Source organism: Pyrus communis, chromosome 11 (assembly GCF_963583255.1).
Source record: "Pyrus communis chromosome 11, drPyrComm1.1, whole genome shotgun sequence".
NCBI lineage: Eukaryota > Viridiplantae > Streptophyta > Magnoliopsida > Rosales > Rosaceae > Pyrus > Pyrus communis.
In genome coordinates this window covers 21,943,577-22,085,604 of record NC_084813.1, presented here as the reverse complement: position 1 = coordinate 22,085,604, position 142,028 = coordinate 21,943,577, and the positions used below count along the sequence as shown (strand labels likewise).

At 37.3% G+C, this 142,028-nt stretch overlaps 15 protein-coding genes and 1 non-coding gene across 19 annotated transcripts in view; 9 read left to right on the top strand and 7 right to left on the bottom strand.

The window, feature by feature from the left end:
- Positions 1–878, top strand: part of LOC137709399 (AP2/ERF and B3 domain-containing transcription repressor RAV2-like) — a 1,303-nt gene extending 425 nt beyond the window's left edge. Inside the window, exon 1 of the mRNA XM_068448492.1 lies at positions 1–878. This exon is cut by the window's left edge and continues 425 nt beyond it. Coding sequence (XP_068304593.1) covers positions 1–778 — 778 coding nt within the window. The 3' untranslated portion in view covers positions 779–878.
- A 15,449-nt stretch (positions 879–16,327) lies between these two features.
- On the top strand, positions 16,328–17,239 carry LOC137709539 (AP2/ERF and B3 domain-containing transcription repressor TEM1-like). The gene has a single exon (XM_068448622.1). The coding sequence runs from the start codon at positions 16,328–16,330 to the stop codon at positions 17,237–17,239; it is 912 nt and encodes a 303-aa protein (XP_068304723.1).
- A 6,435-nt stretch (positions 17,240–23,674) lies between these two features.
- On the bottom strand, positions 23,675–25,553 carry LOC137707996 (protein rough sheath 2 homolog). The gene has a single exon (XM_068446956.1). The coding sequence runs from the start codon at positions 24,930–24,932 to the stop codon at positions 23,811–23,813; it is 1,122 nt and encodes a 373-aa protein (XP_068303057.1). The 5' UTR covers positions 24,933–25,553; the 3' UTR covers positions 23,675–23,810.
- A 1,351-nt stretch (positions 25,554–26,904) lies between these two features.
- On the bottom strand, positions 26,905–26,975 carry TRNAG-CCC (transfer RNA glycine (anticodon CCC)). Its single transcript has one exon. It is a non-coding gene; the product is annotated as a tRNA-Gly (tRNA).
- A 9,695-nt stretch (positions 26,976–36,670) lies between these two features.
- Positions 36,671–41,999, top strand: LOC137707956 (uncharacterized). Of its 2 annotated transcripts, XM_068446909.1 has the most exons (8): positions 36,672–37,821; positions 39,611–39,904; positions 40,120–40,239; positions 40,401–40,481; positions 40,624–40,683; positions 40,755–40,808; positions 40,885–41,004; positions 41,271–41,999. In XM_068446909.1, exons 1-5 carry the CDS (start codon positions 36,732–36,734, stop codon positions 40,650–40,652), a joined length of 1,614 nt encoding a protein of 537 aa, XP_068303010.1. In that variant the 5' UTR covers positions 36,672–36,731; the 3' UTR covers positions 40,653–40,683; positions 40,755–40,808; positions 40,885–41,004; positions 41,271–41,999. The 2 variants fall into 2 exon arrangements, with proteins under 2 accessions (XP_068303008.1, XP_068303010.1); XM_068446907.1 differs by having other exon boundaries at positions 36,671–37,821; positions 40,401–40,683.
- A 3,277-nt stretch (positions 42,000–45,276) lies between these two features.
- On the top strand, positions 45,277–48,823 carry LOC137707620 (uncharacterized). Of its 2 annotated transcripts, none has more exons than XM_068446530.1 (5): positions 45,277–45,663; positions 45,741–45,785; positions 46,051–46,353; positions 46,594–46,766; positions 48,414–48,823. In XM_068446530.1, exons 1-5 carry the CDS (start codon positions 45,414–45,416, stop codon positions 48,573–48,575), a joined length of 933 nt encoding a protein of 310 aa, XP_068302631.1. In that variant the 5' UTR covers positions 45,277–45,413; the 3' UTR covers positions 48,576–48,823. The 2 variants fall into 2 exon arrangements, with proteins under 2 accessions (XP_068302631.1, XP_068302632.1); XM_068446531.1 differs by lacking the exon at positions 48,414–48,823 and adding an exon at positions 46,944–47,038.
- A 770-nt stretch (positions 48,824–49,593) lies between these two features.
- On the bottom strand, positions 49,594–52,976 carry LOC137707619 (uncharacterized). The gene is made up of 9 exons (XM_068446529.1): positions 52,524–52,976; positions 52,116–52,162; positions 51,902–52,004; positions 51,536–51,622; positions 51,011–51,094; positions 50,686–50,739; positions 50,231–50,311; positions 49,998–50,043; positions 49,594–49,894 (listed from the first exon to the last, which is right to left on the bottom strand). Exons 1-9 carry the CDS (start codon positions 52,836–52,838, stop codon positions 49,818–49,820), a joined length of 894 nt encoding a protein of 297 aa, XP_068302630.1. The 5' UTR covers positions 52,839–52,976; the 3' UTR covers positions 49,594–49,817.
- An 11,040-nt stretch (positions 52,977–64,016) lies between these two features.
- Positions 64,017–68,024, bottom strand: LOC137708572 (uncharacterized). Its single transcript, XM_068447683.1, has 12 exons — positions 67,467–68,024; positions 67,153–67,250; positions 66,980–67,054; positions 66,726–66,885; positions 66,272–66,613; positions 66,013–66,164; positions 65,703–65,909; positions 65,518–65,608; positions 65,238–65,427; positions 64,937–65,044; positions 64,745–64,847; positions 64,017–64,621 (listed from the first exon to the last, which is right to left on the bottom strand). Exons 1-12 carry the CDS (start codon positions 67,608–67,610, stop codon positions 64,414–64,416), a joined length of 1,878 nt encoding a protein of 625 aa, XP_068303784.1. The 5' UTR covers positions 67,611–68,024; the 3' UTR covers positions 64,017–64,413.
- A 5,740-nt stretch (positions 68,025–73,764) lies between these two features.
- LOC137708756 (RHOMBOID-like protein 9, chloroplastic) lies at positions 73,765–76,849 on the top strand. Of its 2 annotated transcripts, none has more exons than XM_068447908.1 (7): positions 73,765–73,913; positions 74,484–74,850; positions 74,934–75,147; positions 75,341–75,575; positions 76,019–76,189; positions 76,291–76,445; positions 76,559–76,849. In XM_068447908.1, exons 2-7 carry the CDS (start codon positions 74,490–74,492, stop codon positions 76,800–76,802), a joined length of 1,380 nt encoding a protein of 459 aa, XP_068304009.1. In that variant the 5' UTR covers positions 73,765–73,913; positions 74,484–74,489; the 3' UTR covers positions 76,803–76,849. The 2 variants fall into 2 exon arrangements, with proteins under 2 accessions (XP_068304009.1, XP_068304011.1); XM_068447910.1 differs by having other exon boundaries at positions 73,770–73,913; positions 75,410–75,575.
- Positions 76,850–77,717: 868 nt separating this feature from the next.
- Positions 77,718–79,187, top strand: LOC137707663 (membrane protein PM19L-like). The gene is made up of 4 exons (XM_068446574.1): positions 77,718–77,850; positions 78,368–78,545; positions 78,654–78,702; positions 78,792–79,187. Exons 1-4 carry the CDS (start codon positions 77,718–77,720, stop codon positions 78,942–78,944), a joined length of 513 nt encoding a protein of 170 aa, XP_068302675.1. The 3' UTR covers positions 78,945–79,187.
- Positions 79,188–79,321: 134 nt separating this feature from the next.
- Positions 79,322–82,668, bottom strand: LOC137707662 (ultraviolet-B receptor UVR8-like). Its single transcript, XM_068446573.1, has 11 exons — positions 82,463–82,668; positions 82,241–82,385; positions 81,803–81,913; positions 81,647–81,707; positions 81,171–81,289; positions 80,950–81,035; positions 80,641–80,842; positions 80,243–80,296; positions 79,942–80,055; positions 79,785–79,841; positions 79,322–79,632 (listed from the first exon to the last, which is right to left on the bottom strand). Exons 1-11 carry the CDS (start codon positions 82,489–82,491, stop codon positions 79,435–79,437), a joined length of 1,176 nt encoding a protein of 391 aa, XP_068302674.1. The 5' UTR covers positions 82,492–82,668; the 3' UTR covers positions 79,322–79,434.
- Positions 82,669–84,171: 1,503 nt separating this feature from the next.
- Positions 84,172–87,463, bottom strand: LOC137749412 (14-3-3-like protein A). The gene is made up of 5 exons (XM_068489507.1): positions 87,329–87,463; positions 86,063–86,576; positions 85,832–85,954; positions 84,764–84,880; positions 84,172–84,548 (listed from the first exon to the last, which is right to left on the bottom strand). Exons 2-5 carry the CDS (start codon positions 86,546–86,548, stop codon positions 84,489–84,491), a joined length of 786 nt encoding a protein of 261 aa, XP_068345608.1. The 5' UTR covers positions 86,549–86,576; positions 87,329–87,463; the 3' UTR covers positions 84,172–84,488.
- A 3,474-nt stretch (positions 87,464–90,937) lies between these two features.
- On the top strand, positions 90,938–92,882 carry LOC137708166 (uncharacterized). The gene is made up of 3 exons (XM_068447175.1): positions 90,938–91,172; positions 91,289–91,436; positions 92,586–92,882. The coding sequence occupies exons 1-3, from the start codon at positions 91,118–91,120 to the stop codon at positions 92,662–92,664; spliced, it is 282 nt and encodes a 93-aa protein (XP_068303276.1). The 5' UTR covers positions 90,938–91,117; the 3' UTR covers positions 92,665–92,882.
- Positions 92,883–93,063: 181 nt separating this feature from the next.
- On the bottom strand, positions 93,064–97,517 carry LOC137708165 (T-complex protein 1 subunit zeta 1-like). The gene is made up of 15 exons (XM_068447174.1): positions 97,211–97,517; positions 97,049–97,112; positions 96,566–96,701; positions 96,222–96,373; positions 96,033–96,080; positions 95,818–95,910; positions 95,267–95,373; positions 94,959–95,073; positions 94,766–94,852; positions 94,405–94,609; positions 94,134–94,228; positions 93,913–93,981; positions 93,705–93,812; positions 93,496–93,614; positions 93,064–93,359 (listed from the first exon to the last, which is right to left on the bottom strand). The coding sequence occupies exons 1-15, from the start codon at positions 97,342–97,344 to the stop codon at positions 93,284–93,286; spliced, it is 1,608 nt and encodes a 535-aa protein (XP_068303275.1). The 5' UTR covers positions 97,345–97,517; the 3' UTR covers positions 93,064–93,283.
- A 3,081-nt stretch (positions 97,518–100,598) lies between these two features.
- On the top strand, positions 100,599–101,645 carry LOC137749543 (probable carboxylesterase 17). Its single transcript, XM_068489649.1, has one exon. The coding sequence runs from the start codon at positions 100,599–100,601 to the stop codon at positions 101,643–101,645; it is 1,047 nt and encodes a 348-aa protein (XP_068345750.1).
- Positions 101,646–132,158: 30,513 nt separating this feature from the next.
- LOC137709212 (ankyrin repeat-containing protein NPR4-like) lies at positions 132,159–137,608 on the top strand. The gene is made up of 7 exons (XM_068448315.1): positions 132,159–132,216; positions 132,432–132,914; positions 133,015–133,164; positions 133,955–134,059; positions 135,883–135,930; positions 136,026–136,504; positions 136,873–137,608. The coding sequence occupies exons 1-7, from the start codon at positions 132,159–132,161 to the stop codon at positions 137,464–137,466; spliced, it is 1,917 nt and encodes a 638-aa protein (XP_068304416.1). The 3' UTR covers positions 137,467–137,608.
- The last annotated feature ends 4,420 nt before the right edge of the window (positions 137,609–142,028 follow it).

Below are 142,028 nucleotides of genomic sequence, written 5' to 3'. Positions count from 1 at the left end.
AGAAGCTGCTAAGACCTACGACATTGCCTTGCTAAAGTTCCGGGGACTTGATGCCATCACAAACTTCTGTCAGAGCCAAATAAAACCCTACATAGAAGATGGCAACGAGGCCATTTTCTTGGAATCCCATTCCAAGGCTGAGATCGTTGACATGCTTCGAAAACACTCGTATGTCAACGAGCTTGAAATGTACAAGCATAAGTTGCTCAACGCCGGAGTTCGTGATGGTGGTCGTAAGCGAAGTAAGTGTCACGTCGATCCAATCGACGCGTGTTATGAGAGGGAGTTGCTTTTCGAGAAGGTGGCGACGCCAAGCGATGTAGGGAGGTTGAATCGTATGGTGATACCAAAACAACAAGCTGAGAAGCATTTTCAGGTTCATCAGAGTGTAGAACTGTGTAAAGGGGTTTTGTTGAATTTTGAGGATGAGGAAGGGAACGTGTGGAGGTTTAGGTATTGTTATTGGAGTAGTAGTCAGAGTTATGTGTTGACCAAAGGATGGACGCGTTTTGTGAAGGAGAAGAAGTTGAAAGCTGGTGATGTTGTGAGGTTTCAGAGATCGGTAAGGGAGGATAAGAAGCTGTTCATTGAATGTAGACCTAGAAACGTCGATAGTCTGGGGTTCAGAGAGATGCCTGCTGGCCGGGTTGCTGAGCCTTCAGCGGCGGTTCAGGATGATGGAGTGGTGAGGTTGTTCGGAGTTAACATTATGAAAACATGTAAAAGTTGCATTGTAGACAATAGCAGGTGTTGGAGGCTTGGAGCAAGTTTAAGGTGAAAAGAACGAATTGTAATTCTGCTGGGATGTTTATCTTTTTCGTGTTTTGTCAATGAGAAGATCCTTTTTGGTATGTTTATCATTATAATGCCATCGTTTAGTATCCAAATATATATCATAACACAATAATTAAATAAAAAGGGCAAACATACAAAAAGGAGGGTTCAAACATCAATTTTGACACAAATTTTCTTTTGTGCGTAAACAAGTTGTCATGGTATGTTTAGATTACCACCTTTGACAAGTCGCTTATTGAGGATGATGGACTATGGAGAATAAATTAGACTCATCCTTGAAGTTGGACTTTGAGATGTACGAATTAATTGATAATTAATTATCAATAGATTGACCTTGAGCTTGGGGTTCTTGGGCTCGAACTCTAATAATTAAATTATTTAATTAATTATTTTCGAATTTAATTAATTAATTATTTTTTACCAACAGACTCATCCTTTTGAGATGAAGTCTAAAGTGTGGTGAAAGAACGTATAAAGCAAACATCCCTCTAAGAATATGTCTTCCAACAGATGCATCCCTTCTCTGTACCTGTTGTGAACAGACATAATCATATTATATATACATCTATCTGCATGACATTTAGAACACAGAAAAACATAATTCTCCTTCTACAATTCAAAGCATTCTTTCTAAGAGAACCACAAAGAAATTCACCAGAAGTTAAGTTTTCCAGTGCTGGAACTCTAACTTGATCGTTGAATCCTGGTGAAGCAGACTTCCGTAGAACTACAAGCATTGAGTAGGGACGAAATTTCTGTTTCAAGAACATTGTGGTACGCAAGCCCTAGTCTTCTGTTTATCTGCTTAATTATTGTTGCATTTTGTTTAGATTCTGTAAAATATTTATTCGCGTTTATTATTAACATATATAAGTTTGTCGCAGATTGTTGACATATATCCAATAGTAGCTACCTACCCATAGTTTTTCATGGACCAACCGGGTCTAGATGAACAAGGCTGCAAGTCTAAAACTACAGATGCAAAATTGAGAACTGCTCCTGTGCAAGTTTCAATTGAAGATAAACTGACAAACAAATGAAATATAATTATTATTTATGAACATTATATTATTAAACGAGATTGTCAAGATGGCTCTAACCAAATAACTACATCTTAACTGACTTATTTCATAGTACGCTATAAGCTATACATATAGAGAGAAAAACTATTAAGAAACCATAATTCGAATGGACTAGGCTAAATCTTAAACTAACAAGCAAACCCAAATAAGTAAAATAACCAAAAAATACTACTATTTTTCAACAACCCTTGGTCAAACTCATGACAATACACAGACATGAGTTTGCAAATAAGCAAATGCGGACTGGCTTAGTTAGGCTGACAAGTAGGTAGACGAACATTACTACAAAATTATCTATAACTGGCGGTCTAAAAACCGACAAAAACCGTATATTACTGTCGGATTTTAAGCAAAATCCGATAGAAAATGGATGCAGTGGCGGATATAATAAGCGATAGAATTGCCAGCGTCAGGAAATGAATTTTTCGATAAAAAATACCCTAAAACTTACAGAAATTGTGTCGGATATAACCGATAGAGAATATATTAATAATGAATAAAAAAGATAATTTCTGTCAACTAAAACCGACATCACATTTATTGATAAGAATAAACAAAATCATTATTGTCGAATAGAACCGACAAAAATATATTAATAATTAAAAAAAAATAAACAACAACTTTCTGCATTTTCCATATGAATGGAAGCTTTGACCTCAAATCTCGTCGTCATCAACATGGCCGAACGACAATAGGCCAAGTAAAAACCCTAAGAAGAAGAAGAGCAAGCATGTGTAGAATCCTCGACGCCATTGCTGGCCTTTGCGATTAGGTCGATGAAAGAGGGCTCAAGCGACGAAGCTTCAAACGAAGACAGAGAAGGCAAGAATCGCCAACGGAAAAGGCGGCGAGTATCTGGAGCTAGAGAGAAGCTTTTGCGACGACGATGGCACTGAAAATGGAAAGCCGCCTCCATTCACGTACGGCCGGTCTTGGAAGGCCGGCGATAGAGTTCTCCGGAATCCACAGAAAATGATTCACTATCCTTTAAAATCACTCAATCACATTCCATTAAAATCACTCAATCACAGCAAGCGTTGCTCGTGCAATTGAATCTCTCTCTGAAAATTGAATGAGAATCGAAATACTTACAGTGTCGATGAGATCTATGATAATGGAAAGCTCTTAGTGCTCCAGCTTCCAGTTCTTCACCATGCTCTGCCATTTCTGCGAAATCAAATAATTAAACCCTAAAAAGCACCACTGCAAATAGCATATAAGAAAATCGAAATTAACACTAAAGAAATTGGGAGAAAAGATATGAAAAGAGAATACCTTTCAGCTTTCAGATGAAGTTTGCTCATGTGTGGGGAGAAGAGAAGACAAGGAAATGCGGACAAGATAAAAGGGGGGGAAGGAGGGGTATTAAGTTGGAAAATTAACATTACTGTCGGTTAAAACCGACAGAAACATTTTTTTAAAATACAAACCGACATAAACATTTTAATTCCTGTCGGTTATAACCGACAAGAAAAAATGACGGCAAAATTCCCCCCCAAAATTTTAAATTCCCTCATAAAATTTTAAATTCGCCCCAAAATTTTGTTACAATTTTAAAAAATAAAATAATAATTGTTTGGTTTCATAAATAAATAAATAATATGTATTTAAATAAAATACGTTTTTAAAAATTAAATAAATAATTTATTTTTTTTTGTAAAAAATAAATAATTGTTTGGTTTAATAGATAATAACTCATGTAAAATATGCAATAAAGAAACAAAAATATAATTGTACAATGAAAATGTCATCACACAAACTAAATATTGTCTAATCAATACTTGAAAAACATAAATAAAAATTTAGCACAAATTACTTTTCACACTTCAAAATTTAGGCAAATTTAATGGAGATATACATTCTACGAAACTAGTTTCAATGATCTAACGTCAAACTTGTTTGTAGATACTACAAGATCGCATACATAAAAATCGCAAAAAGAAAAACATTCAGAGATGAGGTAACGGAACAAAAAATTTCCATGATTATAAATGAAAAATCACAATTTAACGGTTATTTTAGCTCCGGTTTTGATGATTTTTTTACAGCTACACTCCTCAACCCTATAAGAATGCAATGAACGAATTCGATCTTCAATTTAAAATATTTACACTAGTGGTACCACAAAATCTTATTTTATACTTAATGGAACTATAGCATTAACTCGTAAGTGTTTATTTAATCTACTATTTTGACGCAATATGCATTCTACAAAACTTTTTTCAACGATCCAACCGTCAAACTTCTTTGTACACACTCCGAGATCACATACATAAAAAATCACGAAAAAGAAACGTTCAAAGATTAGGGAGCAAAACAAAATTTTCGACGGTTATAAATGAAAAATCACAATTTAACGGTTATTTGAGCTTCGATTTTGATGATTTTTTACAGCTACACTCCTCGACCTTATAAGACTGCAATGAAAAAATTTGATCTTCAATTTAAAATATTTACACTAGTGGATACCACAAAATCTTATTTTATACTTAATGAAAGTATAACATTAACTCTTAAGTGTTTATTTAGTCTACCGTTTTAACGCGATACATATTATACGAAACTTTTTTCAATGATCTAACCGTTAAACTTGTTTGTACACACTCCGAGATCACATATGTAAAAAATCACAAAAAACAAACATGCAGATATTAGGTAACAAAACAAAAGTTTTCGACAGTTATAAATGAAAAATCACAATTTAACGGTTATTTTAGCTCCGATTTTGATGATTTTTTACAGCTACACTCCTCAACCCTATAAGAATGCATTGAATGAATTCGATCTTCAATTTAAAATATTTACACTAGTGGATACCACAAATCGTATTTTATACTTAATGGAAGTATAACATTAACTCTTAAGTGTTTATTTAATCTACTGTTTTGACGCAATATGCATTCTATGAAAAAATTTTCAACGATCCAACAATCAAACTTCTTTGTACACACTCCGAGATCACATGCATAAAAAATCACAAAAAACAAACGTTCAGAGATTAGGTGACAAAACAAAAGTTTTCGACGGTTATAAACGAAAAATCATAATTTAACGATTATTTGAGCTCCAATTTTGATGATTTTTTACAGCTACACTCCTCGACCCTATAAGAATGCAATGAAAAAATTTGATCTTCAATTTAAAATATTTACACTAGTAATCTTATTTTATACTTAATGAAAGTATAACATTAACTCTTAAGTGTTTATTTAGCCTACCGTTTTAATGCGATACACATTATACGAAACTTTTTTCAATGATCTAACCGTCAAACTTGTTTGTACACACTCCGAGATCATATACGTAAAAAATCACAAAAAACAAACGTTCAGAGATTAGGCAAAAAAATAAAAGTTTTCGACGGTTATAAACGAAAAATAACAATTTAACAGTTATTTTAGGTCCGATTTTGATGATTTTTTACAGCTACACTCCTTGACCTTATAAGAATGCATTGAATGAATTCGATCTTCAATTTAAAATATTTACACTAGTGGATACAACAAAATCTTATTTTATACTTGATGGGGAAGTGTAACATTAACTCTAAGTGTTGGTTTAATCTACTGTTTTGATGTGATATGCATTCTATGAAACGTTTTTCAACGATCGAACCGTCAAACTTGTTTGTACACACTCCAAGATTGCATAGGTAAAAAATCGTAAAAAACAAACATTCAGAGATTAGGTAACGGAACAAAAGTTTTCGATGGTTATAAACGAAAAATCACAATTTAATGGTTATTTTAGCTCCGATTTTGATGATTTTTTGTAGCTACACTCCTCGATCCTATAAGAATGCAATGAATGAATTCGATCTTCAATTTAAAATATTTACACTAGTGGATAACTCTTATTTTATACTATATGGAAGTATAGCATTAACTCTTAAGTGTTTGTTAAATCTATCAATTTGATAGGATATGCATTCTACGAAACTAGTTGTTCATGTGTGTTTATGTGCCAGACAATGTGCTTTGTGACGTATTGAAAAAAATTGCCAGACAATATGCCAGACATGATAGAGCAGACCAGATGTTCATGTGTGTTTATGTGCCAAACAATGTGCTTTGTGATGCATTGAAAAAAATTGTTTGAATTTCTTTGTATCTTGTTGCTTGCCTGTGAGGGAGCATAATCTTTATTACAAAATGGATAGAGCTTGAGATTGTAATCTATTGTTATTATTCTCTCAGAAAATTTATGGCTTGTGGGAATTGGGTTTATTAGACTTTAGGGTCATGAGTGAAAAAAAAAATATTTAAAAATATGTATTTATTTATTTTTATCAATATAACATTTTAAAATAATAAAATTTTCATTTTTGTTTGTTATAACCGCCAGAATACTAAAATAATAACCGCCAGAAAGTAAAATAATAAAATAATCAATTTATGTCGGTTATAGCCGCCACCATTAATGTCACATCCCGGCCCGGGACGGATCACTTTCCGATCCCGCTCCACCACCGTAGCACGATTGACACACCCCGACCCAGAAAGTCCACTTGGACCCTGAATCGAGCTGTGCTGGCCGACACCTGGAAGGTGACGAAGCCATAAAATGTGATCGTGTACAAAAAGTGAATAAATTTGAATCTAAAAGTGTCTAAGTACCAGAGTGCTCTACGAGTGGGGGCAAACCCATTTCACACGCGATGTCAGAGTATAAGTAAGGTACAGTAGTATGGGTAAGAATCATACCCTCAAAAATATCCATCAATACTAAGATTCGCCACAGATTCTTGTCGATACAAACTCAGCAGCTAAAACCTGGAGGGCACTAAACAGAAGGTGTGAGTAAGCAATAAAACCAAGCTTCCCAAAGTTATTACCTCTCTAAAAGTAATGCCCCTAAATGTAAAACCCGTATCGTTTTCCATAAGCCAGTACAACATATATACATATATCCAAACCATACTCAGAAATGACCAAAACCACGGTTTGCCATTAACTCCACCATACATTAATAAGTAGGCCAAATGAACTAAATCAATACAAAGTGATATATCAGTCAGAGTTATCTAAAATGACATTTACAACTTATCCGTATCTCATCAATCATGGCTAGCATATAAGTCGGAGTCACCTCTAGTGACCAGTACGACTTATCCATATCTCATCAATCCTGGCTAGCATATAAGTCGGAGTCACCTATAGTGACCTGTACGACTTATCCATATCTCATCAATCCTGGCTAGCATATAAGTCGGAGTCACCTATAGTGACCTGTACGACATATCTCATCAATCCTGGCTAGCATATAAGTCGGAGTCACCTATAGTGACCTGTACGACTTATCTATATCTCATCAATCCTGGCTAGCTATAAGTCGGAGTCACCTATAGTGATCTGTACGACTTATCCATATCTCATCAATCATGGCTAGCATATAGCTCAATAAGTATACCTGCACACGAGTCGGAACCACCTAAAGTGGTCTGTACGACAGGACTGGGTGTAAATAAATACGCTCAAGTGCTACGATCACGTGAAGACTGGGCGAATAATCACGGGTCACCTACGAGTCGGAACCACCTAAAGTGGTCTGTACGACAGGACTGTGCACCTACCTTGGATCCAAGGTGAGCGTAAGGTGCGGGAGGTGAACATCACGTGAAGGACTGTGCCCTGGCCACGGGCGGGAGCACTAACACCGGGGTGCAGGTTTATGAGCTCTCAATGCATCTCAATATAACATGTGCAACTCATGGCAACCAGTACGACAGTATCAAAGTTGCCTAACACATAACTGTAGTCATGCTATAACGCAATCGATTCAACTAGTACCATAAACTCACTTGAACTTACCTGGATGTCCTGAGTTCACCTTTGCACTTGAAAGCGTTCCCAATAATTATATGCAAGTAATATATATATTGATATACCATGATGCAATCTAATACTCAACCATGTCGTAGCATGTTCAATTATAAACAATACAGTGAGAAGTGTACAATCAATAACGCCCTACTCCCAAACTACTTATTTTCAGGGATAATTATCCATGACGACCCAATTAACACTCATTTAGCTAACTAATTCATAAAACTAAAACTTGCCTTTACCAATTTCCTTCGCCTTACTCAATTTCCCAAGCAAGGCTTTTGTCTCAAATATTTTATGGCTGCATCTAACGTCTCGTTAGACTGCCTACGTACCCTAAATAGGGATCAAGCCATTCGTAGTTCATATAGGTACTTCAAGCATTCACAATAATTATATATGAAAGTAATATACCTAAACAATTTAAAAGTGTCGATAGAACTCTCAACAATATGTATGATAAAAAGGAAAAGATCCACTTACCTGGAGTTCACGCTATGATTCTCTAGCGCACACATCGAGGAGTCCTGAATGATTGGTCCCTGTGACCAATTATCAAATCACATCTTAGAACTCTTATCTGAAGAATACGTAATTCACATAAAACACAACATCAACGACATTCTAAAATAGTTTCATACCCATTGACCACAAGTCAACCGTCGATCAAAGATCGACGGTAGGGTTTACAACCCTGTATAACTTGGCCCGGAAGATCCGCATATCAGATTTCCAATCCGCAACTCCCAATGATCCACAATATGTTTCTAGAATAACATACTAAAATTTCATTACGATCCAACGGTCAGATCTCCGCCAATTGCCTAAAACAAGTGGTCATAAACATTTATTTTACTAACTTACAAATCCAATTCAGGAAGATCCGTAAATCGGATTCCCGATCCATAAATTCCTATGATCTTTAAATATTACGTATTATAATGTATCCAATTTTGGTGACGATCCAACGGTCGGATCATCGATTCACATTTTTATCAAGTAACGTATCGTAAAGAATTTAGGTTCCAACTATCAACCTACGTCATTCAAACGACAAAACTGAATTCAAAACATTCGACATAGCCTAAAAATAGCATTGGCGGCTCACTGGCCACGCGCCGCCGCACGCGCCGCCGAGGGTGGCGGTCGGCCGCCCCGACTCGCCGGAAAATCCAACTATTTCCAAAAATTCTCAAACTTCACAGAAATGAAGATCTCAGTGAGTGGAGCAACTTTCATACCTGTCACGAAGTCCAAAAGTGGACGGAAGATGGTCAATTTTTCCCACGAAGCCGGCGGGTGCCTAAAACTTCCCGACGTCGATTCGTCGTCTACCGTAGTCCAACGAGGTCAAGGTTGGTTGGGTTTTGCTCCTGGGATGATGGGCTACAAAGCCCAAGTGGTGGCATCGGCCATTGCTTTGCCGATTTGCCGGAAAATCGAAAAGGGTGGCCGGAGCACCATTGATTTTCGTCAACTTTCGTGGCCTCAAACCGCCCCATACCATGGTTAATCAAGGTGATTCTTGGATGGGTTTTGTAGAGGGGAATGAGAGCTTCAAGATGGTGGTGGTGGCATCGAAAAACTCCACCGGAGTTGGCCGGAATCGGCCTTGGAAGATGGACTCACGGTGGTGCGGGTATGGGTGCACGGGAAGCTTTCTTCCATTTTTTTTTTTTCTTTTCTTTTCTTCTTTCTTTTTGATTGGCTGCAAGCTTCACTTTTATTTTCTAATTGGTTCCTTGTCGCTTTAATTTAATTGGTCCACTAATCCCACAAGGTGGGAATTCAAATATTTAAATAACCAATTTCAAACGTCCATAAGTATACCGTTATAATCCGGACTCGCAAACGGATTTCGCCTATACGTTCGTACCAAAGAGTACTACGAGGATATGCTTAAAGAATAAGTCCCACATCTCTCAAGTCGATGGTCAACGGAAGTCAAAGTCCTTACCTCAAGGGCAATTTCGTAAATTCACGCTTTTAAAATAAAATAAAAACGTAAAATTTGGAACGGGTTGTCACAACGATATTTTCCACTTTGGGCTTACCATTCCTCACGGTTTTGTTTTTGGGAACTCACGAGCAACTTCCCAGTGGGTCACCCATCATGGGATTGCTCTAGCCCCCTTCTCGCTTAACTTCGAAGTTCCTACGGAACTCGAAACCAATGAGCTCCCAAAAGGCCTTGTGCTAGGTAAGGATGAGAATATACCTATAAGGATCACTCCCCTGGGCAATGTGGGATGTCACAGTCCAACCCCTTAGGGGCCCAACGTCCTCGTCGGCACACCACGACCAGGGTTAGGCTCTGATACCAAATTGTCACATCCCGCCCCAGGGCGTATCACTTTCCGGTCCCGCTCCACCACCGTAGCACGATATTGTCAGCTTTGGGCTTACCATTCTCTCACGGTTTTGTTTTTGGGAACTCACGAGCAACTTCCTAGTGGGTCACCCATCATGGGATTGCTCTAGTCCCCTTCTCGCTTAACTTCGGAGTTCCTATGGAACCCGAAGCCAGTGAGCTCCCAAAAGATCTCGTGCTAGGTAAGGATGGGAATATACCTATAAGGATCACTCCCCTGGGCGATGTGGGATGTCACAATTAACTTAAAAACCGCCATAATCTATCAAAAATATTTAAAAAAAAAGGATTCAAAAATTCTAATGGTTATAATCGACAGAATTTTTTTAATATCCGCCAGGAATTTATGTGGGATATAACCAACATGATTTTTCTAATATCCGCCAGTAAATATCCGCTAGGAATTTATGTCAGATATAACCGACAGAATTTTTCTAATATCTGCCACTAATTAAATGATGTGTCAGATATAATTTATCCGACAGAATTTTTCTAATATCCATCACCATTATCCGCCACCTAAAGCTAATATTGTAGTAGTGGAACTTGAATTACTTTGACGTTACGTGATTGGCAAACTGGCGAATGCAATATGCTTTCTTATGTAGCACAAACCTTGTTATTGAGACTCTTTATTGGATATAAAGTTTGGTTGGTTGGAAATGTGAATCCTTTTGTAAATTTAAATTTCATGTGAATTTTATATGTTGAAGCTGAGTTTTAATATAGTATAGTGGCCCTATTACTAAAATGCATGATTCTCCGATTTGAACCTGCTAGCCATTTGGAATGTTGTAGATTCACACCAACTTTGGTGCCTATACTTTAAAAGCCACCGATCCTAATACAAACACATAGGCCATTGTTACAATAGAATCCTCTACATAGGCCATGTTCTCTAGTTTAGTGGTTGCTTGTTGGCCATTGAGGTTTGCCACCTATGAGAATATCCACACTTGACAATAGACACAAATAAAAAGGATGACTTTTAGCTAAATTTCTAGTAGTGACGACGACAGTTCAGTAGCAGCAGATGGTGGTCAGGATTGCAGGCAACAACGTATACGAGAAGAGTAATAGATGATGGATCGACTCGATCCAGCGTTGGCGCAACTCGACTTTGGCGCAGCTCTAGATTTCAATTCCAGAAGCTTTATTTTTTTGTTCTTCAACTATGAATGAATGACAAACAATAAACCAAACTAGAGAACAAAAAATTTCCACAGATAGAAACTGGAAAAAAATAAAAAATAAAAAAATAAAACAGATACACACATTGATAATGAATGGTAGCAGATTGATCAAACTTACTTTGATACCAAATTAAAAATAAATGGATGAACAAATGAAATATAATTATGAACGTTATATTATTAAACGAGATTGTCAAGACGGCTACAACTGAATGACTACATCTTCACGGACTTATTTCATACTAAATTGTAAGTTATATTATAGAGAGTAAAATATAAGAAATTCTAATTCAGATAGGCTAGGCCCAAATAGTAAACTAACAAGCAAACTCATATATATATATATATATATATATATATATATATATATATTTAATAACCATAAAATACTAATATTTTTCAAATGTTTCCAGGATGGTGTTATGATTGGAATTCCTTGTTATTTTAATTTTCAACATACCTCTACTGTCAAAATTGGTCCTGTTTCTTGTCTAAAAAGTGATGATTGTTTAATGTTTACACAAATAAGCCATTTTTATTGCCAAACAAATCATAGTTGAATATGTGAACATAATTTATGTGATTTTAATAAGTTATTCTTGTATAATGTGATTTGTAAGTAGAAAGATATATTGCTCGCAAGAAGTACTGTTAGTCAAAACTTTACAGAGGATGAGGTGACTTGCTACATCGGCACGAGTTTAGATTTGTTGTGTTCAAATACTCTATGTCTAGCTTATGACCACGTTCTCCTTTCGACACTTGTCTTTATAGATAACCTTAAGATAACATCATTAGATTTTAGGCAAGAAGAACACAATGTTAAAAGAACATGTGTCAAAAGAACATGATCACAAGCTGGACAAAGGGTATTTGGGCGCTACATATGTGGAGTCCATCGACATAGTGTGAAACCGAAAGAAGACAAGCCCACGACGTGAGAACCTTGTGCGGGACAAGGACGCTGCCTTGATTTACTGTTTGTTCATCATTAGGCCCGGGGAGGATTTCTCTCTTTCCATGTTTCTTCAATTCGTTAGGGTGTATTTTAAACGTGAGATAAAAATAAAACTAAGAATAGAATCCGAACTTTTTTATGTTTAGTGTAGCAGAAGTTTCCTTTTGAACTGTAGATCTAAAAAATCTTTGCTAAGATTTGAATGGAATGACCCTTTCAGTAAAACATATCTTTAAGTCACATGCATTATTCCTTTCGAGTCATACAGGGAACCTTCTATTGGAGATTAAAGGAGTTCTTGCTTTTCATGGTTAAATTATTCCTTAGATAAGAAATTGTTTAAGTACTTTATTGGATTAAGGCATATAAAAGGAACAAATTGAGCTAATTCCCCACTCAATGCACAACCGCTCAATTAGAAGTCAATATCATTTTTTGTCTACTACCAATACCTGCTGCTGTTAGAGAAGGGGTCCTGCCAAAGGAAATTGTATCTCTTAAAGTTTAGGAATTAATACTATAAGCGGATTTTGATTGTATTCTTGATTTGTAGAGATCTTTACTTGTGCATCAAATACACACGATTGTATATATAAGCTTTTGTGCTATGAATGTAATTAACAAGATTATAATTCATACATGGCATCAGAGCATTTATTGTAGCTCGCTCACACAATCAATCATCTAACCTATTTCCAAGTCTATAAGGCTCAAAGATTATTGAGGTTTTGGCACTATATTCGAACTTTCATAGAACATTAATAGTAGTTATATGAAAGAATTCCATGGTCCCTTTCATAATACATGAAGATATTTAAGCAGATATAAACATAAATTTATTTAGATGAAGCCGAAACCTGTGTGACATATGTTGTAGATAATTACAGTTTTTTATTTTATTTTTATTTATCAATGTCCAGAGTTTAGGTTGAGTTTGGTGTGTATTAGTGATGAACGGTAGTTTGGGAGAATAGTGGTGTATTTTTCTAGAAAGAATTTAAATTTAAATTGTTTAACGGAGTGTAGAGAGAAATATGATGAATTTAGATAAGATGATGAGTTTAAATAAAAAGAGGCAGATTCTCTGTCCTCCCACTTCTCGTGCTCTTTCGTGTTCTTCTATTTGTGTGGTTATGGTTAAGTCACATCAACATTATATATTACTATTCATTTTTGTCTTATTATCTCTATAGAAAACAATATAAAATGTTGACGTGACTTAACCGTGACCACATAAAACAAAAGCACGAAAGGGTACGGAAGGTGAGAGAGCAGAAAATCTACCTCCTAAATAAAAAGCCTGTTAACCAATTAAGCTAGAAATTCCTTGCAGCCAAAATAAATCTTAAAGCTCACCATTTGTCTTTTTCGTTTGAAAGTGAAAGTGTCATTTTTTGCTGGCACATAAAATAAAGACACGAAAGAATACGGAAAATGAAAGAACAGAAAATCTACCTCCTAAATAAAAAACCTGTTAACCAATTAAGCTAGAAATTTCTTGCGGCCAAAATAAATCTTAAAGCTCACCATTTGTCATTTTCGTTTAAAAGTGAAAGTGATGTGCCATATATACATATATATCTAAAGTCCTCTACAAGAAGTTAAACATGTCGTTCCTCTAATGTCCAAGCATTTTTCACTTTCCATGTGCATGGGCGGTCAAAAGAAGCAGACGTGAACGCCCAATTGGGATAATGTGCCAAAGCCAAAGTGTTGAGCAAGGTGATATATTTTGTGACCATCACAACATGCAGAAAACCAATCAGAACATGCCACGCATGCATGGAGGACACGTCCAAGTCCATCCCCTCAGATTCCAACCACTCTTCCCCTCCCATCGTACAAAATCCCACATGGGGACATGAGAAGAAGGAAACCTTCTAGCACCATGAGATGGCAACAGGTAATATATATATATATATATATATATATATATATATATGGAGGGTGCTTTTGATGTGATCCTTAATCACTAATGTACATGGATTGAAATCATATTAGTTTTTAGATTTTGATTAAAGTTCTTTAATTTTGTATAGAATATTAGCATTAATCAATTTCCATATCAACTATTTTATATTTTAAATTAAACATATATTAAATATTGTAATATAGACATCCTTTAAAGATTTTTTTTTTGTCCGAACATTTAAAGCAATTAAATAAAATAAGTTACCACATTTATGAGATATAAAATCCCATAAGAGTTGAACCTTAACGTTTATGGGATTAAACAACAAACTCCACCCTTAGAAAAAAATTGGTTTTTTTTATTGAATGTCATATAAAAGATAAATGTTTCCATAATTAAGAATGTACCCATGTACAATTATAGTAATTCACAAGAATGCATCCATATACAATTTCAACATTAAAACCCATATGTGACAACAACAAGAAAAATAATGTACCCATATAAATTCTTAATGTAAAAAATGATTAAAGGATAGAAAAATGGAAGCAAACCATAAGACCAAATTACTTAAGGCTACATACTATATAAATCTTATAGGAAAAAAAGTTATACATATATGGGTACACAAAAATTTAGAAGAGAAAGTTACAATGGTAGTATAGAATAAAAGTTGGGTACATGGATTAAGGAACAAGAGAAGAGAATGTAGCCAATGAAATTAAAATTGCATTCAGAGCAATATAATGTTCATTTGTTACGATTTTGCAATATGATGGTCATGGACAAAAAATAAGTTTGAAATTTTTTTCGCGAAATTTAAATTTGAAGATACATATTCAATATAATAATGTTGAATTTGAATATAAGCATAAATTTAAGTGAGAGAATTTTGGGATTTTCAATTACAAACGTGATAATGTGGGACAAATTATAAATTAAAATTTGTTGTAAAAAAAATAAAAAGATGACATGGAAGTATTTTAATAGTAAAATGTTGAGGTGTACAAAGTCAAGAAGTCAATGGACTTTGATCAAAAACTGAAAACCAATAAGGTTTAATTTATGAACATTGGTGACTAGGGATTAGATTCTAATTTTTCCTATATATATATATAGCCCTTTATGCACATGGATTTCTATTTTTTTTAACATGGAATTAGGTGTGCGGTTCACTCTACATCGAACTTCAACAATCCAAATTATCTATTTTGTAAGTTTCGATTCATAAATCATCCTTACAAAAATTCAATTCAATTTGAAACTATTTGCCTACTTAATTATCAAGATAAAATTTCATTGTTTCTTTTTATTCTATTACAAAGTATTCGTTAATTTCTTTGAACACAATTAGATGTCTTAATGTTTTTCCAATTTGGCTAATATTTTGCAATGATTATGAGATGCAACTTAAAAAATAGACAGTTCGGATCGTTAAAGTTTGATGTAGTATGGACCCCACAACTAATTCCCGTTTCTATAAAAAAAAAATGAGAATCCATTCCCTTAAAGATTATATATATAATCAGGAGATATATAAACAGGAGAGCTTGATAGAAATGCAAAATTCTTTGTGAATATTTTTACTTTTATTACACGTACCATCCTACAACTATATATATGAACATCACACACTCTTACCATATACTTCTCTGAAATAAAATTAAACATTGGGCCTACGTGTCTCATCCTCCTCTCTTAAGAACAGAAAATACACTAGAATTATTCAGTTCATTTCTCGTCTCATTCTTCTTATGATTCAAAAACAACCTGGAACAGAGTTTGATTCTCATCCCCTTCTCATGCAAATCCAAATACCCTAGAAACAAAGTTCAATCCTCCCCCCAATAGGTCGGTGTGCCAGAAACTCATCATGGAGAAAGAAATACTACCTAAACATTAGTGACCATTGTCTGTCAAGTCTAGAAATCCAAATACCCTAGAAACAAAGTTCAATCCTCCCCCCAATAGGTCGGTGTGCCAGAAACTCATCATGGAGAAAGAAATACTACCTAAACATTAGTGACCATTGTCTGTCAAGTCTAGAAACCCAAGCGGTCAATTCTTGTCATCATCTTCCTCAAACTCATTACCCTAGAAACAAAGTTTGATTCTCACTCTTCTCTTCCTACGAATCAAAATACTATAGAAATAGAGTTTAATTCTCGTCTTCCTCTTCCTCCCGATCAGAATGGATTTGATGAGTTGCTGGAATGCGAGCACAAGTGACTACTCAACAATGAATGGAGCAAACGGTGCAAGTTCAAACAAGTTGCCTTCTTCAAGGTACAAAGGAGTAGTGCCACAGTCAAATGGCAGGTGGGGAGCTCAAATATACGAGAAGAGTCATCGTGTATGGTTGGGAACCTTCAATGAAGAAGAAGAAGCTGCTAAAACCTACAACATTGCCTTACTAAAGTTCCGGGGTCTTGATGCCATCACACACTTCAGTCGAAGCCAAATGAAACCCTACGGACCTGATGTCACGGAGGCTCTTTTCTTGGAATACCATTCCAAGGCTGAAATCGTTGACATGCTTCGAAAACATTCTTATGCCAACGAGCTCGAGATGTACAAGCATAAGTTGCACAATGGTGGTGCTCTAGGCCTTGACGATGGTGGAAAGCGTACGAAGTGTTACCTTGATTTAATGGACACGTGTAGTCGCGACAGGGAGTTGCTTTTCGAGAAAGTGGCAACACCAAGCGACGTAGGGAGATTGAACCGCATGGTTATACCAAAACAACATGCCGAGAAGCATTTTCAGGTTCATGTGAGTGTAGGGTTTGGTAAAGGGGTGTTGTTGAAATTTGAGGATGAGTTGGGGAAGGTGTGGAGGTTTGGGTACTGTTATTGGAGTAGTAGTCAGAGTTATGTGTTGAGCAAAGGGTGGATTCGTTTTGTGAAGGAGAAGAAGCTGAAAGCTGGTGATGTTGTGAGGTTTCAGAAATCGGTAGGGGAGGATAAGAAGCTGTTCATTGAGTGTAGACCTAGAAAAGTTGACGTTTCGGGGATCGAGGAGATGGATGGTAGGGTTGCTGACCCTTTAGCGACGGTTCAAGATGATGGAGTGGTGAGGTTGTTCGGAGTTAACATATCATGAAAACATGTGCATTATAGAGAATAGCAGGTGTTGGAGGCTTGGACCATGTTCAATAAGTTAAAAGTCAACCTTTTATTTTCTTTTTCTTTTTGCTTGATAAAGAGAGAGCCTTCTCTTGCAGTGCGTGCAATTAGAATAATTATATGACAAAGCTCGTGGCATATAGAACGATTGGGTAATTTTCAAGTTTAATAAAAGAACGAGAATATCTTAATCCCATCGTTCTGTAACCAAATGGCTGGCCATCGTTTTGTAAATTTAAGGGGAACGTTATATAAACGCACAAAACTGTACTTACTCACAAAATCTTTAATGTAAGTGAGTAGTAGAGTTCATTTGTATTAATTAGACAGTGTGTAAAAAATATGATAATATTTGTTTATTTAAATAGAATTATTGTAAATTTCTTTCATCTTCCACTACTTGCATATTTTTCTCTTTTAAAAAAAATAAAATTACTAAAAGAATTTGAGCAAATACGAACAACAATGATTCAAACTTCAACTTTGACAAGCCACCTACTATAGTCTAGTGATATTTATTTTTCATTTATAACTGAGGTTTTTTGTTCGACTCTTGTGAATGGCGATTTTCGTGCCAAATTATTATATGGCTGACCTATTATATGGATTAGCCCAAATGATCTCTTAGTGTAAATATATCGCTGAATTCAAAAACTTCATTTGTAACATAAGACAATATTCTAAGGAGGCATTCCTTTTTCAACATAAACTTGACATTATTTTATTGTACAAACGTCATAAATGGAACCAATCATTTTCTTTAGCTTGTTGAAAGATCCTCTCCATAAAAATTCATAGATTTGGAGACCATTTAAGCGTCCATATGTACAAGTAAATCGACAATTATGATAACAAGTAACATCCTTGAATGAATGGCTAAAGATCGTACGATTGAACGGTTGACAAATTAGTAAATTTTTTGAAGACGACCTTTAAATGATGATAAATAGAATAAATGATTTTGATTTGAGAAGCAAAATAATGCTACATAATCACTAAGGGATGAATGACTCCTTACAAAGGAGAAAAAAGATGAATGACTTCTTACAAAGGAGAAAAAATCCTTTCTTTTTCACGCAAGTAATTTGACAGGATAACTTACCAAATCTAAATCAATAGCTACTTTAACGTACTATTTTGTATTTGTTATGCTATCACTCACGTGACTTTAGGTATCGTTTGGTACGTGGGATGGGACGGAACAAAGTGGGACAAGACGTTCCGTCTCACGTTTGCTGTACGGGTGGAACGAGCTGTTCCACGGGACGAGTTTTGGGTGAATTTTCGTTCCACCTCACCCCCTGGAACGACTCGTTCCACATCCGTGGAACACAAAATTATAACCTCTCCGTCTCCTTCTTCTTCCTCCTTGTTTCCATCTGAGGGCATCTTTGCTCCCGCTCCGTTCCGTTCCGTCCTGTCCCGTCCCGTCCCATTCTGTTCCGTCCCGTCCCGTCTGCATACCAAACGATACCTTAGGTACGCTAGAGGTATTTAACATCATTGCATAAATGATTTAGGGAATAAACACATGACCTCGATGTTAAAAAACAAAATCAGATTGCATCATACCATTTTTTCTTGTTCAGTGTTGTTTAAGATGAGTATAGATATTTATTTATATGTTATATAATAAATATAATAAAAAAATTTGTCTAGGCCGGTCTAGACGCTAGACCCCTATCCTCTGAGAAATTTTCTAATGTGCCTGAAATGCAAACACATATGTCATATGTCATTATACAAATGGATTAGTATCGTTGACATCTTATGACTCATAAGCATAAGAAGAAGTATTAATAAGTATACACATATTACGGCATAAGTGCATTAGTATTATATTCCCTACATAGATTTTAGATTGCTCAATTATTTTTCTTGAAGTTCATTGTAATAACCAGTGTTCTAAAAATCGGCCTAGGCGCTCGGCGGTGGAGTCCCGATCCGATTTGGGCTAAATCGTTCAGGTAAGGTGGGAAGGATTTAGGCGGCTGCCTAGGCGTCTCTAGGCGCTCAAGGCGGCCTAGGCGGTGCTAGGCGGCGGTCGATGCTCTACAAATCTCCCTTCTCATCCGCACGATCCACAACCCACAACCCAAATCTTCAAACCTGCGTTGTTGCACCCAACATCAATCGATGAACCTAAGTAGATTGAGAATATACAGGGATGAACAATACACATAATCCGTCCGTTGGGTTTTACTGCAGAGAGAGAAAGGGATCTGTTGAAGAGATATGTTCGTTTTTCTTGAAGAGAAGAGAGAGAGAGAGAGAGAGAGAGAGAGATAGTCGAAAGAAAAACTGAAAATGGGAGGAAAAGAAAGGCATAACTAAAGACTAAAGAAAGAGTCTGACAAAAAAAAGACTAAAGAGAGAGAAGGGGATCTCTCTGTAGAGAGAGAAAGAAGAGGAGATATGTTGATAATAAATGCAAGCCTAGAGCCACTAAACAAGTGATGGTTGATTGGGACTAGCATTGAAGAAACCGGAAAAGTTGTCAGTTTAATTGAAAAAAGGCTTTTCTTTCAAGTTGGGTCCATTGTGGCCCACTATTTTGTTCAAAGAAAAAACAAACTAGGCCCAATATTCTTTGTATAAAATTAGAAAAAAAAAAAAAAAAGTCCTAAAATTATACACATATACTCATATTTTATAATATATAGTGTAAATTTATGTAAATCCGCCTAGGCGTCGCTTAGCCGCTAGGCGCTAGTCCACTGCCCGACTAACATCTAGCGTTTTTTAGAACCTTGGTAATAACTAGGCAATTCCGTTCTTGTTTTCATGGATTAATTCCTTAGATAAGAAATTGTTCAAGTCCTTTTATCGCTAAAGGCTTATAAAAGAACCAAATGGAGCTAATTTTCTACTCGATGCACAACCACACTCAATTAGAAGTCAATATCGATTTAGGCGCAATCTCATCCAACATGTCTACTACCAATACCTAGTAGTGGTTTGCTCACACAATCAATCATTTGACCTACTTCCAAGGCTAAGGAGATTTTAGGAGTAAACACATATAAATATTTTTTATATAACTAAAGCTTGGTAACAATAATGAGTAATTAACAATGCACAATATTATTAAACATGTTGTGAGTAGCATTTTAATAGGAATATGATTGTGTAAACTTAAGGTATAAATCCAATAAAATTTGGGATATCAAATCCTTATACGCTTGTATATTTGCAGGGCAAACAAACTCATCATGATTAATATATGTAAAGGTATAAGGTCAGTGGACAAAACACATTATGAGAAACAGCTGAGCCCATCAAAATCTCGACGAACATTCTTGAAAGTGCTCATCATCCAACTAATTATAAACCTAATTTATGTTTTGTGAATTATATTTTGCAATGATTATTGTGATTCAATATATGAATTACTTGAGATATGTTTGGGAAAATATTGAAAAGAATAGAAAATAGTGGATTTTACCCAAAGCTCTGAGCCGCGGCTACGCCGAGCCAAGCCGTGAAGCCATTATCGTCCAAAACCCTAATCCCAGGTGAACGACATGTCTCCTTCCTTGAAACCTGGCCGCGCCGCGCTCTGCCCTCGCCTAAAGTTGAGTGGCCACGAGGCTGCAAAAATCTGAAGAATTTAAATCTAAACTACTTGACGTAAAAAACCTGAGATATATTGAGGTACATTTAATAATGAGACCAAGTTTAGAACTTCTCTTAATGAAACAATAAAATGCTTATAAAGACAAGACCATGAGTTTTTTTCTTCCCGTAGCTAGAGACATGTTTTGGAATCACTGCATAGAGAGACAATTCAATTATTTGTTAATTACATGTTGGTTGTCATAGCTTTTGTTGTTGCCAAAAGACCAAAAAAGTTATTTTCGATGACCTAGTGAGACATGATAATTTTATAAAAATCCCATGAGACAAGTTTACTTCTGATTTATATTTGAGAAAATAACAAAGTTAAGAAGGAGGGTGGTGCTATTCACACATCTATTTTTACTTTCTACACACCCCTGTTGATTTCTATTCTTCAATGTTTTTGAATTCATTCTATCCAACGATCAGAAATTGTAAGGAGCATGTTGGAAGTAAAAATAAGTATGTGGATAGCACACCCCTAGAAGAATAAGTAATGAACTCTACGCATGAATGAATTCTATTAGCAAACTGCAGCTTAAGGAACTGCATATTCTTCAAATATCACACCACAATAATCTTCCAAAAGCGATTTGTTATATGTATAAAGTGTCAAACACCCTCTGCGAGATTTGTTCTATGTATAAAGTGTCAAATATCCTTTAACTACGACAATCTTACACGAGAGATTTGTTATATGTATAAAGTGTCAAATATCATTGTCAATGCCATAGTATGTTATGAATATCAAGATTTCAAATCTTCCGCTCTAGGCAATGTTTATTCCGTCATGAGGAGAGATTTTCCCAAATAACGAGTATTCAAGTGGTACTCTACATGTCATTTCATAATATCAGTAGAGATACGTCGCTAAGTGAATTTGTTGATTATATTCAAACAGAGATCGGCTACACTGAAAAGCTTATATATGTCCGTCCATCTCAAGAAGCCGAACCTGCCAATTGTGAGCAGGAGGGCCGCAGTGATCTCCATCTTGGTCCCAAATTAGTTGGGGTTGGAATGACGATTAATTCTTTCTTCTTCCAAATGTTACAGGTGCTTGATGTCTGAAATCGATAACGAAAATAGAGATAGGGAAAGGTTTCTTCGCATCACCTACAGTGGAGAGGAGAGAGGCAATTAAGTCTGAGAATGCATGCTGTGGAAGCTTTGTTACAACGATTAAAATATCGGTATTAGTGGAATATTGATAAGCAAATTTGTGAAAGTATAAACAGATATATCGAATATTGATATTAGTATTGGTTGCTTTCGATGGAAAAAATAAAAATTCAAAATAAAACTTTAGGGATTGTCAAACATTGATTTGGACGAAATATAAGAATTTCTCCGATTTTAACATGTGTAAGAAATAGTGACAATATTTATCGAATTTAGCCTAAACTTAAGAGTGTCTTTGATATAAGGTGGAGTCCCTATTTTCATATTTTTCTCTTATCTTTTGAATATTTCTATAAAAAAATATCTGACTCCATCAAGGAAAATTTAATCAAAGGCTCAATGAATTTGGGCTTGGACTGGTATATTTTGTAATCTTTGTTTTTATAGGTAAAAGATTATAAAAGCTCCCCATATGAATAAGTCTAATGAATTTCCCAATTTATTTTGTCAGTCAACTCCCGGTCCCGAGCCCAAAGAAAAATATAACTCCTTTAGGCATCTCCAATGGTTGGGCTAAAAACCAAATATTTTAGCCCGAAAAATTTAACTTTTAGACCAAAAATAACTTTTCAACTCCAACCGTTTTAGCCTAAAATTTTAGCATAGGATTATTAAGGAATAAACTTAGGCTATTTTTTTTGTTAAATTAATTTTTTTAAAATAAATATGTAGACTATCGTAAATTAATTTTATGAACATTTTAATCTAAAAAAATTTAAATTCCGATGAATATTGGATGAAGTCCACTCTGATTTTTGGGCTAAATTTTGAGGGGAATTTGGTCTTGGTTTAGCATTTAGCATTTAACCCAAATTTTCTTCTTGGGTTGGAGTGGGTTTGAGGGGAAATTTTGGGCAATAATTTGGCTTTTAGCCCACTATTGGAGTTGATCTTAGGATCAATAAGAATGTTCGGGCGGCCCTATGTAAATTAACTACTCAATTGGCCCAAACAGCTAGAGTGATATTTAAAGTTATAATTTTGGGAAACTTTCATATATGGGTAAGGTTGTTATTAAATATACCGTTATTTGGTAAAGTAGCACCTATGCAGACAATGACTGAGTGCCATGTGAACATTAAAATGTTAAAAGAGTATAATTTTAAATTTGTTTTATATTTTTTAAAAATTTATCTTTTAATATCCATGTGAGCCCCATATTGACAAGTGGCTCCCAGTTATTGTCTACGTGGGTACCACATCACTAATTAATGGGAGATTTAACAGCAATCTTAATAAATGTATAAATGTGTCCTAAAATTATGACTTCATATCGCTCTGAAATATAAAAAAAAAAACAAAAAAAAAACTTAATTTACCAAATGTTGAAAACTAAAAAACTGAAAGGTAGTACACTGAGATTAACCTTAATTATTAATACTACTTTGATAAAAGAATAGCGTATATTGAGTTAAATAGACAATTCTACAGGTTGATGCTTATTTTATTTAATTTTAATAGGAGGTTGATGCTCAATTATTAGTGTTGAATTATTATGTTATTTCCCAAATTCAATATTCTTTTATAATATAATTAAAATCGTGTGGAGAAACAAATAAAACGAAAGTAATATTATAATTACTTTAATTTTCTTATCATAATCTAAAAATTATATCTAAAAACTTTTATTTAAAGAATATTTTTTGTCACTAATAACAGAAAAAAGAGAAGGAAAATGAAAGATGACAAGTTGCAGAGAGTGTTAATTCAAGTAAAATTCCAAAACCAAACCACATAATTAGTTCTAATTAACATGGTTTACTGCTAAACCCATGATTACGAACCCCGACCGCAATCATCTCCACAAGTTTCGCCAGCTTCGCATGCTTCCCGCACCAAGCTTCCACAAACTTCGCCTCCTTACCCTCCGCCTCCCTCTGCAGCGCGCTCAGCTCCTCCCTGTAATCCCTTTCTATTCTCCCCACCAACGCCACCTCCTCCTGTCTCAAGCACCTTATCTGCGCCTCGATTTCCTCCACCGCCTCCCTCTGCTTCCTTCCCTTCTCCGCCTCCAGCTGCTGCTCCAGCCTGCTCAGCCGCCATGTCGCCTCCTTCTTCTGCTGCATCCAGCTCTGCATCCCCTCCTCCACCTCTTTGCACAGCTGAATCAGAGTGCCCATCTGATAAAAACGGGTCGGGTCCGTGTCGGGAACCGGATCGGAGGGAGACAGCGTCAAGCTTACCGAAGGCGAAGGGGTGGTGGAGGACGTGGATGACGTTGTTGATGACGGGTTAATGTTCATCCACTGAGGCATAACGGAAGGTGCAGTTACGGACGTCGCGGTGGAGCCGACCGACCCGAGTGAAAGTACCGGGTCGGGTTCTTGCATCATGGTGGTGGACTGGAACGCAGCACCGTAAACCTTTGGCTGGACGACGTATTTCTCGGCGAAGGTTTCCAGTATGTGGTCGTAGGGACCCTTAACGGCCTTCTCCGGAGATCCAATTCCGGCGACCGCAATATTCATATCCGGTGGCAGCTGAGTCGACGACGACGATGTACTGCACAGAAGGTGTTTGTTCTTTTGCCTCTGAGACTGCAACTTGAGCTGCTTCTCCTTAAAGACCTCCCACCACTTGCCGAGGCGCTTAGGGGTGCGGCCGGGGAGCTCGGCGGCGATCTTCTTCCACTTGTTGCCGTGCTTTGCCTGGAGGGAGACGACGAGGGCCTGCTCCTCTGGGGTGAGCGAGCCCTTCTTCAGGCCGGGCTTCAGGTAGTTCTTCCACCGCTCCAGGCAGGACTTGGGGTCACGGAGGAGGGGCTTCCCCATCCGCTGGGAGACCAGGCTCCACTCTTTCGGCCCATATTGCTTCACGTAGGCTCGCAGCAAGGTGTCTTCTTCCGGTTGCCAGCGCTGCCGCTCCTTCATTTCATCGCCATGTCTTCCGCCGGAATTGAGAGAAATCGCAACCGCTGACGGAGGAGGAACTGATTCCAATTCCAATCCAACAAACCCAATTCTCAATTCCACTTCCCGTTCTTACTAAATAGTACGGATTTGGGAAATTATTAAGGATGGAATGGAGAAGGGGATATCTTTGTTTGTAATATATAGCTGGGGATGGATACTTGATGCGCGGGGAATGAGCTTGAGGAGACGCGCCACTTCGTGGGGGGTGGTGGCATCAGTGAAAAGTGAAACGGTGGCAGTCGTATTTGCTGGTTTTAGGGCGCATTGAATGATAGTGGAGGATTTGCCCCGATGGGATTAGTCATTGGAGAGAGAGAGAGCAGGATCAGAAGGCCAGGAATCAGAGAGGAGGGGGCGGGTGAGTGACAGTGATTAGTCAGAGTGGTGGACAGGCGACTGGACTGGACTAGGGCAATACTGGACAGCAAGACTCCCTACCTCACAATTACTGTGCATGGATAGCAAAGATGCCGAGTGGAATTCAACCCCCACTCTTATCCATATATGTACTACTCTAGTAACTGTTCAATTACCATGTTGATAGAGAAAAATGCATATGCCTTGGTGTGACCTAGGCTTGTTGGTTGGTTGGTGGCTTTGTCTCAACGGCAGCGGTGGAGTTACAATTTTTATCATATAAGAGCGTAAAAAAAAAGGAACTAGAATATGGTTAAGAATGAGATTACAAACAAAGAAAAATTGATTACATTTCGACAAAATAATTCACAGTTATCCTTGGTGAGCTTTCATGTTTTGAAAACGTTAGATAATAAGTTCATAGTCAATCCTGTTGTGTATTTCTAATCAACAAGCAATTATCCTTGCCGTACTAGTCCTTGTTTGGTGAACTTTCAAAAAGGAGACGCATTAAATTAGACAACAATAAAATCGGCTACGAGACAATTCCAATCGTCTTCAGTCTAACCAGCTAATGGGCATGTTACTTGTTAATTAATCATATTGATGCTCAAACAAAAAGGTAATAAAAAAGTTAGAGCACTGCGATTAAATTCTCGATAAGAGCATCTCTAATGGACTAGCCAAATCACCGCGAACCGTATTTGGTTGAAACTCCCCAAGTAATGCAAATGCACAAACACAAATGGTATGTGTAATGTGCATCAATGCACGTGTAATAATGAGAGTGTAATGTTGAAAGGGGTAATTGTTTGTGTTGTTGTGTCTTGTTCTTGTATATAAAGGCGAGACGCATCAACGCATTTATCGGATCTGTTTTTGGCTGCTTTTTCTCCGTCTTTTGTTTCTCGCTGTAGGTGTATGGGGTGGGGATTTCAGGATTCAAACTTTGGAGTTATATGCACCAGCATATTCATGCACATAAAAGATGGAAGGGAAATCCAGTTAGTTGCATCAAAGCATTCTATTCACGTGTCGAGCCCAATGCTCTTATCTCACCACTAAAAATTGAGTATGCATACTTTTTAAAGACACGTTCGTTTATTGTGACGTTTTGTGTTAACAATATAATGTTATGCATATAAATTTTTGTCTATATAAGTTTATATTATAATCACAAGACACCACAATGAGCAAGAGATATCACAATGACAATATACTTGTATCACATAAGTCTTGATGTTGCTAAAGGTGTTTCACATCGAAGATGAAAGGTTAAGGAAATTGTTTAAATTTAAATGATCTCATGGTTTCTCGTCCTCATGCTTCAACATCACCTGTTATACAATTTACTTATATTAGCATATGAATAATTCACAAATATTATGCGCATATATCTAACTATGATCCGTAGTAACGTAAAAATTTCTACTTTTAAGTGAATGAGGCAAGTAGGCAAGTATTTCACACATTTGGACCTGCTATATATTTGCCACTACTTTACTTGCGACAACAGGTCCCCATTCTTTGAGGCCGATTTGGTTGGAGCCGAGTTTAAGGTAAAAAAAGAAAATGCGCATCCAGGGAATCGAACCCTGGTCAGTACCGTGGGAGGGTACTATGATACCACTACACCAGATGCGCTTGCTGGTTAAGATTTCATCACAAACTCATAAATACGTAAGCTTAATTCATGGCCATGAATTATGACGTCTAGAGTTTCAAAATATCTAATTGCTTACGAGTAATTTGAGTCGAATTCTGCACGAGTATAGAACCCAAGGTATACACAGTTAGAAGACAACTAATGTTAATCATTTTATACGAATATTGATTTGTGTTGAGTCATATATAGATTGATATGAACATGACACGAATATAAATGAGTTCCAAGTTTGATATATTTTTGCCCCTAGTTGTTGGAAACTGAATCGTTTCTAAAGGCGAACTCTTCACCATGCATTGTGGCATTCAAGTTTCAAAAGCTCGAGTTGCATGACCTTTCATGGTAGGGTTGGTAATTTGTACAACTTTTGTTCATTATCCTTTTGAATGTCGATAAATTCATAAGTTGACGCGAATACATGTCATACATTTCTTTTCATGAACATCTGTCAACTTCAATTGATTTATTGTATGAAATCTAGAATATGTGACGGTATTGTGCGTGAAATTAATCAATCATCCATGCGTCACATATTGTATTAATTGATGGAAAATGTTGTTTGGTTGCTTTTGCAGTAAAAGTTCAATAACTCAACGTGTACGAGATCAACGAGCGAAATCGTTCAAGCCCTGCATATCTCAGTTTAAGCCAGAAACCTGTGCATGCTCTCGGAGACCTTGTGCCCTTCACAAACAAACTAATTTTATTTTTATTTGGAAATTGGATTCACCAATTTTCTCTAAAAACATATTTATTTAAAAATTAGATCACTGTTGTAGGCCTATTTGATTAAGCTATTCAAGGGAGGGTTTGGAGAAAGAGAGGGGCCCGGCAATATTGAGGGAGAAGAGAGAATGATTTAATTATGAGGTGTGTTTGAGTTATCTCATTGTGCATTTATTTATAGTAGTAGGGTAGGCAAAAACCTTTCCTTTTAGGATTACAACTCTTAATAGGTAATCAACTCCTATTAGGAATATAAGATACATTCCCATATCTACTAGGATTTACACAATCACATTCCTATTCTAAATATGAATGCAACACTCCCCCTTGAGTGTGTAATTATTCAACAAACCATCGCATCAGATCTTCAGCAGATAAGGTAGAATAGTTGATGAAGTCATCGACACAACGGGTGAACGCGAGTCTTAAAATTTAAGGAAGTATGCATTTGTAGTAAAACTCACAAAACCTCGCTATGGTAAAACCCAAGGCATGGGGAATACCCATAGACTAAGGAGAAAAGTGAGAAGTGTGCATAATGTTTAAAACAAACGTCAAACAGGACAAAGGTAGTGAACTCAACGGAGTATGATTATCTCAGGATGGGTGCCTCATCAAAACCTCGTTAAGTAGTAAAAACCCAATGGGAAAAATGCTCCTAATCGTAGGAAAAAGAGTACATTAAGATCAAGTAAGTATGTTTTAGGATACTCCCCCTGAGTTAGACATAATTTCTAAATAAGAGAACTGCAAGCGATTCAACTCAGATAATTTACGCATACCGATTCCTTGGACGAGCTTTTGAAAAGTAGACTTGGGCAATGACTTGGTGAAGAGATCGGCCAAGTTGTTCTGGGAACAGATTTGCTTAACTTCAATGTTCTGATGCTGCTGCTGCTGGTGTGAGTAAAAGAACTTCGGGGCTATGTGCTTGGTGTTGTCTTCCTTGATGTTTCCCTTCTTTAACTGCTCGATACATGTTGCATTGTCTTCAAAGATCGTCGTAGGAAGGTTAACGACTGATGTAAGACCACTAGTGCTTCGAATATGTTCCATAACTGCTCTCAGCCAAAAACATTCACACGATGCTTCATGCAGGGCGAAAATCTCATCATGGTTCGAAGAAGTCGCAACTAGTGTTTGTTGGTAGACCTCCAATATATAGCGGTGTCTTCAATGGTAAAAACCTAGCCTATTTGAGAATGTGCCCTATGTGGGTCAGACATATATCCAGCATCTGCATAACCAACAAGGCGAGAATCAATCTGAGGACCATAGGGGGCGTTAACACTCGAAGATTCGCAGGTATAGAACAAGCCCAAATCCGTTGTACCCTTGAGGTAGAGGAAAATGTCTTTAATACCATTCCAGTGTTTGTGTGTGGGCGCATTGCTGTATCTTGCCAAAAGATTAACAACGAATGAGATGTTGGGTTTAGTGCATTGAGCCAATTACAATAAAGCCCCAATTATACTTAGGTAAGGAACTTCAGGTTCCAAAATCTTTTCCTCATCCTCATTTGGATGTAAGGGATCTTGTTTAGCATCTAGAGTTCGAACGACCATGGGTGTACTCGAAGGCTTCGCTTTATCCTCATTAAAATGTCGCAACATATTTTGGGTGTAGTTCGATTTATATACTAGGATTCCATCTGAACAATGCTCAATCTCCAGGTCGAGACATTATCGAGTTTTCCTAAGATCCTTCATCTCAAATTCCGATTTCAAATGCATAGCAATTTCCTCAAGCTCTGTAAAAGTTCCAATAAGGTTCATGTCGTCTACATAAACTGCAACGATTGCAAATCCATAATGTGACTTCTTTATGAACACGCATGGGCATAATTCATTGTTCACATAACCCTGACTTGTCAAATATTCACTTAGACAATTATACCATATCCGCCCGGATTCTTTTAATTCGTAGAGTGACCTCCTCAACCTAATTGAGAGAATGTTCTGTGGTCTAGAACTATTTGAACCAGTCAATGGAAGTCCTTCTGGAACTTTATCCCCATAGAGATACGCGGTTACCATGTCCATAAGTTGCATATTTAGTTTTTCAGAAACTACCAAACTGATTAGGTAGTGGAACGTTATAACGTCTATTACAAGGGAATATGTCTCCTCGTAATCAATCCCAAGGCCCTGAGAGAAGCCTTGTGCTACGAGGCGTGCTTTGTACCACACCATTTCATTCTTCTCATTACGCTTCCTCACGAAAACCAAATTGTAGCCAACAGGCTTTACGCGTGGTAGTGTACGAAACGATAGGTCCAAACACTTTATGTAACGCCCCACCTCGAAATATTTATTTCAGAAAATAATATTGGTGATAGGCCCAAACTAAACTCTTGTTTAGTTAACTACCATTAATCACAATTCTTTACTTCAATTTATTTTTCCCTCACAAAATTTATGATCAACATTTATTTACCAAAATATAAGGTTAAATCTCAAATTATTCACCAAATTCCTTTTCTTAGCTCAATTTCTCAAAAAAAGATTTGTCTCAATTATTTAAGGTTGCATCTAATCCTTTTTGGACTACCTACGTACCCTTGAACGGGATCAAGCATTTTGTAGTTCACCATTCAATCTTAATCCATTTCCGATTATATTCCAAATAAACGAAATATCCAACATTATTTCTAATGATTGAAACACATCCAATGGGTACCAAATTCGTATTTAGAATATCCAAATTTGTACAAAATGGTAGCATCGGCTCACTGGCCATGCGGCACTATGGGTGGCGGTTTCTAGCGAACAGAAACCCAATTTTCAAACTAGCTCTAAAAATTACCAAATTTTATAGGTAAGTACAGTTCAATGAGAGGAACAACTTTCATACCTGAGATGAAGTCCAATTCGGCCGAGAAATACCTCAAATCGCCCTCGAACTGTAAGAAACCCTTGATTTGGGTGTTTTTTATTCGACTCCAAAACAACTCTGTCGCCCCCAAACTTGTTTAGGCTTTGTTCCTGGGCTCAAGAGAATGCTATAGGTGGTGGTGATTGATGGAATTTGTTTCAGAAATAGGAGAATCGACAACAAGAACCCCCACACCCACTGTGCGGTTTCTCCCAAATTCAAGGCCAATTTTCCTATATTTTTGGATCAAATTAGTAGAGGGAATGACTGGGTTCGAGGTAAGAATCATTTTGGTGCCTGTCCTGTCATCAACAATGGCTTGAATTGGGAGATATGGCCTGGTCAAGTTGGCGAGTCGAAGAGGGATTTGGTTCCCTCTTTCTCTTCTCCCTTATTTCCCCTCATTTCCTTCCCTCCTAATTAGCCGGTCCCCTTCCTCCTTTCTCTCATTTCTCTTATCTCTTTCTCATCCCAGCCGTCCATCTCTCACTCTTTTTTTATTTTGCTTTCATCCCAGCCACACATGTGGCATATCACATGGCTCCAGAAAATCTAGAGCCTTCTAAAGAAGGTTAAAATTACCAAAATATTCTTGACTTTAAACGTTAATAACTTCTTCGTTATAATTCCGTTTCATAAACGGTTTGAGCCTACGTGTTTGTAAGATCGAGCTCTATTAAAAAATATAAATGTGACCTCGAAAGGTATATGGATTTTAGATAATTAATTTCCAAACTTCAAACTTCATAACTAATTTAATTTAAAACTAGATTCAAATAAATTAATATAAATTCTTCAAAAATAATATAAAATCTCAATAATACAATTACGTAAATTATAATAATTTCCGGTAACAAAATTTTAAAATTCCTCAATTAAATTTTCGTAACCATAAATCGATTTATCTTTTATTTTCTCCACATATTCAAAATTATGAATATTCTATTTCATATTTTGAGCGAATCGAGTTCGACCTAGATTGCTTATTTCCAGTTTAACCAATCGGTTCTACGTTGGCATTCATTGACGGAACATGGTTCAATGTCATTGCTAAGCATGATGCCAGTAACTACTGAGTACCCAAATGCATCGTTGATGATCATCTCATTCTTATTCCAAACCTCATCCAATACTGCGTAGTGGACCAAAATCTTGCGATTCTCGGGAGGCCAACATGTTTCATCTGAAGCATTAACGTAATTTAGAATAACCTCATGCGTTGGAACAGATGAGTGAGTGATGGTCAGATTCAAACTAGGGTCACTAGTTGGTGCCATTTTCCTTTTCCAAGGTTGTGAATCCTTTGAACCAAGGGGTCTGCCACGCTTCAGGGTCGGAGCAGATGATTGGCTAGCCACCAACGTAACTTGCCGTGTGGAAGGTGCAGCCTCCTCACCTTCGAGAATGGTCCAACCTTCCTAGGCGAGTTGTGGATGTACGTGGGGTACATCTATCATTGCAAGTGCGTTTGCAGCGGGTATATGTGATATTGTCACATTTGCTAGATCATTAAAAGCATATAGCATGCTTTAAGCAATGCTCTGAAGATCTATAATTCGGCGCACCTCAGTTTTAGATTGAGCAGTGCGGAGATCTAAATGAGACATAGTGGGAGCATACCACTATAATTCGCGGCGTTCTACATGAACGTTAGCATGCTTATTTCCCCTTAACGATAGGAAGATTGTCTCATCAAAGTGACAATCCACCAAACATGAGGTAAAGAGATCTCCTGTCAAGGGTTCTAAATAGCGAATAATTGATGGCGAATCATAATCGACATAGATTCCTATTTTTCTTTGAGGACCCATTTTGGTACGTAGTGGCGGCGCTATTGGCACATAAATGGTGTACCCAAACACCCGTAAATGCGAGACGTCAGGCTCGTATCCAGTGACTAACTGTAACAGTGAATGTGGTTAGTAGTGGTGGGCCTCAGGTGGACCAACATAGCTACGTACAATATTGCATAGCCCCAGGCAAATACCAGCAGTTTGGTTCTCATAACCAAAGTCCGAGCTATCAATTGAAGGAGCTTTATGAAAGCTTCTGCCATGCCTTTTTGGGTGTGAAAATGGGGTACAAGATGTTCCACATCAATCCTTACTGACATGTAATAATCGTCAAAAGTTTGTGATGTAAACTCTTCAATGCTATCCAATCGAATCAACTTAATCGGATAATCAGGGTGGTGAGCCCGTAGCTTAATTATTTGAGCTATGAGTTTAGCAAACGCAGCGCTGCGTTTGGACAATAGGCAAACATGTGACCATTGTGTCGATGCATCAACCAACACCATAAAGTATCTAAATGGTTTGCATGTTGGCTGGATAAGTCCATAAATGTCCCCTTGAATCCTCTGAAGAAACTTAGGGGGGTTGTGAATGATTTTTGTATGTGAAGGTTGAGTATTCAACTTCCCTAAAGAACACGCTTTGCATGGCGATAGTCCAACATAAGGAGGTAACCGATGCCTATGTGATGATTTGAGGATACGGTACATCATGTCATGTCCAGGATGTCCCAAACGGTCATACTAAAGCAGCAAAGTGTCTTGGAACTCAGGCATAAGGCTGGCCACACTGTGGGCTTTTATGCCACGAATGGTTGTGATGTACAACCCACTCGGAAGACGTTCCAACTTCTTGTGAATACGCTTTTGGCTATATTCGTACGAAGTGATACAAAGAAATTTAGAACCATTATCTTTAATGGTTTGAATATAATATTGATTATCTCGAATATCTCTAAAACTCAGCAACGTTATTCTGAAATGTGGAGAATAGAGTGTCTCCTTAATGGTTAAGTTTGTACCATTGGACAACATGATAAAGGCCTTTCCGTATCTTTCAATCAGGTTAAATGGGCTTGAAAGAGTTGTCAGATGAGCTTTCTTGGGTATCAAGTTAGTAAAATAGTGTTATTCACGCAAAATGGTGTGCGTAGTTGCACTATTTGCCAGACAACTAACTTTCCCACTAGACATACCTAGAAATAAATTGATTGAATTGGTCACATGCATAAATATAATTTCATTCATTCAATTAAGCAATTCGAGAAATAATATCCATTCAAATAACAATCCATAATTCAAAACAAACTAAAACCAAACAAATTATTCCAAAGACTAAGAAAAATTGTTCAAAATTAAACCATAAACCTAGAAAATAAGGGGGAAGGGCCGCCACTCCTAATGGGTTCGACCACTAGGTTTAAACGCCCTAAAAACATGTCTAATTTATTCTTCCATAAGAGCTGATACCTCTTGAAAATCCGATATCTCCATTAATGTAGTTACATATTCCGGATGATCCACATGTGCAAAGTTAGACTCATGACCGGAATGATACTTGGCAATAGCCTCGGGGGAAGCTCGGCATACGCGTGACCAATGATCCCTTGATCTACAGTGGTATCATATGTCCAGTTCAGATGAAGCAGGCTGAATGAGAGCTTTGCCCTTGTTCTTGAAGTTTGGGGCCTTAGGAGTGAGTGGTGGACGATGCTGGGTCACATTTCCTCCCTTAGGTGTGGCACTTTGTTGACCTTGGGCTTGTGGTTGGGCTTGCCGTTCATTGCCACGACCACGATGGTTTTTTCGTCGTTTGTGGCTGTTAGAATTGGTGTCATGTGCTTTAGGCGCGACGTTTGAGCCAGTTGATCAAGCTTGATAATTCTTCATCAAAAGCTGGTTCTGCTTTTCAGCAAGAAGTAGTACAGAGATCAAATGTGAAAACTTGGTGAATTTATGTGCCCTATATTGTTGCTGCAGGACAATATTGGTGGCATGAAAGGTTGAATAGGTATTCTCCAAGAGATCTGATTCGGTTAGTTTCACTTTACAGAATTTCAGTAGTGAACAGATTATACAAACTTCAGAGTTGTACTCATTCATGGACTTAAAGTCTCGGAAGCGAATATGCTGCCAATTGTGTCTTGCTTCAGGCAAGTATATGTCTTTTTGGTGATCGAAACGGTTGGCCAGAGCAAGCCAGAGGATGCGTGGGTCCTTATGAGCGAGTTACTCGGTTTGCAGTGCATCGTGGATATGTCTTTAAAAGAAGATCATTGCAGTAGCTTTCTGAGCTTCGTCGATAGGTGCCTCGATGGTGGCTCTGATGCCCTTTGTAGTCAGATGGAGCTTCACGTCTTGAACCCACTTCAGATAGTTTCTTTCGGAGATTTCTATAGCAGAGAAATAGAGCTTGTTCAAGTTCGACATGTCTTTAAAACGGAGGGAAAAAAAACGTGATTAGTCATATGGTAATCCATAGACATATATCGTAGAACATACAAGTTCTATAGATATGTATTGGTTTAATTTATGCATGAAAACTACAGGTTTTAAGTGGAATGTTTTGAATGAAAACTTGAGGTTTCAAAGACACTAAATATGAAACTACAGGTTCAATTTAGTTTTTATGAACAATTAGTTCATAAGGAGAGGTTCCTGCAAGAAACACATAATGCAATATACTAATTTCAATATAGTGGGTTTGAGTTTCTTCGGGAACTCAAATGTGAGAGCTTCGTTACTATGAAAGTATGTTAACGGTTCAAAGTATGAAAATAAATTATTTAATCATTAATGTCCAAAAGTGATCTTCAAGTCAATACTTATGGATTCATTATCAGATTAAGGGATTGCAGATCACCTTTAGTTAATTCAATAGATCGGGACCAAACATGGTCGATCGTGGAATCAAAATAATGCTAAAATATTAGCGTTGGGTCGAAAATACCATAGCCCAAAAATTGGGTTAGGTGCCGTGAGCAAAGGGGCTCGGGTGTGGCTGCAATAGTAGCCCACAGAGTGGGTTTAGGCCACGGGTTGAGTGACAGAAGCCCAACATTATGCTGGCGAGCCGATGGGGAGCATGAGTTAGGCCCAGCAAATTGCTGGCCTTGGGTTCGCATAGGGAGCCCAACTGAGATTGGGTTCAAATCGGGCCATGCTTCAACCTAGCAAACTGGGTTGCGGGAAGTGGGCCGGGGTGACATGGCATAAGCCTAATGGGCTAAGGACGCACGGGACATTGGGCCAAAGGCTGTAGGCTTTTGGTTTGGGTGAATGGACTATAGGTCCATCAATCAGATTAGGCCTTAGGGTCTTGGGATGTCTGGGTCAGTGCACCAAACCCAAAAGGTGCTGCCGTGTGATCCACTTGACTAGGTTTCAGGCCAGTGGTGGTCCATGGTGCCACGGTGGGTGCTGCGGTGGTGGTGCTGCATAGTGCCCGCTGCATATATATTTTCGACATGGTTAGGGTTTTACATACCCTAGATTTGCTTCTAATTTATGAATATACTTTGACTCACAATTCCACATAGTAATTTAATTGCGTAATGCATGAAACAAAGATATATATTGACAAATTTATGAACATATATATCGTAAGGAAAATATAAACATAAAGTGGTTCATGCACATGAGAAATGTTTTCATGCTTCGTGGACGTTTCAAATATCTTCTTTTATTTTAAGCGTACCTGATTAGATGAAAACAAAGAGAAACCTTTGAATTTTGTGGAAGATAGCATCCTCCTACGATGCGTCAATTTCTCAGCTTCTAGCAAGAAAGTGCTGATAACATGTTGTAGACCAATTTGATTACGCTATCTAAGGGTTTAGAGAAAGAGAGAGAGGGGGACTGGCAATATTAAGGGAGAAGAGAGAATGATTTAATTGTGGTGTGTTTGAGTCACCACATTGTGTCTTTATTTATAGTAGTAGGGTAGGCAAAAATCTTTCCCTTTAGGATTACAACTCTTAATAGGTAATCAATTCCTAATATGAATATAAGATACATTCCCATATCTACTAGCATTTACACAATCACATTCCTATTCTAAATATGACTGCAACAATCACCAATTTTATTTGAAAATTAGATAATGATTTTGTTATTAGTATTGTATCAATTTTACTATATTTGCAAAGATAAATTTTCTATTTTCCAATATTTATTAAAAATTAGAAAGGAAAATTATTTTTTATTTTTATTTTTTGAAAGGAAAATTATTCTAAAGCCTCCCCAAATACCAAACCAAACCCAAAAGAACAAAAATTGAGAGCAAGCCTAAACCTAGACTTCCACCTTTGCAACAATTTAATAATCCAACTTTGAATCTCTCATGAAATTAGGAGTCTCAAATCTCAAGCCCTCCCCAAATACCAAACCAAACCCAAAAGAACAAAAATTCAAAGACAATGTTCCTCTTGTTCCTCCCACACAACAACTAACAAAAATCTCAGACAGGCAGTTTTGGTGGTTTTGTTTGTTGGGGGTCCATCATCATCATCTTCTTCTTCTTCTCGCTCCTCTTCTAATGGTAGTTGTCCAAGCTTCCAAGCTCAGCCTCCCAAACCCTTCTCTCACCTCCCCTCCCCAAATAACTTCCCTCCAGTTTGAACCCCATTCTCTCTCTCTAGCCCTCATGCACTCTGACTCCACTTTTTCTCTCTACCCCTCTCTCTCCTCCCCTCTTTCCCTCTCCTCTCTCCCTCCTCCCCAAACCCGAATTGCCCCTCCCTCCTCTTCCTCCACCTTCCTCCTCCTCCAAAACCCAGACCCTAACCCCAACACCCGGACCCTCTTCATTGCCTGCGGCCCTCACAGAGGTGGGTCCCAGGTCCTGCTCAGGTTCTACATTCTGCAGAATCAGAAACAATTCGTGAGGGCTCAAGTCGTTTGCACCCAGAAAGGGCTAAAATTTGATGGGAAATTGGGGGTTTTGGTTGATGCCCATCATGGGGTTTCGCTTAAGCTTGCCGGGTCGGTCAATTTCTTCGCCATGTACTCCGTTTCGAGCTCAAAGATATCAGTTTTTGCTGTGAAAGCGATTGGTGATGGCGACAATGGTGATGATGGGGTGGTTGTGAAGTTGATGAGGTGTGCTGTGATTGAGTGTTGCAAGCTGGTTTGGTCGATTAGCATTTCGTTTGGGGTCTTGATCTTAGGAGAAGATAATGGAGTTAGGGTTTTTAATTTGAGGCAGCTTGTTAAGGGGCGGGTTCGAAAGGCCAAGACTTTGAGTTCGAGTTTGAAAAATGAGGGCCGAAATTTGGGTTTTCCTAATGGGGTGGTTGGTGATCATGTGCATAGTGATTTGGGGGATTGTGGAAATAAGCAAGGAGGCGACAAATGTGGTAGCGTTGAGGGGAGTTCGGAGATGACTTGCAGTGGTAACTTGTGTGGGAAGAATGATAGGAATTATGTTTCTGGTAAGTATGCAAATTCTGCGTTTTGGTATTACTTTTTGCTGATCTTATCTTACCTGTATGTAGAAAATGCAATGCACAAACGTTCTTTTGTACTTTCGATTACGTGTCCATTGCTTGCCCCTTGTTGAGTTACTACTTAATAGAGTTCGATAATAGAACTCTTTTGCAATGTGAAAGATTTATGTACTGTTCATCTAAGTAATCGAGAACTTAAGAAATCCTATTGGAATTCTGATAACCACAGAAATCCTATTGGAATTCTGATAACCACTCTAGCTATACAATCAATAAGGAAAGCGAACGCACTGCGACTGCATTTTGTCCTAAAGCCTCTGTTTTTCTAAGTTAATGGTAGGCTTATTAGAGTTAATTTGTGTATCTTAGGTTGTGTCTTGAAAATTCGAGCAATCCTCATTACCTGTTATGGGATTTGTGCAAGAACTGGTAACTCATAAATGAATAGGTGCGGTAGAGGATTATAAAGGTCAAAAGTATTCAGTGTAGTTTTTTCTTGGAAGTTTCAAGGATTGCATGTAAGATTTATTGTTTTCATATGATGGAAAAGACTAAGCTTTGATAGCTGGGAAGTTGCTGAAATCCATGTTGGTGCTAACACTTTAGGGGTGTAAGGGTCAAGGTTTGATGGGGGAAGTAATTCAGGTTAAGAGCAGGGTTTTTTATTTGAAAACTAAAGAAAGAAAGAAATGTGGTTAGCATTCCTTCAGTCCTTGACTTTCAATCATGAATTAAATTAAGTTCGTGATGTTGAAAAATCATATGCATATCCTTAATGCATTAGATTGACTATCTGGATTGTACTGTAAAATAGCTAGCCACTAAGATGAGGTTGGATCCTCTAGTAAATCAGTGTACTTTTTATGCAGCATGTAAGTAAAAAGATATTGCCATCATTTGATCAAGTGAATGCATAATGTGGTTTTCAATTTATACACAATTAATGCAATCTGAAAGATCATGATTGGGATTAACATGACCTACCATGAGTGCCTATAAAAACAGTCCTGTATTACTTCGTTGAAATCTTGGTATCCGACTTTTTCGGTGTTCTTGCTACTATTAAAGCATCCCACTTTGTCTTAAGCCAATATAATCTACCCCTGGATCTTTATATCCATCCGATAACTTATTGATCTATATGAGAAATTCGTGTTACAATGGATGTACACAAACTCTTTCTCACAATGACTGGTCTATCACCAGCATGTGACGGATTAAATACAAGATCTTTTCCATTATATGTTGTAACTTTAGCTGTAACATATCTATTCATGTTACTTCTTCTCAAAAAAAAAAAAAAAAAAAAAAAAAAAAAATCTATTCATGTTACATTAGTTAGGCCTGTTTCTAAGCCTGCAATACTTGTATCTTATCCATGCGTTTATCTGTATTTCCACTGACAAATTGTTTTTTAGGTATTTCTTGTGGCCTAGGACATGGGTGCTACTCATGTAAGCAGGGTGCTGTCCTTTGGTTAAAATCATAAGGATGCCTCTAGATGGTAAATCACTGATTAGAAAAATAACTTAACTTTCTTATCATGGAATTGAAATCTCTAGCTCATAGACAGATTGCTAACCTCGATCCCCTTGGAAATTGTCCCACTTAGGGCATACAACATATATAGTTCTGTAGTATGTTCACCGGATAACAACGCCTGTCCATTTTAGATGGAAGTGACTTCCACTGTTTCTTGGTTTTAGATCCACATGGACTTGTGTTACCATTGGCCAATTGACTAGTGCCTCTAACGCTGTGTTTAACCTTGCAGTCAAGCAGAGGTCTGTGAAACTGAAACAAGACTCTTGTGAAGAGGGAGTGTTTTTTGTGGAATTCAAAGGAAAGGAGTTTGAAACCTCAAAATCGAAAAGAGTGATACCAGCTAAGGCACTTTCTATTGAAGCACTGTCCCCCAACAAATTTCTAATCTTGGATTCTGATGGAGGTTTACACATTTTGCACCTCTCTAGTCCTATAATTGGATTAGAAATAATTTCTTGTGTGCAGCAGTTGCCTCACATTATGAAAGTGCAAAAGCTGGCTGTTCTTCCTGATATAGATTCAAGTATGCTTCCCCAATCCATTGCATTTTAAAGATTTTGTACATGCTTACATGTTGGAACGCCGAAGGTCTTTTGGGTATGCAATATGGGAACAATAGAAATTGATGATCTTAATGTCATTGTAGTTCATCTAAACTAGACGTAGGTTCAACCGTGAGGTTACTCTTCAATATATCATTGCCCTTTGAAACTTGGAAAACTTGTCATGATTTTGCAGGAACTCAATCTGTGTGGGCATCAGATGGATACAATTCTGTGCAGATGTTGTTGGCATCTCACATGGATATTGCGGAAAATGAGAAAAATAACAGCGAGGAAAAACTGATTCATGTCTCAGGTATTCATTGTCCCATAATTTAACCCTTTAATTTTGAAATCATGTCGTATCTTTCTTTGTAATGTCGAATAAGTTTTCATGAGATTGAAAGTCAGGGTCATATGCCCTTTTTTGGTTTTAATTTCCAGTATTTCGCACTTAATTCTTTTTTTCTGTGCTAGTTCTTCTCACAATTTTTGCCAGCGAAAGAATTCAAGATCTTATTCCTATGGCTGCAAATGCTATTTTGATTCTTGGAGAAGGTATGCGTTATTTTTTCTCCTTGTACTTTAGAAATTATTTTGTATGCAATAAGTGTTGGTGGATTTCAAATATAGATAAAGGGCTAATTGCTATTTGCTGTAAATTGCATTACTTGTTACCTCTAAAAGTTTACTTAAGCAGGAAGCTTGTATACATATGCGATTTCTTGAAGTTGCATAGTTACAACCGCCTTTTCTATTGGTGAGCAGCTCGTCTTGAATCTATTCACTCAAAATATTTTTTCTTCTTGATCTAAGCTGGTTTCTTTGCAGGACTTCTGAATTCCGGGCCTAGAGGAGCTCAGCCAGTTTGATTGAGATCCTGGGGTAATGTTCTATTTAAACAATTGAGTGTCAGGACTCGGAAACAAGTTGTCAACGATAACTCATTTTGATTTTTTAGGTGTCCTTGGATCTTTGATTTCCATGGTCCTTGCGTTGTTTATGTTACCAAAGTCTGGAGCTGCAGTTTTCCCCTTTACTCTAAAGTGATAGAGACTTAGAGAGTGCTGAGCAGTTGAAGGTATGCATGGTCATTTGAATTTTTTTCGAGAAGTTAATTTAGACTATGGGCGTGGATTTTAATGATAGCATGCATTTATTTGCTATATGGTAGTAGAGATACCGATAACAAGGATTCGAAGAAGGATGTGGATTGGTATGATTTGAATCTAGTATTGATTTCTTAATATTTGTTGTCACTGTGCGGTTTGCCTCACTGTCACCGAATGTGCGCATGATACAGTTGAGATCATTCAATCTCATCAAATCTTTTTGCCCTCCTTTTAGGTGGTATGGGGTCGGGACCAGTTGGGTGCCTGCCCTTGCTTTCCAAATTCTAAAGGTCGATTATTTCAGCAAATGAAAGCTACTTCCGTTGTTCAACCAACTCCATGAGCTACAACTTAAGGCATATGTGAACGTATTTGCTGGTGGTTCCTCTGTGTTACCTCAGGTTGTCTACTGGAGAAGTGAACCTGCATTCGACTCAAGGTAAAAAACGCCATCAGAAGTCTTGCAAATATATTGACTGGTATGGATGAAACCGGTACTCTTGAGACTTTCAGTTCTTAAATTTTAACGAGGCGTGTAATAAAACTTTCTGGTCGACACATTAACTGGGCAAGCGCCCCTCGGTTAATTCTCGTATAAATTTATGCGTGTGATTCCATCTGGTGCCGTGTTCGATATTAATGGGTACTAATGGAAATGAAAATATAGGTTCATGGAACTCTTTTGCCTTCATTATATTTGCAATCCCGATTGAGCATCTGCTGAGATTTGAAGATCTTGCTTTAGATGAAGGGGTTGCCCTCAAAGAAACTTGTGTGAATATTGACAGTGTGTGCAATTCTGATTACTGAGACCGAACTTGCATGCAATCGGGACGAATGGACGATAATATCGGATCAGATATTTTCTCGTCTCTTTGATAGACTTGGGATATTATAATTCCGACGTCTCAATTGTATGTAAGTTTTTCCGAAGAACCATATCAATAATACTTCAGCCGAAAAAAAAATATAACAAGGGAGAACAATATCCGATCAGATTTCTGCTCTGCTCCTCCGTGAGAAGTGAACACTTTGGAAATTAAATGAAGGTGGGGACGGGTGGGATTTGGATCCTCTCCAGATCCCCTCGTTGGGAATTCCTAGGATTTATGCATGATGATTGTTCACCAAAGATTGTGCAGCTATAATTAAATATTTTTATATTTTTAAAAATAAATCAGCCTTATTTTGCGTAAAAAACATTTAATTATGGTTGCACGATCTTTGATGAATGGTCTTTATGCATTAATCCCCGGGATTCCCAGTGAGGGAATCTGGAGAGGATCCAAATCCGGATGGGTGGACCCTACCTGACCCTTGATTGGTTGAAACCTAACCTACAGATCAGACAAAACTGACGATTGCGATGATGAGGTTTCAGATGGGGGCGGGGCCTCCTGATCCCCATAATTGGAGGACCGCATGATGGTGAACAATCACATGACATGGAAATGCACTACCACACACGTAAACTTTCACTCTCTCTCTCTCTCTCTCCGTGTCTAAAACACACGCACACGGAGTCCCTCTTGCTCTCCAGTTCTTGCTATCCACTCTTTTTTCTTCTCCATCCAGATCCAGGTCCAGCCCAGACCGAAAGCAACCCCACATTGGTATCTGCTTTTCGTGATCAACTTGTTTGCTGTTTTACAAACCCATTCCCCCAAAAGTGAAAAAAACCACAGGTAATATCACCATTTGGTTTCTCATCAGAATTTTTATGCACCCTCGTTGGATTAGAGCCGGATCCCTTTCACCAAAACTACTAATTCATATCCTTGAAATTTGATTCAACAGCTAAAGTTATTATAACTTTTAAAGAGAATCCTCATTTTTAGCCGTTTGATCAAATTTCAAAGGTTTGGATTGGTGGATTTGGTAGAAATGACCCTTTCCGGATTAGAGAGGTCTAAGGAGGGAATAAATGGTCTGAATTTTAAAATTTTAAATAAAGTTCATCTAAATGACACTCGGACGGTGCTGTTATACTCACACACCTGTCATATTTTCCAGTCACTTTATAATCAAAATAGAACAAATATATGAATATAGTAGATATCTGAAATTTTTTCAATACTTCCTAACATTGAATGATACAAAAAATGAATAGCTGAGATTGAAGATAAAAAATTTAAACAGCTATGAAAATCACATATAACGGCTAAAACTTCTTTAACATTGGAGGTGATACGCAGCTCTCATTCAAACTACCATCTCTTAAGTTTTTACAGAAAAAAAGATATTTACATCAAATATTTTAATCGGAAATTTTTATATTTTTGGACCACTGCACTGGTATTTCAGTTGGAGTTCATATGTCCACATTCTTAGTAGTAGCACTAGATATATTCTGCTTGATCATATTTTTCTAAGTTATAGAAATTCTCTATGTACAATGTGTGCTCTTTACTAAAAACGAACACGTCATCGATAGTATCAATAATATGATTGATGTATGGACGCATTATTAATGACATATCAATAACTTGTTATTTATTTATTTATTTATTTTTAAAATCTAATTTCATAGCCGGGTTACTTCAAACTCTGCTCCCTCTTTGCCTCAAAATGCTGCTGATGCTCATCCCCACCCTTATCATATTTGTGGACTTCGAGTCTACAGTGGTCGGTTGGGTAGATCAAAGGTCATTTGTAACCCTTTCTATGATCTATTCAGAAAGACGCAGGTTTGGTTCGGGTACGAAGCTCCAACCCCATCTTCTGCAAATCTCTTGCTGCGGCTTGTTCTTCGCCTCTTCCTTGGTTGCTGATGGCGGCACCGGCAGTTCTCGCGTTAGAGGAGTAGTTAGGGTTTCCAGCGTTATTCTTTTGTTTTGAGCATAAATCCTTGCTTCGAGTCCCGTATTTTGTTTCTTGACTGGTCCATATCTTCAACTTGTGCTTAACTTTGTATTTGAACCCTTTACGTACGTTTGTTTATGATAATGAAATATCATTTCCATCAAAAAGTACAAGGTTTCATAAACGTAGGCAATGTCCTAAGGCAATGTCCTAACTTGAGTTGCATCAACTAGGTAATCACGGCACCCCCATAAAACCAATGCTACCCCTAATGTTCACCTGATTACAAAGTTTTCTTGACACTTGTCTGTCAAGAAAATTGAACACATTTTCACACAAGTAATCAAATTACATCTCCCTGACTTCACTCCCAGCAGTTGCCAGTTTCCCCAGTCGGGGAAAATGTTGGGGCACTAAATAATGCACTCACATAATTCAAATGCTAAATTTGGTTGGACTGTTTGATACCAGAAAAATTCAACACCATCGTACTATGTACATTTGCTAGTCTTTTCATAAAGCAAAACCACAACAAATATTGCTACCCTACGACCCCACGATCCAGTGGTTATATATCAATTTTCAGATTCTTTAGATCAATTATATTATCAGTTTTCACACCTACACCTCTCAAATCTCGGCTCTCCACATAAAATCGAGAAGTAAATGATTTTTATACACTATTTTTAACTTTTTACACACCCAACGCTTGTTTTTGTTCATTGATTTTCTTTGATCTATTCAGTCTAACGGGAAGAAATCGATTGGGGGGGGGGGGGTGTATGAGGAGAATAAGGGTGTTCGTAAATCACTTCCTATAATGAATTTTGTGATCTTTCAACCTTTTGTAATTCGTTAAAAAAAAAAAAAAAAAAAAAAAGAGAGAAAAAGAAAAGTATTGGAAAACTATAGTCCTTATATGAAAGATTCTCTATTATTGATGTTTCAAAAGTAGCTACAAGTTATCGATATATTTCAATGCGCGTCTATTCTTTACTAAAGAACGCCCTAAAGAATTTCCCCTTGATTCAAGTATGTGAAAATCATATACTGTAGTTATAAACTCTGTAATTTTGAAGAGGTTAAAATATAATATTTAGTTCCAAAATTTATACTGCAGTCTGCAGCTTTTCCCTTCTCTCTTTCCTTTTTCGATCGAGCTTTCCCTTCTCTATTGGAAGGAGAAAGCGAATGAATTTTTGCCCTTTCATGTTTGCGTGTCAGTTTGTGTGTCATTGGAAGCCAAAGCGGCAATGCACATTTCATATGCCATTGTCTTTTATTCGAGCGATATTATAATTTAACTGAAAGTACAATAGTGTGAATTGAATTAGAGTATTTAGAGTCACATTATTTTAGCCAACTTGTCTACTTCCAAGCATGTCGTATACTGCCATGTTTAGCTGGACGCACATATAGCAACTCAATTTTAACTACATTTCGCAGAAACAGAAGCGCATTTTACAGATTTTGGAAGTTGCTCTGCCTGTTTTCATGCTTGCTTACTAATTCTAAAACTCAAACCCTCCAAAAAAAACATCCAAATTAAGAAGGAAGAAGGAAAAGCTCATTCCATATGATCTCCACCATGGAAGACTCACCGTCCGGTTCGAGAAGGCGAGACGAGCCGGAGTTCAGCCTGAGAGAGTGGGCAGTGAAGGCCCGAATCAGCCGCGAAAACCTGAATTCCAGAAGGTTTTCAGCTTCCTATATTCCAAGCTTCAGAGAGGACACAAGTGGTCCAAGTTTCAGAGAGGGCACAAGGTCTTTCAGATCAAACATTACAATCTCCAGCACTGCTTCTTCCCCTGGCTATAACTTAAGAGGTACCCTTCTCTCTACTTCCCTCAAAACCCAAGTTCAAATCCACCATTTCTCATCAGTTCCTCCACTTTTTTCGCAGATGAAATCGACCCGGCAACGTACTCATTCACCACAGCCCTCAAAGGTACGAAATCATGATCGTGAAAACATGTTAATTCAATATTCAAATTATAACATATTGTTTCAGAAATTCTCTGTGCATGACGTTTGATCTTTAATAATTGTTCTTTAATATAAAAAACGGACATCTATTCCATAACCAGACTAATAAACAATGTTGAAATTCTCATGTGCAGAACGTCACATCTTTACTATTGCCTTCTTTATTAAAAAACAGACGTCTGTTCCATAGCCGGACTAATATATAGGGTTTTGTATTGTTCTTGCAGCATTGCAGGCGAGGTCAGCTTATCATAGTTGGGAAACGTTATCACCAGAAGGGTTTGTTTTGAATTCAAAGTGGAATGAAGCAGAGAAATACATATGCAACCCTCTATCAGGGCAGGTTCCGATGGAGTGTTTATCTGCAAAAACACTTAGCGGAAGATCGTTTCGCAACGCAACGAATCGATTCACAATGTCTGCACCTCTTGTTTACTCTTCCCACACGAGACCAATCCATACAACCAACATTGCCAAGCCTTCTTCTAATCCTACAAAAGAAGATTTGGCTCCTCAATTTCCAGTTCCAGGTTAACCCACTTCATCTTGCTTCTTATTAATCATGCTTCACTCGCAAGCGAATGGTTTTCCGTGTTGAGAAATGATTTATGCACACCATTTCTTCTCCTTCAACTTTGTTTATTTCTGCTATTTGATTCTTTTTTAACTTATTCGGTCTAAAGGCCGGAAATAAACATGAGTGTAAAAAATTACTTAAGTTCGCGTCATATGATATAAAATTTTCAATCAAAATCTGTTTTTCAATGCAGCAAAGAAAACAGAGGGCATGACTAGAGATGTTGGGACTCAAAGCACTCCTGATTTGGGTTCAAGTAGTAGTCCTAGCTCTACTTCAACCCCTCCGATCGTAGAGAGATCGTTAAACCGATTTCGAGGAGGAGATTCGTCTAAAACAAGTGCAAAATTAAAATCTGACGACGAGGTATGTTCTTGCTCATATTTAAGGGTAATTGTAATGAAATATGCACGAATAAAATCGATTTGTGTAACTGTGTTAAGATAAGATAGGAAGAACATTATCTATATAACACGACACTAAATCGAATTTTATATACAATTTATTATCAGTTTAGTAACTTTTTCTCGTGTTTTTAATTAGCGATGTGTTTAGGAAGATAGGACAACTCAATGAAGGCTGCATTTTGTGGTTGGTGTCATAAAATTGAAGTATTCCCTTCAAGGAGGGGGACTAGCAGATTGAATTGGTCCCTCTTTGGTTTCGTGGGACATGCCTATCTTAGTTCTGTTTCCTCGATATTTTCCCCCCAAGTGGCCCTGCTTTCCAACGGAAAGGGATCCTCTCCGTCGCTTCCATCAAGTCCATCAAATCCACAAATTCGGATCTTTTAAATTTAATTCAACGGTTACAAATAAGAGCTTACTTTAAAAGTTATAATAACTTTAACCGTTGTATCAAATTGCAAATACCCGAATTTATGGCCTTCGTGAACTTGGTGGAAGGGCTCTCTGGAGAGGATCAATTTCCCCTTCCAGCACATAAACTCTCCTCAGAATATAATTTTGCCTCCAATAAAATGAAAATGTTGGGTAGGGTAAGCTGTCACGAAGTGTCGGACCGTGTGGATTAAGAGTTATATTTATAAACGGTCCAATAGTACTCAAATACAGTTGGACTCGTTTCGTTTTAATAATGTCTGATCATTTAGTTGGCTAAGATGTTCTTAGTTTTCCACTTATATTAAATGGGAATATTTAAGCTATTCACGCACTATTATCATATAAGGTAGTACATAATTGATTAGTAATATGACACTGAGTTATCTCTATTGTAAATAAGTTCAATTGTGTTCTTTTTCGACCACGTTCTTTTTGTTTTTATGTGGAACCCTTAAGATTCTTCAATGCAAATGTTAAAAAGGATTCTTCACTTTTTCTCCTCCCTTTAATCCTTGGGGTTCTCAGTGAAAGTGCCCCATCACTGGTATATTGGTTCATCTTTTTGGAAAAGATAGCCATGTGTTTCAGGGTTTGTTACTTGATGATTTTACTGTTTAAGTACACATTTGTTGCATCTTTGGACTAGGTGAGTCATGTCCTTTCAAACTTTTTGCTAGGGTTTGTGATCGTCAAATTGTACATGCTATGAAGGTGATTATCGTTTCATGGTGTTTGGGACATGTGACCTAACATGGTACTTGGTTGCAGAAAGTGGCACTATTCTAGTCTAGCTATAGTGATCCAATGTCACACTTCATTTCAAAATGATGGTCTCCATCTAGACCCAAGCGAGCATATGCTTGCATATAATCATGATATATTATGGTATTTCTATATCAATTATCACGTAAGGTAAGTGGTTAGGGAGATAGATAACTAAAGATCTTTTCATACACGTACATTTTTCTTCTAAAATGAACTTAGTTTTGCACCATCAAAATTTAGGCCAAACACACATTAGGACCGACTCTTTATTTTACAGACGAGAAAAACTAGTTAGGTTAGTGTTTCTTTTTTCATATACCTGAACGTTCTTACTTTATTTTATTTTACTTTCCTTATCAAATTACCAAACTTTTATAAGATGCAACTGAAAAAAAAAAAATTGCAGGTGGAAGTGAAAGATACAAAAGAAACAGAAAGCGAAAAGGAAGAGCAGAAGTGCAGGCAAGGTGGGTGCTTGTCATGGATGAGAAAAAGGTATAGAGAGAAACACAAACCAAAAAACAAGAAGAATATCTTTCTTTCTCATCTGAATCTCAAAGCGTCTTGAGAAAATTAAAATATTATTAAGAACTGAAATTATTAATATTGTAAAAAAAGAAAAAAGAGAAGTGAATATTAGTAGGGTAAACGCAGAGATTTTCTGTGTCTTTTGAGAAATCTTTCGCAAAGAGGAAGAACAAAGAAGAATCAATCAATGTATTATTATGTTTATGTTTTATTGGTATTTTGGGTCAGTGATGATGTTAATGTTTTTGTTCTTGTTGTGTTCAAATTGGCTGACAGCTTTGGGCTTCACGTGCATGTTTTTTTGTTTGTGTGCTTTGGAAAATGGTAGCTTGAGGAGCAACTATAAGATATCTAGGATTCAAAATGTGAATATCTCAATCTTGGGAAACTAAATGACCAATCGTTTTTTTAGTGCGGTTAACTGCAATCAAGTTTATTAACGACATAACATCAATCATATCAATTATATAGCAGCAGCTCTATGTTACAGTATTAATAATAGTGACAACGAATCTGCGACATGTCCACATTTTGTAAGTAGTTAAGTTAATCATATTGAAGAAAAACCATTTACAATTATGTGGGTGGGGATAAAATTAATATAACTTAAACCATTTACAGTTACGTGGGTGGGGATAAAATTAATATAACTTTTCATCATCATTGGTCATCTAATCTTGTGTCAATTGGTATGGCACAATATTTTGAAAATAACGAGATTTGTACTGATTTTACGAAATATAATACTGGAAAACCTTGAAAATTCTAGAACTATCTTATTACGATGTATATCAAGTTTACGACCTGTCACATGCGAGTTCATCCTGCATGTGGAGAGTCGGACCAATAGGAGAAGAGAGGCAAACATACAGGAGTCGCCCCGCCCTACATATGCAAACAAATAAAGAAGTGGAGAACAGGAATCAAACTCAGGCCCACTTTCAAAAGAGCCTCGGTAACCATGTTAGACAACCACTAGTCCCACAAACTTAAGCTGTTAGAAAGCGGGCTAACGAATGAAGAAGACTCAGAATATCCAAAAGGAAAAAACACATGGCTTGAAGAAGTGGAAGGTCTAAAGCTTCAAGAAATTGAATTTGAAGCTTGCAGATGAGTAACAATGACTTCAATTTTTGCTCATCTTTCTGATTCTTCAAAATTCTGTGTCATACAATAAAGCTTTTGCCAACTGAATATAAACAAAAGTTTTACAAGTAACAAAAGCTGTGTAATATGAAACTACACTACATAGCAGTATTTGATCAAACTATAATACATTTGCTTACAACGGTGATGCAGACGGTTTAGCGTTGGAGTTGGAAATAAGTCGGACTTCGTATAGATTATTTTCTCCCTTGCCTGCACCACGAAGTAAGCATTATTCATTGTTGAACCCCAGCTTTATACTTTTACAAGTTCGAAAACTTTCACTAAAATTGAAGCATTTATCAATAAAACTCACCAACTTCAGCTGTGATTCCTGGTCCGAAGAATGAAGCAAACTTGGCCTAGAAATGTCAGAATTTGATCAATCAGTATGCAGTATCTTTTTCTCAAAATGCAAGGTCAAATAATTTCTTATGCCGGGAAGCACAAGCAAACTTGTAAACATGGTCTTCAAGAGAGTAAATCTAAACATAGATAAATGCGACCATTAACAAGTGAAGCGGGACTAGTAGACTCATAATTCTTTACCTGTCGTTGTTCAAAATCTGATAACTGCAAAGCTTTTGCCTCAAACACCAGGACTAATGAGTATCTACCATCTCCGGTGACCTATGAATATATGATCAAAATTTGTGCTAGTATTAGTGATTGGGCATCAATGGTCGGTCACACTTTGATACAAAGTAACCAAAAGCCTCACCGCAGTTTTAAGGGATTAAAACCTTAAGGATATTGCAAGATTCTTTAAAAAACAATTCAGAATCATATCATGTCACCAGTCTGCTCTTGTATGTGATATTTTAGGAAAGAATAAAATTCTACTTTCATAGAAATTCAGTTTTACTTAATGGAAGGTAATAAAAAGGAGATTGCAAATGGTCACAGAAGTTGCTGTTTGCTGACACTTTTCGACACGAAAAAAGTTTTATTTAGGGAAGGTAATCAAAAGTTTATGGCTTGCCAAGTGCAGGTGAGAGGTATACCTCTTCACGAATACTTTGGAGAGTAGGTGCACTCCTCCGAGCAATTCCTCCACCCTGAAAGGAAAACCAGGTAAATGAGAAGATGTTAAGCACAAAACAATGCTTGAAGCGTATATTCCTAATAACAAGGCCCTTAGTGTAACTGTGCACTGAGCATAAGATTATCTACATCCAAAATTCTTTTAAAGGGGAAGTGTTGTGATGATTAGTTGCTTCCAAGAAGGATACGGAAGGCCAATCATTTCTTTCACTCTCGCAGAATATTCTGAAACAAATGAATAGATGTAATAGAGTTTCGTATTTACACGCAAAGCGGCCAACGCACCTGACCATACTGGAAGATTCGTTTCAATGCCTCATCCAAATGCTGTTCATCTCCATAGCGATACCTTGTAACATCATTCCTGACCTAATTCCATATATCGTATCATTCAGGTAAAACAACAAAAAAAAACCACGGATTGCATGCATCAAATGTTCATAGAAACGATAAACTCTATCCATTTATGGACTTAGGACTAACCCCAAAGTTCGGACGGGTTGATAATATTCCCCAACATCCTATTCTGTATTTTAAAGAAACTGATTCTCAAGCACACATTTTTACAATAAGATCCTTTTTCGATTACCTCGCCTACGTTCAATATTGTTATGATGAAGCACAAGAAGAAACTAAAAAAGTCATGCCTAAAACCGCAATCATCTCAATACATTACAATACCATTTGTTGTCGAAAGTTTTTGAGGGTTGCTGCAATAAATTTGCCACACCACACATAAACCATTACAACATCTATCTTCTTAAATTACCACACCTTTATGTAAAGAATGAGCCAATTCAAAGTAATTACCTGTGTAAGGATCGGCGTGGCACTTGTTTCCCTTAATTGCAGGGCGTCCGAATAAGTCAAGCATGGCACCGGCTTTAGTTCAGCATACTGATATAACAAAGAAACCGAAATAACTATTTTGCAAATTGAAACACAAAATATTTCACTTCAAGAAATAAACAAAGCCGAAGTTCATCTAAATAGAAGAGCAAGGAACTAGGAGCAAATTTGTTTGACAATCTAAACCAATCACCTAGACAGAAAGTGCACGAAACCAAATCAACAACTACTAATCCGCATGATCACCGGGACAGCATTTGAAACTGGCAATACCCTGCATTATACATTTTGGACAAGATATTGGCTTTAGTATGAAATTAGTTTTACCTTGAATGCCATGCCAATGATTGCAAGAGGGAAGCCATATGTGAGCATCAATGCTGACCATTCAGACCCGGGAAGGATATTAAAGTACGCCCCGAAACCATACCTGTTCGAAATTCGTCACAAATACATAAATTAATCACGAAAAAAAAAAATATGTAAGGATCAAAATTTGCTTCAAAAATTTACAAACTTGATGCTGCGATAAAGTACTCACGACAAGAGTGAAACCCCAACACCAAGACCAATAACCCCAAATGAAACCTGCAAACATCACACAAGGAAAACTACATGGTACAATCATAGAAGTCTGCATACATATTCATATCTATATTAACAGTATATAATATATTAGAAGCTCGAATATTTTCTGAAAACAGGCGCAAGATAAAATCGGTTACAAACTTTAATAAAAAGTACATTCACTAAACAGACAGTAAAGTGTCACTGCACCGTTTTATATACGGCTCATTCTATGTTAAATACCCCACTAATTCTATTTGTTGTTTTCAAAATTTGTAATCGGTTGTGTTTAAAAAAAAACATGTAATCCATTTTATTTGTGCATGTTTAATTGGTTCCAATGTTCATCGGTTTTTAAAAAGAGTAAAGCAGCAAATGGTACCTTAGCGAGGGAGAACTGGTCGTCGGGAACGATGGTTTTGCCGGCGGTGGAGGTGGAGGGGAGGGTGGAAGGCTGGGTGGAGGAGTCGGCGGCTCTCGGGATGGCCAGTTTGGGCTTGGACTTCGAGAGTTGGTTGGCTCTGAATCCAATGTGATCCAAGTGGATGAGGAAGCTGGTGATGGGCCTTGATGATGATGAGGCCGTGTTATGGTCACGCAGAGAGAGAAAGTGGTGGCGGTTGAAGTCATGGTGGCGGCAGAAGCTGCTGCTTCCTCTTGCAATTGCAGTTGGAGTTGATAGTGCTTGCGTTGCCATCGGGTTCTCTCTCTCTCTCTCTCCTTCCTCAAAGATTCAGACCTCGACAGAGATCAGCAGTTTTGCTGGTTACTCCCAGCCGCCAAATTTCTGATTACGTGTCCTCATGTCATCCATTTTCTTTTGCTTTTTCAGATAACTTGTAAAAATACTTTTAAGCTCATTTGACTACAAACTTAAGGAAGGTGATCCTCTCCTAAGCATAGGATGGGAATCCTCCTGACTACGAAATCTGAACCGTTCAATTTTAATCCAATAGTTGTAATTATTATAACTTTTTAGGAAACCTTCTGTTTAAAGCCGTTGAATTAAAATTGAACGGTCCGAATTTTGTGATCAGGAGGATCTTCATCCTAAGCTAGGAGAGGATCCTCTTCCCAAACTTAAATATACTTTTGAATAGGAAAGCAATTTTGAAGAATTATTTTCTTAAGAAGAATGTGTGACGTGCATTGTTAAGAGGCACTTTTAATTTATATTTTATATTAACTTTTAAATAAAAGTGCATGTTCACAGTAAGTCACGCCGTTGATTTCCGGAATATTATCATCGTTTAAAGTTTATAGTATTTTCTAAATAAAATATATGAACTTAAATATTTTATATGGCAAAATAGTCATGGACAAATGAAAAAAACACCTCAAGGCCTGACCAAGAATTCGAGATAGATCAAGAGACATGAAACTCATTTGTCCAAAAGCTGTTTTGAAAGAACTTTGACAAAGCTCATCCCGTGACTTACATTGCCCATTACAAAATAATTATGATCCAACTATTCGGTACTGAGTACTACGGTACAATAGTACATTTTCATATGTAAATGAAAATTCTTATGTTCAAATTTTATGAATAACGAGTTCGGTGCTTATTCATTCCCTCACCTCTTTGATTTAGATATATGGTTGTATAAAAAATTAACTATTCAAAATTTCATAACCCCATGCTGAGGCAGCTCGCCGATTTTTCAAGATACTTTAAATCAGCGATGTCGTAAAGAGCAAAATCCGAACTCGGAGACGACTGGCTCTTTCATTTCAGCGCCACAAAGAACCAGTTTTCAACAGAAGGAGCTCCATCCCATGTTCTCATATCTGTACAATACTCAAAAATAAAATTAGAACATCGAAATAACTACGGGAAATCTACAGATTGTATTTGGAACAGTTAAAACTAACCTTGAAGCAATATATCTTCACCAAAATCGCTTTTCGGTTTCCAGAAGGCATGGCCTTCAGCATCCACAACGTAAGGCTCTATTCTAACAGCCTCACATATTTCATTGCCTATAAAATAAGTCAAAACAATTTTAATACGAGCATGTGTAACAAGGTCGTATGAAAGATACGAAAGCTTCATATGAGTTGTTATATAATCATTGTCACGCCAACAAAAGTTGTTAGAGTATTTTTGTTAGCCTGTTAAGTGATCTGTTAGTTCGTTAATTAATTATAAGTAAGCTTGTACTATGTTCAGTATATATAAGGAACTGCAACTCACAAATGTGATTAGTTAGTGATTTTTCTCATAAATACAAAAGCCTCATTTCGCTCTAAACTCTCTCTAGTCCATCATCTGTATCGATTCTTCATTGTTCTCTGATTTTCCCAACGCGGTTAAAAAGATACTAGAAATGGAACTAACTTTCCGGTAACATGGCCATTATTGATTCAAGCTTCTCCGTGTGAGCTTGAGCTGCCTCACTTCTAAGTACTGAAGCAATGGAGTCCGACTCTGAAATCGGGAGATCATCGCTATTGTCTGCAGTGGTCCTCTTAGCCATGTGCTCCTGCAACTTTGCTTGGAGAGGTCTCTCTCCTGCACATATATGATTTAGTTAAAAACAGAACTCTACGTTGGCTCTAAAAGATGCTTGCCTTGTTTTTCATATTACCTTATCCTTTGCTCTAGTAACTTTTCCTTTGGCGTCCCTTTTTTTGTTCGACAGATCTTTCATTTTGCTTCTCAATCCATCCAACCCAGTCTACTGGAGAAAAGAGTGAAAAGTTCTCGTCACTCGCACGCAAAAAAACAGCACAATTGTACATTTATAATTTTCATATAATATGCCCATCTTCTACTTAGTCAGTGTCAAGAGTACTCTTACCATAACCTTCCCCGCCTCCACAAAAACACTTGGCGGGAAGTTCCTTCATCACAAGGTTGACCTTAGAGACCCCGAATGCAGAGATCAGATTCACACCAAAGTTTGGAACCATGAACAATTGGTGCTTGCTTGCTCTAGAGACCTAACGGAAAATAAAGGTGGCAGAAACCACATGAATTATTTCCTTAGGGGTACAATTGCCTTTGTGCTCTTTGCTTCAAAAGGGGCATATATATGTATATGAATTATTTCCTTAGGGGTACAATTGCTTTTGTGCTCTTTGCTTCAAAAGGGACACACACACAGCTTGGGGCCACGGTGTAGGCACTTTTAAGTGGCTCTATTAACTCTTATGGGCGAGGCTATTGATCACACCGCACAACTTCGTAAGTTTGTGCCCTGGCTTTAGAGCATAAAATAGGAGATTTATGCCTTAATTCTGACGTCAGGGCATGAACTCACAACCAAAAAATTTTGAAAATGAAAATTTATGAAGAGAGAAAATATATAATGATCACTAAAGCTTTAAGCTGACAACCGTCATGTCTTTAGTGACTGTTTTTGGATAACTATTTCGTCAATAAAAGTTTATTTATTTGAGAGAAAAACATGGAAGAGAAAATGGGGCAACTAGTATGGTTATCTATGATTCCATTTGAGGATTTGAAAAAAAAAATAGTAAAAATATTTTGTGTATAATTTATTATATTTCCCATGACTTTTATTTTAGTTTTTTTTCTTTAGTTTTGTTGAAAACGTTAACCTGGAATTGTCACCTTTTTTGGTTGACAAATAGAATTTTGTAAAATGCTAATAGGTGAAATCTGGAGCTGGTGTTGAAGGCGGGGGCCTATTTGGCGTTCTGGTTGCGGTTGAAGTTGAGTTGGAGATAAAGAGGGGAGACGTGGGGCATGGAGAGACTTTGAGAGAGCGAGATTGAGAGAGAGAGAGAGTTCAGACCAGAAAATATAGATAAAAACTTGAGAGAGGAGACGGAGGAGAGATTGAGAGTGTTCAAATCACACACAAAATAAAACTATTTTGCTATTTTTTTTTCTCCATCACACGGTCACAGTAGATAATTCAAAATTTTCCTCCCACCTCCTTCCGTCTCCTCCTCTCCTTAACTTTCAACCCGTTAAAAACAAATCATTAGTCTCATAAAAAAGTAAATATATGTATATATATATTTATCAAACAGAGACTAAAGAGTGTGTGGCCTTTACAAGTTTATTAGAAAATGAACTGTCATAAAATTTTAAAGGTACTATTCAAAATCTATATTTATTGTTCCTCAAATTCTGTGGGAAAAAAATGTCGAAATCTTTATTCTCTTACTCAAAATCATTCTCTAATTGATAAAATGACAAGTATGGTGAAAAAGCAGGATGATATGGTTTTGTAAATACTCATTGAAAATTTTTTAGCTAAGAAATAAGGTAATTCTCACTTTACTATTCTTCGGTATTGTGAAATTTATAATTTATTACCCTTAATTTTTTTCGTCTCACTTTCATACCTAAAGTTACAATTTTTTTCTCAAAAACATAATTTCGTTAGTCTAACCGTTAAACGATGACGTTGCAGGCTTTGGGCCCCACAAAAAAAATTTAAAGTCATACAAAAAGTTTGGGCAACAAATTAAAATCATAAGTTAAAAAAAAGTATAAAAAAAACTACAAAATTGAAAAATCTTTGCCTATACTCATCTTCTATCACTACAATCCAACTCTCCTCCTCCTCCTCCTCATCTATCTCATGATTCTCATATGAGAAATGGCCGCAACATCTATCCTCAACGCTCAAGTCGTTAATATCTCCACCATGTAGATCTCACCACCTAACTCTGTGGGCATGGTCAGCCCCACATGCACCCACCGACCAAAGCCGATTCTGGACCGATTACAACAAGTTGTTGTCACTCTGATGCTCGAATTTCACCGCCAAACCAAATTCTCATTTCTAATATCTTCAAGCTAAACGAAAATGTTTTCGACAACACGACGAATATGAACCACACAAACATGTTTGACAGGCAGATGGACTCGGGTAAGAGTAGTACCCACCGGGAAAAAGGATGAAGGGGTTGCGTTGGTGTAGATTTCGAGTGGGTCGGGTTAGTGTGGGTGGGGGAGAGTCCGGTGGTGGTGGGGATGATGTGTAAGAGGTTGCACTAGTGCGGATGTGAGTGGAAGAGTGTTTTTTTTTCTTTTCTTTTGTATGTTTTAGTAACAAATGATTTTTTTTTTTTCAATTTTTTTGTTAATTTAAATTTTTTTGTATGGTCAACCTGACATGTCATCATTTAATATATGACTAACAAAAGTATAATTTGGGAGTAAATTGTAACTTTAAGTGTAAAATTGAGACAAATAAAACTAAGAGTAGCAAAGTGCGAAATGCACGATACTTAAGGGTATTAAAGTAAGAATCACTCTAAAAGTAATAACTATTTCACCAATTCACATCAAAGACAGAATAGAAAAGAAATCTTCAATTCTTAGTAGGGTAAAATTCATCGATCTCAAATCATCATTCAAATTTAGTTTATTGGTACAAGTAGTTTATTAGTACAACGAGTTTGTGGCACAAATGATTACGAGCTTTGATCCTTCAATTTGAAGTCTATAATAGATCCAATATTCTCTCAACACAATTGTATAAGAAAGCGGTAATAATCTGCTAATAACTTACACAAGCGAAATATATTATATATATGCACTTCAATTGGTGAAAATTCTCTCAAATACATGATACCCACAATATTCATTCGGATACACAAATAAATTTTCAAGAGATAATCTAATAATTAAATTTTACATGAATTTATCATTACATTTCAAGGTGGTATTTTTTTTATAACAAGACTACTATTACATTGGGAAATCACCCTAATTTAAAACCCGGTTGAAAATTTTCATCTTCATAAAAGACATAAGGAATCACAAAGAGAGACATAAATATCTCCAAGGAGAACTTTTGAGAAAGTCATAAAAGACAAGATAGTTTTGACAACTGAATATAAGAGGCGTTTGCTTGTTTGAAAGTGAGAGGCATTTGCTAGCATAAAAGTGAGAGGCATTTGCTAGTATGAAGGGGAGAGGTGAAGACGCAAATAAAAGGGTCGTAGGGGGTTCTCTTCTTTAAAAAAAAAAAAAAAGAGTGAGGGAACTACAAAAGAGAAGCAGAAATATTGATGAAGAGGAAATTTTCTTTTCTGAAAAAAAACTAGAAAAGATAGACATATATGAGACTTGAAGATAAAAGACGCTTGTTGATATGAAAGTGAGAAGTGAAGACACAAATAAATATACAGGAATCGCTTAAGGTTTGACTTGATTAAGATGAAATAAAAACAAATAAAAAGCGGTTTTACGTTGGTTTGCATTTCCCTTGTTATTATTGGGACATGTGATATCATGATTTCCTCTTCTTGAATTCAAGCAAAACAAGAAAGAAGAACATTAGAGAAGTTTCTTATTTTCCGGAAAAAAAAAAGAAAAAAAAAAAACCGGGAGAAATTGCAAAAGAGAATCAGAAACATCGATGGAGAGAATTTTGAAAAAAAAAAAAACATAAGATCAGATAGATCTGAGAGATAGAAATGGGAGGCATTTGTTGGTATGAAAGTGAGAGGGGTTGTCTAGGGTTTGAAGGGTATATCCTAACATGATTAGGATGAAATAAAAACAAATAAGGGAAGGTTTTACTTTTCTTTGCATTTCCCTTGTTATTCTTGGCATGTCCACCATTTGTTTCCTTCTTCGCATTAGAGATTTGGCCTCCAACGGCCAGAGCACCATGTTCCTGGACAATCGGATTGTTCTCAGCAGCCGAGCTCACCTCCACCTCCATCTTCTCAACTGTGGCCGCGATAGAGCTTGAAGCTATCACCATTTTCTTCAGAATCTACTCACGAGTACCAAAAAACTCTCTCTAATCCTCAATTCACACTCTCAAATTCGAACATTGGGGAGATTGCATAGTTAACAGATGATAAGCATGTGGGACACTAGAAAGCAGCTGCTATTTATACTGTCCCAGTTCTCTTCCCTCTTTGACATTTGGCGGGAGAATTTGGTCGACAGTCAAACTTTTGGGGTTTGGTTTAGGATTTGTTAATATGTTTTCTTTTCTTTTCTGGTTGCAAAATATCAGGAGTTATAACTTATAACCATCTTTCCTATTTAATTTATATTCTTCAGATTTGTTTCCATGAAAGCCTAAAAGCGTAGACATTCTTCAGATTTGTTTCCAGAAAACCCTAAAAGCATAGATTTTCTTCAGATTTATTTCCGTAAAAGCCTAAAAGCATGGATATTTTTCAAATTTCTTTCCATAAAAGTCAAAAAGCATAGATATTCTTCAGATTTCTTTCTATAAAAGCCTAAAAACATAGATATTCTTCAAATTTCTTTCTGTAAAAGCCTAAAAGCATTGACTTTCTTTAGTCTGTTAGAACAACCCTTTCAGAGCAACTTCACCCCTAAAGACTTTGCGCCAGCATCCAGCCCATTTATCCACTTCAGTGAACAGTAATAGATCCTAATGAACAGTAATAGACCAAAGCATCTCCACCCCAAAAAAAATGTGTTGGCACCCAGTCTAAAAATGCGCTGGCACAAACGATCTCCACCCCTACAAAATGCACTGGCACCCAGTCCATTTAAAATATTAAATAATTTATTTATAAAATAATAAATAAAAAAATAGTTTTAATTTCGGATAAGATTTTTAACCAATATCGTCACGCCACGTGTCATTATCCGAACGTACTATTTTGTGAATAGATTTCCGCTAAGATTTTCAACCAATCCCGACAACCCACGTGTCACTTCCTGTTTACAATAATTTAGGCAAGATTTCGATAAGATTTTTAACCAATCTTGTCACGCTACGTGTCATTATCCGAACGTACTATCTTGTCACGCCCATAGAATAGTTGTTTTTAAAAGCTCATCTTAGACCACATGCCCATAGAATAGTTGTTTTTAAAAGCAATTCCACCCCTAAAAAAATGCGTCAGCATTTAGCTTATTTAATCCACTTAGTGAATAGTAATAGACCTCAATAAACAGTAATAGGTCAAATGCATCTTCACTTCTAAAAAAAATACACCTAGCACATTTAAAATATTTTATAGTTTTAATTTCAGATAATATTTTTAACCAATCTCGTTTCACCACATCACGTCACATCTTTTTCTTTCTCTCTCTTCCTCGTGGGCCACAGTTATTTTTCCATAAATATATATATATATATATATATATATATATTTTATTATTTTCTTTTCCTTTCCTTCTCGAATCCATGAATAAACCCTTTCTCCCTCCTACCATTAACTCCACCTCTGGAACCTTCTACAAACAACAAAAGCGAAATCCTCTCCCTCTCCCCCACTCACCCTCTCCTCTCTCTCCCTCTCTTTGAGCTGCTGCTTCCGGTACTGCCTGCTGCAGCAAGACCAGCAGCGGACGAGATCGATCGAGTTGGCTTTTGTGTCCAATCCAACTATTCTATTTGGTTGGTGGGAAAATCCCTACTCCCTATTCATCCCCAAACCTTTAAATCCACGCTTTCAAGGTAATACACGCCGGCTCCTTGATTTAATTCCTTTTTTTTTTTAATTTTATTGAATTTTCCATTTCCAATACCTAGAAATCTAATTACACAAAAAATAATAGGAAGTAAAATTTTGTATCTCCAGAAAATTTTGTTTTCTAATCATCTGACGCCACGCTAGCGTCCGCATGACGTCATACGGGCCGGTCCATGCCTCTGTCGATTTTAGGCTGGCCTGGAGACCAGCTTGGGCTGGGTACCAGCCTATCTGCTGGGCTGGAGTGGAATGGCTAGATGCCGGGCCAATAATTTGGCTGGGTGCCGGCCTATTTGTTCTCCGGTGGAAGTGCTCTCAGAAAATTAAGGTTGAAGACAACCATACATACATAGCATGTGTAATGATAATTATTTTGAAAATCTTCGAAATCCTTATTTATTTACTCAAATTCATTTCTAATTCGTGAAATGCTAATTGTTTTGAAAATTCAGAATATTAAGATCTTGTTCTCACTCATTCAATTTTGTTATTTTATAGAGAAGTAACTATTTCACTAATTCACATTAGGACCAAAAATAACAAAAATAAAACATATCCCGAACTTTAGCAAGGTCAATCAATCTAAAATCATCATCCGAACAAAAACTATACATCCTAATTTTCAAAATTTAATAAGCAAACAATTGAAATGACATCCATTAATACCAAAATTGTGGCTTAACTTGTTAAGAACATTCATTCATGAATCAAATCGAGGTGCAATAATCGATTCTTCACTCTCTCGACATGCTTGTAAAAGAAAACAACAAAAAATCTACTAATAATATATTTTAAGAAAATAAGTCCACTTCAACTCAACGGAGAAATTTCTCTCAATTACTCACCCAAGAAATTCATTTAGATGCGCTAATAATCATCAACAGAATTAATCTAATCCAATTTTCATTACAAGATCACAATCAAATTTGAAAAAAAATACCGAAGTAATATTTATGAGAGTACCGTCCAAAATGAAGTGGAGACAAAATAGAAAAATGCTATAGAAGTTACATACCTTCATATTAGAGTGAGGGAACCGCAAGAGACAAGCAGATATAACGATGAACAAATTTCTTGAAAAAAATACAATATATAAGACAAATATGAGAGTCGGCGATCTTTTCTAGTATGAAAGTGATAAGCGAAGACATAAATAAATAGGCGGCATATAGAGTTTGAAGGGTATATTTGTAATTTGATTGAAATCAAATTACAAATAAATGAGGGTTGCTTTTACTTTGCTTTCCGTTTTCCTTTTCAATCCTGTTAGGCCGATTCATTATCACGGCCCGACTCTGGATTTCTCAAGTTGGGCCAACCCAATATATATTGAGCACAACTGATCTCTTGATCTCGAGCTTCACCTGGCCTTGGAGATTGGATTAGATCATGGTATACAAAAAGACAAATCCTTGTTTTGGTAGTGGGCTATATGATGGTATGTTGCACACTTGTAATGTCACTTGAGTAATTTTGATGGTGTACAAGGACCTTAACAACAATCAAGTCAAGCTTCATGCACTTTCAATATAACTATTAGAAAATGACATAAATGCCCATCATTTATATATGGCATGTGAGCACTCTATCTACTCACTAATCCGTCTAAACATTGACAACAAGTTGGTGGCCTAGTAATAAAATATGAATTACTAGACTTCTTTAAAATTAAAAATTGGAGGTTTTAGGTTCAAAACCCGCTGCTGGTGTGAAAGTCAGACTTGTGGCTAGAGAAGGCTAAAATGCTTCTGTGAGTCTTCCCGATCTCTGAAATAGTTGGATAACAGTGGCTTGCCACCGGTTGTCCCTTTTTTTTCTAAAAAAAAAAAAAAGTAATTAAACTCGAAAAATGATAAGGACAATACTTGGATGCTTATTAGGGACGGAAATAGATCGTCTCCGGATCCCTTCACCAAATCTACCAATCCGGACCCTTGAAATTTGATCAAACAGCTAAAGTTATTATAACTTGTAAAGAGGACCTCTGTTTTTAGCCGTTTGATCAAATTTCAAGAGTCCGAATTGGTAGATTTGGTGGAAGAGATAGTCAGTAATTTGGGAAGTCCCCAATGGAAAGGGATCATCTTACATGGCCCACTACAATTTAACACATGTCAAATGAATTTCAACCCAAAACTCTTACTATCTTCATAACCAAACACCATCCATCTTCTTCCTCCCTTCTTGCCTATGTGCAGACAAACCGTCCCCTTCTTCTCCAGCGATTTCGCCATTCACTTCACGATGATAACACCGAAATTAAAAATAGTTTTGAATTCATATATGAACTTTTGAGACTTGATTATTTTAGGCATGAAACATAACTAATATAGTTTGTAATCTTATTTTTTTTCAATTTTTTTACCATTAACCTCTCTTCTCCTTTGAGCCCACCCTCAAATCCCTCACTTTTCCAGTGAGCCCACCCTAATCCCTCTCTTCTCAGGTGAGCCCACCCCCAAACCTCTCTTCATCTGCGAGCTCGCCCCAATCCCTAATTTCCCCGGCAACCCCAACTCCATCTATCTCTCCTCCAGCGACCTCAACTACCCCAACCCCTTTGTTCGCCGACGTCCACCGTCAACCCTCTCCTTGACAGTGACACCACCTAGTCCTCTTCGACAACCATCCCACTCTAATCCTTTTTCGATGGGGTTAGCGTTGGGGTGTACAGGGAAGAAAATGCTTGAGAGCGAGGAAGAAGATAGGTGTTTGGTTACAAGGATAACAAATGTTTGGTGGAGTTTTAGATAAGACAGGTGGGCTATTTTCATTAGGCCACATCATAAATATAATTACAGAAAAGTAAGTAAAGTTAATGCCCAAGAAACTAAAGTTGGGTTTTTGACTAAATAGTTGCATTTTCGGAAAAGCGATTATGAGCCAAAATGATTCCTAGCTAGAAAAGCAATCCCAAACAGCAATAGTTTGAATCTTAACTAGGAGCAAATATCAAGATAGAACTACTCTCCCTTGTCAGTGAGAGTCTTCCTCTCCCACTGAGAGATTTTCTCACTGTTTGTGTGAGTTTGCCCCTTTTTTCTTCCGAATTTCAGTTATGCTGCCAACCCTAGCTCCGGCTGGGGTCGGTGGTAGCCTTTTCTTTCCTTTTGTTTTCCCCTTCCTTTCCTTCTGCTACTGTTTTCCCATTGTTCTCCTTTCTGATCTTCTTGATCTTTCCACCTCACAAGCCATCGAACCTATTTTTTTATCCTCATTTCAATTGTTCTATCCCCTATGCTACCTATATATTCACACCCCTCATCCATCATCAATCTATGTTTTCTTCCAATTCTTCCTTTTTGACTTTATTCCATACTTCATCAATTTCTCCCCAAATCCATGATATGTCATGGTGTTTTACTTTTACCCAAAAAAAATATCAAGATAGAAGAAGAGAAGAGACATGAAAATTCCAAAAGATGTTAAGAAATAACTATGACATAACTCATCTTAAAATTTACATTCCCCGTTACAACATAATTATCCAAGACGATCCTCTCCGGATCCTCTTTATGAGGATATGGAGATCTTCAAATCGTGCGAGTTCATTGTACATCGTGCAGTCAATTTTCGTCAGATAGTATTCATATTTAATTTAAAATAATTTTTTTTTAAATAATTTATGACCACACGATGTACGATGAACGAACACGATTTGAGGATTCCCAAAATCCTCACAAAAATAATCCGGAGAGGATCCTCATTCAATAATTATGATCGACTTTCCTATGTAGGAGTTAATACAGAAATATGGCAGCCGGACACATGTAACTTGTGTAGTTGTATGTATCCATATTTTCTTGTACATGTATACCCCCTCCTATGTATTACAAGAAAAATGGTTTTTCATGTCTTCTAGGCTAAAAAATTTAATTCGCCGAAGGACCGAGCTCCATGTTCTCTTCATTGCATTCTGGAGCTCGGGATGCCTGCACGCTTTCGCCATTGCTATCAGGAGTCTGGGAACCCTGCGCGTTTTCTTCATTGCTTTCCGAAGAAGTTTGGGAAAGCTGCAATTTTTCATCATTGCTTGAAGAAATTCTGTAACGCCTCTGCTCCCTCTTGGCCTGTTTTTCCCTGCAAGACAAGGAAGCAGTTAATGCATCAACAACCAGTTCATAAAAAATGGGTTGGGGTGGGGGAGAAAACAGTGCGATGTCAGAACGATATTAACAATGTAAAACAAGTATGTGTGCATACTTTAGAGCCAGAGAAGAGCGGTATTTTTCAATTGGCTCTTTCATTTCAGCACCGCAGACGAACCATTGTTCACCAGATGGAGTTCCATCCCAGGATCCCAGATCTGTAAAGTAGTCGAAAATAAAATTATTACCTCGAAATAACTCAAAAACTGGAAATCAGCACATTGTATTTGGAACAGTTAAAACTAACCTTGAAGCAATATATCTTCATCTAAATGGCCTCTCAGTTTCCAGAAGGCATGGCCATCAGCATCCACAATGTAGGGCTCTATTCTAACAGCCTCACATATTTCAACGCCTGTAAAATACGTCCACAATTTTAGCGCAAGCATATGCAAACAGATTTTCGTGAAGGACCAAAACATGAAAAGCATTTCAACCATCTGGAAAAGCATCTCAAGTGTTCTTAAGTTTTAACGATAGTTTTAACATCAATTCTAGAAAGAAAAAAGGTAACTGAAAGGCTGAAGATATTAGAAATGGGAACTTACTTTCGGGTACCATGGCCATTGCTTCGACCACCTCAATGTGAGCTTGAGCTAACTCACTTCTGAGTACTGAAGCAATGGAGTCCGACTCTGAAATCAGGATGCTCGACTCTGAAATCGGGACAGCATCGCTATTCTCTGCAGTGGTCCTCTTAGCCATCTGCTCTTGCAACTTTGCTTGGAGATCTCTCTCCTGCACATATATGATTTAGTTAAAAACAGAACTCTATGTTGGCTCCATAAGATGCTTGCCTCAAAAAAGCTTGACTTGTTTTCATATTACCTTATCCTTTGCTAGACCAACTTTTGCTTTCGTGTCCCTTTTATGTTGGACAGATCTTTCATTTTGCTCCTCAATCCATCCCCTCAGCGTCCTGGAGGAAAGGTTGAAAATTTATCATCACTTGTAACGCAGAAAACAAGACAAATACAAAATTATTATTTACATATTATGTATCTTCTACTTACTTTGTGTTAAGAGCCTCATCACAAAGGAAAATCAGAAGCCTAAGCTTTTGGGAGAAGTTTAAGGCATCGTATCCCTCACCGCCTTCAATAAAACACTCTGTAGGCAGCTCCTTCATCACAGGGTCAACCTTAGAGACCCCGGATGCAGACACCAGGTTCGCCAAATCTTGGAACCATGAGGAGCTGTTGCTTGCTTGTTCAAGAGACCTGACAGAAAATGGAGATGTAAGAAACCACATGAATTATTTCAACCTAAAGTTTACCAAAAGTACTTTATGCATAACTATAATAAACTAGGTAGAGTTCTTACTCCTGTAATAAACCCTTCTGTATGAAGAAGAGCATATAGCTATGAAATCGAACTATGGAGGAGTACTGTCCAGGCCGTCCACTTCGCCCACTTCCTCCACGCGATAGTTCCCGAAGAACAGACTCAGCTTGGGACTTCTGAATCTTAAAAAACTAGAGTAAAAAGAATAAAGGAATGAGATTTCCAGTGTCAAAATCAATATAAACAAGTTTAGAGCATCTCTCAATCGACTATCTAATAGAACAGAAGTTAGAATTACCTCTCTAAAAGTTTCACAAAATTTCAAGAATTGGAGAGCATTTCCCACATCCTCTGCAGCTAAGTCGACACCTGCTACAGTTGTCAATGGGGTGCCCTGAGGTAGGGGAACCTCAGGAACAACCACTCTGCTCTCCATGCAACGTTCCTTGACCCTGTGATGCCCTCTTGCAGCCTTGCCCTTGGCCTTCGCATCATTGTCATTCACAGCAGCACCACCATCTCTGCTGTCATCACAAGTTTCTATCAACTCGTCCTCTTGTGCTGCATCCGAGTTCACATCTTCGCTCTGATCAAGGGCGTCCTCCTTCCCTCGTTTGCTAGGTGAATCAACACCCGTTGCCTGCCAAAACTTGAGAGCATAAGCCACTTAACCAGTAATAGACCAACCAAAACAACACCAACAACATCAATATGCATTAACCATTAAACTGTCATTAGTAACAGCACCAAACCTTGTCTGGAGCCACACGCTCCTGCCCGTTACCACCCTTGCTGTAGCCATTCTCCTTCTTTTGCGGCTTCTCCACAATCAACATATCAGCAACAGATTGATAACCTTTCCTCTTGGCTTCGTGTGTGCGAATACCAGTGGGCATTAAACCGGCTTTCTTACTGAGAAAACACATTTCTCTAATTAGCAGCAGCACCAAAACGCAAACAACTACAAATACAAAGTTAACAGTTATATGGCATGCCAAACACTTACTGGCATATACTACAATTACATTCGCCTCGACATTTCGGACATTTCTCTGCCACTTGCTCAGCCGTCAATGTATACCTATTCTCAATCAACACCCACCACCAATTTTAGTCCAAAAACTTAACTCGAAAAACCGAAAACCGAAAAAAGCGAGACTAAATTTCATCTAAACTAACCTGTTCTTCAGACAACTATGGCATAGCTTCACCGTGCAAGGGCCTTTCGCTTTGACGTTTGTACACGACGCCGCGAATTCCGTCTTCCTCTGACGGCACTGCGCAATTAAACCAACAAATCGACAATTAAATTAACCAAATTAATAAATCGACTCCAAATCTCATTTTCCGACGTTTTCCGTCATCCAAACAGAATAAAGAAACAAGATAAAACGGCTACGAAAATCAACTTCCAACCTACATTCAAAAATTTTCTCACCAAACAAACAGAGCCCCTCAATCGGTACTAAGAAACCGAAAAGTAAACCACTCACCTGGTGACAGGTTCCGTTCTTAGAACCGGCGATCTGGCCTCCGACGGCCGGACCGTCATGGTCCTGCACAAACACGTCGCTCTCCGCAAGATAGTTGACCTCCACTTCCATCCTCTCAACAGCAGAGCTCGAATCTATTGCCATTTCTCTCCCAAAAAATGGATTCAAAAGTAAGCAATCACTCGCTCGAAGTCTCAAATCTATCCTCAAACTCAGACACCGGAAGATTTCAGCTCTGCCGCTTATGCAGCGTACCGGTGAGCAGGATCGCTATTTATAGTGTCGAAATCTTCATCCGCCTTCGACACTTGGCGGGAGAAATTTGTCGCCAATCAAATTTTTGGGGTCCGATTTGAGATTTGGGATTTACGAGGACCGTGAAAATAAAAGGGAATATGTTTCTTTCCTGTTCTGGCTGTGAAATATCAGGAGTCTTAACCTTCTCGCCTATTTAATTTCTACGTCTCGGATTTCTTACCATAAAAGCCTAAAATGTTAGATATTATTTTCTTTATTCGACCAAATTTATTATATTTCTCTAGTTTGTTAATGTATCTCGTTTTTCATACATACATAGACATTTTTATAGTAAATAAGTTTTACAATATTTACCATAATAATGGTTTAAATCGTAATTAGTCATTAATTTTAAATTACGAACTATTATCTTCGATTTTGTAACATATCCATTACTCTTTTATCTCCCGTCAAGTGTCGAAGACGGATGGAGATTACGACATTGTATAAATAGCGTCCCTACTGTCCGACATGCAAAAGGAGTGTCAGCTCTGAAATCTTCCTAGCGTCTTGAATTTTAGAGTATAAATTGAGGTTTAGAGAGAGAGAGAGAGAGAGAGAGAGAGAGAGAGAGAGAGGGAGATTCGTACTTGCCAATCAATTTTGGAGGAATATGGTGATTGCTTGGAGCTCTGCTACAGCTATCGTTGAGAGGATGGAAGTACAGGTCAACTCTCTTGCGGAGAGCAACGTGTTTGTGCAAAAACACAATGATCCGGCCGTCAAAGGCAGGATTGCTGGTTCGAAGAACGAAACCTGTCACCACCTGAGTTTTAAGTGTGGTTAAAAAATTTACCTTATAGGTTTTATTTTTAATATATTACATAAAACTATCATTAAAATTTGAAGGTACACTTTTCTAATCTACATTTGTTTTTGGTAATTACTATTGGCACTTTAAAATTTTAATCGTGTACTCCAGGTAGGAATATTTTTTTTTTTTCTAAATATAAAGGAATTGGAGTGCACCATTAAATTTTTGGAGTTTTAATAACATTTTTTTTTTTGTTCCTTAAATTTTCTAAAAAATAAAGTAAAGAAAAAAATCTTCGAATTCTTTATGCATTTCCTCAAAATCATTCTATAATTGATGAATAATAACTATTGTGAAAAGCCACCAAATGTTTACTCATTAAAAATTTGTTACTTTTAAAACTATTTCACTAATTAAAATTGAAGACCAAAAAAAAAAAATCTGAATTCTTAACCGGGTAAAAATCTATGAATCTCAAATCATCATCCAAATAGATTCTAAACATCTTAATTGTTTTAATATATAATTTTAGTAAAGACAATATTCTATATTATTCTACACGAGAGGGTGATGGCTTGAACACAGGACGCGGTAGATTGACAATCCATCAGTTGCCCAAAAATGATATGCAGTAATGATTTAATTTAATCTAATTTTCAAATATATAATTACATAAAAAAATTAAAATAATATGCAATTGATTTGTGATTTAAGTAGTTATGACCATTGATCTCTGAATGTGAAGTCTTAATTGATTTGCCACTCCCATAAAATTCATCTAAGAACTTAAGCTAACAACTACACACCCATAAAATTCATTTAGACGCGTTAACGATCATCAAGAGCTCTAATCTATTCCATTTTCATTACTTGATTACAATCGAACTTGAGAAAAAAATGCAAATTAATATAGTTATGAGAAAATCGGCATACATGCAATTGAGATATAATAGAAAAATGCTAGAGAAGTTTCATACCTTCATATTAAAGTGAGGGAAATGCAAACGGAAGCAGATTTATTGATGAAAGTGTTTTCTGAAAAACCTGAGACAAGATAAATCTAAGCAGCGACGACCTTTGCTGGTATGAAAGTGAAGCGAAAACACATATAAATAGGAGGTGTCTAGGGTTTGGAAGGTATATTTGTAATTTGATTAAAAAGAAACAACATTGAATGATGCCCACTTTTACTTTGCTATTCAATTTCCTTTTTATTCGTGGTAGGTGCACTGTCATGACGCTATTTATCACGCCCCAACTTGAAAATATTATGATTTCTTAAGTTGGGCCGGCCCATTATATAATGAACACAACTCATTCATTCTCGAGCTTCACCCAACCTTGTTTTGATAAATAGGCATATAGTGAAATAATGTTACTTAAGTCATTTTGATAGAGTGCAAGGGCCTTAACAACTGTAACATCCCAAATCGACCAACGGAGAGGGGGTGATGTGTCTTATATGTACATACCCACCTCCTATAGCACGAGGCCTTTCGGGAACTCACTAGCTACAGATCCCATAAGAATTTCGTAGTTAAGCGAGTTTGGGTGAGAGCAGTTCTAAGATGGGTGACCCCCTAGGAAGTTCTCGTGTCGAAACCTAAAAACAAAACAATGAGGGCATGGCCCAAAGCAGACAATATCGTGCTACGGCGAAGTCAGTCTGGGATGTGACATAATGGTATCAGAGCCACTCTACTGTTCGATGCGAGTGTGCCGACAAGGACGTAACATCCCATATCGACCAATGGAGATGAGGTGATGTGCCTTATATGTACATGCCCACCTCCTATAGCACGAGGCCTTTTGGAAACTCACTGGCTTCGGGTTCCATCGGAACTTCGAAGTTAAGAAAGTTCAGGCGAGAGCAGTCCCAAGATGGGTAACCCACTAAGAAGCTCTCGTGTGAGTTCCTAGAAACAAAACTGTGAGGGCGTGGTCAGGACCCAAAGCGGACAATATCGTGCTACGACCCAGTCGAGATTGGGATGTGACAGAATGGTATCAGAGCCACTCTGCTGTTCGGTGCGGATGTGTCGGCGAGAACGCCAGGTTCCCCTTAAGTGAGGTGAATTGTAAGATCCCACATCGACCAACGGAAAGGGGTTAATGTGCCTTATATGTACATGCTCCACTCCCTATAGCACGAGGCCTTTTGGGAACTCACTGGTTTCGAATTCCATCAGAACTTCGAAGTTAAGTGAGTTTGAGCGAGAGTAATCCTAGGATGAGTGACCCACTGGGAAATTCTCGTATGAGTTCCTAGAAACAAAACTGTGAGGGAATGGTAAGCCCAAAGCAGACAATATCGTGCTACGGCGGAGTCGAGATTGGGATGTGACAAAATGTATCAGAGCCACTTTGCCATTCGGTGTGAATGTGCCGACGAGGATGTCGGGCCCCTAAGAGGGGTGAATTGTAACATCCCACATCGACCAACGGAAATGGGGTGATGTGTCTTATATGTACATACCCACCTCTTATAACACAAGGCATTTTGGGGACTTACTGGCTATGGATCCCATAAGAACTTCGTAGTTAAGCGAGTTTGGGCGAGAGCGGTCCTAGGATAGATGACCACCTGGAAGTTCTTGTGCCAAAACCTAAAGACAAAACCGTAAGGGCGTGGCCCAAAGCGGACAATATTGTGCTACGGTGGAGCCAGTCTGGGATGTGACAAAATGGTATCAGAGCCGTGGATTGTAACATCCCACATCAACCAACAGAGAGGGGGTGATGTGCCTTATATGTACATACCCACCTCCTATAGCACGAGGCCTTTTAGAAACTCATTGGCTTCGGGTTCCATCGGAACCCCGAAGTTAAGTGAGTTTGGGCAAGAGCGGTCCCAGGATGGGTGACCTATTGGGAAGTTCTCGTGTGAGTTCCCAAAAACAAAACTGTGAGGGCGTGGCCAAGACCCTAAGCGAACAATATCGTGCTACGGCAGGGTCAAGACTAGAATGTGACACCAAGTATCAAATCAAATTTCTAGGACTATTTAATGAAATGATATTAAATATTACTTAAATGTATGTTATTCATATATAACATGTGAACGATGAATGTCCTCGTTGAAATAAAAATTTCTTTGTGGATACAGTTTACCGTAATGATGGAAATCAATCATACTTATGCACTCTAGTACACGGAAGTGGCTTGGGGGACAAAAGGCTCCAAATTTGAAGGGACCACAAAAATTTTTGCCACCTAATATTATTATGTAGTAATGCTATATTTAAAAAAAAAAAATTGTTTTCTTTCTAAATATAAAAATTTGGAGTACACAATGAGATATTTAGAGTGCCAATAATAACAGTCTAAATTTATACGGGTTCGATCCCTCCCTGATTCTCCTTCCCCTAACAACTATCGTTCTACTGAAAAGATATAACTACAAAAACTAAACCATGTATATACAAAGTATGTCTTTGCAGTACTAAAAACATAGCGGTAGTGACCTTTTCTCACTCACCAAATCAACCCCAGTCTAGAGTATATTAATTTAATGTATTCATATTCATGTCCTCTGTTTGGTTGCTGAGAAAATAACTGAAATTTTAAAGAAAATGTATCCTGATTTGTCTAGCAAGTTGGCCTTTCGAGTTTGATCAGTTTGGTTTATGAGAAAACGATTTAAACTACAAAGTCTCCTTCATTGGTGTTTTACTTGGATAATTTTGGTTTTAAGATTAAAGTCTTGCCTACATTTCTCCAAATGCACATGCACCCACGTGTTTTCAGCGCTAGCTTTTATATCATCATCCCTGTTTTCTTTGTAAGATTTTTGTATGTAACCGTTGTGATTGTCATGTTCCTCGAGATACATAAAAGGTAATTTTAATGAAATATTTGTGGTATTGTTCACTTTTAACGTTAAAGATATTTTTACATTAAAAAATCACTCATGGTACTATTCATTTACAACACATTTTGTCATTGACAATTTGCATTCAAGTTTCTCTCATTTTTCCACATCCAACCGTTATGAGTGAGATAGATAAGCAATGGAAAATCACAACATACATCCAAGTTTTTCTCGTTTTTTTCCTTCAAGAATCAACTGTCACAAAGAAGATAGAAAAACGATAAAAAAATTACAACATACACCCAGAGTTTTCTCCTTTGTTTTCAAGAATCAACCGTTATGAAAGAGATAGAGAAACGTGAAAATCACAACATACATCCAAGTTTTTATCATTTTTTAAGAATCGACCGTTACAAAAAAGATAGAGAAACAATGAAAATCACAACATACAGCCAAATTTTTATCATTTTTTAAATATCAACCTTGACAAAAGAGATAGAAAAACGATGAAAAATCACAGTGTACATCCAAGTTTTTCTCTTTTCTTTGAAAAATCAACTGTCATGAATGAGAGAAACGTTAAAACACAACTTACACCCAAGTCTTTATCCTCTTCTTCAATGCCCAACCGTTACTAATAAGATAGAGAAACAGTGAAATCACATCTTACACCCAGTCAAATCGAGCATAGGTTGAAAACGTGAATTCACAGCTTACATCCAAGTTTATTTTGTTTTCTTCAATGCCCGTTACAAATGAGATAGAAACGGTGAAAAATCACAGCAAACGCCCCAATTGTTTTCGTTTCTTTTCTTATGCCCAACCATTACAAATCACAACTTACACCCAAATTTTTCTCATTTTCGTCACCACCCACCCAATTCGAGCATGGGCCTGGACCCAACAATTTAAACCCAGGCCATCCCATTGACAACACTTGCAAAAACCTTTTGTGTAATATGCTATATTTTGGATCTTAGACCACGAGCAAATATATTTTGGATCTTATATGGAAAGCATGGACCAATTTCCATAAACTATAAGAAAGTTAGAAACCTAAATCCTTACCATATACACAATATGTCTGCGCACTTATACATTTGTGTATATGTATACTTCAGACCCCAAAAAGGGGAGGAACAGGGCTTGAAATAAAATTTTCTTCATATAAGCAGGTGGCTTAAAATAATTATAAAAAACTTATGTGGCCTTAAAATAAATCAATAAACAAACGTGGGGTGGGGGTTAAAAGCCTTTACTTTTTCTTGAGTTTTATTGTACGTTGACCGTTAGTTTCTGGTTAGTTGCCAAACCAGATCGCCGGTGAGTCAATCGTGGCAAGATCCTATTGAAGCAACAGAGATAAGGAGAATCCACATTGGATTTCATTCATTCCATGTCAGACTGTTGGTGTCACTTTATTACTGTTCCTTTCAATCCTATGCTTTCCATGTGTTATTTGTACTTAGTTAATGGCTGAATCTGAATCAAAGCAGAAGTACAAACAACCTGGGACTTTGTCCCCCTATCAAAACCTCTGCAAATAAAACCTTGTAAAACCCAGTTGGGAGTTGGACTGTTGGAGGTATGTAAAACTAACATTTTGATATTTTCTGTTTTGTTCAATAAAGTTGGTATTTTTGAGTAACTTCTGTTTGGTTGCTGAGAAAATAACTGAAATTCCCAAGAAAAAGTCTCCTCATTTGTATTGCATTTGAAGAGAATTATGGTTTCTAGATTAAAAGCTTGTTTTTGGTAACTATGGAGAATATGGGTTGGTTATAAATGGAAATTGTTTTCATAATTAACCAGGCAAACCATCTTAAGCTTTTGTGTTTTGTAAAGTTTGCCCTTCCGTTTGGTTGCTGAGAAAATAACTGCCAACTAACAAGAAAAAGTCTCATGCTTTAGTATTGTACTTGTAAAAGAATTTGCTCTCTAGTGTCTAAAGCAAATGCAACCACGTGTTTTCAGTAGTAGCTTTTACTTCCTCACAAATTTTTCTTCAAGAGCTTCTTGCATGTAAACGCACTGATTTCACGTGACGAGTGAGATAGAGAGCAGAAATAAACCACTGGTTATCGGTATTGTTGCACATATTGGAGTTAGTTAATGCATGATACCCTTTTTGTTGTTTGGTTTCTTTCGTTTCCAGGAACAAATGGCTGTGGTTCCGATAAGCTACAAAATGCCATACAAAGACTATGCTCAATCGAATCACCACGTAATCGGACAAAGGGACAGCAAATTTCGATGTGATTATATTCCGACTTCTGCAAATACAGCTAGAGAACATAAGAATCTAGGGATGGTTTGGTATGCCGCACCAGATTCCGGTGCGAACGGGGAGCATCTGAGATCCTTGGATTCTTACTTTGGGAAGCTCCAAAATGTCACGAATCTGCCTCTGGATAATTCAAACAAGACACGGGAGCAGCCACTCGGTAAAAATAGTGGTCAGCTGAGATTAAAGAAGGGTTTGGAGTCTCTTGATGATTTTCTTGGAAAACTTAATAGGAAAGGTAAAACTATCTTCCAGCTGAGTAGCCTTTATGTGTTGGGTTTAGAAATGACATTCTAATTCTTATAGTTTTTATTGACTCAGGTGGAGACTCGGCGAATTCGACATCTAGCTATGTTGATCTTACTACTGAAGAAATTCCAATTGCGAAACCAACAGCTATCAATCGAGATTCTGGAAAAGGTGATAAGAGGGTACTGAAGACATATAGGAATCCTATAAGTAAAAGGGAAGATCTTGGTCGAAAGAATTCTCAAGATCCGCTCGAGTATAATGAAATCTCTGATCTCTACTTAATGTAAGACCCTGCTCTATCTAAATTTGTACTCAGAAATACGCCCCGATGGAACTGGTTACGAACTTTTAATCAAAAATAGAATTAGGGGCATTAAACAGACTCATAAGTTTGTATATAAACCGCAGTTTAATGTCCTTCCAGTTCTATTTTCGATTAAAAGTTTGTGACCGTATAGTATTGGGAACTGCAAAAGCCAGGTTAAATCTGGGAGCTCCTCAGGAATAAGGACATTTTGCTTCTTTGTTCTTTGTGTTGGATGCAGAAGCATATTGGGTTCTGTAAACATTGCAGTGTTTCTGTTTGAGATTGCGAGTCCGGTTAGGAACACTGACTTAGGGCTCTTCTCTCTTCCATTGCTATATGGAGCAAAGATAAACGATTTGATCCTGGTTGGGGAATGGTGGAGGCTAGTCACACCCGTGTTTCTGGTACAAGACTGACGATTCGGTTCGTGATTCCATTCTGTTTCCATTTCAGCATTATCTGTGATAGTTTGCATTAGCTATTTAACCATTGGTTTTGAATGTGGACATATCAAAGAATTATAGGGCATTTGCACATTACTAGAGATTTATTCGGCCTTTACATTTTTCCGGTATTTAAACATCGTTCTTTCCCCGATTCATTTGAAGAGATAATGGAAAAAGTCTGAAATCACATGATGCATGAAACGGTTCAATTTGTTGGTTCTTAGTATAATGCAGCACATATATGCTTTCTGGTTTATGAAATATCTGCAAGATCCGCCTCACAATTTGTATGGATTAAACAAAATCATTGGAATTCCTAAAAGCGATACGTTCTTGAAGAGCATTACGCATATTATTCTTGCTGATCTACGAATAGCTCTTAGCTCATGTAACTTATGCAGCACTCAGGACTTTTCCACATAGCTGTTGGTTGCTGGGGACTTGTTGCATTTGGGCCTAAAGTGTGCAGAGGCTACGGATCATTCACATTTTTCTTGATTTACATACTTGGAGGAGTCTCCGGCAATTTGATTAGCTTTCTTCATACACCAGAGCCAACTGTTGGCGGAACGGTACGCAGCTCAGCTCCTAAAATTACATTTCATGTTCTATGAATCTTGTTACCCTTCAGTCTCCTCTTCCGAACATGCTTGAGTTCGTAATGTGATCGCAGGGACCCATATTCTCTATGATCGGAGCTTGGCTCGCTTATCAGGTCCAAAACAAGGCCATAATTGCAAAGGACGTTTCGGAGAGTATGTTCCAAAAGGCTGTCATAACCACGCTTCTTAGCTTCGTGTTGAGCATTTTCGGTCCTATTGATGATTGGTAAGCTACCGGACGCATTCTCAAAATTCAAGATACATATTCGTTTTTTCATCTTCATACTCGAAAACGATACGAGACGGTAAGTGACTGTATGTCATATTATGCTGTTCTAGGACACATTTTGGGGCGGCATTTACAGGAGTGGCATATGGTTTTTTGACATGCCCAACCCTTCAACTGGACGATGCATCATCTTCTCCAACGAGTGGGCAAGAGGAAGGAATCGCACTTGTTAGACGATCTGCAGATCCTTGCAAATCACTGTTTTTCTTTGCCCTATTTGTTCTTGTATTAAGCTCTATACTTTTCTTTGTTGATCCTCCTCTCCATGTCATAGCATCAGATACTTCTCTTTAAAACTTCAACAAGGATGCAATTTTCAATTCTACAACATAATTAGCTTATTTGTGAATTGTAATCCTTCAGTTTTGTGTTTCTAGTATTTATCATGCAATTTGACATAGATTGTGAGACTTATGCCTATGAAGAGTAAAGAGAAACTTCGGTGAAGTTATGTGACTAGAGCACCTCTTACATCGGGTGGAACAAGTTTGAGGCTGAATTTGACTTAATATAAGAGTCTCATCCTTTTGTGAGAGACAAAGACGGAGCCAGCCTTAAACTTTGGGGCGGGCTGTGACCTTGTGCTAGGGGTAGGTTAGGATGGGAGGGCTATAGGACACGTATGTCTCACAGTGCTCCATTTTGAAGTACCATAAAAATAACGTGATCAAACACTTTTAATCAAGTTTTTCTATCTAAAAATATTATGTAATAGTGTGCTCAGTCGTTCATGTACATAAATAATTATAACTGCATATGCACACATAACACACAATACATAAGTCGAAATTCATTCGCACGCACCGAACATAGTATCCCTTTGATTCTTTGAACACGTTGGCCAACAAACTAACTTTAATTAAACGAACTCCCGTCAGCCTACATGTGATCCAAGTGACTTTGTTCTAACATGGCTCCCAAGTCCAAACTACAATTTCTTTTGTTTTGTTTTTTTCAGACCGAATCCTTCATGCATGGTTTGTCTCCACGTTAAAGGCACCAGGCCCTTGCTGCTGACACGTTTGCAGTTGGGTTCCTTACAACAAACCACGTAACAGACACAGCTTTCTGTCCTCTTCTTCCATCAACTTTGAACTTCTCTGAGTCACTCAGGCTGTGTACTTTTGAGATTGGAGTTTAAAAAGTGTATATAGTTTGAGAACTAAAAATTTAAGTGTTGCAGCTTGAGCTTTTGAAGCTTTAATATCAATGGCGGTCGGAAGAACTGGTAGAGGTTTAATGGCTCCTCTTCTGGTAGTCAACTTGGTGGTCCATCTGATCATGCTTGGACTTGCTGGTTGGTCCCTTGATAAGTACATCAATGGAGAGCAAAATCACCCCCGTAAGCGCGCTCTCTCTCTCTCTCTCTCTCTCTCTATCATTGTAATGACAGCAATTTCGAAGGAAAATAGAACCGACTATACAAACTTTTAAGCAAAATAATAGTGGGAGACACTATACATACAATAAACTGTTCATAAATCACCGTTTAGTCCCTTGGTTTATTCTCTGTCTAATATTTCTCTAGTCATCGATGTGCGTTAGGTCAATTGATCGTATATACGTATTATATAGTTTATTGACCATTTAGTATCCTCATACTCGATTTGGGTTGAGTCAATTGATTATCGATGTAGTACTCCAAATACTCAATGTGTGGGTTAAGTCATTTGATCGCATTGTATATGTTTTATTGTCGGTGTAGTACCCCAAATACTCTGATGTGTGGGTTATTAGCTCAGTTGATCAAAGAAGTGTGAGAGTCATGTGCACCGAGTATGATTACTTTTGGAATAGATGAGAGTAGTTTAGAATACTATGGTCGAAAGAGGGCTTTGGACCCTGATACTTTTGTGCAGATTTGGGAGGGAATACATCGACTAGCTTCTTGTTGATCTTTGCATTGATAGCCGGTGTGGTTGGGGCTGCTTCTGTGCTTTATGGTCTGATACATCTCCGGATATGGCGAACCGATAGTTTAGCCGGTGCAGCTTCTTCAGCTATCATAGCCCTGACGATTATCGCCCTCACTTTCGGGTAGTTTTCTCTCCCCTCTCCACACCAAAATTAACAACAAATGGGTTTACATTTTCATAACAAAAAATTAAGAAATTAATCAGGTTTGGTTGATGTGATTTGATACAGTTTTGTGTGCAAGGAGATCATTCTTGGAGGGCACAGAGGAAAACGCTTGGTAAGAGAATTTTAAGCAAACATTGCTGTTTGATGAAGCACAATTAAATTAATTAAACTAGATTATCTTGATTAATTGGTGTTTTTCAGCAAACTTTGGAAGCTATGATTGCAATATCACTACTAAGTCAATTGCTTTACCTGGTGCTTCTGCATGCTGGGATGTTTAGGAGCAGACATAGACATGGAGGAATTGGCACGGGTCATGACCCCTGGAGCACCGGCACGACGACTGTGATCTGACTTCCGTTCATATCAGTAGCTGTAAGTTAAATAACACAATGTCTCTGCTTTATTTGCTGCGCTGCGTTTGTATCGGTTTTTTTCTGGTTACTTTGGAGGGAATGGAACGCTGGACATACCCTAATCCTGATCCGAGCTAAAATGAATGGTTTAGCATTCATAGTACATTCCCCAGGGGATTCCTTTCCTGCTCTTTCCGGCCAAACAGAGCTATTACTCCACCCATCCCTCACCGTCCCCTCCGGGCTCGGTAGGGCTTATGTTTGGAGGAGATTCGGTACACAACGATTTTGCTTGAATGTTCATTGCACATTTTGATTGCCTGAGCAACCATAGAGACTAACCTATAAATCCACCTAACTCAAAAACCCGAAATCGGAACAATAAGCACAAAAATATTAAATTATGTTGCTATTTGAACTAAAATAACAGAATTATACATAACCAACGTCAATTATTCGAGCTACCGGAAAATTTTTCGACATAACGTCTATGATTCTGATTCATCATCAGCTTTCCATTCTACGATTGCCAACGTATGGCGTCCTCCGCAAGCAACGAGTTTTGCAATCCAATGTCCATTGTCCGCAGTGCCATGTCTGGGAGGGATGCCGATGGGAACTTCCATCGGCTGACCAGTCGTCACCTTCCTTCCATATCCAAGGCGTCCGTGGTCGCCTCGGCCAAACTGCCGATACAAAGACAAGTCGTCGGAGTAAACAAAATGGTGGAACCAGATGTGATGTGAAAGAAAACTCAAAATATTGGAAGATCAGAGCAAGATTATTCCAATGCGTTTGCAGATTATATTTTTAACCGGCATCGGTAAAAAATTCTTACCGAAAACATTCGCCCGTCACGAGTTAGTGCAACAGAGTGAGTGCCTCCACAAGACACCTACATTCACAAATAAACACAATCCATCTCAAACTGGCGCAAGGAAATGAACTATTCTGAGCGTGCAGGATTTTTGAGCAATCGACGATAGAAATGGTACCTGAACAATATCCTCCCCAGCTAAAAGATTAACCCTTTGCGGCACCATTTTGCTGCTCTTATCATTATCGCCAAACCCAAGCCTCCCATGTTCTCCTCGTCCCCAACCATACACCTGCAATGAGATGAAAAGGTGGAAGTGGTAAGGTTCTCTCACAAACTCAAATGCAGATGTTACAACGTTAGCAATACCGGAATATTGGAACTAAGCACAATGATCTCAGATGGTTATTGATGAACTTGAAACGCCATTGGAGCGGTAGCCCGTGGAGTAAGAAGGGAGGGAGGGAGAGAGTACTCACCTCTCCATCTTCTGTTAGTGCAGTAGAATGCCATCCTCCAGCAGCAATATCCACCTATAGTGGCAAAAATGTTAAAAAACACACATTATAAACCTACGGCGAATCATATAGTTGCAAACATTCGACTACGAAGGCATGAAACCTACGGACTATCACATAATAATCTTCCGGGATAGACAACAATAACAAAATCAGGACAAGCAAGTGAAATTTGCCGAACAAGAATTGGTGTAAGCGACCAAGGCACCAATCTCTGCCTAACAACAATAGGCGTAAGCGATATAAAATGGATTTTAGGAAAACTAATGAAAAGGGCTTCACAATATAACACAGACACTTCATCAGGGCTTCACACTATGAGAAATGAGACAATAGATACACGGAAATGTGATACAAACCAAAGTAAGACCAGAAAGTCCTTGGACAGGAATAGGTTGTGATCTCGGCTGAGTATCCCCTGTTCCAAGTTGTCCATATTCGTTGTTACCCCAAGCCCATAAGGCACCATCCTCTTGCAGAGCCAAATTATGAAATGCCCCTACTGCAATGAGCCTCACTGCATCAAGACCTTGTACTCGCACAGGTGTTGAAATTTGTTTTCTGGAAATTAAAAGAAACGTTCACGGATGATTTATGAAAAGGTAGGCTTGTGTAAAAGATAGATGCTTGAAAAGGAATTGACAGAGTCAGGTCTAAGGGCAACATACATGTCTCCCGGAGGCCATGGCTGACCCCACGTCCAGACTTGCCCGTCGCGTGTAAGTACCACAGAGTGAGTACCACCAGCAGCTACCTGTGATGTGAAAAACTATAACATGTCAAATACAGTTTTGTAGAAAGAGATGTCATTTGAGAAACAAAAGCATCCTACACCCAAAAATTCCTATCATGCAGTTCAATGTTCTACACATGGGCATGGGGTACCGACCTGGCGAACTTTAAGTTTCGGTGCACAGCGTTGAGGAATCACTATATCCCTTCTCAAAGGTCTACCAGTGTCATCCTTCCGCTCTGGTTCCTCACCACACTGTCCATACTCGTTTCCACCTGCACATAACATCTGGGTCACTCGCCAATCGCAAAAAAACCAAGAAACCAATCAAAACCTTTACTTGGAAGTAAAGGACTAAGACTTCAGGATGGTTTTAAACATGAATCAGAAGCAACCATGTTTCGGTATATGGCTTAACTGACTTGAAGGAATTACATTCTTTCTTCTATTGGATTCTAAATAATGAAAACAAGAGAACACAATGTAACGAAATAGCTTTTCATCCAAATATTCATTACAATTTAAGAGTTTGGATTCTAAATAATGAAAACAAGAGAACACAATGTAACGAAATAGTTTTTCATCCAAATATTCATTACAATTTAAGAGTAAAAGAAAGCGTGATTAAATACCCCAGGCGTAAGCGCGGCCTTGATCATCAACAGCCAAACAATGCCATCCACCAATAGCAGCCTATATTTCAAACAACCTCTAGTTAAAACGAAAATTATAACGCTAGTTAACAATTTCCAAAGAAAGTAGGATTTCTGAGTATAATCGGAAATTACCTGAACAATTTTGACATTGGCCAGAGCTTTAACCTGGCTTGGAATGTTCTCAGTTTTGGTCTCAGGAGGATGCCCCAGGGTTCCTCTCTGGTTCCAACCCCATGTAAACAACTGGTAACCCAATTCAATTCACAACCCAAAACTTTTAGCAAACCAAAAATTCAACAAAAATCAAAATTTTCAGTAAACCCAAAACCAAAAATCCAAACTTTCAGTAAACCCAAAACAAAAAATTCAACAAATATCCATACTTTCAGTAAAACCCAAAACCAAAAATTAAAAATTAAAAATCCACCTTTGAATAAAACCCAAAACCAACAATCCAACAAAAATGCAAAAAACACACAAACAAGTGAAGAAGAGGGGCAGTAATCAAAACAGTGAATAGAGTGATAAAAAGACAAAATGAAGAAGAAGAAGAAGAAAAAAGGGGCCCACCTTGCCATCATCGCAAATGGCGAGGGAGTTTCGGCTGCCAGCGACAACAGAGCGGACAGTCTGCGACTCGAGGGCTTTGACGGCGCACACCCATTCCTTCTCCTCGTTATTCCCGATTCCTAATTGGCCGTCTTCCCCAGAGCCCCTGCGCACAAAAACAAACAGAATGAACGAAACGTGCTTTACTTTCTCTCTCTAATAGTGAAGAAAGAGAGCAAATACCAAGTGACAATGGTGGTATCGGATACCATTTGAGCCTGAATCAGAGCTTGAATTGAAGATATGGACGATGAGCTAAAAAGCTAGCACAGAGGGAGAGGAGAGTGACTCTGTTTATATCGCGCGCGCGTGTGTGCAGATAGATGCAATTTGTGCAGGGAACTAGATACCGAAAATGCGAGAGAGATGGAAGAGGGGAAAACGCGGCGTTTTACTCGACCAGTGGAGAAAAATTGGCGGCACTAGGTTGGGAAATTTTATATAAACCCTACAATTATCTTTATACACCCAACTTAAAAATATCTTTTAATGTTATTCCGATTAATAAGCAGTCCGATGAACACCTTATTGGACTTAATCAATTTATACTTATGAGTACATCTCAAATCTTTAGATTTTGTTTAGAGGCAGAGGGAGGATAATTCAAAGCATCAAATGAAGATAATATGGTTCGATATTCAATCCATCAGTAGATTTGGTGTAAAACCTAGCTTCAACCAGGCTATGCCCCTACGAATCGAGCATCATTAATGGGGGCTTTATCCTCCATGATGCTACTATATTTGAAGTTTTAATGAGAAATTTCATCTGGTCGGAAAATGAGCCTAGATCCACCATTAGGGCTACCAACTTCCTTCCTTAGGTAGCATAAAATTAGGCTACATCTAGCCCCAAAAAATAGTGGGTCCTACAAAAAAAGTAGCAACTTATGTGAGCAAAAATGTATCACTCTCCCTCTATTTGCGAATACACTTATACTCTCCTTTATTCTTTTTTCTTACATATTTTTCTTGCAATTTGGTTAAATCATGATTGTTTTAAATTCCATAAGAATTAAAATTTCAAATTGATTTAACGTTCATGAGCATAGGTGGGTGAAATTTTCAGATAAATTTTTTCAAAATTATATTATGCTAATTTACCAATTGATGCTAGGTAAATTGTTGTGTTGTATGTGAAAATCAAATTCTTTTAGTGTGGGTTAATTGTTGCTGCTAGCCGGATTGAGTTTTATCAGATGGGTGGGTTAATTGTGATTTTTGCTTTTAGTTTTCAAACTACGAGCGCGAACTTTTTTTAGGGGCAAGGTATAAATTTTATGTGACAAATTTAAAAGTTGGATGTAAAGAGAGATTTAACTTGGATTTTATGCATCAAATAAATTTTCTTCAGTAATTTTTCTAGCATTTTTTTATTTTTTTATTTTGCTTGACCAGTAAATTTTAGAATGTGTATCAACTAATGGAAAATTAAAGAAAAACTAAAAAAGAAATATGCTCTAATATAGTCCCAATTATGCTCTAATGGAAAATTAAAGAAAATCTAAAAAAAAATATATGCTCTTGACCTTTCTCTTTCCTAGTCAGTTGAATTCTACAAGCTAAAAATACGAAAGAGATGGATAAAGGGCGCAAGGAAAATAACTAGGCACCACATTTTTAATTTTCCATTCGAACTCTTATTAACTGATGACGTGACATCCACGTAAACAATAACTAGGCATCACATGTCAATATGGGCACATTTGAATTTTAAATTTTTTTTATTATTTAATCCTCTTTAATTCAGTCAATTTGACAATCGAAAATTGAGAAAAATGTGTAAGAAGAAAAACAAAGAGGTGCTATCCTTGTGTAAAAGCTCACCAACAATCAATTGTGATCTTCCAATGAACAACGGAGGTACCACATTCTAATTGAAAGAAGCAAAAAGAATACAAGCTACATAATGTTATATCTGGTAAAAAGAACACAAGCCATTGGAAATCTCAAAGAAACATTAAAAACCACTATTTTTTGACACTAAATCATATAGCACAGCATTAAAATCTCACCAAATTATAAAACGCAATTTTGCAATCTGTTGGAACATTCCAACTCCTACGCTGGAACATTTCAACCCTAAGCGCTGCCGCACTCAAGATCGTCAAGTTCATAGACAAATCCTTCTACAACCCAAATGCCATCTATTACAAAGGTCCCAAGATAAAAGGGGTACAGGGTACAAATTCTATGAACCAGAAGACCTGTTACTGTGCTTCACTTGATTCGCGCTTTGATGCTTCCTTGATTTCGTCCCCGGCATCATCCTAAACCACCAGATAAACAATTAAATTTAGTTTACCAAAGTTCAAATACTGATGCGGAACTTAATCAACAAACAGCACTGGATATATAGTGAATTGCAATGATTGCTTGCATAATCGGTATTACTACAATGATGCATCCCGATCTCAAGAGTCAAGACCCCCTTTTCGGTCATATGTGTACATGCATCACGAGGGAAAGAGGATGAGAGAGATACCGTGATATCAGAAGTCCAGAGTGTCAGATTGTCTCGGAGAAGCTGCATGATCAAAGTGCTATCCTTGTAGGATTCCTCACCCAATGTGTCAAGCTCAGAAATAGCCTCATCAAAAGCCTGTGGGAAGAAGTATCGAAATTGAGTTAAAAAGCAATACACTAAACATCCAATTCTCAAGTTTATTTAAAAACTGCAGTGACAAGGAAACATGTACTCAGCCATAAGCGAGAAAAAGAATCATTTACAAAAGCTTGTTTAGTTCATTTAACAACCAAGTGTTAGAAAGCAAAACACATACCAAATTCATGCCAAGAGGACACAAGAATGGTTAAACAGCCCCTAAATAAGAAATGTATAACTCATATACAGATTCTGCAGCACGAATTGCTAATTTGTAACGTGTTACATAACAGCAAAAACTCAAAAGTTCACGTCCAAATTGTAGATTCACTAAAGGTCCAATCTTATCTAAATTATCCGAGCATATTTCACCAATCAATACTCCAAGAGTAATGAACAGAACCAAATATGATGGCTGGTATTCTTGAAATTGGAGAGAGCTCATTTCTTCTGGTAAATGTAGTCGTAGCAATTAAGTACAAGGCTTTTTAAAATTTTGACCCAAGAAGTAGAAATTATTCGGGAAAGAAGTCTCGAATCTCCAGAGAAGTATCAAAGTGAGTGATTAAAGGATGAGATGCCATTTCTCATATGTCATGTGGCATAACCAGATAAACCAAAAAGAGAAGTAGTTCTTATTTCATTTATAAACCAAAGAACACTCTCAAAGAAATTTGCAACTAAATGTCTGGAAAAGAATTTCTCATCAAGCATGTAAATTCCAGGCACACTAAAGCCAGGTGCAATAAAGGCAAACATAGTGACCTAATAAATTCATAAAGAAACGTAAAAAGCAGGGAAGGAGAATAACAATGAATATAGGTTATGTATTTTCAGTGAATATCTACAACTGTATATTAAATTTATACAATAAATACCATTGGATAATTTAGTCACACAGACTAGAATATGCACAAGTACAGACGACAAAAGGCCTGGCATACAAACCTGTTTTGCCAGATTGCAAGCACGATCGGGTGAATTAAGGATTTCATAGTAGAAGACTGAGAAGTTGAGTGCAAGTCCAAGCCTTATTGGGTGGGTTGGAGCCAGCTCAGCGAGGGCAATGTCCTGCATCAAACAAAACAAAACAAAACAAAACAAGCTTAAGGATCACTACAAAAAATAAAAGCACAATTAGAAAACTAAAAATGGCAGAATGGCAAGCTGAAAACCAACCTGAGCAGACTTGTAAGCCAACAAAGTGCTCTCAGCTGCTTCCTTTCTCTCACCTCCAGTCTTAAACTCTGCAAGGTACCTGTGGTAGTCACCTTTCATCTTGAGGTAAAACACCTTGGACTCGGCGGAAGAGGCAGATGGAATGAGGTGTGACTCAAGAAGGTTCAAGATCCCATCACAGATCTTGCTGAGCTCAGTCTCGATCTTGCTCCTGTATTCCTTGATAATCACAACATGATCCTCATTCCCTCTGCTCTCCTCCTTCTGCTCAATGGAAGATATGATCCTCCATGAAGCTCTCCTAGCTCCAATCACATTCTTATAAGCCACAGAGAGGAGGTTTCTTTCCTCCACTGTTAGCTCCTCGACATCAACAGTCTTGGCAACTTTCTCCATAAACTCAACCATCTCCTCATATCTCTCAGCCTGTTCGGCCAACTTGGCCATGTACACATTCTCCTCACGTGAAGAATCAGTTGGCGGCATCTTTGCTATGTACGTCTAAATCTGAAACCTGGCAATTAATCCAACAAACGACAGTTTAAGTCAGTGATCTCTATTCACAGACGCATATACTCGCATACAAGTAAATCACGATACACAGAACAACATCGTAGCACAAATCAAATTAGTTACACACGAAACTAGCACGCAAGTGATAAACAAACTATCAAACATTTACTCAGATCTGAACATAGTTGAACTAACAACAGATGAGGAAAAACGTGCTAATTCTATAAAATCCTATAAGAAACCAAGTAAAAATGTTAACTTCAGACATTTACATGAATTTTCTCAGCATACATACAGATCAGGATCCTGATTCAGTTATCACAAAAACAGATTAGAGCAATAATTCTCACTCCCAACTTACCCAACAGTAATCCCCAAGCTTTTAACTTTAGTCAAACCAGAAAAACCCCCAATTTCCTATCCCCTTTTCAAAAAACTCAAATCTTTTTTAATCATTGAAAAAACACTTCCACTTCCCAGCAACCAAACAAGTCACAAATCGAAATCTAATCGATCCAACACTCAAATCAACTACCAAACAGCTTAAATCAAATCAGATCCAGTCAAAAAAACATAAAGTCAACAACTTTTTTTTTTCCCAAAAAATAAAAGATATCAAAACCCTGGATAACAGATAAGCAATCATCACACGCAAACAGTAGATCAACAACAAAAAATTAAAATTGAAATCAAATCAGGAAAAATCAAACCCCAAGCTAACCCTAGTTCTTGAGAAGTTGGGGGCGTCCATACCTTCTCTGGTCCACGATGAAGAAGAAGATCTAGCTTGGAGTAAAATTGGGGGAAATGGAAATCCGGGTGGGGGGCTTAAAAATGGTCGCCACGAGGAAAAAGGGTTAGGGAGGTAGGCCCAATGGGAACGTGACACGTAGTGGGTGGCGGAGATTGCGTAGGTAATTTTTTTTTTTTGGGAGTGGGGGAGACGGGAGTGGGGGAGACGCCACGCTGGCGTTGACGGTCAACGGAAACTCCTTCCTTACCCTTTTGGGTTGTCGACTTGTCGTTTGGTATTATTGCTGCTGCCTGCCGTGCGTTGTGAGCTGCGGATGTCCGGCCTCGTGGGGACGGACGGACGGACGGCCGGACTTGACGGTGTCAAAATCGACATAATTAAGGCCGTGCGACAAGAATCACGCTGTGCTGACGGTGTTTTTGTTTTTCCGTTAAGTAAACAATGTTCAAAATTTGGCATTTGGTGAATAGCACATTCATGATTAATTGTGTGATGTATGTTTTTTTTCAAAAGTAACATTCATCAAATTTAGCATAAATATAATACGTCTTCGTTATTCATGTTTCGACTTGAGACCTCTCACTTACAAGTTAAAAAAAAATATCACTAAGTCATAGTATTTATACGTGTTAGATTATTTAAGCCAAATTTATGAACAACATATATAAGGTATCGTAAAGATGAAGCACATCTCATCATTGAACCCGACATGTAGATAACCTATCATGGTACCAAGAAAGAATTTCATATTCTGCCATAAAATCAATTGGCATCAAAAGAGTGCTTAACTCATTATAAGCTATTGCAATGTTTTGTAATTTCTCTAATATAAGATTCACACTTCCTAATGTTTATTTTTATAAACTATTGCAATATTTTGTAATCACCATTAAAAACTCACACTTCTTTATTTTATAAATCCTTGCAACCTCTCTATTGTATTTACACTTTTAGCATTGATTTTCTATTTCTTATTTCGAACCTGAGACGCATGGTCATATATGTTTTAACTTAAATGAAATAAAATAAGTAAAGTTTTAACGAAACATTGCCAGTATTGTTCACTTTTAACAAAAAATCACATTTTTATCTTTCCTTGATACTATTCACTACACCTTTATTTGTTTTTTTTTTTTTTTCATTAAAACTAAATTTTTTTTCAACTTTTTGTTAGTTTTCCTTAAAATAAAAAGTAGAAAAATATTGAATGGATAACCACACTTACTTGAACAACCGTAAAGACTTGAGAAGATACGAGTCGAGGAAACCAATCAAAGCGAAAGAGGGAAAGTGTGTTTGTTATGTCTTTTACATCAACCATAATTCCAAAGGTTAGGGATCAATCATGGGTCATTTAATCCCAAACACTGACTTGACTAGTCCCAAACACAACTGCCCCCTTGCTTGTCCTAAATGATGTTTGGAAATTGCCACGTGCATGTATAATGACTATTGAACAAGACTGCAATTGATTGAAACAATAGGGTTATGGTTCAACAAAATGGAACACTTTGGAATTTGGAGAAAGACTTTGGTATGAGTGCCCGATCATGTTATTTGTATGAAGAGTAATGATATGAAAAATGTGGTAAAAGTAGCATTTTTATTGTATGAAGCCTGTTATAAAAACATGAAACTTTTCTATATCTTGGTTCCATCCGACACCATGCGGTCTTATTCATGGTGAAAGATTCCATAATCAACCAACCATACTGAAAAGATACTCATAATTTCAATGGCTTTACTTTTTCTCTAAAGAAAGAATAGCAATTTTAACGGGGGCAAAATAAGACTACATTTGATTTGAGTTTAGTGACACAATTTAAGTTTTGCAAAGCAAAGTAAGTATGATTTTGAGTTTCGTGGGGCATTGACGTAAAGAAGCCAAAATAAAAAAATAAAAAAGAGAAGACAATTAGGATTGGGTTAGAACTATGAAAAACGGGCCATCGGACATACGGTAAAATTCTAAGTCTAATATGTTTTTTGGTCTTGGGTTCGTGACATGAAGCTGACAAAAATACAGGTAATTCCCTGATTGAAAGCTTTGTGATAACATGTTCACTTAACTGTGACAAAAAATGGACTGGAATGTCTTTAGCCATTCTAAGCCTATTAGAGATTAGTCTTATAGGCTCGGAATCTAGGGTTTTTAACTGCCTATTTGGCATTGAATCTGACCAAATCCTTTGAGGCATGGGATGCGCAAGGCTTCGGAAAAAATAAATTAGGATTGGGTCAGATTCAATGCCAAATAGCCAGTTAAAACAAGCCCACACGAAGCCCCGTGCCCTAGCATTTTAGACCCGGACTGTTATCACCCTCTGTTTATTTTTATAAACTATTGCATTGTTTTGTAATCACCATTAAAAACTCACACTTCTTAAATTTTTATAAATCCTTGCAACCTCTATATTGTATTTACAGTTCCAGCATTGACTTCCTACTTCGTAGATGATACGGTCAAGCAAATGAAATAAGAGAGTTTGAAATTTGTACAATAATTTATAGAATGAGGTATTTTCAAACCCGAGACGCATGATCATAAGCTCTAACTTAAATGAAAAAACAATAAAATAAAATAGAAGGTAGAAAAATATTGAATGGATCAGAGTCAAGCAAACCAATCAAAGCAAAAGAGGGAAAGCGTGTTTGTTATGGCTTTTACATCAACTATAATTCGAAAGGTTAGGGATCAATCATGAGTCGTTTAATCCCAAACACTGACTTGATTAGTCACAAACACAACTGCCCCCTTGCTTATCCTAAATGATGTTTGGAAAATATAAGGATAAATATTAGATCTTGGCATGGTCCCATAGTAAGTTCCACGTGTATATGTAGTGGCTATTGAACTGGACTCCAATTGAGTGAAACAATAAGTTAGTTATGGTTTAACAAAATGGAACAGTTTAAGTTTGGGGAAATACTTTGGTAGGGGTGTTTGAACACGTTAGTCGTATGAAAACCTCTTACAAAAGCATGAAACTTTTTTGTATTTTGATATTTCCCGATACCATGCTGTCTTATTTACTATGAAAGATTATCTAATCAAACAGCCATACTGAAAATGTACTCACAACATCAACTGCTTTACTTTTTCTCTAAAGAAAGGAAAGCAATTTTAATGGATTTGGACGAATGGGGCAAAATGAGACTAAATTTGATATTCAAGGGGTTAAGTGACACAATTTAAGTCTCGTGAAGCAAAAGTGAGAATGACTTTGAGTTTTCAAGCGGCATTGACCTAAAGAAGTCAAAAGAAAAAAGAAAAAAAAAAGTTAGGACTGGGTCAGAACCATGGCAAGTGTTCCGGTGGAAATACTGCAAAATTCCAAGTTAATTATGCTCTCTGGTCTTGTGTTCAAGACACGAAGTTGACAAAAATACTAGTGATCCCTGGTTGAAAGCTTTGGGATGAAGTGTGGCATTTGATCGTGTCCAGAAGTGGGCTGAAATATCTTTAGCCTTTTCGGACTCCAGTGAAGATTAGTCTTACCTTTCGAGGTGCGGGATACCCCTCGGAAAAAAATAAATTAGGATTAGGTCAGATTGAATACCAAATAGCCAGTCAAAACAAGCCCACATGAAGCCCAGTGCCCTAGCATATTAGACCTGGACTATTATCACCCGCTGGTGATGGAGCGTGCGATCAGCCAATACAGTTAATCACTGACTGCGAGTCCGGCTCTGCTTTTGCGCCACACTCCTTCGGTGCTCCGCAGCCAAGCCCCGTCGTCCTCTTCACTCACTAAGACCTACAGAGAGGGAGATAGGAGGAGAAATCAATGGGCTACATACAGGAAGCACGTGAGAATCACGTGAAGAAGAAGGTTGAAGAAGGTATGACGTATTTCAAAGCTCAAACTCTCTAGGGCTCTCAACGATTATTCTTTCGTTTGATCGTTGTGCTGTAAAAATGTGTAATCTTTTTATTGTGGAAATTACTGCTTGAACAGCATTGCGGAGCAAAATGAAGCACAAGGCGCTGCAGGAGTGCAAGGATTTGGCGTCAAAGTACGCCGAGTGCTCCTACGGCAGAACCATATCGGTCGTCTGGCAGTGCCGGCTGCAAGCCAAGGAATTGAACGAGTGCCTTCACCAATTGTAAGCCCCAATTCCTCGATTAATTCACCCCGATCATTTGTTAATCGTAAGAAAAAATGGGAAAGAATTTGTTTTTAGAACAGGGTTTTATATATTAATATCAATTATATGTTTAGTTAGGAAATGCTCTTACCCAGATTGTATTGGCGTGCTTGGACTTGCTTGTTATGAATGTTGATTTGCTTGAGTAGCGGTTAGAGAATAGCGACTTGTGAAATTATTCCCTTTTTTATGAAGATTCCTGGTGATGCTTACTACTATACCTGTTGTGTGTTGGTTGAGTTGAATTGCCTTTTAGAATTGGACTCAATGCGTTGTACTCGTCATGGTTTACGCAAGTGGGAGGCAGTAGAGTGGTGTTTGATCATGAAATATGGCAAGATGGTGGCAGCCTTAGGGCTGGGGTTGAATTGTGTAGTTTGGATTAATACGCTGCCATTCTACATTTTCCATCCTTTTCTTCTTAACTGTGGAGTTAAATTTGGCTTTTGGGTTGTTTGCATATGGTTTTCCTCTTAGTGTTTGCATGGACCAAATCAAAATGTGGAAACTGCATTGTGGTTTTTGAAAGCCTTGTGGGATTAGATTTGCTAGGCATAGTGTTTTATGAATTTGTTTCTAGTCCAACGTCAACCGGTTATCAGAAAAATGGAAATCGTGCAACATTCATGAGTCGTGGCAATGGTCGAGGCATATTGCACGGGATCATCAATGGCAACTTCTCATGCAATCTGTTCGAACCTAGGTTATAAATGTTTGTTTTTGGCATTCAATTGTCTGTGGACGGGATACTAAACTAGTTATAGAACAGAAAAGGTATTCCAATCTCTTCTTGCATTTGGTTTAGACTTTAGAGAGCATGAAGCGAGAGAGAAGAGAGAATTTCTCATCGATAAGCTGAATGGCAGTGCTTGGGCATATTTATGATTAGGTTATGCTGAAGGAATGGTTTGGTGCAGAGATGTATGTCTTCATGTTGTTTTTGTTGCTAGTAACGCATCACCATTTTTCGTAGTCGTTCAGTAAGAGAAATGAAGTTGGAGAACTCTACGGATATCCAATCTACCTGCGCAAACGAATGCGAAATACGTTTATTCTCTTTAGGGTTATGATATGCAAAGCCTCCTGACATTGTTTTGCTTCTTGCAGCACCAACGATGACGTATTGGAGGAAATGAAAAGAGCGTACATGCTTCAACAAGACGGGAAAGCGCCTGCAAAAGTCTGAGATCATCACCGGTTCATGATTTTGACGTTGAAGTTTGTTATCTGAATTCTGGCAACATCACTGGTTTATGATTTTGATTTCCGTAGTTCGGTTGATGCCAGGGGGTTGTGTTCGTAATATGTTCCAATGAAAATAATTTTAGAGATTTCACATGGATTATGTAATATTTTCTAGAAATTTATTTAGAAATACATCAATAATTTCATCTTTAAAATATCGACCGCTTTGAGTGCGAAGAATCGAGCAACTCTATGATCTAGCCGTTCATTTGAACAACGTATCCCAAATGGTAAAAACTCGAAAATTGTACAGTAATCGAAAATTCAAGAACAGAGGCTAACAAATCATACGGTTGTTTTCCACCCTGGTTGAACCAATTCAACCTCAAAAACGAGCGGAAAATGCGAACCTCGAAAAGTTTCAGCCAAACTAGATGTATATATTACAGAAATCCTTCATTCACAAGAAAAAAACCTAGAGCAGATGCAAATTCAGATTTCCCCTAACAATCCTCAGCAACACTACCGCCCTCAGTCAGTTACATTAAGGTAGTTTCAACCAAATCATTCACCGAAGACAAGACGATAAGCTTCACACGGCCAGAAACATACGCTGAAGCTTAAGTTGGCTTCCGCATGTTACGCCCAGCACGAATTACTTCATCGACCAACAACAGTTGAGATGCAATTACAGGCCTGCATAAAATAAAAACGAACATCTGAATGTTAAGAACGATGAGAAAAGAAAGGCTTAAACACAAGCTCGATTCAATAGAGTTACATAAACCGAAAAGGATCTGAAAGAAAAGGATTTCAAAATCATGCCCCGTACCCTGAGTTTATAATCTGTCGCTTCACAGAGTAGTTGTCAAAGATACCCTCCATCTGTGGGTCAAGCGGTTCTCCAGTGTTGTGATTTAGTCCCACAACATTTCCCTGATCATGCTCTCCCTGAACAAGCATCCACATAAGAGATTATTTTTCAATCACTTGAAGAAAGATAACCAAATGAAAAACTCAGGAACTTTTTTAGAAGTATACCGTAAGGGCAATTATCACATCTTGTGTATCGAGGCCAGAATTCTCAGCAAGTGTCTTGGGTACCACAAGGAGAGCATCAGCAAAAGCTTCAACGCCTAGTTGAGCGCGCTGTTTCATAGTATGTAAATGTGAGAAGGACGAGGTTTAGAAAGATAAGAGGTGCTTAAAAGTAATACCCGTAAGGAAATTTAGGGAAATATTCAATTACCCCTTTAACAGTTTTCTTCACTTCGTTTACTAGATATTGTCTGGCTGCAACTTCAAAAGCTCCAGCACCCTGATTTGTATATCAAAAACGTTTCGCATATCAGAATCGGATGTACATTCCAGAAGCAAAAACTTATATATGACTTATGAACGTGGAGAAGGTCATATGATTCAAAATAAAAAAACAAAAATACGATGGGGAAAGCTCTAGAACAAACTTACTAAGATGACAGCTTCATCTTCAACTGTGTTTTTAACTGCCCTCAGACCATCACGAACAGCATCCTTAATCTGAGCAATTGTATGGTCATTAGGTCCTGCACCAATTTTAAGAGGAAATAAGGATTACATCGCTACAGGACTTGCCAAAGGCAATAGAATGTTGAATATCACTTAAGCATTACCATGAGATGGGTGCTACAAAAATTACTAACTACCGGGTAAAAAGCCAGAGAATATTTATAATTTGCAAGGTGAAACACCAATGGAGTACCTTTGATCAAGATGGTGCAAGAATGGGGGTTTTTCACATTTTCAACAAATGTATACTTCTCTTCACCAAGGACATGCTCGTATACAAGTCCAGCCCAACCAAGGCAATCAGGAGTTAGATCATCTACAGAGTTCACAGCCTCCCCGCCACAAGCCAAAACCAACCGTTCCATATTTCTCCTCTTTGCTCTTCTCAAGGCAATAATCTGAGAAACCACAGGATTAGAGAAGTGCCAAACACGTTGCACAAAATCATAGTTAAGTGCACAACAAAACACCAATAGAAAAAGCTGTGGTGTCTGTCTGGTTGATATGTTGGAAAATAATTGAAAAGAAATCTAAAATAATGATCCATGACTTACCCCTGCCCTTGCAAGGAGATCCAGAGATGGGGGATCAATTCCCTTCTGATTGATAACGACAAAATTATTATCATTACCAGAGCAAACCTGCAAATCACCCAGTACAGGAAATATTTCAGAATCTGTAAAGTCGATAAGCTAGGATGAGTGCTAAATCAATATCAAGCAAATGGCATTGATAGCAATACTCTACCTTATTTTTCAGTTCAATGATTTTTTTAACTCTTTCATCAACCTGACGCCTTTCAGCTAAAACCATTGCTTCTCTCTGCTCCGCATTTGAATAGAAAAAGCCTGAGTTTACTTCACTGAGATGAAAATCATCAAATTCAAAATGATCAGAAAATCATATCCATAAGAACATAGGATGCTAACTGTCCAAAAGACTGCTATTTCATAACTGTGCAAATGAAAAAGAATGAGCAAAAACAAGAGGGCAAAAGGAGAAAATATCGAAGACAAAATGTAACATTATTTGATCAAATTTCTATATATATACACCTTTTATCATACTCCAAAGATACATTGCTTGTCAAGATGTAACAATTCTCTGCTCTCCTCTTCATATCAGGATGCCTAGAACCATGATCCAGAACAAGACCCTCGACCTACAAGACAACATAAATGAGATGAAAAACCGCAGGGTAACAATACATTCTTCTATTTTGTAAACAAACGTAATATTAAGCTCGCACAATGCTCAGAAATCAAATCTAAACTGGTTCCAGGCAACTATCATGATTTACAATTTCATCACATGAACTTGGAATAAAGAAAGAAAATAAAAGCACTAATTATTATTCAATGTTACCACCAAACGAAACAAATATAGCAATACAAAACCACCAATTGATGCACATAGTAACACCAGAAAAGATACATAGCCTTATTACTATATGATCACAACTCTAACAAAATAAAGGCCAAATCATTTGCAGAACCTTCGCAGAAGATTGAGGACCCAATATCCATGGAAATGCCTCTTAGGATTCATCAAGGGAAAAGAAGTATATAAAAGGCAGAGTGGTGGAAAGTACAAGATATTAACATACCAAACGTGTGTCTACATCAAATTTGTGTCGCATGTGCATAATCTCCACCATAAACAGATCAATGGGTTCCTCAGGTTTACGAATGCAAAGAACCTGTCATTTGTAAAACCCTAGTTTGTCACACATCAAGATGCAAGAGGTCTAAGAAATATTCTAGATTCCATAAAAATGGATACAATCTTTCAAGCATTCTTATATAAACCAAAAACACTCACCGAATTAACAACTATGTCGGTCAATTGATCCGCCAATGCTTCATATAACTGCAAAACAGAACACGTCATATTAAATATATAAAGTGTAAAAAATTCCATTTACTCTTGAGCGGTATGAAAACCTAGTAAACCCCATGCTGCCAAAACAATTTAAACAGTAAGAAATCATACAAACAACATACTAGATACCTTTGTTCGCAATGTTGTCCTTGCTACCATTTTCAGAATCTCTTTGTCGGGCTCATTGCCCATCACAACAGGAGTTTTGAATTTCTCAAGAAACTGAAGCGCTGCTCTTTTGGCAATCTCAAAACCATCAACTAGGACACGGGGATGCATCCCTAGAACAAGAACAAACTCACTATTATCAAGGGTGCCATGACAAAAAAGGAAGAAACGAAAAGAAATAGATTAACTTGGCGTACATTTCAGAACCACAAGGTGCAAAGATCTAGACTTTTAACCCTTTATGAAGAACCAGATCAAATGTCCAGTCATTGATTACAGGTAACTGTGAGTATGTAGCAACCAACCTTCATCAATGTATCGCTCTGATTGTTTCATAAGCTCGCCAATGAATAAGACAGTAGAGGTGGTGCCATCCCCGCTTATGTCATCTTGGGCAACAGCGGTCCTTGCAATCATAATTGCTGTTGGGTTCTGAATTTGCTGCAACCATTTGACAGAACAACAATGAACAAAGCAAAATACGAAAAACACAAAACATACTGAATAATTAAATTTAACACTAAATCCATACAGCCAATTCGAGTAAACCCTACACCGTCAGTATTCTCACATTTGAAGCATTGATGTCATAGCAAAAACAATCGACTTTGTGAGTTTCGAAAACATATCAAAGTTTTCGATAACCAAACAGAACCTCGGTTACTAAATACAGCTTCATTTCGCATTTCGATCAAATCCATAAATCCTTAAACCCTAATTTAACACACTATATATAACCAATGACTGCACCAACCGGAGATCTAGGGTTCCAAAAACACAAACCATACCATTTCTTTGAGCAGAGTGTTACCATCCTTTGTGAGCTTAATGTCGCCAGCTCCACCAACAAGCCTGAAAACATTATCGAAGATATTAAAACTGAAAAATCAATAAATAAAAAAAAAATGAAAAATCAATAAATAAATTATAATAGTGTAATTTTTTCCTACATTTTGATGGTGCCCTTGGGGCCGAGGTTGGTCTTGAGAACGTCCTGCAAGCCCTTGGCGGCGTTGATGTTCATGTGCAGCGCCGCCGATTTGTTCAGCACCTCCGCATTCGGATTCAGCACTCGAATCGACATTCTTTTACTTCTCCTTCTCCTTTTTCTGCTCAGATGAAATCCAAGTGGCGGAGAGAGTGAGAGAGCGTGCGAGTTTTTTAAAACTTATGAGAGTTTGAGAACAAGTAGAAGCTCCAAAACTGTATGGTTTTATGAATCTCAGAGCGTGGGGTTTGTTAGGGCTTTCTGGAGGGGACTCGGAAAGCTCGAAACTGTATCCTTCTCTAAAACGTCGTCGTGTTGGATTTACAGACCGACCAAATGGGCCGGTTCAAAAGTCTAAAGTCCAAAAGAGGAAATGGGCTCGTTGATGATGAATATTATAGCTCAATGTTATTGGGCCACAATAAAAACTCAATTCTCCTTTTCTTTTTCTTTTCTACTTTTTTCTCTTGGAGTGTCCTCATAAAGAAGTAATGCATGGTCGAGCCGTCACGCGGTATTACTTCACTCATATTATAAAGTACTCGTTTTTATTCCTCCTAAATTGAAAAATTATTCTCCCTATTTTTAAGATGTTTTGAACTTATCAATTTCAGTCCAATCCTCCACACAAAATATGATAGACATTTCTAAAAAAATCACATGTTAATCACGTACAAAAATTTCTCGTAAATGGTGGTCCCTTTGTCAGACGATAGGATGTTTATAATATAATTCTACAACCGGTCCATTAACTCACCCACAGCAAGCAAAATGAATTATAGACAATGTAAAACGAGGATATTTGCAACCTTCTCATTAGTTTGGACATTCTCAAATTTTTGTAGAATCCTACGATATTGCTTGATGGTCAGAAATTTTGGTCTAATAATGTAGTTCATGGTATATAGTTTATCAGTATCCAGCCCCTTCCATTGCTTGAGCAATGGTGGGATGGTCAAAAAGGAGGAGAAGAAGTGAAAGTGAGAATAATTTTAAAGAAAAAGATGATAGCAGTGGCTCATCCATTCCTTCCTTCAACCTTCCTGCATGGTGGGGGACTGGGAAAGATTTGTTTCTGACTTTCTGTTAGGAATTTGAGCATGAAAGAATCTGAAACTTTAACTAACCGTGACTAATAATGCACGTGACTTATGAACAATGACAATATATATATCCAGTCGTGTGGGATCCGTGTCCATGAATTTGCTGAGGTATCTGGTTTTATGACGACTTAGTTCAATGGACTGGAAGATATTCATGTTTAAATTGCATATTATATATCAAAGGTTAGACTTTTCTCGTATAAAATTTTCCCAGCTAGTAACCGACTTAACGTTGAATTTTTAAGACAAGGTTCATCTTGCTCGAAAATTCTAAAATGGACACCAACCCTTAATATAGATCAGATGCATGAACGGAAGAATGTGCGGTCTGTTGAGAGTCCATATCACATCGAGAAAAAAGAGATTTTGCATATGTTTACAAAAGTTTGGATCACTCTCCATGTTGCCAGTTAATTTTATAATGAAATTTCGACTTTTTTTCATGGTCAATGATCCAACTGGTAAGAATCCCAATACATTCCATGCTCCGGTCTATAAGAAAAATCTCATCTTGTTTAGATATACTAATTTTCAGATTTCTGGCCCTTGAATTTTTTACTTCACACATTGAATGATATATGCATCTGCCGAAATTAATTTATATTAACCAAAACTAAGGTATCCTTTTAAAATAATCTACGAAGTTCGAACTTGAATGTATGAAAAGGCTTGTTAGTGCCAATATGCGTAAGGATCACAACTTGAATGTAGGAAAATGAATGTACAATCCCTTAACCAAGGTTCTTACGTAGGCGCTAGTCAGGGACGGGTTTCCCGTCTAGACGAACTAGGTTGATTTAAGTAAATTTATTAAAACATGTTGAAAACGTGTGGAACAAGTATATATGAGTGTTCATCCAAGTATTTAACAAGTCTGTTACAATTTATTGAAAATAAAATGCAAAATGAAAGTTACTGATTTTTGTCTACATGAGAGTCACGACTTAAGCAAGTGCTTAAATGGGCTAGGCGAACGCTTAAGCGGGTCTTGGCACATCTTCTTAATTTTTAAACTCCTAAGGACTAATCCGGATGGTGACCAGCCGTATAGCGCCGCTTACGAAGATTTTTAAAACAATGACCTTAACTTAACTAACTAACTTAACTCAAGCATGCAAAAGTAAAATATCTTTAATTTGAAAAGAAAATTACCGATCAACAACTTTTCAATTTTTCTATTATTTTCTTTGTAAACCACTGTCTAGCACCATGCATGAGCTTTATATGAAAGTCTAACAGTACTGTGGAAGAATAATGACGTGCATGCAAAAAGATGGACGAAAGGCATATATTCCTGAGGCAAGTACAATATTAAGAACAAAATCTAATGTTTTTTTGGCACAACTTGTACAGGAAAGGTACAACTGTACGTGTTCGTTGCAAAAACTACACATAGTCAACCAATGTTCGATTTCCAAATTCCATAAACTGAAAGATTTGTGGGAGAAATTCAAAATTGCAAAAACAAAAAAAAAGAAAAAAGAAAAAAAAGAGATGATTAATTGCATTGCATGAAATTTCAGAGAACTCGATTTCAGTAATTATTCACTAAGCAAAGATTTCTAGAAGAGGGTTATTTTTAATGCATGTTTTTATCTTTTGTTAATAGTTTAAATGCATTTTTTGTGTTATAGGTACATTGAAAAATCTCATGTTTGGACGAATTGTCAGACTTCAAGTTTCACTGGTTACCCACTGTTGAAAACCAATTTCTGGCATCAACATGGCTAATTAGTTGACCTTTTATTTCAGTTTTTAGATTATGTTCCAAGAAAGAGAAACTGGTGAGGGAAATTATGATAACGCTTTAATCAAATCAACAAAAAAGAAATGGCAACGGAATAATTGGACAGCATCTACTAGAAGGCAGGAACAACCTTGGTCATATGTTTCATCCGTTGACTCCAATCTTATTATCTTCTCAATGCTTGATATCAATTATCAATTTAAGTCAGACGTGAGTTAAACCAGTTGTTCATAATAGTGCGCTCGCGCCTACATATACGAGTTTGAATCTCCCTCTTAGTAAATCAAACAGAATAAGAAACTTTTGATTTGGGGGGCTGCCTAATTCTAGCTCAGATTAGATGAGAATAATCTGCATGATAGCATATGCTGAGTTCGAATCCCACCTTTCAGATAAGTTTAATTCTTTTAGAATGAGCCTAATGTTTCTCATTTTGTATATAAAGACCTTGTACGTGCCGAAGGAAACCACATTAATATCCACTGATCCACAAACATTGTATGAAATTTAGAAGAAACATGGCAGCCATATCTCTTGATCCAAGGCATAACCTCCAAGCAACTAAAAAATCTAACCAACATGGAGTTGTACTCGAAGAAATCGAAGGTCTCATCCGAGTTCACAAAGACGGATACGTTGAAAGGCCCCCGATGATCCCAAGTGTCCCTAGCACTCTAGCTCTACCACCTGGTGTCGTGGCCAAAGACGTTGTCATTGACAAATTTACCAACTTATGGGCACGTATTTATGTTCCAAACCACCCCGGAAACCTCCCCGTGATTGTTTACTTCCACGGCGGTGGTTTCTGTGTTGGATCTGCTGCTTGGAGCTGTTACCATGAGTTTCTGGCCAAACTTGCTTCACAAGCAAGTTGTGTCATCATCTCTGTGAATTACCGTTTAGCCCCCGAAAGCCGCCTCCCTGCTGCTTATGATGACGGATTCAAAGCCCTTATGTGGGTAAAACAACAAGCTTTGAATGAATCTAGTGAGCAAAAATGGTGGTTAAGTAAGTGCAACTTGTCCAGCTTGTTCATAGGTGGTGACAGTGCAGGGGCTAACATAGCCTACAATGTCACCACACAGTTAGGTTCACGTGACCCCTCCATTTTAAGGCCATGGAGTCTCAAAGGCATCGTTTTGATCCAACCCTTTTTTGGAGGAGAGGCTCGAACTTGGTCCGAAAAGTGCACAACTCAGCCTCCATACTCCGCCCTAACTCTGTCAAATTCTGACGCGTATTGGCGGTTGTCTCTTCCCTTAGGGGCCAGCAGAGACGATCCGTGGTGCAACCCTCTAGCGAACTCCAGCATGGTCAAATTGCGCGATTTAAGGCTCCCGAGCATGATGGTATGCATATCAGAATTGGATATATTGAAGGATAGGAATTTCGAGTTGTGCAACGCGTTGAGTAGCATGGGGAAAAGGGTGGAAACTACAATGTACAAAGGAGTTGGACATGCATTCCAAGTCCTGCATAACTATCAGCTCTCTTATTCCCGGACCCAAGAATTGATATCTCACGTCAAGGCCTTCATGATCAAGTAATAATAGATATTTCATGGATTTCTTTTTCTAGTTTGATATTTTATTAGGTTATTATGTATATATTGTGCTGAAATTAACTTAATATTGAAACTTGTTATTTAATTGTTATGTATTAATTATATAATTTTCTTTTCATACTACGAATTTCATTCACGTTATAAACCGTTGTTTGAGTTTGAAAACGTCATATTTGATGAAATCAACAACCAACAATGAACTCTTGTTGATCCATCAAATGAAGGATCCATATGTGGACGATTGTCAAACCTCTACAACAACTTGTGATTTTTTAGTTTGAAAGATTGATCCGGAGAATGGCGGCAACTTTCTCGAGGTATAGAGTTTAATGATTCTCATTCCTTTGGATATATATATATATATAGTAGATCAGATATGAGCCGTGTCTTCAATACTTTTGTTTGGGTACATCGATATTTTTACATTAAAGAGAATACTTTTGTTTGGGTACATCGATATTTTTACATTAAAGAGAGGGGGAGTTCGGTTAAACCACACAATGACCAGCCTAATTTGGTATCGAATTCGCCATTCACGAGATTCGAACTTAAGACCTCTCACTTCTAAGTGAAGAGAAGTACTCATCAGACCATAATACTGAGTGGCTCTTCAATACTTAGATGGTCGAAAATTTGGAATATATATTGCAATTCATAATACTTCAAAATCATCTTTGTAAGGACAAGATGGACATCTCTCCATTTTATGATACTAAAAATTCAAAAATATGGAGATTGAGCTGGTGCAATCCAAGTTTATAGTAGTTATAGATTATCTGTTTGCTTGAGGATTAATTATTTATTTTACTTTGCCAATGTTAAACTTTGTAATTTTTTGAAATTAGTTTGTATCATTGTTCTAAAAATTCCTATCGCAAGACGGCTGGTCTCCGTCCCGATTAATTTCTAGACGTTTGAAATTTAAGAAAGGGCATCTTGACTTGCTTAGGCATCCGTCCAGACTGCCTAACCCGCCCAAACCCTCCTAAACACCCACCTAGATCGCAATTCCCACTTAAACAGAAAATAGAACCTTGATTTACAACTATTTCTTGTAATTATTTTTGTTATTCAAACCCAATATTTTCATACATTTTTCTTTAACTTTTAGGCTCAATTAAGAAACCCAACAAAATGACCGACCGATCATTAGCCCAATTTTGATCAAATTCAATTAATTGGGGGCAAAGAAATCAATCTGCTAATATCCTTTTTCTCTCTGTCTGAGAGTTTCCTTTTCACCGGTTGTGTGAGTGTCTCCCATTTGGACACAATCTAGCGCCGCCATCCCTAGCTCTGGCTAGGGGTGGTGGCAGTCTCTTCCTCCTGCCCTTTGTCTCATCTTTCCTTTCCTGGTTTTGCTTTTCCCCTTTGTTCCCCACCCCGATTTGGCTTGTCCCTCACACCCCCATGGCATTCGCCTTCTTTAACTATCTCCACTTCGATCCGTTGTCACAGTTTACTGCGATTTGTTGCGGCTCCCCGGGAGAGTGTGTAGAGTTCCAGTGTTCTCATTGGCTCGCGTGCTCACCACACCACCACTTTCTCGCTGTTTGCACCATTGTTGGCAACGTTGCTCAGGTCTTGCCCTGGGTTTCTTCCCCTTTGTGGCTTATTTCTTCTTTTGTGGCTGCGCTCAAACAGTTGTTTACGGCTGCTGGATGCGATCGGAGCGGTGTTAGGATCCTAGTTATTAGGTTTATATCCTTATGGTATTTTATCTTATCTTTGTAGTAGTTGGCTTCATCCAACGATTATGAGGATAACGATGTGTTCCCATATGGGCACTCCTCTTCTAGGTTGTATATAAGCCTCATTTCACCATTTGGGAAAGGCATGAATAAAAAGAACTGTTATTTTATTTCTTAGTTTCCTTTTCTTTTCCATTCATACGGAATGGGTCCTATCATCTAGTATCCAGAGCCCAGGTGTGCTTCTATGGGTAAGCGCACGGCATCGGTGCCCATGACCGACGTTTCAAAGGCGGCACTCGATTGGCAGTTTCCGCAACATCACATCATCACTCAAATCCAAAACTTGCGTGCCAAGGTCACATTGATGAACCTACGGCAAGATGCTCTGCAGCACTACCTCGCAGATCTGGTCATCCACCGTGCTCAGCAGGAGCATCTCTAACAAACTTGTCTTAAAAAGCTATGTTCTCTAAAAACCCAACCTACCACCCTCCCTCAGCCCACATGGAGTACTTCTCCGCCACAGCCTATTGCTACCTTTCACTCATCGAGGACCCCTTTCGCTGCTGGTCCTTCGTCCCTATCTCTTACCACGCTGCCATTCCACTTCTCTTCCCATCCCGTTTGTTATTTCCCCAACTCCAGATATTTACCCCAGTCCTTAAGCAGCTCAGTTTTCCATCCATTTGACTCCAACCCACATTCCTCCCATCATTACCCACCCCCTTCACCAACCCATGGCCCCTATTTCACCCACGCCTACTCGACCTCATCCCAATTCGCCCATGACCATTCTAGCTCCAGACTTATAGGGGCCAAAAACGTCCACACCTGCCGTCCTGGAGTTCACAACGGCATCACTCGAACCGGTTCTTCATCATGCGCGTCTGGACAAGTAGGTTCAGCGTGTTACGGAATTCGTGTCTTTTCTACGTGTTTGCCAAGACAGGTTGCAAACTCAGCCTACGGAAGGTGAAGATGGGATAGAGTCTTAATTGGAGGGTTTGGATTCAACGCTTGGATTGAACCCTTCCCGTGCACTTGAATCGACGCCGTCAAACCCTTACCCGAGGCCGCTCATATACTCGCCATCACTGACCTTCATTCCGCATTTGGAGTAGGTTACGAAGGCTCATTGCTCCTTGTCAACCCTTTTGATTCCTTCAAATTTTCCGAAAATTGGGTCTTCGCTCACAGTGCCTATGGGCTATCTTCAAACCACACCACATCTTCCATCGCAGGTTCCATCATCTGCACCACCACAACTAAGACACCACCGTGTTCCACCGCTGCTTTCGACATCTCCGTTGTTGACAACAATGGCGACTCCGTCCATAACTCAGGCTTCCGTAACGGTTGAAGGCTCCCTCACAACGACTTGTTCTGGCCATGCTTCTACCCAAATCAAGTGTTTCCTGCAACCAATTTCTTCTGTGGAGATGAAGAGGAAGCCTAAGTTAGAGATCCTTGGCTACCAACAGTCCAAGAACTCTTCGAATTTTTCCTCATTCTCTGTAGAATCAACTTTGCACTCCTACCGTCGCACTGATGGTCAATACCATGCTGATTAATGATGTTACCACATCTCGCTTGAAGGGTGGCTCTCAGACTAGCTGCAATGCTAGTCGAGCTGTGCCAGCATTGGGTAACCCTACTCCTGCGATTGAAGATCTCTCTCCTAAAAGTAGTTCCAGCGTGGGAACCCTTCACCCAGGCAATACACTATTCTATCCACCTAGTGAATAGTAACTACTATTAATGAACAGTAATCGCCTTTTGCATCTCCACCGTTGCACTTCAATAGCCCTGGCAATAGGTAATAAAATATTAGTTTTTTTATTTATTTATAAAATTATACAAAATAATTTTATTTGTAATTTTGGATAAGATTTTTAATCGTTCTCGTTGTGCCACGTGTCATTATCCGAAAAGTTATAAAATAATTTTATTTGTAATTTCGGATAAGATTTTTAATTGTTCTCGTTGCACCATTTGTCATAAAATCCAAAAAGACAATTATTGGTGATGGATTTCTGATAAGATTTTTAATCGTACTTGTTATGCCACGTGTCATTATCCGAAAATACAATTATTGGTGATAGATTTCTGATAAGATTATTAACCAATCATGTCGCGCCACATGTCATAATCTGTTTACAATCTTTGAGGATAGATTTCCATCAGATTTTTAACAAATGACGGCTGCCACGTGGCATTATCTACAACCTAATCCTTTCTGAATCCTTCATATAATCCACCATCCGTCCTCACAAATCTCACATCAATTTTCTCAAGATCTCTATCATTATTCATAGTTTCTGCTTCATTTTTCACCAAAATCTCTATCATTATTCATTGTTTCAGCTTCTTTCTTACAATGTCTTCTTCTTCCTCAAGGATGATGTGGGAAATCGATCAACAAGAGGAAGAATTGTTTAACCAATCAGAAGGAATGTTCAATCTCCAGGTGGCCCAAAATGAGAGGGAAGAGGATGAGGAGCGTCGAAGGAGAGATGACGAAGTAAGAATAACAAGAGCCTCACATTCCCATCAAGTCATCCAAGCCGTGGGTCAGATCTGCAGGCCCAGCCGTTCCGGAAACCTTGATAGAAGCAGACAACGATGAGGTATGGAACTTTTGGACGATTATTTTGTCTGTAATAATGCATTCCCTGATACGTACTTTAGACATTGTTTTAGAATGGAACGACATTTGTTTAACAAAATCATGATTACTATTTGCAACCATGATTCTTACTTTGTGCAAAAGAATGATGCTTTTGGTGCTATGGGTCACCTTCCCCATCAAAAAATTACTACTGCAGACCAAGTGGATGAGATAACGAGGATGAGGAAATCAACCATTCTTGAGTCCCGATGAGGTTTTGCGAAGCAATCGAATCTATCTACACCATAGAGTACCTCCGGAAACCTACTGACATGGACTTGCAAAGGCTTCTGAAGAAGGGCGAGATGCGAGGTTTTCCTAAGATGATTGGAAGTATTGATTGTATGCACTGGACGTGGAAAAACTGTCCAAGTGCATGGCAATGTGCTTATGGGGACAGAAAAGAAGCAAAAAATATCATTTTGGAGGCGGTGACATCTTTGGATACATGGATTTGGCACGCCTTTTTCGGGGTTCCGAGAGCTTAAAATGACCCCAACGTCCTTGCCCAATCCCTAGTGTTCAACGATGTCCTGCAAGGAAAGACACCAAAAGTCACGTACTGCGTCAACAGACGTATGTACGACGGACCATACTACCTAGCAGACGACATTTACCTAAGGTGGTCAAGAATTGTCAAGACAGTGCCACGTCAGCAAAGTGCAAAGGAAAAACACTTTGCAAGTTGTCAAAAGGGGTGCAGGAAGGATGTGGAGCGTTATTTTGTTATCCTTCAAACTCGTTGAGCGATCGTCAAGGGTGCTGCCAGATTGTTTAATGTAGAGTCACTTCGATCCATCATGATGATGTGCATCATTCTTCACAACATGATTGTGGAAGATGAGTACAATTATGATGCCGTTGATGAATATGAGCCAGACATAATGAACAATTCAAGAACACATATATATTGTGCTTATGACGCCACTGAAGAACCCGTGCAACATGAGCCATTAGAAATGGATGGACGTTACAATGAATTGATCATTCAACGATATACTGCACTTCAAAGGCCATATATGCACAATGCCCGGCAAATTGATTTGATAGAGCACCAGTGGGAATTGAAACAAGCTCAAGATACTTAAGTTCATTTAGTGTGTTTCTTTCAGTTCATTTAGTGAGTTTCTTTTAGTTCATTTGGTGTGTTTATTTAATTTTAGTGAGTTTCTTTTAGTTCATTTAGTGAGTGTTTTGTGATTTGGTATGTTTATGTAATTGTATTTGGTGTGTTTAAATGTCTTTTGAATAAAGATTCTATTAGTATAAATAAATTACCAAATTAAATAAAGTACTAAAATCAATAAATTGGAAACAATATAAAGTACTCTATTCAATAAATAAGAATTACAACCTAAAGTGATTGGAAAATTATGGGCTCCGATTACAAAAAGTACTTTATTTATCATCACTTAACCAATTTGTGGTGCTAGGACCATCTGCTCTTGCTTTTACTTCTCTTGCATGCCTCATTCGCACCACATCCGCTTTCTTCGACTTCCAAAAATATTTAGAATTTGGAGACTTCCCTTCTAAAGGCGTGTTCATAATGTCATGATCTCGTTGAGCCATTCTTTCTTCTCTAACTTGTTCCCTTTCTTGCCTAAGTAGCTCTCTTTCTCTATCATTAGCTTGAAATGCTCTCTCAACAGCTGCAACATTTGCCTCCTCTCTAGCCTTATCAGCCTCAAATTTCACCATTTCCCGCGCCAAAGTCAATTCAAGTTGTTTCATATACTTTGCATAATCATTCTTCGAAGCACTCCCTTTTCTCTTTGAAGCCTTCTTACCACGCCAAAGTCAACGACTGGACACCGATTCTTTAGTTCTTTTCCCAGCCATTTTCTCAAGATAATTGGTATGAATAAGACTCTACGTTTCTCGCAACTGCATCTCATTACCCATAAGTGAACTATGAGTAACTTCAACCCAGCTAGTACACAACGCAATATCTTCAAGAAGCGTTCAATTCGTACCTGCATCAGTAGTCATTTTGTTAAAAAAAAATTGGATTGAAACTTTGAGAGAAAGATAGGAATGTGGTTGAAAGTAGTTGATAAAATATGAAATTGTGGTGTAAGGTAGATGATAATGAGAAGGTATTTATAGAAAAGTAAAACAATTTTTTTTTGGATTTTTATTCATTTTTTACAATTTTTTAATTTTTTTTATTCAACTAATTAATCTCTGCCGTTGGATTTAAAAAAAAAATTGAATTCCAACACTTCAGATTGTGCCACGTGGCACAACGGTAACATTTCTGAATTTTAAAACTATTTTTTCTTTTTTTTTTTAATTTATAAAGGAGAATAATATCAACCGTTGATCTCAGATCCAACGGTTGACATTAAATAAGATTTTTTTATTTTTTTTACTGTTGCAATTCTGACGATCCACATTTTCTTGCCGTTGAGATCCAACGGACCATGGGAAGCCACGTGACTTCCCAACAATAACAATTTGAAACTGCGCCGCGGGCCCATTCACTGAAAACATGTCGGGTGACGCGCCCTCACGCACGGGTGCACTGCACGCGCCTAACAGAAAAAAATAAAAAAAGGAGCTGACGTCAGCCTTGCGTTAGATAGCCTTCGGGATCGCGAGCTGGCAATTCATGATAGGCCTGGTGTTTGGGTCTGCCTTGTCCCTCGGGCTCCCACACGCTGGAGTCGATAGGCCGGGCTCTCAAGCCTGATTGGTGGCCTATCCCCCGAGCTCCAACCAACTGTGGAAGTGCTCTAAGGAAGATTTTATTCAGATTGCTCACCGGGTCCCCCGACCAACGGAACCCAACAAGGCCCTCTTTTGTCAGGTACCCATATTGCGTTCTCCACTGAAAAATGCACGGTTGCATTTGGAATTTCTTACACACCATATGACCGTTGAAATGATTGTGTTTCATTCCTGTGGGAGCCGAAGAAACATATTTGCTGTGTTTGACAAAATGCTGAAGAGAGAGATGGCCCAAACATATGTGCCTGACCTTTCACTTGATCCGCACCATTGGATGGAGATTACTAAATCGGTTCCTGACTTCCTGCTTGTTGAAATTAGGGAACGTTGTACCATGGATGTGTTTCTTTATGCATTCGAATCCTTTGGTATTGGGAACAAGGTGTACCCTGAATTCTCACTTCATTGTCCTGATAGGTGGTTCCTAACGACTTCTTTCCTAACTAGAAATGTTCAGAGTGATACTGAGACCATTTTGGTTTCTCCCACTACCTTGTTGACTGGCACTTTTGGATGGGCGAGTTCATGTTCTATGGATACTTTTTTAAGGATGATTGTGAAAGCACCGAAGTGGGAGTTTACTAGTAGAGGTTCCATGATTTGTTCTACAATTTGGCACAATAATTTAACTCTGATGGCCAATGGTATTTTCTACCCTTTCATGAGTGGCTTGACTAAAGTAATTTCCACTTTTACTTTATCTAGGCATATGATTGATACTATGACTTCAGTATGTCAACTTGTCTCCCATTGCAACTCATGTGTTACTAGAACCATTATCAGGCTTTTGGAAAAATCTGCCAACTTGAAATGGCCTACAGATGGACATTTTAGACAAGAAGAGGAAGTGTTTGCAGTTCTTATCCGTGGACGCATACCTGATCCTCTCCAAATCATGGCAGAGTCACTTCCTCTTAATTTTCAGAAGTTGATTTCCATGGTTCTTTCTCTAGCAGTGGGTACTGAGCAGATTGATTGCTCTTCTTTTTCTCCTAATCTTGTTGAGATTGAGAACTTCTATTGGATGATCATTCTTCCCACGTTGCAGTCTCCGCATGCGACTGAGCATCCTATGCTCATGGATAATGCATTGGAAATTTTCATAGCAATCTGGAATGCTACACTAGAAACTATGATATTACAGTTTTCTCTAACTTTGCCTCAGTTCTTGAGTGCCGAGTCAACAGTTATGCATTCATTTGCTATCAATGACCTTGACCAGTCACAAAAAAGCAGGCACAATATTCTCCTGGAGCAATTTGGTGCAAGAAAGGCTAGTTTAGACCTTGCTTGCTTCAATTTTCATGACAATGGGATTACTGCTCTTCTCCAATTCAATCTGGCAATATCTTTCTAAGCTCTTATTTCCCTTATGTTCATCGATGGTGCATACTGTTATGGAGCCTATCAGCAAGTTATAAATTATATCTGCTTTGGATGTTTAAGGCTGCTATGTCTTACACAGGAACATGGTGTTTTGAGCTAATTATCAAGCTGGTGAGAAGTGTTGGGGTCCAGCTGGACCCCACTATAGATAACCACGCCATTTTGGGACTTTGGACTGCCAAGAGCCTTAAACAAACCTGTCCTGTGATGTATGGTGTTTTGAGCCATTTTGGAAATGTTCATGGTATCAAGACTTGGGCCATTTTGTTTGTAGATCATTCTTTCTTGGTCAAAGAGCTGTCACGTTTGGCAGAGTTGATAAAATATTGTGTTGATGATGCCAATTTGTCTGATGCATCGCTATTGAGTTGATAAAATATTATTCGATCAACATCAAATTTGATGATACCTACTTGCCGAATGTATCACGGTATAAATTGAAGATCATTTTGGGTCCTTGTTCAGTAGCATTATATGCATCAGGATCATTAAGGCCAAAGATCTTCGGTTATATCACTTTTCTCTATCCTTTGCCAGCCATGGTTTTTTGGGCTTTCAGCTTTCGTCAAACCAAAGTAGAGGTTGAATACCATTTTACGAGATGTGTGCTTCATAGCTCCTGCACTTCTACAGAGATCATGCATGGTAGAAGCACAGCTTGACAGGTTTGGTTCAAAATCTGTTTGGAAGCCAATTTTCTTGTGGCCTGTCTGGAGATTCACACTGCACTGGTTTTGGAGGCATCTATCATGATACTTTTTTGGAGCCCCAAGGCTTGGGAGAACAAGCAGCGCAAGCCTCTACATGCCAACTTGACGGCATGAGGACATGCCTTATTTTAAGGGGGAGGGAATGTTAGGATCCTAGTTATTGGGTTTATATCTTTATGGTATTTTGTCTTATCCTAGTAGTAGTTGGTTTCATCCAACGGTAGTGAGGGTGGAGATGTGTTCTAATCGGGGCACCCCTCCTCTAGGGTTGTATATAAGCCTCCTTTCACCATTTGGGAAAGGCATGAATGAAAATAATTGTTATTTTATTTCTTACTTTCCTTGCATTTTCATTTTCTTCTCCAGTCCTACGGAATGGGTCCTATCACTCACTGTTTCCTAGATCTGAAATTGAGGAAATTCGGCTACGAATTTGTAAAAACTATCTTGAGGTTTGAAAAGAGGACGGAAATAGGATTGTGAAGGTATAATTTGACGATCGTTGGTGATCGGTGGGTGGTGGCGCTGTTTGTCTTTAATGGGTTGCTGTTGTAGCGTGAAATGAAAGAGGGATTGAGAGGTACGGGAGGGAGGAGAGAGAGAGAATGGGTTTTTTTTTTCTAAAATTGAAAACCATATTTAGATTCACTTGCTATAATATGGACCAAGATTGTCTCCCTCCTACTTTCCATCCCTTCTTATTTTATCAACCATTTATTCCATATCAAGTTAATTTAAGGTTTCAGATTTCGTCACGTCATCAACAACACTCAAGTTTCTTTAGGCCTGGACTGAAGCACCAGAAACTGCAGATTCAAAATTTCACAAAAAATATTTGTTTTGCAGAACCAACACTTGAATCTCTCTTCCTCCTCACATGTGGTTCCATAAGGTACCGTTTGGTACGTGGGACGGGACGGAACAGAGTGGGACAAGACGTTCCGTCTCACGTTTGGTGCGCCTAAAACGGGTGGAACGAGCTGTTCCACGGGACGAGTTTTGGGTGAATTTTCGTTCCACCTCACCCCCCTGGAACGACTCGTTCCACATCCGTGGAACACAAAATTATAACCTCTCCGTCTCCTTCTTCTTCCTCCTTGTTTCCATCCAAGGGCATCTTTGCTCCCGCTCCGTTCCGTTCCGTCCTGTCCCGTCCCGTCCCGTCCCATTCCGTTCCGTCTCGTCTCGTCTGCATACCAAACGATACCTAAAAGCACCATAAGGTGCAAAACTATGCACACAACATCTTCACCATCATCAACGGTACTTTTTATATCAAGCGATTCCCCATATTGTTCTTGAAAATCCTCAAATATTGCTGCTAAGACAAAAGAGTGGTTTTTTACGGCAGGAAAATTGGAGTCGGAGGGAATGAAGCGGGCAAGGCAGAAAAATTGGGCATTAAAGAAACTTAAGTGTTTTTGTTGACATGGCGAAATCTGAAACCTTAAATTAACTTGGTATGAAATGAATGACTGATAAAGTAGAAAGGGGTGGAAGGAAATAAAAAACAAGAGGAAAGACAATCTTGGTCCCTATAATACTCCTGCCAAATAAAAAGCGACAAAAAGAAGAAAACAAAAGAAAGGGAAATAAATTAAAATGGAAATGAAAAATAAAAGTAATTAAACCGATAGCATAAGGAAAAATTCAACTAATGGTATAAAATAAGTATACATCCTTCAGCTAATGGAAAAATAACTGATACGGGAGAAATGGTGTTAGTGGTAAATAAAATGTTTTTGTTTTGATTTTCATCAAATTTGACTTGTAATGCAGGAATGGGTTTATTCCGAAGATAAGTGGCGGATCTCCAAACATTTTTGGGTAGGCCACATGCACATTCATATTGTTAATTGATTTTTATTTTTATTTTTAAGATAGCCTTATTAATAGTCAATATTATTTTTAAATGATTCTATTCTTTTTTTTTTAAATGAACATAGGAATCAATCGTGTATATCAAATAAAATTGGTGCATGGGTGGGTCCAACAATTTCTGTCTCTCATGTGTAAAGTAGTGAGGAAAGAAGATATGAATTAATATCAATTAATGAAATTGGACGAAACATTGTGTGTGGTAGCAGAATGAGGGCATGTGGAGGATATTACTCATTTGCTTAGATATTCCTCATATCCCGTAACTAGAGTTAGGAACAAAAAACGTCAGAGCTTGTTCCAAATTGCAATTGAATGTCGTCACTATAATGTTTATAATCTTATATATGAGTTGCTCCAAAAACAAGATAAATATGGCCTCGATCAATTAGATGAACTAAAGGAAATAGTGGAGCATAAAGATGACCTTGACAATAATATGCTACATATGGTAGCAAGTGATGAGTCGATATTATACTATATATTTTACCCTAATCTTAGTAATAATTTATTGGTTATTATGTATGAATTTTAATACTTTGTTATATATTTTCAATATAGGACGTTCGACTTCCTCTGGAGCAAAAAGTAATCAAAGGGATGAATTTTGGAGTAATTCCAATTGGAGGATGTTCGTGTACCTTTCAAGATGATTGTGTCAAAATTCCAGATTTTTCTATCAAGCCGTTTGACCATGGCGATGAAATAAAGGCCCAGCGCGCAGCTTTCCTAGATAGATGTTTATGGACGTTTTGGGTATTTTGGAGGTCAATATAGCATATTTTGAGAAAGATTCATTCTGAGGATTTGTAGGGGACGTCTTCAGCTTTCAAAAGAGACCTTTTAGGACCAAATCGGAGTTGATTTGGTCAGTAAAAAGTCTGATTTTCTGAGAAGTCCGAATTTTAGTTCAAATAGGAAACCCTTTTATTTTCTGTTTTATTATTTAATTATGTTTCCTAGTTTTACTCTAAGACTTTTTAGGGTTTTATTTTGCATTAGTATAAATAAGATATTTAGCCATTAGAGAGGAGAAGAGGGGAGAAAACACGCACACACTTTAGAGAGCTTTTCGATTCAAGTTTATTTTCAAGGTGTTTTCTATCCTTGTTTTTAATAATATTTCGTTGTATGATTGTTAATAACTAATTTCCGTTTGCTAGGGTGAGGCCATGAGTCTTAGCAAGAATATGTAGTTTCTTTTCAATTTGCTTATGATATTATGCATGCAAGTTTGAATTATTAATCACCGGTTTAAACTATCTACTTATCTTAATGCTTAGCTACCATTAGGATCTTTAGAAAAGTAATTTGATGCAATTTTGGTCGGAGGTCGGTCCCTGAAATTGACGAAGGCTTCTTGTGGTTAATATGTGCAAGTTCACTTAGGATGAATATCACGTCTTAAGGGTTGTATGATTTTTCAAAAGATTTCACAAAACTTAATGAGTCATGCATGTTTAGATTTGATACAAACGGGTTGCATGTTTGATATACGCTCTATGTTGGGGGTCCAAGTAGGCATATTTTAAGAAAACCTAACCTTCAAAATATGCATGTGTAATTCATAAGTAATTGGAAAAACTACGTAGGATTGTTATGGTGACGGCGAAACCCTAGGCTTTTACAATTTAATTTTCAAAAATTATTTTCTTTTAGTTTATTTTATTTATCACTTTATTTAATTATTTTCTATTAAATTCGTTTTTATTATTTGAAATCAGAAAATCACCTTTTTTCCAAAACTTTGTTTTAAGTAATTAATTCAAATTTGATTTGATACAAATTATTCATTCAATCCTTGAGGAGAACGACCTTACTAGAGCCGACTATACTACAATTACCTTATACTCTTGCAAGTATTTAAAGTGTTTTTATCCCTACTTTTGCAGGTGGTAAAAATTACTTATCAGCAAGGATTACCCCATTGTCGCAAATTGATAATATTCAAGGTGCAACTTTGCAAATGCAAAGAGAACTACAATGGGTCAGGTGACTATTTATCTATCTATCTATATATATGCTTATATTTATGAAAATTTTCCCTATATGTTGTTTATATATATATATATATATATTTTCTTTTTTTTGTGGCTATAATTTTACTCTCATTTTCTCCTACTCCTTTACATATTTTTGTTATTTTATTTATTCAATTTCAAAGAAGAAAAAAAAAAGAAAAAAAAAGAGTGTAGAAATTACTTCTCTTAAAAAATAAAAAATCAAAACAAAAAGTTTGTCGATAGGCACAAACATAACAGGAAAGAATTGAAATTAAAAAGGAAATATTATTATGATTTGACTATGTACTATATTATCATCGTGCATGCTTAACTAATGATTTGGATTATGTGGTGTATGTGCTTAACTAATGATTTTGGGTTATGTGGTGTCTCAAACGATAAAAGTTCAAGGATCTAAATGAAGCGATAAAGATTTCAGAGACACATATATAAAAAATCTTGTCACAAAAAATGTAGGAGGTGGAGAGCATTACAGATCTCGTGGATTATGAATCTATAAACAATGATAAGAAGACACCGCGAGAAGTATTTACGGAGAATCACAAAGAAATGTGGAAAGAGGCAAAAAATTCAAAGAAGGAAACAACAAATTTTTGTACAGTTGTAGGTGCTCTTATTATCACCATAATGTTCGCTGCAGTATTCACTGTTCCTAATGGATATGATGGAGGTACAGGTCTTCCTATATTCTTAACTAAAAAGGTATTCATAGCCTTATGGTTTCAGATGCACTCTCACTCTTTTCTTTCACAACTTTGGTTATCATGTTTTTGGGCGTTATCACGTCATGTTATAATGAATCTGAGTTCCACGAATCCTTGCCCACAAAAATGATAATAGGCATTTTCACCCTCTTTTTATCTATTGCCACCATGATGATTGTCTTTTCTTGTGTCATTTACATTATGCTTGACGGAAAATCATCAATTGTTATTCCAACCATTTTGCTAGCCAGTGTTCCAGTTACTTCATACATGTGGATGCAATTTCCGTTGCTCGTTGAGTCTTTTCTACTTTTGGACTGGGAGCATTCGAATTCTGAAGTTTCTTATTTTTTAAGAAAATTTGTAAAAAGAAGCTAATGTACGTGCTTTTTATTTGACAAATTATGTATGCACTTTCCATTCTAATCGTACATTTTGAGGAAGAAATTGCAAATTATTAGAAATTATAAAATGACAGAATTTTAATTCTCATCAAATAAAATCTCGTCAATTGCAAATTTTATTGTTTGAAGATTATGCATGTGGAATTTCAAAAGGACAAATTATAATCATAATTTATTTTGTTTCTTTGTAGTTCAACATTAAACTCTATATATAAGACAAAGAAAGTGAAAACCATATATGGCAAAAGAAAGTGAAACAAGAGAAATATATGAAATATATAAAACCCAAAATTCATAGGCACCAAATAAACTCGCGGTTATATGAAATTTGCAGAAAAACCAGAAACCCACAACCCAGCCGCTCTTCTCTCTCTTTCTCAACCCTGATTTCCAGAGTCCACAGGATTTACCACCCCGCAACCCTAATTTTGTTATGCAGCAAGTTTGCATCATACGACAACATAGAGGGAGCAGTCTAATGAAGCAATCTCACCGTCCGAATCGCGAATAGAGCATTAATTAGCACCTCCGTCGAGGAGTTGTTGAAAGAAATCGAGAACATCAGAGCTTCTGGGAACAGCACGAATATCAACTTTATAAAACTCATGTTGAGCTCAGAAAATTGAAACTGTGAAATGACGACCATTTTTGAGGAATTTGAACTTGGAGAATTGGACCCCCAATTTCAGCTCGGCAATTATCGATTTCTTTCCTCCAATTAGCCAAACGTGGAAAATCCAAATTCTTGTCGTCAATTCCCGGCTTTTAGTTAATTCTCAAGATTAATTTTCTTATCCAAACACTGTAAAAGAAAATTCCAATTCCAATAGATATTTTTGGGTTAGTTACTAAGACAAAGTCTCTATATGGCTCTATTTTTTGGTTGATAAAATGAATTCATTGAAGCAAGCGCAAAAGGGTGAAAATTGCAGCAATGTTTGTTTGACCTAGATTTGTAATCTCGCGTTCAAGTCGAGGGGACGCGCTTCCAAGTTTGCGTGATCGAGGTCAAACATCTCAAATGCACTTTCAATTTAAGAGTAACTCTTTTTTTTCTAATTTATAAAGTAATTTTATTTTTCTCGCTTTTAACGTAATTTTAAGTGTAATTCTTATTTTCTCGTACTTTTTTTTCTTGCAATAGGATTATTGAAATTTAATTACTTATTGGTTTGATCTAATCGACCAATTGATTTGGGTTGATACGATTTCCCTTCCCGTGCATCCCATCCTACCATATCAACCACTAAATCCATTCCACATCACTTTTACAAACAACACCCAATCTAAAGTCATTTCACCCAAGACATAAAGAACCCTCGATCGAGACGAGTTTCTTCCTCGACCCTCAATCACATTAAAAGAGGTCAATTTAAGCCATCCAAAATCACCGACTTACATCGTTACTCGCTCGACCTTAGGCAGCGAGTTACTACGCTCTCTACACAAACTAGAAGACCAAGAAATCCCAAAATCCTTGGCTTGTTAGCCGAGACCGATTTTAAGACCAACAATGTTATAAGCAGGGAAAAGACATCCCAGCAAGTAGAGAGTCAGTAGAAGGCACTGACGAGCAATAGCATTTAAAATATCGGAGGATATGGTAATTCATCACGTGACAGGACCAAGACCAAGGATATCATATTTTTGAAAATTACATGTACATCAAAAAATATTTGGATTTCGAGAAGACGATTCATGTGTTAGTGGCTTAAAAAATATTTGGAACATAAGAAACCTTTCTACAAATACTATCAACATTGACATCGATGAATGTATTATAACATATAGTGTATCGACTCATATTTTGGATACACCGAAAATCTTTCCCCACAATTGCCACAATAAATGCATTAACCACCTTGACCTAGGAAGACATAAAATTCCTTGGTAGAATTCTCTACCAACTCCAATTTCAATGTCTGCATGCACCATCCAACTCAGCATTCAACCATACATTAACCAGAGCGTGTAAATACCACATGCATTCACCTTATGAGAATTACCTTGTGGAATTTAAAAGCCAAGCACCTCCACTGAGGAGGGACGTGTCATTCTCAATAAGGAGAGATTTTGCAATGTGTCTAAAAGACGATTGGTACACTATGTGTTATAATATAAGTAAATGGACTTCTCTCCACTTATATCATACTTCTTTTTGGTCGTGGGCTCTCCACGTGAATTTGTTTGATCTTGTTTCCTTGATTTTGTATATACAATAGACAGACTTGCTTTATTCTTATCTCCATCACGTAGGACTATGGAGACGCTGAGGACCATAGACTGACTTGCTTAATTCTTATTGCTTAAGTAAGAGTTATGTATGCAGATACGGAAAATGCATTGGCTGATCATGATTACTTTCTCTTCTGATCTTGGAAGTGCTTACAAAACCTTCATACTTTCTTTCGACTCCGGAAAGGAAGAGTTCGGAAAGGATCGTTAACCATTCAACATGTTTCTTCAGTAACAAAAGATAACCAATTTGATATATGGCTCTTGAAGAAGTATTATATACGATAGGAAGAAACTTGTGGGATAAAGACTACAGCATACACATCAAGGTGAGTCCTAGTGTGATAAAAACTTTCATACTCCTTGTTTGGATGGATATTTAATGTTGGGCCTAGTGCGGTTGGAGGCCCAAGAACGCGAAAAAGTAGAAGGAAAATTGGACTGGACAATTGGCAGCTCATGAAGAATTGAAAATAATTTGTTTTCCAAGAAATAGGCAACAAGCAAATGTGAAGTGACAAGTGGTAGAATGCAGCTCACCCCCAGCAAAAAATACTTTTTCATGGCATGGATAGGTAAATAACAAAGGTAGATAGTGACTCACAATACTCTGGAAGTCATCACCAATTGGGAAGGCTTGGACAACCATGCTGGAAAGTCTATAAAAGTAGTAAGGTATGTAAACAGAACTCTCAACCAATCAAACAAAAGACATTCAACTCTGCACTCCAACAAAGCAAGAAACCAGAAAGCTTTAGTTTGTTCAGACTTTACCCCTTTTAGTTGCAGGTCCAACATAGAAAACCATCTTTTGTCAAGTTTTAGAAGCTCTGCTACCTTTCCATGTGTTGTAGTATCAAATCTTGTTAGTAAACCCGATTTATATTTCATCCTCCAAGGCTTCAACCCCTATAAAACACAAAGAGAAGTGGCTACAAGAAGACGAACCTTGATTGACAAGGTTGTAATCTTGCCCGAGTCTCTTTTGTTTGTACTTACATAGAGTAGATCTGTTGTTTATGCATCTTTCATTGGATCCTATATCATTTTCAACTGCTCTCACTCAAAATATCATCTATGATTAATCTTGCTAATCTAATTAACCTTGCTTCTTTATTGTTAACCTAAAGCTGTAATCAAATAAATAATTTGAAGAGCCCTGAACTCCCTTTAATTGGACGTATGATATTATGAGTAAAAATCCTTGTTTACAAGGCAAGAAAATAACTTTATACAAACTTAACTCATCTGTAAACTATCCAATTGAACTAAGAAGTCAAAATGACTTGTGGAGCTAGTAATCAATCCATTAATAACTAAAAATAACAATCTATTATACAAAAGTAACGGTGGCACGCTCAGACCCATATTAGTTTTGATTGTGAGCCTCAAGGCCTAACAAAGGCTCCACAAAGGCACCATTCAAACTAATAACAAATTCATATTGCAATACACCAAGCAGCAAACCTTGCCCAACACGCAAGACCCAGGGAAGTTGTGCAAGGGACGGATATAGCTCAAACACTCCTCTTTGTTTCGTGGGTACTCTGCGCAATCTGTCGTAGGTGCTTGGGAGCATGGCATATATTTCAAAGGGTACTACTCTAAATTTGAAAGTATTGTCTTCTTTTTCGATCTAAACCGTGGAAATTGTACAAGTTGGAACTTCGAATGGGAATTGCAATGTTATACCATCGATATATTCAGTTATACCACAAGCTTGATTCCTTTTCGGAAATATGGTAATTAGATCTAAGCAGATGTAGGCCAGAGAAATCTCTTTGACATGGGAAAGTTACAGAAGTCTACTAGTGTGCCACGGTATTGCAGAGAAGTTGGGCAGAGAAGCAACACAGCAAGGAAAAACAGTTTTTGCGACGAAGTATTTGGCCACGGAAGTAGGATTTTGACCCCAAAGGTATGGAAGGCATGGCAGTTGGCAAACTGAGAAGTAGAACAAGTTTAACTTATAAGTTGAGTCATCGTCAATTATCGAAGAATTCATAGCATCATCAAAACTCAATGGAGCACAAAATTCTGTCATTTGAGCACTCGACCAATGTATATAAATGGGCTTCGGATTTCGTATCGAATTCTTTGATCAATTGAAGAATTCGTAGCATTAGTGTCAATCGAAGAATACTAAAAAACTATATCATTTCCTTTACTTAAATTATGACATGTGGAGGATTGCTTGAATACGAAAAATAGACTCTTGCAAAAATTTATCAAATAATATGATGCCCCTTCAGGCACATAGTTAGGGACATTTGTAGGACTATGAATTTTTGAGGACCGGAGTAAGGCGGATTGAAATACGTATATCTTAGAAGTTCAATCATGGATTTAACAGCTCCAATCAGATTGTTGCTCAAATGGATCATTGATACCTACACATCCTGTTGTACTCTGAAAATGTATGCAAAGTCTGCTCACTTCGCTGAGATTGACTATTCTTGTTCTGCAAAATATGAAAACCTAATTCAATTGGGGATCATACGAGTTTCTATATTCTTGAAGATTCGTACAATCTAGGAATTAGTGAGTGTACTAGTTATACTTTGTTTGCTTTTCATTTTCGTTGCTTTTTTTTTTTTTTTCCACATATGCTCGATAAAATGGAAAATTATCAACCACTCCACCACACCCTGCATCGTATACAGTATACTCTGCCTTTATAAAATGGACAGATCGTGGACCATGCTTTATGAAGCCCCCAAAAAATTGACCTGTTTTTTTCATAGCAATGGCCATATGAATTTATGAGTTTTTAAGGCAACCACATACTTAATCAACCATCTTACCTCAGTTTGCGGTCGCAAAGTAGGCACCATTAAGTGGATTTGGATCCTCTCCAGAGCTAATGGAGAGGATCCTCCTGACCAACCATCGTGGGCCGTTGGATTTTTATCCAACGGCTACAAATAGGGGATCTTTTTAAAGTTATAATAATTATAGTCGTTGGATGAAAATCCAATGGCCCACGATGGTTGGTTAGGAGGATCCTCGTCATTGGCTCAGGAGAGGATCCAAATCCCCATTAAGTGTGTACAAAGAAGGTGGGACATGACACCTAAGCTGAACTTCATCAGTGTGAACGTCATCACATCTTCCGCTAATTTCGTCATAAATTTTTTGTGTGACTAAAATGACAACAATTAAGGTCATCTCCAACTAAAAAGGTTAAATATAGCCCCGTCAAGAATTATAGTCCTGCAAAAAATTTAAGTGAAAAATAAAAAAGTACACATGTAAAGCAAAGCTCTGCAATGATTTTAATGGGTAAATTGTGTCAAGAATTATCCTCGTTGAGAAGATTTCACTAAGGTGTTTTGCCGTGAAATGGACCGTCGGAGTTTAATGATTCTAAAAAAAATATGGTTAAACTTCTTCAAACTAGTTTGCTGCGATTACATCTCTTAATTTCGTCAATTGGATAATCGAATGAAGGATATCGATCCGGACCTACTCAAAATTTGTTTCATTGGTGGTACGAGCAGAAATCTGTCAAGATTCTCCGCCCTCGGGACGTTCATAAAGCGAATACAATTGTTCAACAGATTGATGCCAAGATAATTGAGTTAAAGATTAAACCTCTTTCTAAATCAGGTAATTTGGCTGTTTATATTTCCCTTCTTGCTATAGTCATGTATATAACTTGTTCGTTGTTTGCAAATATCATTATACAGATCAATAGTTAGAAGCATGTTTTCAAAAGCAGCAGGCTTTTACCAAGATTGATAGGTTTTCAGATTCTATTAAACAGCATCTTGCAGTTTCTTACTTTTTCCATGCCTTTCCCACTTAACCCTTTGAACCAAAATCAATCCAAGGAAGTAGAGACTAACAAAACTAAGCCATACACAGGCATACAAAAGGAGGGCAGTAAAAGCACTGCGGAGCCTTAACAATTAAAATACCGAAGGAGATGGTAATTCATCGCGTGACAGGATCTAGACCACAGACATTATATTTCTGAAAATTACACGTACATCCAAAAATGTTTTAACTTTAAAAGGATGATTCACTTGTTAGTAGCTGAAAAAGTATTTGGAACATGATAAACCTTTCCACAAATGTTATAACCATTAACAACGATGGATGTGTTATGACACAGTGTATCAGCTTGTATTTCGAATACATTGAAAAATCTCACACAAGTTCCACAATACATGCATTAAGCACCATCCATAATTGAACCTAGGAAGACATTTAAAATTCCTTTGTAGAATTCTCTATCAACTTCCAATTTCAATGTCTGCATGCACCACCCAAATAAGCATTCAACCATACGTTAAGCAGTGCGTGTAAATACTACAGGCATTCATCTTATGAGAATTACCTGGTGGGAATTTCAAAAGCCATGAACCTTTGTTGAGGAGGGACGTGTCTTTAATTTCCTACTAGGATGATGTTGGAGCACCTTGGTATATGACAGACAATCAAACTCTCTATCCCTCTCTCATTTTATTAAATGAGTAATGCTAGAAAAATAATTTTTTTAACTAAATTTACAAACTAAATGATGTATTACTAATAAGAAATAAGCACGTTAATCAATACTTAACTAATAATCCAATTATCAACAACCACAACATTTAGTTTATAAAATTTAATTTAAAAATGGGGCGTTTTGATATAGACGCCTCGTTTTTAAATGTCATAGATTAAACATCTATTCCTTTTTTGATTAAACATTTTCCCTACAATTTTGGTGCTTAATATCATTTCATTTTGTTTTCTTAGAAGTCTATTCATGTTTTTTTATTGAAATATTTATGTTAGTAAATTAAATAGAATGTAAAAAAAACTCATTGTTAGGTACGTTTGGTTATATCAGTACATTCGATTATATCGGTTAGTTTGGTTACTTATAAGATGAATACATTTGGTTTATGGTATATTTGAATTTTTGGTACATTTGGTTTCTTGTTACATTTGAATTTTTGGTACATTTGGTTTCTTGGTACATTTGAATTTTTGATACATTTGATTGTGTTACTGTTTGGACCTGATTTTATACTATCGGCCCAAGCAATTGAGGTCGTTGAATAAGCAGAATTTTAGACCATTGAAGGACAAAATGGTTGAAATAATTTTCAATTATTATTGAGAAATAATATTATGATTTTAATCATGGTATTATCTCTTAGTAATATATTAAATTATTTAAACCTAATATTTGTCTAAATCCCAATTAATTTGAATGATGGTGGACTATTGGGATATGCACAGTGTCAAATAATGAAGCAAGCAGTTTAGTTCAAATTTATTTCGATGTCTGGCAGTGGACGTGTGGATTGAAATAGCTTGGAGTGAAGATCATCATTTGGGATTTGATGATCTTAAAATCATGTGCCCAATAGAAGATATGAATGCTATAAATAAAGAGGCAGTGGCAACGAGAAGAGGACCCTCCAATTCAACACACAATTGCCCTGCGCAAACTTCTCAAACTTCTTGAGATTTTTTATTTTCTTTTTTTGCCAACACATCTTCAGTTTGGATAAACAACACTGTGAAGGCAACCGGCGAACATCTTCAGTTTGGATAAACAACACTATTGCCGTAGAATCAGCCGACCGAGGAACATCTTCAGTTTGGATAAACAGCACTGCGTCGAGGCCGACTGGTTACTTATCCAAGTCTCGGTTAATAAGGGTTTTTGAATCCTTATTGGCGGATGTCATCTTATTAGCCTTCTCAGCGAATTAAGGTGTTATGAGTTACGGCATTTAGCACATTAAATGCCGAGTGATTTTATGATTGGATACTCACAAGTGAGTTTCAGAGTTTGGCATTTTGACGGCCGAACCATATTTACCATCAAGACATACATCTCCTTTGAGTACTTGTGTCCATATAGTCTGGTGTCAATCCGACGTGCTTATACTCTTACGAATATAATCACTGTGACCGAATCCGGCGTTGACGATTCGTGAACTTCGCAGAACTAGCAGCCTTGTCTTTAGGCTTGAGAATCTGTAGGCCGAGACTTGTTCACTCCTCGGCCGTACTCACAAGATCAAGAAGTCAGCAACGCACTCAACACAACATCAACAAATTATACTCCTCGGCCAGGCTCGGCCGACGAGTTGGCATGCCCCGCATCAACCGAATGACACAGTTAGCTCATTAGTTACTCGGCCTGCGCACCACGTAGGCTTTGTAATTTTTAGGGCAACATTTTGGCACCCCCAGTGGGACACAGTGCTAAAACTATGAAGTTCACAAGATATACCAAGATGAGATTCGGCGCCTATTCAAGGAAATTGTTGAGCAACAAAAACTCCTTGACCGAATCGTCAAAGCAAATAAAGAAAGAGAGAAATCTTTTTCTTAAATGATAAAGGTGAAGGTTCATCACAACTTACAAGATTAATGGTTAAATGAAGATAAAGCTCGATATTATGAGTGGCTCGATAAGAAAACGTCTTTTAGGTTCAAATCAATTCCATTTGAAGAATGGTTGGATCAAAAGGCCGAGGGGCATTTTTTTGCTCCAGCCACAACCAACATTTAGCCTAAAAAAATTGTTAATTTGGCCGAAGAACAAAGGCCACCTATTTTTTCGGTCAAGACTAAAAATATGGTCGGCCAAGAAGAAAAACCTATGCCACCTATTTTTTCGGTCGAGACTGAAAGTGTGGTAGGCCTAGAAGAAAATGTTCAAGTTTCTGAGCCAAAAATTGACTCAGAAAATAATTCGTCAGAGGAGTGCTCTAATGACGAACAAGGCAGAGACATAGGCCTAGCCGAAAACACCACGCCAATCGATATGATTATTGGTGATAACGCCGATATGGAGAAATCCTGTTCAGCTAAGGTGTTTGAATTAAACGCCGAAATTATGTCTGGGGGCATAATAATTGTTTAACACAATCGGCGGCCGAAAATTAAAATTTTTTTGCCAAGTCACAATTATCTGGAGATTATTCTTTGTTCGGCTTAAAGCGAAATCAAATTGAGAATTTTGATACAAAAAGATCTCGGCTCGAAATAAAGCATCGTTGGCCTCCTCCTGATTATAGTTCAGCCACTTTTATTTTCATCTAAAAAAACAAAAAAAAAGGAGAAAGGATGAATAATTTATTTTCTTAGCAATCTGACTGTTTGAGCCGATGGTGCACAACAAAATAGGGGGCCAACGATCGATCCGTATTTCATACCTCATACAAAAAATGTTATTGCCGAAGGAATGGAAGATGGAAGCTTTTGGCCGAAGAGAAAAAATAATAATAATAACTTGGTGCAGTTTACATTTGGCTGCAAGTTGATGCCTGTGATTATGCATAAGGATTTGGCCGAGACAAACCATTAGGCCAAAGTCAAGAGTAGGTCGAAAAAGCGGAGAAAATTTTAAAAAGTGGATGTCATGATTCCACTTTCAGTGGACGTCATGATTCCACTTTCACTTTATTTTATAATAGTTGAAAGGTGGGCACTGGTTTGGTGAAACAGAAAGATTTGATGCGACTCAAATATGGTTCTATCTTAACCCATATATATATATAAGTCTTGGTCTTAACAAAGCCATTTGGAAAAGCCACCTTTATTGGTAGGCCTTCACGTGGTTCCAATATTTCCATGGGGTTTTATATATAGCTTGCTTCAGAGTGTGATATGATATCTGGACCAGAATGGCAGTAGACTTCCACCCCATGGCCATGCGGTTGCAGGTGGGGAATCATGATTTGCTTCCAAGTTATGTCAGAATACCATTGGGGAAGAGACAAAAGTTTTTATTAAAGGTCGAGCTCGGCCAACTTGTCAAGGTATACTTTCCAAGTAATATATATGCCCATCAAGCATATATAGCCAACTACATGTTCCTCGGCCACTATAAGCCCCCCTGATGTCCTCGGCCATGATGTTGCTCCTCATCCACTTTTATTAGTTGTGTCCGTACACATGCTAGCCAAGGTGGTTAGTCAATGACGGATACTCAGCAAATTGCCAAGCTAGGCATGAGGCCTGTTTATTTTTAAGCCTCGCCGAAGAGGATATTTGATGACTAATTTTCTTAACCATTCGGCTTACGAGCCGAAGCTCAACGAAATTGGGGGCCAATGTTTGAACCCGATTTTACACTATTGGCCCGAGCAATCGAAGCTATTGAATGAGCAGAATTTTAGACCATTGAAGGACAAAATGGTTGAAATAATTTTCAATTATTATTGAGAAATAATATTGTGATTTTAATCATGATATTATCTCTTAGTAATATATTTAATTATTTAAACCTAATATTTGTCTAAATCCCAATTAATTTGAATGATCGTGGACTATTAGGATATGCACGACGTCAGATAATGAAGCAAGCAGTTCAGTTCAAATTGATTTGGATGTTTGGCAGTGGATGTGTAGATTGAAATAGCTTGGAGTGAATATCATCATTTGGGATTTGATGATCTTAAAATCATAGTCTTGGATAATGATGAGATAAGGAACCTAAGCAGACTAGGCCTTTTAGCATGGTGATGGATGTTGTCAGATGGGTTTAAAAGCTAGCGATGAAGTTTTTTATGACAAAAGCCTAGGTGGGCTAGGTTTCTTATGAGATGTGATAAACCTAACTTTTATTAGGTTTGGAAAGTCAAAGGAAAAATCCCACGAATCAAATTAAAGGATATGCCTTGGTTTCTGATGCAGACCAATTTCAGTTCCGCGAATTAGAGTTGTAGTTGGGCTCTACAAAATTATTTGGCTGTGCCCAGTAGAAGATATGAATGCTATAAATACTAAGGCAGTGGCAACAAGAAGAGGACCCTTTAATTGAACACACAATTGCCCTGCACAAACTTCTCAAACATCTTGAGATTTTTTATTTTCTTTTTTCGTCAACACATCTTCAGTTTGGATAAACAGCACTGTGAAGGCAACCGGCGAACATCTTCAGTTTGGATAAACAGCACTGTTGCTGTAGAATTAGCCGACTGAGGAACATCTTCAGTTTGGATAAACAGCACTGCGTTGAGGCCGACTAGTTACCTATCCAAGTCTCGGTCGAGAAGGGTTTCTGAATCCCTATTGGCGGAGGTCATCTTATTAGCCTTCTAGACGAAGTAAGGTGTTACGAGTTACGATAGTCAGCACATTGAACGCCGAGTGATTTTATGATTGGATACTCACAAGTGAGTTTTAGAGTTTGGCATTTTGATAGCCAAACCATATTTACCATCAAGACATACATCTCCTTTGAGTACTTGTGTCCATATAGTCTAGTGTCGATTCAATGTGCTTATACTCTTACGAATATAATCACTGTGACCGAATCCGGCGTTGACGATTCGTGAACTTCGCAGTACTAGCAACCTTGTCTTCAGGCTTGAGAATCCGAAGGCCGAGACTTGTTCCTTCCTCAGCCGCAATCATAAGATCAAGAAGTCAGCAACACGTTCAATGCAACATTAACAAATTATACTCCTCGGCCAGGCTCGGCCGACGAGTTGGCACGCCCCACATCAACCGAATGACATAGTTAGCTCATTAGTTACTCGGCTTGCACGCCACGTAGGCTTTGTAATTTTTAGGGTCAACAAGTGCATTTGAATTTTTGGTACGTTTGTTTTCATTACTGTTTTTTTTTTTTTTTTTACTAATAATGAGGAATTACTTTAATTAATTTTTTTTTTCTTTCAGAAAGAGTCATTAAAAACATAGGAGTTTAAATTACTTTAATTAATTATTTTTTATAGAAAGAGTCATTAAAATGTAGGAGTTTAAAGGACTGCGAAATTAATTTCCTAGATTGTAGGCAATTAGTTACAAGGCGAAGTGAAGCTGCCTGTAAACTAATTATAGGTAATTTTAAAATAGAGAAATGTTAATGTGGCAATTGGTCAAAGCTTCTTAATCTAATCTTAAAAAGGAATCAATGTTTGATCTAAAAAGTATTGAAAAAATGCAGGAGATTCTAATTTCTCCTTTAATTTAAATTTAATTTTTCTAATATTATCCTTGTTAAATGTATTAATTAAGTTTTCTTTTTGATTGTCTTTTGTTTCGCTGACCACAGGACTCCGGAGACGCCGAGGACCACCAAAAGAATCTTGAGGCAGTACTACAATAGCAAGAGCGCAACGCAGTTGAAGGACGTGCCTTGGCCCAGACTTCCATTAGTGTAATTAGCCCAAATGCGTCCCTTATGCTTCCAGTTCCTGTTTCTGAGCTGTAATGGTATAGTTTCGGAACCTCAGCTAGGGTGCAGGATCAAGGCTGAACACTCAACTAATTACGGCTGCTTGGCCACTAGGTCGTTGGAACACTAGTATACGAGCTATGATCAAGGGACGTCAATTAATTACTATCTTCAACAATGCATAATTTTTAACTTAATTGTGGGTAGACTTATAAACGGTTCAGGTTTATAGGATTTGGGTCGGTTTTAACATATCCCGTTAAATTAACGGATCATCCGAACACAACCCATTAATCTAATAGGTCATCTGTTTAACTCGTTTCACCCGTTAACATTTTTTTTTTTTAATTTTGCATTCCAATACATATTACAGGTATTAACTTCCACAGCTTCATTTTAAAACATTTATCATGGTTTTCTGATGACTATCATCTTTTGCACCAACAGTATATGGTATGCAATTGTTAATAAAATAATTAAAAATAATAATGAAACCTACTTGCTCCCGTTTTCAAGCCTGACTGCTGGGCCTCCTCCCTCTTCGCTCTCCAATTTCACCTTCCTTCACCGCCGATTGATGGTGCTCGACCCCCTTCATCACTGCCAACTAGGCGAATATCCTGATGGTGCTCCTAGTGATTGTTTTGCTCTGCCACCAAATCAAGTTTGCAATTTTAATGGTTTATACCTTCTAGCCAAACGTTGGATTTCATAGGTTTTTAATTCCGGCAACATTTAACAAAAATATGAGAAGGATTGGATACGATATTTTCCTTTCTGTTCTACTGCTAAGGATTTTCCAAATGGAAGAAGATTTGGAAGACAACCTCTTTTCTTCTTTCTTCATAGACTTTGGTTAGCACCAAAATCTTTTCCTAATCCTCTATAGGAATGAAAATTTCATTCCATGTTATATCCCGATGTTGTCAAAGGTTTTGGCTTGAATATTCATTGGAATTATGATCTGTTGGACTCAGATCAGGTGGAGAGATAAAACGTATCTAACAGGAAAGTTGAACGGGTAGGGTTTAAGCAAAAATTAAATTAAATTAAATTAAAAATAACAGAAATTTCACCTAGGTGGATATCTAAGCTTCCACATCACGTGGTATACCAAATATAGTATAATAAAATGGTAAGAATAGTATTATTGTAAATCATTTTAATTAGACTTACTTTGTTTCCTTTTTATTTTCGTTGCCTTTTTTTCACATATGCTCGATAAAATGGAAAATTATCAATCACTCCATCAGGACCACCACACCATGCATCGTGTACAGTATACAAAGAAAGCATTAAGTGTGTACAAAGAAAACATTATTTGATCACTCTTGTGAAGAATTCTAGTGGTGCGTAGAACGTCTAAGAAGATGATGGGACATGACAGCTAAGCTAAACATCATCAGTGTCTACGTCATCACATCTTCCACTAATTTCGTCACAGAGTTTATTGGTCTGACTATAATGACAACCACTAAATGTTAAGGTGTCCTGCCATTTAACATTTTATGCCAATAAAACAACGACATTAGAATAAAAATTTACTCGTATTTTTATTATATTAGCACACAATGTCATCATGATGATATACCGTGTCATACGAGAAATTTTTCATATGCTTAGTATTCAAGTAGATACTCTAAGTGTTGTAAAACAAGTCGAGGGATACCCAAAAATATATTATTCCCTACTTGTATTATGAAATGTGAAGAAATACCTGAACACCTTATACTTAAAAAAAATCTCTAGTATTAAATAAATCGTTCCCGACTTAAACACCATCCCGTGATTATTATTTTATTTACAAAATAATATGTGGATTTGTTTTTTTTTACCATCACGTGATTATTATTTTATTTACATAATAATATGTGGATTTGTTTTTTTTTTTTCCGAAGAATAAAAATAATATATCCTAAAAGTGTGTGCAATTTGTTTTTTTTTAATACTTTTAAAATAAAATATCTCACCTATATTTCTTACTCCACATAAAATGATAAAAAAAATTCACAAGGGATATAATTTTTAATGTTTATAACTCAGATGATAGCGACCAATTTTCGTTGTTTTGGACTTTTTGGCTTAAAGATAAGGTTCTAATTTTTCAATAAAGGAATAGTACATGTGGACCAATAAAGGACGACGCATTATTAAAATTTTAACTATTTTAAAATTTCCCTATAAAGTAATTAAACTTTTAGTTGTACCAGTAGAATGGACGTGACATGAATAAAAGTGATAAGACTGAAATGAGAAAATAATTGAGAAGGTTACTAACATTTTTATAAACTATATATACAAACATACAAAAAAATAGAGAGATTGTGGACTATGCTTGACGAGGCCTCCCAAAAATTGACTTGTTCTTTTTTCATTGCTAGGGCGGTATGAATTTATGATTTTTAAGCCAACCACCTACTCCATCAACCATATTACCTGAGTTTGCGACCTCAATGTAGGCACGATTTAAGTGTGTACAAAGAAAACAACGTCTGATCACTCTTGTGGAGAATTCTGGTGGTGCATAGAACGTTTAAGAAGAAGATGGGACATGACAGCTAAGCTAAACATCATCAGTGTGTACGTCATCACAAATTTTATTGGTGTGACTATAATGACAACAACTAAATGTTTAGGTGACATTTTGTGTCAATAAAACAAAGATATTAGAATAAAAATTTACACTTATTTTTATTATATTAGCACGCATTGTCACCATGACAATATACCGTGTCATACGAGAGATTTTTTTATATGCCCAGTATTCAAACGGATACTCCACGTATTATAAAATAAGTCGAAAGATACTAAAAAATATAAAATAAAAATTCACAAGGGATATAATTTTTAATGTTTTATAAATCAGATGATAGTGACCATTTTTCTTGGACTTTTTGACTTAAAGATAAGGTTGTAATTTTTCAATAAAGGAATAGTACATGTGGACCAATAAAGAAGGACAATACATTATTAAAATTTTAACTATTTTAAAATTTCACTAGAAAGTAATTAAACTTTTAGTCATACTAGTAGAACTACGTGACATGAATAAAAGTGGGAAGGCTGAAATGAGAAAATAAATAAGAAGGTTGCTAGCATTTTCCTAAATTATATATTATATACAAACATAAAAATAAAAATCACATTATTGTTTATCTATAAATGAAAATTTTGGCTATTCCATGTGCACATGCAAGGGAATTAGCAATTAGAAAGCTCATAGCGCTGCTGCTGCTGCTGCCTCCTTTGAAGATTGCCCCAACTCAATTTGTGAGTGTACTAGTTAGACTAACTTTGTTTCTTTTCTTCTTTTTCGTTGTTTTCTTCACAAATGCTCAATTAACATAAAATATCGTTGAATAAATAGGCAAATTGAACATGACAACTGCAATTGTTCGTACAAGTCTTAACTATAAGAATTATAACGATTGGAAATCTCAAATCAAGACATACTTGTTGGCCGAAGATCTTTGGGACATTATAGATGAAGGCACTGATGAATGTCCTAAAACAGAAGATGAAGAAAAAGCTCAAAGTAAGGGTTGGAAGAAGGATGCCAAGGCCTTGTATGCAATCCAGAATTCTTGTGGAGATGATACTTATCACCTTATCAAGTACAAAACCACGGCCAAACAAGCATGGGATACTTTGTCAAAAAAACTGGAGAAGCCAGGTGGACCATCAAATGAGAAAGGTACGTACATACATGAGCAATTGAAGGAAAAAAGAAAAGCTGATAAACATATGGCAATGGTTTTCCGGTTGTACCTTGTGGGTGATCTATGATTCTATATATTCTAATTTGATGAAGAATATTTTCACACATAGGCATTTGTGTGAAGGAAAAAGAAAAAAGAAAATTAAGAATTAAATGATAACATCTGTCATCTTAACATCAAAACTTTCAGTTTTAGAATACATGGCAGTTGGTGAAGCGTATCAGCCAGAGGTTTTAATAGAAGAAGGGCGCACACCAGGTATAGTATATAATTTATACACTATACTTTGATCCTCACAAACTAATACTTGTATATAATTCTATTTAATAGTAATTTATGCCACTAACATCACCGATAGACCTCGGTGCTATTAATTTGGGGTGGAGTCTCCCTTATTACATGTAGGATTATTTTGTATTAGTTATTTTGATGCAAGTATGGGAAATTTAGCAAGTAACAAACATGGGATGTAGGAGCAGGACTTGATGAGATCCAAGAAACTTTCGTGAAATGTGTGGTGTCTAATGATTGGGATAATGCAATCAACTTTCTTCGCCAACATCCCCAACTAGGAAGTGCAATTGTTAAATGGCGTGGTACAGCTCTTCACTACGCAATCAGGAAGAGGTACAACGTGCGCCGTATACAACAGTTGGTGGAGTTAATGCCAATGGAACACTTGGAAATACCAGCCGCATTTGGTTACACAGCTCTTTATTATTTGATACATTGGTTTCCAGAAAGGGTTGAAGTAGCTAAATGCATGGCTAAAAAGAACCCCAATTTACTTAATATTTTACCCCACCGGGATAGGAAGGCTCTAGTTGCGATCGCCCAAGCGAATACACAAGGGGAAAGAATGGCTCGCTATTTCTATTCCCTCACTCCACCCGAAACGATAAAAGTTGTTGATGCCGCTCACCTTATTTCTCACGGTTTTCGTCTCCAAAGATTTGGTACAACTTTTCCCCATCAATTATTTTTTTTTTTTTTGCTACAAATTTTGTCTACATACATACTTACAATGTTTTCTTTTCACATTTGTATTATATATAGATATTGCGTGGGATTTGATTCAACGTTACCCAAAATTGGCCATGAATACAGACCACGACGGGAATATCCCCTTAGCAGCATTGGCCAGTAACCGTTTTGCATTCAAAAGTGGAAGCCGACTCAATTTATGGGAAAAATTGATCTATATTGGTTAGAACACAATTGCTTTTTGGTTTCTCATTGTATTTTTTTTTCTTTCTAAAAGATAAAGCTTGATAAGTCCAATTTTGTTAAGTCACCATTAGTATTAGTCCACTTACGTGAAATTGATCCAATGTCTAGAATTACACATCATCATATTTTATTTTCGTACCAATATCAATATAACACTAAGATCATAAATATGTAAATGCACAAAATCCCTTAATAACTTCAACTCCCCCGTAGAAAAGTATGGCATCTCTGTCTTCTTCTATATAGTTCCCTTAATAATTTTGTGTTCAACTTTATCATTTGTTTTTTTCATTTTGCGTTCATGTTTCTGTTTCCACAACAAAAAATTTCTTTTACTGTTTTTTCACTTCCCTCACCCACATGTCATCTCCACGTTCTCTCCCTACTCCCTCCCTCTCCCTCTCCCACAAAAATAAAAACAACTTAATCATTCATGAGACCTACTTATGTTGAATTGTAAGCCACGGGGACCAAAAATTAAAATAAAGATTAGTTTTTAAAAAATGTTAGACATTTGATCTAAGGTTGGAAAGGCTCTCACTCCGACAGAAAGCTCAATGGGTACAAACAGGTTGGGTTTGGGCTTTAAATTTTTAAACTCACTATGCTAGCAGACCTTAACTAGTTTGACATGACACAACTTATTAAAATAACAGATTTCACACAAAACAACACAAACACGGCAAACACAACTTAACATAAAAATCTTGATTGAGAAGAATATTTCATTGAATTAATGATTGGGCTTGTATTCGAATCTTGATAGGTATACGCATAAAACCTCTTCCTCCCCTCGACAAGGAAAAACATGAAAGTGATGAAGGGCATCTGTCAGACCAAAAAGAGAATCAAAGTCATCTCATCTCCTCAGGTATTTTACATGTCTGCAATCCAATTTGGTTTTTGTTAATGCCATGCCAATGCTACTACAACTTAGGTTTGTATTCATGATATCAGTAGATCAATAGAATGTTTAGCAAAATACTTAAAACACACAAAACATAAACAAAATGGGCAGATTATAGTACCCTTTAAAACCGAAATAGAATAAGGGTTTTCTCGATTCCACCTTTATTTCACCCACAACCTTCCATTCTTCTTGGTCGAGCTTGGAAACAACCTTGATTCACCTTCCTCCTCCCCAATCTTTCACATGCATACACAAAATGGAATTAAAATTCCAAATATAGAATCCATCCCAAAACTTAAAGCTTTGATTTTGGGATTAAAAACACTTACACTAGAGGGCAGCCCACGAGGAGTGGATCATTTTTACCTCTTGGGTCGAGCTCTAATTCCGGCAGGTTTGGCCGGAAATCCCGCGGTCACCGATTCTTAGATCTAAAATTGAGGAAATTCGGCTACGAATTTATAGAAACTATCTTGGGGTTCGAAAAGAAGACGGAAGGAGGATTGTGAAGGTATAATTTGACGGTCGTTGGTGACCAATGGACGGCGGACGATGGACGGGAGGGAGGGGGGAGAGAGAGAGAGAGAGAGAGAGAGAGAGAGAGAGAGAGAGAGAGAAAGAGAAAGAAAGAGAGAGAATGGGTTTCTAAAATTGAAAACCATAGTTAGGTTCACCTTTAAGGGGGCGTTTGTTTGCCCTCACTAAACTTCCTTGGATTGCACTGGCTTAGCTGGGATTGCTAGTCGGTGTTTGATGTGAACAAGGATTACCATTAATGAGACTAGGTCGGACTCGCACCGACTAAGTCCTTCATTAGGTAGTCTTAGTGAGGACCCCCAATATGTATGGGATTGCTAGTCCTGTCCTCAAACCTGTTCTGTTTGCCCGCTGCATCGTCTGCAAAACCCTTTAATCACCGCTTAGATCTGAAACAAAGCTCCACCTACTGCCCAAACCTCAAAATCCAACCACAAAAAAAAAAAAAAAAAAAAAAAGGGCGAAAAAATAACAACAAAATCCAACCCGAAATTCAAAATCCACCCATTGTCAGAAAATTATGAGATGACTTTGTAGACGGAGAAGCCAACGCATGTATTAGAGGAAAGAGAGAGATCCGAAAATTTTTGGGGAAAAAAAGGATGAGGAAGGTGGAAATGCTTAATAGCGGCAAGAGAGTGAAGAGGATGAGCTTGTTTTGAAGGATTTGCAGTGAACTTTACACCTGCGTTTTGCAAGAAAAATATGGAGGAAAGAAGAAATGGGGCAGAGCTAGAGGGAGAAGAAAAGAAAAGATGGTTCTGGAGGGTAGTCTTTTTGGAGTAAAGTAAAAAGGGAATAAATATGCATTAAAAAACATACAATATTATTATATAAATATTAAATAATATAAAATAGTACTATATATGCATTAATTAATATAATATTATAGTTTGTTAATTATCCTGCTTTTTAGTCCGACACTGCATCAAACGTTTCATTAAGTTAGTCCAACTTAGTCTAGTCTAAGTCAATCCAGCTTAATTCCTGAAGCTAATTCAGTCTAAGATAATCCGGTGCAACAAACGCACCCTAATACTCCTCCCAATTAAAAAGCGACAAAAAGAAAAGGAAAGGAAGGGAAATAAATTAAAATGGAAATGAAAAATAAAGGTAATTAAACTGACAGCATAAGGTAAAATTCAGCTAATGGAAAAATAACTGATAGGAGGGAAATGGTGTTAGTTGTAAAAAAAAATGTTTTTGTTTTGCTTTTCATCAAATTTGACTTGTAAATTGTAATGCAGGAATGGGTTTTTTCCAAAGACAAGTGACGAATCTCTGCACACTTTTAGGTGGGCCACATTCGTATTGTTAATTGATTTTTTTAATGATAGTTTTATTAATAGTCAATATTATTTTTAAATGATTCTTTTTTTAATGGACATAGGAATTAATCGTATATATCAGATAAAATTAGTGCATGAGTCGGTCCAGCAATTTTTATATCTCATGTGTAAAGCAGTGAGGAAGGAAGATATGAGTTATTATCAAAAAAGGAAATTGAACGAAACACTGTGCGTGGCAGCAGAACGAGGACATGTGGAGTATATTACTCATTTTTGTAGATCCACAGATCCCGTACTTGAAGTTACGAACGAAAAAAATCAGAGCCTGCTCCATATTGCCGCTGAAAGTCGTCACTACAATGTTTATAATATTATATGTGAGTTTATCCGAATACAAGATAAAGATGACCTCGATAGATCCAAATATGGCCAATCCGAAGGACTAAAGAACGGAGTGAGGTTAAAAGATCACCTTGGCAATAATGTGCTACATACGGTGGCAAGGATTACCCCATTGTCACAAATTGATCACATTCAAGGTGCAGTTTTGCAAATGCAAAGGGAACTACAATGGTTCAAGGTGACTATTTATATGTTTAGAACGGATTTTTGGTGCTATAATTTTACTCTCATTTTCTCCTGCTCCTTCACATATTTTTGATACGTTATTTACTCAATTTCAAAGAAAACAAAAAGAGTGCATAAATTATTCTTTCAAAACAAAAAATCAAAACAGAATTTTGTCGACATGCACAAGCATAACGGGAAAAAAATTGAAATTAAAAAAGAAAATATTATTATTTAAAGGCGTACTATAATGTCATCTTATGTGCTTAACTATTGACTTTGGATTATGCGGTGTCTCAAAAGACAAAAGTTCAAGGATTTATATGAAGAGATAAGGATTTCAAAGTCACATCCATAAATAATTTTGTCATAAAAATGCAGGAGGTGGAGAGCATTGCAGATCCCATAGATTGTGAATCTATAAACATAGATAATAAGACGCCAAGAAAAATATTTACAGAGAATCACAAAGAATTGGGGAAAGAGGCAGAAAAGTCAATGAAGGAAACAGCAACTTCTTGTACAGTTGTAGGTGCTCTTATTGTCACCATAATGTTTGCTGCAGCATTCACAGTTCCTGGTGGAAATGAGGAAAAGACAGGTCTTCCTCAAGTATTCACAACTTTTATAGTTTCAGATGCAATCTCGCTCTTTTCTTCAACAACCTCGGTTATCATGTTTTTGGGCATTCTCACGTCACGTTATTCTCAAGATGATTTCCACAAATCCTTGCCCACAAAAATGATAATAGGCCTTTTCACCCTCTTTTTATCTATTGCCACTATGATGATTGTCTTTTCTTGTGGCCTTTACATTATTCTTGACGAGAAATCATCAATTGTCATTCCAAGCATTTTGCTTGCCAGTGTTCCAGTTGCCTCGTTCATATGGATGCAATTTCCATTGCTTGTAGATTTATCCATTTCTACTTTTGGACGGGGAATATTTGATAGGAAGCAACAAAAATTGTTTTGAATTGCTATGATATCTTTAGTTAGGTTTGAATTTGCTACTTTTTAAGAAACTTGTAAAGAGAAGTAAATGTATGTGTTTTCTATTTGGCCAGTTATGTATGCGCTTTTGATTTGATAATGATCTATGTGCATTCCATGCTAAAAGAAAATTCCAACTTCAATTTATATTTTTGAGTTTTCTTTTTTGGTGAATTTCTAGTTTGAGTTAGTTACTAAGAAACAATGTTTGTTTGTGTGATATTCCGTCCCGATATTTATTATTTATTTATTTATTTTATACTTAGAACTTGATAATTACTTGAATATGAAAGAATTGTATTCTCCATCGTCAAAATATACAAACCCACCACGACCAATTATCTTATGAGTTTTAAGGTCTTGAAAATAACAATACGTGGGGTAGATGTGTGTGAAACAATAGAAGATATCAAATAGTTTTTCTACCGACAAAAGATTGCACTTAGCATCAGGGACAAATAGAGCATAATTCTTGTTCATTGGCACTGTAGCAGATCACTGTTCATTGGTGGTGTCGTCATTTTATTTTGTGGCAAATTTGTTGTTGTTGTTGTAAATCTTGAACTAAACAATTCACGACAACACAAACTGTCATATCCCGGCCTAGGGCATGTCACTTCCCGGGGCCGCTCCACCACCGTAACATGATATTGTCCGCTTTGGGCTTACCAACCACGCCCTCACGGTTTTGTTTCTAGGAACTCACACGAGAACTTCCCAATGAGTCACCCATCATGGGAATGCTCTCGCGCGTTACTCACTTAACTTCGGAGTTCTGATGGAACCCAAAGTCAGTGAGCTCCCAAAAAGCCTCGTGATAGGTAGGAATAAGAATATACATACAAGGATCACACCCCTTGGCGATGTGGGATGTCACACAAACCCTAATTGAACAATTAAGGCACATCACTAAGAAGAAAAAATGGACACAAAATTAAGGCATATAAGTCACCAAAAGTGAACTGCTCTAATGTCAAGTTGAATTAAATATGGAAAACATCATATATATAAAAAACAATATTTGGGGAATTTTTGATATATTCATTAATCTCCAAAGTAGAGTATATATAAGAGTTACAAGTGGTATTATATATGTAGGTCTGATGTGGGACAAAAACTACTATTTTTGCGCTAATTCTTTACTCATATAACTCGCAACAAATTTGGTTACAAGTGGTATTACATATGTATTTCTGTTTGGACCCAAAATTACATCATCAGCCCGTGCAATCAAAGTCGTTGAATAAGCATAGCTTCCAACCGTCGGATGGAAAAATGAAGATAATTTTGTTAAAGAATAATATTATGGTTTTTATCATAATAATTATCTTTTAATATGAATTATCTTGGCATATTCTTAAGCGGGATAAATAGGATGCGAATTATATCCCTAAGCAAGCAGTATAGTTCAAATTGAGTTGGGATGTGTGTGGACGTGTGGATTGGATATGCTACAAACTGATATTCAAGAAAGGGGATCATGATGCATGCATGGATGGGTTTAAAGGTGATGAGATAAGAAGCCTAGGTAGGCTAGGCCTTTGGTCATGATGTGATAATTCCACTAAAGGTGATGAGATAGGAAGCCTAGGTAGGCTAGGCTTTTGGTCATGATGTAATAATCTTGGATAGGTTTTTTATTTTGTTTGAAAAGTCACGGATAGCCATTTGGAAGATAGGCCTTAGCTTATGTCAGTCTTTCATTCCACCAATTAGAGTCGCAATTGGACTCTACAAAATTATTATATGGCCATGCCAAACAGAAGATATGAATGCGATAAATATAAGATGCTCTGCGATGGAGAAGGGCCCCTTCAATTCAACACACAAATTGCCCTGCGCAAATCTTCTCAACAACCTTGAGATTTTATCCTTATTCCCTTTCTTCTTGCCAACACATCTTCAGTTTGGATAAACAGCAGTGTGAAGGCAACCGGCGACATCTTCAGTTTGGATGAACAGCACTGGAGCTGTAAAATCAGCCGACTGAGAAGCACCTTCAGTTTGGATAGACAACACTGCTTCGAGGCTGATTGGTTATTTATCAAAGTCTCGGTCAACAAGGATTTTTTAGTCTTTGTTGGTTGAAGTCATCTCCTTAGTCTTCTCGGCAAAATGAGGTGTTATCAGGTTACTGTATTCGGCACATTGAGAGCCGAATTTGATATTGAACTTCATAAAACTAGCAGCCTTGTTTTTAGGCTCTAGAACCCGAAAGCCAAGACGTGTTCCTTCCTTGGTCGCAGTCGCAAGATCAAGAAGTCAGCAGCGCGTCTAACGCTACATAAACATATTTTACTCCCCGGCCTAACTCGACTGACAAGTTGGCACTCTTCGCACACAACCAAATGATGTAGTTAGCTCATTAGTTACTCGGCCTACGCTCTACGTAGGCTTGGTGGTTTTTAGGGTCAACAATTTCATATATTAAGTTGGAGAGACATAAGCAGAAACGTAAAAAGTTAAAATCAATTTACCCTTCATGTTGTGATACTTCTTAATTATTAATTCCTAATTGGTTTCGAAGTGAGGTTTAGCTAATCAAATCCACTCCGGTTTCATTAACTTAAATTTATATATACTAAAACCCAAACTCGGATGGTACTGTTCTATAACAGTAAAATGGCGAAAATGCCCTCTAAAAATTCTTTCTCAATGTTTTCTACCAGCTTATCTACAGTAAAAATTCGATTGTGCCCTTTGTGTCCACGCGTCTGCCATCGCCTGTTTTCTTCGTGTGTCGAGTGGCTTTGCTCACCGTTTCCCTTTCAGGCTACCCACGTGTCGATCATCGTCGACGGCTCCACTTCCAATTCTTCTCGACATTTCCTTCCGTTTCCACTTCTCTCTCTCACTCCGCAGTCTTCTCTCCTCTCATCTATCACTTTTCCTCTGACTCTCCTTCCCTACTGAAAGAACCATGATCTTTCATGTTCCCCTCTTCTATTCATTCGGGTAATTTTCCAGTACACTTTTCCATTTGCTTCCCACACTAATCTCACCCTGAAACCAACAAATCCCAAAAACCCTCAAGCCATCCAACAAATTGAAAAAACACCATCTTTGCTTAAAATTTTGAATTTTTCTACGAAATTCTCGCCTATCCTTGAAATTTTCTTGGTGGGTTTCGTTCTCAGGTCCCGTATGTAAAAGGGTTTTGGCTTTGGTAGCAGATGAAGATCAGTGACAATGATCGGAGTTCGTCGCCGTGTGGGTGATCCCAGTGGCACTGATTTTCAATTTTGGTGATTTCTATGGTTTTGTGTTGCGTAATATTTGGGGATTTGGTTTGGGTCTGTGGGTAAACAATACTCAGGTTAAATTTGGTTCCCTTTATTTTCCCAAATTTGTTTCACAGCATGATTTTTTGATCCTTTACTTGATAGTTCTTAAGAAATGTTAGAATCTTTATTTGTTTTGAATTTATTTTTTTATATTTTATTTTCAAGCCTTGAATTTGTTTTTAATTTCTCTGTTAATAAATAAGTTTGAGGATGAAATTTATTCTTTCTTAACATTATTTGACTGCAAATTCTAGGTTCCAACCCCCAGTAACGCAACATGCTGGATTCCAATTCTTAATTAAGGCGGATGATGCAAAACCCAGAATTTCTTCGTAAGTTGACTTCTGCTTAGACTATACAGGTATATTTATTCTGGGTGCCTAAGGTTTTGAGTTTTGAAGTTTGTGTTTGACTAATTAACCATTGAGATAGCCGTTATATATGATACCACCAAGATTCTCAATTCTTAGTCTTTCATATTTACAATTTGGTTTGTGGTCTTTGGACATCTCTGCTGCTCTACCCATTACCAAGCACAGCTCGACAATCCCCAGCATTAGCAACTATCAGGGTCCTACAAAAATTACAAAGTATGTAAGACTAAGACATGAAACCTAATTAAGATTCACAACTTCTACATGCAAAGTATTTAGAAAGAAATTCCATACAAACTCAATGCTCATCAGTCAATTTCTTTCTCTCTTTCATAATTTAACTTTTGCTTCTTATTACCTTTGTTTTTTCTTTTCTATCTTGCAGATACTCTTTACTTTGCAGCAATCACTTCTGTCGCAACTGGTCGACAACAGTAACAGTCAACCCAGTAAGAAGTGACATAGATTTTTCTTTGATATGTTTGATAGATATAGCCCGAATTGATATTTCTCCCTTAGCTCCCTGCGAAATCCATGTTGATTATATGGATTAATTATGCAACTTGATTGAAGTTTGATGTAATTTCATATTGTTAAACCCCTTTAAATGGATGAGAAAATATTGTTAAACCCCTCAAACTTTATTTGAGCTCTACTTTCAATTTAATTTCATATCAGTGAGACAATATAATTTTGTTTGAAAGGTTGGAAAAAGCTAATAACTCTTGGCAAAATGTCTTTATGCAGATCACAGACAAGCAAACATTATCAAATCTATGTGTATGAGTTGCAAAGATACATGTGGAAAATAATAGGTGACCTCTTTATTCTATATATTTCTAACGTTTATTTTTTATTTTTCCAAAATCCATGCTGAGCAATTTATG

Bases quoted from the DNA above. Each gene is read 5' to 3' on its own strand.
- LOC137707996 (XM_068446956.1), bottom strand. From the start codon at position 24,932: ATGAAGGAGCGGCAGCGCTGGCAACCGGAAGAAGACACCTTGCTGCGA.
- LOC137749412 (XM_068489507.1), bottom strand. From the start codon at position 86,548: ATGCCGCCAACTGATTCTTCACGTGAGGAGAATGTGTACATGGCCAAG. The intron at 85,955-86,062 runs GTTGGTTTTCAG...TGTTTGATGCAG, and splicing joins TGGCTTACAAGTCTGCTCAG to GACATTGCCCTCGCTGAGCT. The intron at 84,549-84,763 runs GTATCTCTCTCA...CTGGTGGTTTAG, and splicing joins TCTGGACTTCTGATATCACG to GATGATGCCGGGGACGAAAT.
- LOC137707956 (XM_068446907.1), top strand. From the start codon at position 36,732: ATGAAATTAGGAGTCTCAAATCTCAAGCCCTCCCCAAATACCAAACCA. The intron at 39,905-40,119 runs GTATGCTTCCCC...ATGATTTTGCAG, and splicing joins TCTTCCTGATATAGATTCAA to GAACTCAATCTGTGTGGGCA. The intron at 40,240-40,400 runs GTATTCATTGTC...TTTCTGTGCTAG, and splicing joins AAAACTGATTCATGTCTCAG to TTCTTCTCACAATTTTTGCC.
- LOC137708165 (XM_068447174.1), bottom strand. From the start codon at position 97,344: ATGTCGATTCGAGTGCTGAATCCGAATGCGGAGGTGCTGAACAAATCG. The intron at 94,610-94,765 runs GTAAGTCATGGA...GTGGTTTCTCAG, and splicing joins ATCTCCTTGCAAGGGCAGGG to ATTATTGCCTTGAGAAGAGC. The intron at 94,229-94,404 runs GTACTCCATTGG...AAATTGGTGCAG, and splicing joins TTGCACCATCTTGATCAAAG to GACCTAATGACCATACAATT.
- LOC137707662 (XM_068446573.1), bottom strand. From the start codon at position 82,491: ATGGTATCCGATACCACCATTGTCACTTG. The intron at 81,708-81,802 runs GTAATTTCCGAT...TTTGAAATATAG, and splicing joins CCAATGTCAAAATTGTTCAG to GCTGCTATTGGTGGATGGCA. The intron at 81,290-81,646 runs GTATTTAATCAC...TGTTATGTGCAG, and splicing joins AGGCCGCGCTTACGCCTGGG to GTGGAAACGAGTATGGACAG.
- LOC137709539 (XM_068448622.1), top strand. From the start codon at position 16,328: ATGGATTTGATGAGTTGCTGGAATGCGAGCACAAGTGACTACTCAACA.
- LOC137707620 (XM_068446530.1), top strand. From the start codon at position 45,414: ATGATCTCCACCATGGAAGACTCACCGTCCGGTTCGAGAAGGCGAGAC. The intron at 45,786-46,050 runs GTACGAAATCAT...TTGTTCTTGCAG, and splicing joins ATTCACCACAGCCCTCAAAG to CATTGCAGGCGAGGTCAGCT. The intron at 46,767-48,413 runs GTATGTTCTTGC...AAAAAATTGCAG, and splicing joins AATTAAAATCTGACGACGAG to GTGGAAGTGAAAGATACAAA.
- LOC137709212 (XM_068448315.1), top strand. From the start codon at position 132,159: ATGGCAGTTGGTGAAGCGTATCAGCCAGAGGTTTTAATAGAAGAAGGG. The intron at 132,217-132,431 runs GTATAGTATATA...CATGGGATGTAG, and splicing joins AGAAGAAGGGCGCACACCAG to GAGCAGGACTTGATGAGATC. The intron at 134,060-135,882 runs GTATTTTACATG...ATTGTAATGCAG, and splicing joins AAGTCATCTCATCTCCTCAG to GAATGGGTTTTTTCCAAAGA.
- LOC137749543 (XM_068489649.1), top strand. From the start codon at position 100,599: ATGAAATTTAGAAGAAACATGGCAGCCATATCTCTTGATCCAAGGCAT.
- LOC137708756 (XM_068447908.1), top strand. From the start codon at position 74,490: ATGGCTGTGGTTCCGATAAGCTACAAAATGCCATACAAAGACTATGCT. The intron at 75,576-76,018 runs GTACAAGACTGA...TAACTTATGCAG, and splicing joins TAGTCACACCCGTGTTTCTG to CACTCAGGACTTTTCCACAT. The intron at 76,446-76,558 runs GTAAGCTACCGG...ATGCTGTTCTAG, and splicing joins TTCGGTCCTATTGATGATTG to GACACATTTTGGGGCGGCAT.
- LOC137707663 (XM_068446574.1), top strand. From the start codon at position 77,718: ATGGCGGTCGGAAGAACTGGTAGAGGTTTAATGGCTCCTCTTCTGGTA. The intron at 77,851-78,367 runs GTAAGCGCGCTC...ACTTTTGTGCAG, and splicing joins TGGAGAGCAAAATCACCCCC to ATTTGGGAGGGAATACATCG. The intron at 78,546-78,653 runs GTAGTTTTCTCT...GATTTGATACAG, and splicing joins ATTATCGCCCTCACTTTCGG to TTTTGTGTGCAAGGAGATCA.
- LOC137708166 (XM_068447175.1), top strand. From the start codon at position 91,118: ATGGGCTACATACAGGAAGCACGTGAGAATCACGTGAAGAAGAAGGTT. The intron at 91,173-91,288 runs GTATGACGTATT...CTGCTTGAACAG, and splicing joins GAAGAAGAAGGTTGAAGAAG to CATTGCGGAGCAAAATGAAG. The intron at 91,437-92,585 runs GTAAGCCCCAAT...TGCTTCTTGCAG, and splicing joins AACGAGTGCCTTCACCAATT to CACCAACGATGACGTATTGG.
- LOC137708572 (XM_068447683.1), bottom strand. From the start codon at position 67,610: ATGGCAATAGATTCGAGCTCTGCTGTTGAGAGGATGGAAGTGGAGGTC. The intron at 67,251-67,466 runs GTGAGTGGTTTA...TTAATTGCGCAG, and splicing joins AGAACGGAACCTGTCACCAG to TGCCGTCAGAGGAAGACGGA. The intron at 65,910-66,012 runs GTAAGAACTCTA...ATTTTCTGTCAG, and splicing joins CAGAAGGGTTTATTACAGGA to GTCTCTTGAACAAGCAAGCA.
- LOC137707619 (XM_068446529.1), bottom strand. From the start codon at position 52,838: ATGGCAACGCAAGCACTATCAACTCCAACTGCAATTGCAAGAGGAAGC. The intron at 50,312-50,685 runs GTATACCTCTCA...ATATATTCATAG, and splicing joins TCCAAAGTATTCGTGAAGAG to GTCACCGGAGATGGTAGATA. The intron at 49,895-49,997 runs GTGAGTTTTATT...TTCGTGGTGCAG, and splicing joins AGGAATCACAGCTGAAGTTG to GCAAGGGAGAAAATAATCTA.